Below are 144,179 nucleotides of genomic sequence, written 5' to 3'. Positions count from 1 at the left end.
TTTTTAAAACATGCAGTGGTAAACATATTGGTCTCCATGGATACCTTAGTAGAATGCATTAAACAGGGTTTTAAGGTGGCATATATTTTTGACTTTAATGGAAGGTCAAAGGTGTTAAAAAGTTGTGATTTTAAAAGTTTCTGGATTCAGAGGATCGTTTTTGGTGAGTTTGGTATCAAATTCTTGCAAAACAAGTTGGCGCCTTGCCCCTTCTGTCAGAGAAGGACTCGAAGAACAAGTATGGTCTCCTTAATACAACAATAAACAACTTTAGCTTTTAAAATTATTTTGAAAGGCAACGTATTTCTTGTTATATTAATAAAACCCTAAACATTATCTTTTTTTTTTTTAGTTTTGTTTCCTAAAACACTTTGCACTTGACTAAAAATCAGATCCTTTACATTTTTGGGCAGTAAAATGTTTAGAACTTGGCTGAGTTTATTATAAGTGCTGTCATTGTGAGGAAAGTGTAAAGAATAAATGTTTGATTCAATATATTATTTAAACGTGTCTCTGCAGCCCTTGTTTTGATCTTCAGGTGAATAGGATTGAATCTTATCTGTCACCAGAAATAATACAGCTTGTTTACAGATGACTTCATCATTTTCTAGATCTTCAAAACATTTAACGCTGGATGGTTTCTTCTAAACAATTAAAAGTTCTGTATAGGATCCCCTTTCTTAGATTTGTAGAAAAAAATTGAATCTGAATAGTTTGGCATAAAGTTTGCTAATGTCCATTTCTGCTCTGGGCTTCCATGTGTGTTAATTAAGGATGCACTGAGGAAGGGGTCTGATAAGCTGAGGTTCTGATTCTGATCATTTTACATCTTTATTTCTTTTAATTAGGATAATTTTCTACTTATAGTAAATAAACTTCAAAGATTTATGATTATATTACTAAATCACCCTATTATTTTTTTTTCTGATAAAGAAATATATTTAATGGATCAAAACAATTTCTAATTTGGTAGTATGAGTTTAATGCAAAAAATGTTTACTGACAGTTTAAAGTGTCCTTCAATCTGAACTAATCTAGATGCATAGTCTAGGTCAGTAGTTACCAAAGGGGGGTGCATGCTTCTTAGGGGTAGGGCTGGGTACCGAACATCAGTTCTTTTATGGTACCGACCGAAATGCTTCGGTTCTGCAGAGTATCGAAACATGCCTCGTCTTTCGGTACCAAGTTTCGGTGATTGGCTGTAACACTTAACGTGATTGCTTCATCCAGGAAAAATATATACGTGGTCACGCCTACAGCCAGGGTTCATGTGTATCTGTTGTGAACTGGTTGCGAGCGTCGTGGAACCCCTTTAAAATGCCCCCCAGGTCAAAAGTGTGGCTTCACTTTATTAAGACTGATGCTAATAGTGCGCAATGCAATACATCGTGCACGGAAACAATTTAAGAGCAGAAAGTTGCTCTGTGTTTGACTGCAAGAAGAGCGGACCGCAGCCGGCGCGACCATCCTCCTCTCAGCAGCCTGTGGGCAGAGCAAAGCCAGAGCGGAGTGAATCACCCCGAAATCCCACATACTCCGTCAGCGCTCCGCTCCGCCCCGCTGCGCTCCAGACCGCCTGCACAAAGCAAAGCCTACAGCCGCCGCTGTGGCTCCAGTCCGCTCCGCTCTGAGTTCCTTGGAGATTGTAAAGGGCATGCGCGAGATGAACCAGGGTTTCCGTGGATCATTAAAAATAATTACAATTCGTTCATTTTTTCTTTAAATCAAGGCCTTAATTGGCACTAAAATTAATTAAATATGTTTATCGAAGTATTTATAATTCTTTAATAAGAAATGTTTATAAAAACAATTTCGTCAGATATATTATATCGCTATTAATTTGCGTGGAACTGATCATAAAGCCGTATGTTCGGAAAGGAAGCTCGAGGCGGAGAAAAAGCTAGAGGATATATATATACGTATATATATGTGTGTGTGTGTGTGTTTACATACATACAGGAGTCATGGAACTGTGCTTACAGCTCCTTCATATTTCATGTACACTAATAACTTGTGTACATGGTTCTTGTTGATGGCATTAAAATCATTTCTAATAGCATTAAAATAGCATTAAATTAGAGTCACTCATTCCTGTATGAACCTTGTGAACGCTTAATTTAATATGAAATATTAAAAAAATCCCCATCAGCTTTCAGCATGTGTTTAGTTTCTGCCCAAATATATATATATATTTTTGTAGATTTTTGTAACGGGGATAACTAGGATCATTCAAACTGCTTTTTTTGAATGAACTTGTTCTCTACTCCCAAACTCAGCATCTCTTTTCATTCCTGTAATAAGAAGTTTCTTTTGAATGGATTTGATTAAAGTTTAAGTCCCTCGGTATAAAATAAATATATTGATGGAGATGAGAAATCTGCTTCCTGGTTGGTGAATAACCAATAGTTTGGATCCAATCATTTAAATAAACAGTGTCAGTTTTTTTTTATATATATATATATAAGAATTATGCTATAATTTCTAGTCACCGATCTGTTGCTGCTACATTTTATTTTGACGAACCGGAATTTGTCGATGTTCTTTTTCCTGTTTGATGCGATTGCAATTGCGGATCTTGACCTGCCCGGACCGGAGCAAAAAATAGCTCGGCTCCGTATTTTGTCGGTGACGGACGGAGAAGACGTACGTGGACGGAGACGTGCGGAGGAGTAGCGGTGGGTGTGGAACAGCTCTCATTGATTTCCATGAAAGACAAGCGCTCCGCACGACGTACGTCAGCGGGGCGGAGTTTGTGGAATCTGGGGGTCATGCTGCTTTCACACCGGACGCAGCAAGAGCAGCAAAATCGCGTCTACTGCTTCCTTTCTGAGTCTTTTACAATGATGTCCATTTTTATTTTAAAACTAACCAAACCACTAACATTCTTAATATGTTTTTTATTGGGTTATTTTAGCTCACATATCAATGTTCTTATTGATTAAATCTACTTTAACCTGACAAACTCACACAGGCACATCCAGCAACCTAAAATAAAGCATTTCATTTTTTATTTAATGTTCCTTTATTAACGTTCTGGTCTAATGATTTCTTTCCCTCACAATTCCAGTCGCTGCCCTTCCTGAACCGGAGCTCCCGTTCTGGATTCAGGAACTGGGTAATTTTAATTTCAATTTTAATAACCTCATGGGAGGACTGAGGAGAAGGATGAGGAGGTTGAGAGAACAGTTACACATTGAGGAGGTGGAGGAAGGTTCTTCTGATGATGAGGAGGAGGAGGTAGAGGCCGAAGGAGTAGTGGTGGAGGAGAATGAGGAGGTGGAGATACAGGATTTTGTGGAGGTAGAGGTTGAGGACGAGGTTGAGAAGGGGGCTGAGGAAGAGGTTGAGGATGAGGAAGAGGTTGAGGCTGAGGACGAAGCTGAGGATGAGGAGGCTGAGGAAGAGATTGTGGATGAGAAAGAGGTTGAGGATGATGACGAGGCTGAGGAAGAGGTTGAGGAAGAGGTTGAGGGTGAGGACGAGGAGGAGGATGACGATGAGGATGAGGAAGAGGTTGAGGAGGAGTCTGAGGAAGAGGATGAGGATGAGGCTGAGTATGAGGAAGAGGTTGAGGATGAGGCTGAGGATGAGGAGGAGGCTGAGGAAGAGGATGAGGACGAGGATGAGGCTGAGGATGATAGGTCTGAGGATGAGGAGGAGTCTGAGGAAGAGGTTGAGGATGAGGTTGAGGAAGAGGATGAGGACGAGGATGAGGAGGAGGTTGAGGATGAGGAAGAGGATGAGGAGGAGGCTGAGGAAGAGGTTGAGGATGAGAAAGAGGTTGAGGATGAGGACGAAGAGGAGGATGAGAACGAGGATGAGGAAGAGGTTGAGGAGGAGGCTGAGGAAGAGGTTGAGGAAGAGGATGAGGAAGAGGATGAGGAGGAGTCTGAGGAAGAGGATGAGGAAGAGGTTGAGGATGAGGACGAGGAGGAGGCTGAAGAAGAGGATGAGGACGAGGATGAGGCTGAGGATGATAGGTCTGAGGACGAGGATGAGGAGGAGTCTGAGGAAGAGGTTGAGGATGAGGAAGAGGTTGAGATGAGGATGAGGCTGAGGACCAGGTTGAGGATGAGGAGGAGGCTGAGGAAAAGGTTGAGGATGAGGATGATAGGTCTTTTTCTAGTGAGTCTCTTGATGAGGCTGAGGACGAGGATGAGGATGACGAGGAGGCTGAGGATGACGAGAAGGCTGAGGATGAGGATTACAGGTATTTTTCTAGTGAGTTTCTTGAGGTATCTAGTGCGTTCTCCGGATATGACACCACAAGCTCTGAGGAAGAAGATGATGAAGATTCCCCGGACTGCCAAGAAGACCGTGCCTCTAGGAAAAAGAGAAGAGACGGAGATGAGGAAGACAATGACCACCTTCCACCTCTTCTTCGGTTCACCCTGAGGATCCCCCCCCCCCCCCCCTTCAGACTCCCTTGCACTGCATGAAAAGGGGGATTTTCGTCAATATGCGGCACTGTAGATTGTCGTGGAACTTCAGGTTAGCGGCAGTTTACGGCAATTTGCAGGCTTCGCCGAAAACTCCCGTAAATTGTCAGAAATTGACGTGGACTCTCTTAGGCAGTGTTCCCCCCATGCCTCCCCCCCATGGAATTCTAGGGGAGGCTTTAACATATAAATGAACATGCTGTGAGCTATACAAATGCAAACCAGGGTTGCAGGGGGGGTTTTACTCCAAGTGACATTTTTCTAAAAGGTAAGAAAATCTCTGATACAAAGAGATCAGGCTCAGTATAGCCTCTTACATTTTAGCTTGAATTGATTTATTTAATTAAAGTATAGAGACCAAAACAGATCTTTAGCTGACAGAGCAATACATTTAGAGCAGAAATTATTTTAAAAAAAATTTGCATTTAAGATAAAAAATAAAATGTTGTCTGTCAATATGCTCAACTCACAATTACTTAAGTGGAAAAGTTTCAAGAAATGAGTCTGAGATGATTCACTTTATAACATGGCGCATTATCCTGTTGGAAGTAGCCATCAGAAGATTGGTACACTGTGGTCATAAGGTCTGGCCAGGTCAAGATCCGCAATTGCAATTGCACCAAACAGGAAAAAGAACATCGACAAATTCCGGTTCGTCAAATTAAAATATAGCAGCAACAGATCGGTGACTAGAAATTATAGCACAATTCTTATATATAAAAAAAAAAAACTAACACCATTTATTTAAATGATTGGATCCAAACTATTGGTTATTCACCAACGAGGAAGCAGATTTCTCATCTCCATCAAAATATTTATTTTATACCGAGGGACTTAAACTTTAATCAAATCCATTCAAAAGAAACTTCTTATTACAGGAATGAAAAGAGATGCTGAGTTTGGAAGTAGTGAACAAGTTCATTCAAAAAAAGCAGTTTTGAATTATCCTTATCCCCGTTACAAAAATCTACAAAAATATATATATATATTTGGGCAGAAACTGAACATATGCTGGATGATGGTGGGATTTTTTTAATCTGTCATATTAAATTAAGCGCTCACAGGGTTCATACAGGAATGAGTGACTCTAATTTAATGCTATTTTAATGCTATTAGAAATGATTTTGCCATCAACAAGAACCATGTACACAAGTTATTAGTGTACATGAAATATGAAGGAGCTGTAAGCACAGATCCATGACTCCTGTATGTATGTAAACACACACACACATATATACGTATATATATATCCTCTAGCTTTTTCTCCTCCTGGAGCGATATAATATATCTGACGAAATTGTTTTTATAAGCATTTTTTATTAAAGAATTATAAATACTTCGATAAACATATTTAAATAATTTTAGTGCCAATTAAGGCCTTGATTTAAAAAAAAAAAGAATGAATTTATAATTATTTTTATTGATCCGCGGAAACCCTGGTTCATCTCACGCATGCTCTCTACAGCGGAGGATGTATACAATATGCTTTTCAAATAAAAAACAAAATCCTACTTTAAATATCAAAATGTACGGTTACCTGCTGGAACAAGTGAAAGTAGTGAGATATTTAGGTGTGTGGATGGACTATAAATTAAGTTTTGGAGTTCATATTCAGAAATTAATAGAAAAATGCAAAAAAGGAATAAATGTGTTAAGATGCTTGTCAGGAGCTGATTGGGGAGCAAGCTGTCAGTCTTTGAAGAGAATTTATTATGCAGTGATTAGGTCAAACATAGATTATGGCAGTATAGTTTATAGCTCTGCGAATAAAACCTTACTTAATAAGATAGAAGTTATACAAAATCAGGCTTTACGTATTTGTTGTGGAGCATTTAGATCATCTCCAGTAGTATCATTACTAGTTGAATTGGGAGAAATGCCACTTGAACAACGAAGGACTCAACTGAGAATGAGATATTGGGCTAGTGTAAAAGGACATAAAGAAAATCATCCGGTCAGACTTCTTCTGAAAGATTGTTGGGAATATGAATATAACGAAATAAAAAGCTTTGGATGGGTAGTAAAGAAAGAGGCAAGCAGTTTCAATTTGAAAGATTATGTAATAACCCCAACTGTTCCAATACTGGCAATTCCCCCTTGGATGTTTTCTACACCAGTGATCGATTTACAAATACAAAAAATAATGAATAAACGGGGGAAAAATACACCAACTGATATCATAGTACAACAACATTTAAGTAAAGAATATTATTCAGTTCTACAGGTATATACAGATGGGTCTAAGGAGCCAGAGTCTGGAAGAACAGCAGTAGCAGTATACATTCCGACATTCAAAATAAAAATTGCAAAAAGAATATCTAATCATGTGTCAGTATTTACAACTGAAGTATTAGCTATCATATTAGCACTACAGTGGATCGAAGAAGTTCAACCACTAAGAACCGTAATATGTACCGACTCAATGGCTACGCTAAATAGTCTTCTAAGTGGAAAATCTGAAACTAGGCAAGATTTAATATTTGAAGTATTGCAAAGTCTATTTAGAATAAGGCAGTTAAAAATACTAGTATACTTTCTCTGGGTGCCAGCACATGTGGGTGTAGATGGAAATGAGAAAGCGGACAAGCTAGCAAATAAAGCATTAAATCATCAGCAAATAGAAATGAATGTATTTTTAAGTAAATCAGAAATGAAAACATTGCTTACAATTGAAACTCGAAAGAAATGGAAAATGATATAATATATTGAGTCAAAAGGAAGACATTTGTATCAGATTCAAAAGTTTATTGGAAAGGAGAGGAAAAGATATGGAAATAGGAAAAAAGATATAATTATTTCAAGGCTAAGAATTGGTCACACAGCATTAAACTACAGTCTTTTTAAAATAGGGAAACATGAAACAGGAAATTGTGACAAATGCGGAGATCCAGAAACAGTACAACATATTATTTTTGAGTGTACTGCGTATGTAAGGGAGAGAATGAAGTTCATACAAGAGTTGAGAATAATAGGGATTAATGGGAATTCAATAAAAGCATTGTTAGGAAACGAGATAAGACAAACAAGAGTTAATGAAATATTATTCAAATATCTAAAAGATACAGGAACAATTAATAGGATTTAGTTATAGGATTCTTTTTTTTTTTTTGGGTATAGCGCAGTCTTCCAAAATTGTGCACTCCACACTCCAGATCAGTAGGTGGCGGAAATGCACCTTTTACATTGGCCTGCCAATCCGCCATAAAACAACAGAAGAAGAAGAAGAAGAAGAAGAAGAAGAAGAAGAAGAAGAAGAAGAAGAAGAAGAAGAAGAAGAAGAAGAAGAAGAAGAAGGATGGATGCTTTGCTTTGTGCAGGCGGTCTGGAGCGGAGTATGTGGGATTTCGGGGTAAAACTCCTCTTGGACGCGATGGCGACTCTGCATTGAACAAGACGAACTCAAAGAAGAAAAGCTAGCGGTAAATATATGTTCGATTACTGCCTGCTAAGCTAAAAGCAGCCTAGCCTAAGCTACGGCTAATAGCAGCCTAGCCTAAAGCTACGGCTAGTAACAGCCTAGCCTAAAGCTACGGCTAATAGTAGCCTTGCAAGAACAAGCTTTATTAAAGTGCATTTTTTGTGATTCACAGGAAGCAGTACGCCGTCTTCACAACTCGGAGACTAATTGCAGGCGCTATGAACCGGAGCAAGGGTAAGATTTAAAGAATATGCTTTCATTCTGCGGTAAAAGGAAATGGATACGGATAGATACCGATCATAGCTGTACATTTTGTTTTCACAGACTACTGTCGCCTCACAATGAGGCGGTGACCTCCTATTTGCTCGGAGCCATATCAGCAAGTCCAGATTTGCACGATGTTGATAAAGACGACATTGTGTGTAAGTGACTTGTTTTAATGTTTTCTCCTTCCTTGTTACTGTGACTTGCGTTTGATTTTTTATTCATATCACTCTCATTTAATTGTTTTCCAGCTGCCTGTAAGACGTATTGTGAGACGGTACGCAGGAGCTTCAGATATACGCAGCCAACCAACACGTTGCGTGCGGAGGCTGCCAAGCAATCTGCTCGGAGTCGGGCCAGAAGAAAAAGGGTAAGACTTTATTTGGTGACTATTTTTCAGGTGCATTGATAGATGTGTTGTGTCCATACGCAGTGCGCTCATTCATTCTTTGTTTTTTTTCAGCTGCTGAAAGCGAGGCAGAGTGTGCTAGCAGATGAGGAAGTGGAACTCTGGAAGTCCGCCGTCGTCGGCGGTGTCTCTTGATGGATTGTACGGTCGCCACCATTTCGTAGGCCGGATCCCTCTGAACTCTGTGTTAAGCTGCAGTCCCGGTTAGAAGCGATGGCGAAGTACAGGGCCACGCACAGTAGGCGTCTGCACATCGGACCTGCCTCGGAGGGAATGCTGCCCGTTACCTCCAACCCCGAGGAAGCAAACGGACCGTTCACGGACTTGTAATTTTTAGATACGCATGTGTTTGGATACGCGTTGTATATAGTTGTTTGTGTTTTAATAAAGCTCTTTCTTTGCATAAACAGCTTCCTGGCAAATGTTAATTTCCTGTATAAATTCATTCATTGCTTGATGGTAGCCTAATAATTGTGTAGTAGTGTAGGATAACATAAATACACAGCATATGAATGAATAAATATATGAATAAATAAATATATATTCAGAAATATATATATATGTAAATTTATATGTAAATATATATATATGCCAACCAATCACGAGCGACTTTACTTGTTTAAAAAGAAGTGGTTCCGCCCAATACTGAGTAAGAAAATTAAAGCCTGGCGTGGCCACGTGTGGTTTTGCTGCCAATCACGAGCGATTTCACTTGTTTGAGAATAGTGGTTTCAGCCAATACTGAGAAGGTTATTCAAGCCAGACCTGGCCAGCCGCGCGGGTTTGCTGCATTCATATGCTAATTAGGGCCATTAGTACAGCTGATCGCTCTCCACATACGTCAGAGTCCGTTTCCGACAATTTGTGGCACGACAAACGCTGACAAGCGCGGGTTGCAAATTGTCGGAAACTGACGAAAATCAGGCAGATCTGCGGGAGTTTACGGGGGTTCACGGGGACGAAAATCTAACTTTTCATGCAGGATTCCCCGGACTGCCAAGAAGACCGTGCCTCCAGGAGAAGGAGAAGAGAGGAAGATGATGAAGAAGAGCCCCCTGGGAAGAGGCCTTGTGACGAGAGGCATGTTTGAGAAGAGGGATTTCAAACGCCTTCAACTATCTATTTTATGGCTGATTTGGTGACTTTTGGAGGTGGGAAGGCTGAAGGACTGAAAAACAGTCACACCTAGATATCATTTATAGATCGTTTTTATATCTGGCAGGTCTAGGGATGCCTTAGGTAGCGTCTTGTACCCTGGCTTTTCTTTACCCCGCTGCTAGATTTTGATGTAAGTTTTAGATGTTAAGAATTTCCGTTAGCACTGACATCTGAGGAGATGATAACAACTAATAAAAGGTGTGAAACATGAGAGCTTGTTAAGGCAGAGATAGTCTAACATGCTCTACATCTAATGTGGACATTCTGCTAGATAACAGAAGGAAACCCAAACAGTTTTGACAAGACGAAACACAGAATGGAGGCAAATCAACAAAAACAAATAAATAAAAAAACACAAAAAGACAGAAATTAAATCCTGGTTAAAAGATCAACCACAAGGAGGCAAGCCAATTCAACGAAACAGCTGGACATCGCTGCTGAGGACAACGGAGGAGGTCAAACTTAAACCCTAAAGGAGAAAAACTGGAAAGAATGGAACAGAGACACACCTTGTGGTGATCATCAGTTGAACTGGTCTCTGGGATGTTGAAGGTAGAGAGATGACGCTTGGTGGGACTAATTGATTTAGACCAGTTAGAGGCAGAGGACAGGACTGATGTGAGGATTTGAGTTATGAGAAGCACCGACTGTTAGAAACGGCTTTCCGATGTGACTTGGTCTAGTTCTAGATGTTCCTCTGGTTAGTTAGTTTTCAGGCCTAGTTGGAGGGAAAAGAACCCTCTGCAGAAATATTCTATATGATCTAGGCCTGTCCTGACCGCAGTGGATCTCTTCTGTGTTTTTTGAATCCCATGTTGGACCGAGCCGCTACAAGCTTTGGGCCATCAGAAGATGCTGATGAGATCTGCAGCCACCAAACCAGAGGAGGATCGTCTGGGCTGCTGACCTTCACAAAGAGTGAGAGCATGTTCAGTAGGGAGCAACAATAATCCATCTTTTAAATATATAGTTAACATTTCAGGTGGCCTCACTTAGTTTTTCATGTATGTTCAGACGCTGTGGACGTCCAAAAGCAAAACTTCTGTGAGGAACCGGGACGTCCAGGATGGTGAGGAGCTTCCCAGTCCCCACCTGAGGACAGCACAGAGAAAGACTGGAACAGAAAACACACGGAGTAAGACTTTGTTAACACGACAACCCGACAACTCAAGCTTCCCAGGCCTGATTAAAAGCTAACAGTCACTGAAACACAGAAAGACTAAGATTATGATGAAAACAACATCCTGCCCCAGATTTCAACTTGGTGTCGAGGAAATTCTGTAGATTAATTTGTCTTATTTTTTACAGGGAAAGCAGGTTGAACAGCTAGCAGTGTTCTAGCAGTCGGATCACATTGGAACAGAATCCATCCACACATGTTTGGAGGTATGTTGGTTTGACTAGAGAAACATCCCAAGCAGATAGGTTAAGACTCTGAGGATGCTTTGCTTTCATTGATGAAGGAGCTGAAGAAGAGGACGGAGCACACAGTCCACTAAAGAGGAGAAACATGGCTCCTCTATTTGTCTGTCCAACATTCTGGAGTCTTAAAAACGTTGACGACCCCGCAGCTAAACCATCAGTCTGCTCCACCCAGTAGAAGAAGGTAATGAACCTTTAATGCTTTCAGATGTTCATCAGTATTGGTGACGATACTAAAAACAGATCCAGAACAAACAGATACAAAAGCTACAACCATCCCATCAAGGTGGTCTAACCTTTAATCTTCATCTTTCCATCATGAATTGATGTTCACCTCTATTTGTATCTCTGTAACCAAACCTTTATCAGAACCAGAAGTTCTGATATGGAAGTAAATATGTGCCATCAGAATTTGAATAAAAAATACCTCTGAAATTTGAATGTTGTATATTAGTGCTTACTTTTTCAGTATTAAAATAAATTCAGAATATATTTTTAACCTAAAAAAAATTCAATGTCATTATTTGTACATTTAAAAAAAATTCAGTGTAATTTTTTTTACATGGTTGCAATTTTCAGTTATTAAAAAAATTCACATTCCTATTTCAAAGTGATAAAATTATCAATATACATATTTTTCACAGTCTAAATTTTCAGTGTTAAAAAATTCAGCATATAAAAAATTCAACTTTTCAAAATTCAAATGCAATATTTTTGTTGTCCTCCAATTCAACTTGCTCAAATTCAGTGTCTCAAATTCAGCATCTAAAAATTCGCTGTAAAAATGGCCAAGGTTACTTCAGGTCACAGACATTAGCAATGGATGTCCGATTCCAACATCACCTAATCACGTGATACAACCGTTATATTGAAGAAGTACCAGTATCACCCAGGCTGGCGACCATGGAGGCGAACTCAAACCCAACGGTGAGTTTACTGCTTTCATATTTCTGTAGTATGTTTTATTTTGCGCATGAAGTTTGATACATTATCTTAAAGCCCGATTTAAAACACTGGTTTGGGCCGTTGTTAATCTTACACTGTGTAGTGCCGGCATATTACTTCTCGCTACCTCCGAGCACCCCCCCCATTTCTTTTTATTGGTGTACTTTTCCAGGCAGTCTTAGTAAAGTTGTAATTTTTCAGGAGATGCTACCGCTAATGTAGTAAGCTAATATGGCTGCCTTGTGTGCTTCAAAGAGGGGCTGTGAACAGTTCCGACCCCACTCTGATCAGCTACTGTATTGTTAGGTGACTTCATTTATGAATTAATTAAGAAATTTATTGTCATTACAACATCATTCAAAATACCAGTTACCTACCAAATTGTAGATTTATTTGTGCTTGATATTGATAATGTATCAAACTTCATGCGCAAAATAAAACATACTACAGAAATATGAAAGCAGTAAACTCACCGTTGGGTTTGAGTTCGCCTCCATGGTCGCCAGCCTGGGTGATACTGGTACTTCTTCAATATGACAGTTGTGTCACGTGATTAGGTGGATGTTGGAATCGGACATCCATTGCTAATGTCTGTGACCTGAAGTAACCTTGGCCATTTTTACAGTGAATTTTTAGATGCTGAATTTGAGACACTGAATTCGAGCAAGTTGAATTGGAGGACAACGAAAATATTGCATTTGAATTTTGAAAAGTTGAATTTTTTATATGCTGAATTTTTTAACACTGAAAATTTAGACTGTGAAAAATATGTATATTGATAATTTTATCACTTTGAAATAGGAATGTGAATTTTTTTAATAACTGAAAATTGCAACCATGTAAAAAAAATTACACTGAATTTTTTTTTAATGTACAAATAATGACATTGAATTTTTTTAAAGTTAAAAATATATTCTGAATTTATTTTAATACTGAAAAAGTAAGCACTAATATACAACATTCAAATTTCAGAGGTATTTTTTATTCAAATTCTGATGGCACATATTCTGACTTTTCCATTAAACCACAGAGAAACAGTTAAGAAGCAGCATCTGATCCAATATGGGAGAATTTTGGCCTGGTTGATCTTTGAAGTTTTTCAAAACCTATTAAAGCAGAGAAATGACCGACTGTATGGAAGTAAATCTGTGTAAAGTAAAGCTGTGATTTGAATTAAAAATGCCACCTAAATTTAAGTGCTAAGATATTTTTGACCTAAAAAAATTCTGTCATTATTTCTACACAGTGGAAATTTCATTTGTTATTTTCTCTTCAAGCTAAATATTCACATTACTGTTTCAAAGTGATTACATTTTCAATACTTATTTTTCAGTAAAATTTTTGAGTGTTAAAAAAATCTGCATATAAAAAAATTCAACCTTTCAAAATTCAAACTCAATATTTTCAGCTTCCTGAGATTCAACTGGCTCTATTTCACCGTCTTAAATTCTGCGTTTAAATTCAGTGTAAAAAGGAAGCCAATCCCGTTACGTGTTCTTGGTCATGTGACGTGACGCTTGTGGCGCTCATACTGTAGGTAAACCAGCATCACGGAGCCGGTCATGCAAGCTAACGCTAACTCAACGGTGAGTTTATTACTTTCCTTTTTCTGTAGTTGAGGTAGCGTTAGCTGGTTTTCCTTACCGCATGAGCGCCACATGCGTCACGTCCCGTGACCAAGAAAACGTAACGGGATTGGCTGGGTGTTGGACGCCACAATCCATTGCTAATGTCTGTGACCTGAAGTAACCCTTCCCTTTTTACTCTGAATTTAAATTTATTTTCTATATGCAGATTTTTTTAACACTCAAAAATTAAACTGAAAAATAAGTATTGAAAATGTAATCACTTTGAAATAGTAATGGGAATTTTTAGCTTGAAGCGAAAATAACAAATTAAATTTCAACTGTGTAGAAATAAAACAATGTTTTTTTTTTAGGTCAAAAATGTGTTGTGAATATATTCTAACACTGAAATAGTAAGTAGAAAAATACAACATTTAAATTTCAGTAGCATTTTTAATTCAAATCCCACAGATTTACTTCCATAGACTGAAGACTCCAACAAATGCAACATTTTCAGGCATTTTCTCCAAGCATTGTTTACAGTTATCACTTATGTTAACTTTAGGTTCTCCCTGTGTGTTTCCCTCTTCTATTGGTTAAAGTTACACCTCTCCCAGTGTTTATGTGTTTAAATGTCACAGACTATCGTGTTCGTTCACTAACTCTTGTTCTTTTTTTCCAGATAGGTCAGGCGCGCTGGAAGCTGTTTCAAGCGAGGGGGGCTGATGGCTGGATTGGAAAACACACGTGACGTCATTATGTTGAGGGCTGTGGCTGACATTTTTAACATAATATTGTAGGCCTACATTTGTCGCCAAAAACTGCCATTTAAAATGCATCGGAACAAAGCATGAACATTTTAAACTTGATTTCTTCTCTTTTAATCATTCAAAACAAACAACAGCTCCCAATCAACAGGATCAGGAATACTTGAATAAAACATGGCCTAAATATAGCCTAAACTGAGCATTGAACATCTTGAAAGTCCATTCGACTATGGTTATGGGGAATGATTTCATATCTGAAACAAAACACACACACAAAAAAAAAAAAACTAATTTCATATTTTATCACTAAATAGCTTAATACAGACATAATATTTAGTGATATGCAGCCTTATTCTAGCGTAGACTTCTTCAGCCACAGGACTACGACGAATAGGCACAGCATATAGAAATAAATAACAAAATTAATAACGCTAAATAAATGCTCGGCGGCAGTATAGGGGAATTAAAACCATTAATTACCTCGAAATAGTCAGAAATACGTTTCTGCTGCCTATTGCTAGCCATGCAGTGAATGTGAGGTGGCGGAAGCTTCCGGGGGAGTAGCCTAGTTTTTTATGAAATATTAAAATAATGAATCATTAGTTTATATCTTATACACAGCCCATCATTTTAATCCCATATCAAACACAGTCTTTTAAAAAATAAATACATAAATAATTTCATGTTTTTAAGTACAATATTATGTTACCCACAGCCCCCCACCATGGGGGGCTGATGCTATGACGAGGGAGGCTGCAGCCCCCGCAGCACCCCCCTTCCCGTGCCACTGGATAAGGTCATCTGCTCCTTGGACCGGCGCCTCTGTGTCTGTCGAACGTCTGCTGTCCTGTTAAAGACTCGCTCAGCAGCAGTAGATGGGCGCTGACATGGAGCTACTGGAGGTTCCTTCCTGCTTGAAGCTGGTTTTCCTCTCCACGGTCAGGAGGAGGCACTGCAGCAACATTGACGACTGGATGTGATTGGCTGAGCTTCCTTGGATTGAATTCTGTGAATTCACTAAATTTATCTTTACCATATTGTAAATAGGATCTAACCGGATGTTTGTGTTGAGATTTGATTCTGTGTTTTTTTTTTACTTCTGTTACATGTTTCTGTATTAAAATTGTCATGTTAATTGCCTTTAGATGACATTTGTTGGGACTTGTTTCTATTTTAGAAACAAGTCCCCTACTGGGTCTGGTTCTGTTGAAGTATGCTTCCTGTCGTTCTATCTTCATCTGTTATTTCTCACTATAATAAAGGTTTCATTGCAGTAATGTGAACAGGATCTGTTTGTATTTTCTGGTAAAGTGTCTTGAAATAAGTGGTTGTAAATTGATTCTTTATAAATAAACCAAACTGAAGTCAAATGGAGCAAGAGTCCTAATATTACTATAGTACAGAGCTTTGGCAGATTGGTGGTTATTATTGTTTCCCCGTTGGGGGTCTGACCTGACAGCTCATGATAACAGAACAATTGTTCTTGTCACCTTGCAGTGTCAAAACAAATTAGCTTTAAAAAAGGACAGTGAGACGTTCCTCCTGCAGTTCTTCTCATTTTATTGACCTTATAGACAATCTGGGAGTTTAGCAGCAGAGCAGAAGGGACACATCAACACTGAGCCACACAAAGAACAACAAACAAATATGGGACGATAATTAAAGATTAAAGTTAAAATAAAACAGTAAAAATTTCAATCAACTATGAAGATAGCAGGAACTAAATGTTTAGTGAACCCAAAGGCAAACAGCTTTGGTTAATTTGAATAAAACTAAAACGATTTAAAGGCACACTATGCAACATTTTTCAGTTAATTAATGTGTTCCATAACGTTTTGGATGATTAAATGAGTCATTTCAGGTTGAACAAAGGTATTCTCGGCCGCCCTGGTGGTCTGTGGGTGAAATACCGTACTTGCAATTGCAGGAGCACCGACCCGCACCCACAGGCTCAGAAGTCTCGCGAGAGTCGGTCTTGCTTTACGGCGAGAACTGCTACACCCCCCAGTTAAAAGCATTCTTGTTGCTAGCACAGTGGCGATCTTTGTGCAGTGCTGCTTTCACACCGGACGCAGCAAAAGCAGCAAAATCGCGTCTGCTGCTTCATTTTTGCTGCTTGTACCAGTTTAGTTCTGACGCGCGGCTGAAGCAGCTTTGCTGCTCTGGCTGCGCGGTGCAAAAGTGTGTCTGACGCGCGTTGGGCGGAGCTTCACTATCCTTTCTCTGCCTTGCAGCTATATTTGCTGTGATCAGTGGGAATAAAGTAGTTTTAATATGTTTTTAAGTGAGAAAATACACCTGAAAACGTAATCAGTGCAGTCAGTTCATTCAGATTATCATCCTGCCTTACAATATTTTTTCTGTCGGAGCTGCTCAGACCCCCACATACCAGCGGTGCGCCGACAGTAGGAATCCCTTCATCAGCAGCCTCTGGCCGGGTCGCCTCCTCGCTGTTCACCGCGGCAGCTGGTAGGTGTTTTTCATCTAAATAATCCAAACTGCAGGCAGCAGGATAATAAAAGCCAACATATTCTGCATTTTAAGTTAATTTAGGCGTCAACAAACTGTTTAAGAGGAGTGATCATAGCGCTCTCCCTGCCAGCTCCCAGATCAGCTTCTCTGATTGGTTGACGCAGTGCGTCGAGCAGCAAAAATTCAATTTTTCCATCTTGAGCAGCAGCGCGCTTGCAGCGCATCACGTGCGTCAGATGCTTACTCATTCGTTGCATTCGCCTGTCTGCTAAGCTCAAAACAACCACGCCGGGCTTGACGGTGAAACCAGGAGAACAGCTGTGCATATTTACCACAGTGCACTTTTACTTTCGCCCTCTGGGGGGAGCCTCGCTGGAAAATCAACACCGGTTGCATAGTGTACCTTTAGGGTGATTTTCTCTTCTTTAAACTATACCTTTATATCTCTACCATACTTAGTCCCTTAGGGTTGCATTGCTCTCTCCTTTTAGCAGAAACCAACTAGTTAATGTTTCCGGCTCTATATTCTATCAAAAGAAAAGGGGAAAATGGATTTAAATGGATTGATGATCCTAAACTCACATTTAAACTGGTTTTGGAATAAATTAAGCAGCTTTAAATGAACTTCTGAACCTCGGCCATTGTCATGTCTTGATGAACACGTTTAAGGCTACATTCACACTGCAGGCATTAATGCACAGTTCTGATTTCTTTTTAGGAAATCTGATTCTTTTGCGTGGTTGATCTAATTTCCAAATATGTCATCTTCTGTGTGAACTGAATTCATTCAACTTAAGTGTCACAAGGGAGCGTGTTCTATGTTTACAGACGTAAACATGTAGAGCTGGAGCGCATTTGCAATCTTTCATTTCTAAAAAAAACAAACACACAAAATGGAGCTGTTTACAAATAAAAGATAAAAAAAAAAACTAAGCAAAAAAATATACTCCGTAAGTAAAATAAATAAAGGTGAATGGTGATGGTGAATGTGCTTGAATTAAAGGGTAGGTTGTTCCAAAGGTTCTTCCATGTTTTGTTTGCTCCTATAAAAGACGTTGATCTAAAGGGTTTGTAAAAATCTTCACCAGGAACACCAAATAATGTGGCCTCATGGTGTTTGTAGGTGCATTAACTGTGTTTGGTATTAAGGGCATTAATCTGGTTGTTTTGGTTTGATAATCATTTGGTAGAACATGGTGATTTCGTGATTATTTTGACAGTTTTTGATGAAAAAAAGCTGTTTGTAGAAAACAGTCAGGTAAGGAATCACCTCCACATTTAAGCAGTTTGTTTGATCCCATTCTAGATTGTTCAGTGTCTAAGAATCGGCATCTATGTGCTGGCTGAAAACTGAGACTGAGAACTGGTAAAAAAAAACATATGACCGCCCACGTGTATAACGAGCTACCTAAGACCTACCTATTTATACTGTGAAACACCCACATCCCAAGCTAAAATTAATTAACTAATTAAGTGAATGACAAAACAAATACTATTCTAAATAACAAATCAAAATAAATAATCCAAATTCCAAGATTTAACAAACAAAATGTAGAAATAGCTCCTACACGCCAGCCCCTAATTGTGCATTAAATCATAATTATATCTCTAACTAAAGGAACTATTCTTTTTTTCTTATGAATTATGTTTATTAGGTATTTTTGAACATTTATACAAAAACTGAAAAAGAAAGAACAATAACATTGCAAAACTTATACAGCACTGATACAAAAAACAAGACAAAATCAAAAATCGGAGGCATATACATAAATTACAGCATCATATGAAAAACATAACCAATTTATACATACACGTCATTCAGATTCACATTACTGGTTTTTCATTTTTGAGATTTTGAAGTAATCAAGAATACGTTCTTATATTTTTTTTAAAGCATGAAATTTCCCATTCATACAGTATCTCAATCTTTCTAGTACAATAAAAGCACATTTTTCCATAACTGGATTGAAGGTAACCTGACTCCGCCGGATGGATTTGCTCCGCATATCCATCTGGAAACCTTCTGTTGAAGTAATTTTGGGAAGGGACGAAAATACTGGTTAGCTGATTGGCCTATGTTGGTGATAGACGGGCCAAATAAACCAATCAGATCAACGAAGCATATGACGTACTAACAGAGCGACGACGAAGAGGAGCCAATTGATAGATCAAACTCTTGTCGAAACCAGTTGGGAGAAGAGCAAAAACATCTTTTCCTCTGAGAAAAGCCTCCAGAGCAGTGTTTTGCTCTTCTTTCAGTGAAGAAATACTCTGTAATTCCAATAAAACTTGCTCGATAGCCACGCTAACGCTAGTTTCATCGGCTGAAGCCGCCATGTTCTTTAGACTGAACTGTCGCGCTTCTCGTTGCGTCACACCTCAACCCGCCTCAAAGCCAACGCTGATTGGACGTTCGTTTGGTGAACGGCTCCAAATTTTCTTCAACAGAGAGTGAAGAGTGATTAGCTAGTAAAACCTTGAAAGCTCGCGAGATCAGGATGGTCTCACGAGGCTAGATTGAAGGGGCATCAGAGCCAACCCATTTAAGTATTATTGATTTTATGGCCAACATCAATAGAAATTGCACAGTTTCTTTATGAGTATCCAGATGACTGGGTATAAACCCAAGGAGACACATGACTGGGCTAGGGAGAAGTGCCTGTCCTATAGCGGAGCTAATTTCTTGACATACTGCTTGCCAGAATGCCTCTATAATTTTACACTCCCATAAACAGTGAATTCTAGTCCCGGTAATTATTTTACATTTGGGACAATTTGGGGAACTTCCTGGTGTGTATTTGCTATATATATATGTATATATATATATATATATATAGAGAGAGAGACAGAGAGAGATAATAGAAGGAATAGGGATGTCTTTAGTCTGTAGATGCCTCCAGGAGCAGACAGAGCTTTGTCACTGGCCTTTCCAACACACTGGTTTTGGTCTGAAGTTGCACTGAACGAACCAGGCTTCATGCATCAGCTTTGACTACCAGGAATCTCCCCATCTGCCAACATCCTCTGGCTGCAGTAGCATCTGCAATCAGGACAATCTCTCCAGGAGAGATTTTCTTTTCCCTTTCATCCACTTTTGTCTTTCCTGCAGTAATGGCAGATACTCAGAGATCCATCTTTTCCAAAATAGTTCAACCATATACTGTACTTGCTTACACCTGCGCCTGAGGTACAGGTCTCGTTTCTGAAACAGTGCAGATGGCAGATCCGGTTTCCTCTTTAATGTCAGAATGTGATTTGGTGAGAGGGCTTCTAAATCATTTGGATTCTCAGAGACCAAAGTGTCATGATTTTATCCAAAGATCTGACCCACATGCAGAAAACCAAACAGAGAGACCAGGGGAAGGTTTAACAGGTTTATTATGAACTGGTAGAGAAGGGTCCAGTGCTGCTCTGAACTGGCGAACCGAGACTGAAAAGTGAAGGGGAACATCCTGTGGTTACTTAAACTCAGAGGGAAGTTTGTGTTTCGATTTGTAAAAGAGAATAAAGGCTACAGGACTCAGGCTTCCAGAAAAGGTGTCTTTCTTTGAATCCAATCGGTGTGGATTGTTCCAGTAATTGACTTGCTCGTTGGAGGGCGGACAGGGTTTACCCAGGTTGAGGTGTTTGCTTGAGGAACGGAGGAGCAGATTGCTACTTAGATTTCCTATGGTACTAGAACGGTTTCTTGTGGAGATGAGTCCCCTGCTCAGTGTGAAGCTCAAACAATCCTTGTGGAAAAGTTGATCCAAACCACCTGTTTGAATCCTCAGCTCAGTTTGATGCTCAGACAATCCTTCCAGGGGGGAGAAGATCCAAAACATTCCGTTTGCAGGAAGACTTCCTGACGAGAGGCAAAGACAAAAAACAGCAAGGTTAAGACTCAGGTGACAAAAACTCAGTTTGACTCAGCAAAACTCAGATTGGCTAGAGTAACCAAAACTGGCAAACACTCTGGCGTCGAGGTAGTGGCAGTCAGCAGCTTAAGAGTCCTCCACAGGTAATGAGGCAACCATCCGCAGGTGTGTGAGAACCAGGCGCCACCTGGTGGTGGAGGGAAAAACAAACAAAAACACAACCCACACAAACTGGATTCCTAACGCAAAGTGATTGGTCAGTCATTCAAAATGGCTTCAGCCTCACAGAAAACAGTTTGCAGTGTTTAATCATCTACAACCTGTTTTAGAACTGAGTTGAGTACACTCCTGGCTGAACGGATCAAGCGCTCCCAGGTGCCACCTTGATGTGAAGCAGCAGGTATATTGAAATGCCAGTTTATGCCATCCTGCACCAGAGCCTTTTGGATTTTACTCTGGTTTAAGGCAGCCAGACTTTCTCTTAGCTCTCTTTTGGCTCCCACAAAATCTGTGCCATTATCTGACCCGATGGAAAAGACTGGACCCCGCCTGCAGATGAATCTCCTGAGTGCATTAATGCAAAAATCCGTGTCAAGGGTATGAGCCATCTCCAAATGCACGCCACGACTAGATGGGCAAGTAAATAATACTCCATAACATTTGAGAAGACTTCTGCCTGTTTTAACATCAATGGGGCTAAAATGGAGGTTTATCTGGTGCTACCATTTCCTGGGGCAGGTCGGCCATTTTTTGTTCCAGAAGCTTTCCTCTATTTCTTCTGCAGGTGACACAGTCAGACAGGATCTTTCTGGAAGCAGAGTTTGCATTGATTATCCAGTATCTCTAATGGAGCCTGGCCAACATGTGGTTTCTTCCTGTATGACCAAGCAGACGGTGAATGTAACGTAGAATTAATGTTGCTGCATGCATGTTTTTACACAGGATGACCGGATGCTTAATTTCAGATGGCGTAGCAGCTCTTTTAAGACGTCCGCCAAAAAGGATGAGGAAATCGCAAATTTCGTGGAGATACATCAGCAAGAACTGCGGAAGCAGGCCGACAAGCTTACAAGCATGAACAGTATTGTAGCTCAACTTGCTATGTGGCCTTTTAAGATTCAAGATTAACAGCATCGCCAAGAAAGACAATCAGAGGACACAATAGATTGGGAGACAGATATTGATGCAAACGAAGAGTCGCAGCAACATACCATGGAATGCATGCCAACAGAAAAAGATGGCGAGATTGCGACTCTAACTGCAAACCAGGTTGAACGTATGAAGGTAAATATGTGCCAAAATGAACGAACTTGTGAATTTAATGTGAAAACTTGAGAATGCAAAGTGAGAATTTGTACCACAAAAATCTGAACTTGTATGCCAAAATGTTCTGCTGTAAAGAAAAACCGCACACACACAAACTGAATTTGAAGTTGCACTAAAAGAAATATCAGGCAAGACCATGTAAAAAAAAATTACACTTGTCAGTCCAATCTTCACCTGAAGAGGATTTTCACTCAAATCTGATTTAAATGTGAATGCACAAAAAAGCTATTTACTGGTGTGTTCATATAGTTTTACACAAATAAAATTACAACTGACAAATGATTATTGATAGTTTATTTGTAATTATTATTTTTTTGCATATGTTAATCTTGCATTACAACCTCAATTTAGCCATTACAGCTTCTTGAATCTGCTGCTTCAAGAACACAAACGCGCTCTCGCGAGACACAGCACGTTGACACCACGCTTTGACTTTTGTCACATTCCTTGCGAGATATTTGTGCCAAAACGAACTTGTGTTTGGAAATGTGAGAGCAAATGTGGGGGTTCTATAGGCCAACCAATCACAGGCTGCGTCTCAATTCGCAGGCTGCGTACTTGGGAGGACGCCTTTGGAGCACTTCCTGGCTTCTTTTTTTTTTTTTTTGTAGTTGAAGAAAAAGAAGAAGAAAGTCGGATTTTCTTGAAGTTACGGACAACCGAAAGCAGCAGCAGCGCCGGCAGTAGAGCGGAGAACACCTTTAAATGTAAGTAGTTTGTTTTTGCTTTTTTTAAATGAACATCTATTAAAATACATGACGGTAACGGAGCCACCGGGATGTGTAGGACCAGCTAAAGCTAAAGCTTAAAGCTAACCTATCCCTCTCTAATCATTTTATTCTCAAACAGTTTATTACAAAGTATTAGAACTTTTAAAGCTTAATGCAGCTGAAGAAATAACATTAGTCCAGCTGTACTGGGCTGTTAATACTGTAAACGTTTTGTTTTAATACTGAATAATGTATAGTTAATTTACAGTACAGTATAATACGGTTTAAAGTATAATTCACTTGAAGAACAATACCAGTGTAATTATACAGAACAGTCATTTTGCCTGTTGACATAACAGAAATATGCTTTACATGTCATTTTGTTCCAGGGAGCAGACAGAGGAGTGGATAAAATGACCACTTCATCATCGGGGCCAAAAATACTGCTGCAGTCGGATGGAGCGAAGAGTTGAGGCAGAGTTCCATCTACATGTTGCATTTCTATGTAAAAGTCACACAAGTTAAAAGAAGTCCTGTTCAAACACCAACGTACAAATATATAATAATTTGATCACATCAAATGATGCTCAGATGCCACTTTTTGTAAATCTCATATTTGTGATAGAAGTGATCCTTGTGTGGGACAACTTAAAAAAAATACAAAGTATGTTCAGGTTTGGATAATGTAATGGGACACACACACACACACACACACACACACACACACACACACACACACTATATATATATATATATATATATATATATATATATATATATATATATATATATATATATATATATATATATATATATATATATATATATATATATATATGTGTGTGTGTGTGTGGTGTGTGTAGGGAAATTACATCTTACATTTATTATATTCATGTTAATTTTGAGTAAGCTTAAAAAAGTAATCTCCAGGTTACCATTCCAAAGTCTTTTCACCTGGCCCTGGTTTGTCCTCATGGATGAGGTATTAGGACAGAGGCCCCCTAATGCCCCACCTGTCCTAATTGCCTCCATCCCTGAGGACACAGCAGGGCCAGGTGCTGCAGAGGCTGAGCAGCACCAGGTTGACGATGAGGAAGAGAATGAGGATGAGAGGCCAGGAGAGAGGAGGGAAAGGAGTAAGAGAAGAAGGAGAGACGAGTTGGTGGATTTAATCAGGGAGGATATCAGATGGCAGAGGGAAGCGGGATAGGATGGACAGATAATTTCATTTATTGGAGAGGATGGTGGACAGACATTATTATTTTTGGTGTTTTTTTTTTAACAAGTTCAGGTTATGTGTTGCTGTTATTAAATTAAATTATTAAATTGTTTATAAAAGTTATTGTTGTCGGTGTGTTCTTAAAGTCTTTTATCTGTTTCATCACTTCTTTATAATTTAAGTAAACTTAGAACAACTCAGTGACATCAGTTTATTTTTAGAGAAGCAAGTATTTACAATAAACTATTAAAAACATTTTTAAGTATTGACATTAGATTTTAAAATTAACTTCTACAACTATTTACAAAGATATCAGAAAATTTTTATAGAGAACATATTTTATAAAATTATTTTAAATATATTTATATAAATAATTATATAGTATATATTTTATATATATTTAAAAATTTTTTTTAAAACTATATTTTAATATATATTTTAAATATACATAAATGTAAAGAGCGGAGCCCCTGGTGGTGCTGTGGACTGGCGCGATGCCACACAGATGACCTGTCATTGGGGGGTGGGGGTGCCTCTCTCCACGTTCACCCATCATCCATCAGGGTTTGGGGGGCGCCCAATCGCGCCCCAATTGACGGTGCATGATTTTAAAAGTTTAAAAATGAAAAAAAAAAATAATGACTTTACTAAAATTTTTTCATTACCTGAAATAACAGCTAAAATTTTGGATTAAAATGTGTAAAATGTGCCCTTCTAAATGAAATGGTGTCGGGTAGCCCCTCCGGGGCAAAAAATTGGGCGACGGGGGGTTATGGAGAAAGACTGTAACAGTTCTTTATTTGGGGGCATGTATTTTGGGCCGGATTTTTAAAGTAGGGATGTTTGAGGGGGCCTGGTTTTGGGGGCTGTAGTGCTTTTATTTTTTTTTTTAGTCTTTCTTTTGTTTTTGTTTTTTTTAATTGTTATTTTTTTTTTTTCGTTTTTTTTTTTTTTTTTTTATTTTTTCCTTTTTTTATATAATTTTATTTTTATAATTTAGTATAATTATTTTTTTTTTTTTTTTTTTTTTATTTATAAAATTAATTAATTTATATTTAAAAATAATATTTAATTTTATTTTAAAATATTTTATATTAAAAAATAATTAAAAAAAATCCATGGGGGGGATAAAAATTTAAAAAAAATATTTTTTTAAATTTTTTCAAAAAACTTTTAAAAAATTTTTAAATTTTTTTAAATTTTTAAAAAAATTTAATTAATTATAAATTTTTAAAACAAATAAAAAAAAAATTAAAAAAATTAAATTAATTTAAAATATTCATCAATCTGCTGACAAGCGTTATTTAATGCTGGTTTAACTGATCATTAGCAGGCCCCTTGGGTTAGAAAAATACAGGTAAACTTCCTTTTCCCCGCCACTGCCAGCCTGAGAAAAAACCGCGAGGTTTTGCTGCCGCAAGCCGTCAAAACGACTTCCTCCTCCAATAACAATAAAAAAAAAAAATAAAAAAAAAAATTCCATATCTTTTTTTTGTTTTTGTTTTTTCTTTCCCTATTTCTGAGCTGTCGGGTTTTGTTTGCCCCCTGTTTTTGGGGTAAACGGATGACGTCGTTCGTAACCAGGAAGTGCTCCAAGGGTCCTCCCCAAGTCGCAGCCTGCAAAATTTAGACGCCCGCCTGTGATTGGTTGGCCTATGAACCCCCCCCCCCCAAAAAACACTATGTAAACAAATGCTTTAACTGGAACATCATACAAAATGACAAAATAAAATCTAAGTCTGTCTAAAAGTTCTGTTTTTATTGACTGAATTTAAAAACAAAAGGTGGGACAACTAAAAAATACACATTTTGGGGAATTAAAGAAATTAGAAGCTTAATTTACCATCAATCATATCGTGCAGTTTGCAGACGACACCACAGTGGTGGGCCTTATCAGGGACGACAACGAGCAGAACTCCAGAGAGGAGGTGGAGCAGCTGGTGGACTGGTGCAAAGATAACAGCCTGATCCTAAACGTGGAGAAGACGAAGGAGATCATCTTGGACTTCAGGAAGAACCAGTCTAACCACGCTCCACTGGTTATCAACAGCTCAGCTGTAGAGGCGGTCAATAGCACCAAATTCCTGGTGGTGCACATTATAGACACCCTCACCTGGAATGGAAACACCACCTCATTGATCAAAAGGGCACAAAAGCGCATGTACTTCTTGCGGAGGATGAGGAGAGCCCACCTGCCCCCACCCATCCTCACCACCTTCTACAGAAGAAAAAAAATTAATGTTAGAACTGTAACTATACAGTCATATGTTTACATTACTGTTTTTCATCACAATGTTTTTTATCACTGCTGCTTACCTTATCAAAGCTGCACTTTAAAAAATGAAATGGTCTAAAGAGATGTTCTTAACAAAGTTTCTTTTTGTTTACTTGTGTCTACAAAATGACAACAAAAAAAAAAAGGGCTCAACATGGTGGTCTTCTGCCGGACCAATGCGATGAGACGAGGGATAGTGACAACTGGGATTAATACTCTCTGATGAGGTTGAGGTGAAGTCGTGTCATGGAGGACGATTCAGCTGCGATGGCGGAGAAGGGGATGGAGGTGGGTGAATTGTCGTCTGAATCGAAATCCGACATTGCGATTGCAGGATAGCGGCTGTGGTGAGATTTGAGGGAGTTTATAAAGTGGAAGCAGGACGCTGATTGGGCTTCATGGTGGAGTAGTTCGAAGCTGATTGGCTCGCTTCAGAGACGGATCTGCTTCTGATTGATGGAGGTAAGTCAGAGTTGCTTCAATTGAACTTCCGCTAGAGCTTTATTTCAATCTGAAAAACTCATACAGAGAGAAAAGATAATTAGAAGAATTTATTGATAAGAAAGTATAGTTTTTGGCGCTCAGACCTCGGCAGGAACATTCATGCTGAATTATGCTTTAACATGCATGAGTAGATGAATGTGAATAGGGATGTTCCCCCAAAAAGCCGAGGTCGAGGCCGGAGAGTCCGTATGCTCGTAGGGCATACACTAGGGACAGAATAAAGAATGCGTAATGAAATGCTGAGAAGGTTTGCAAACAACTTACCGAGCCAGGTTGTTGATGAGGATGGCGACCACGGTTGACGCCGAAAACTTACCGATGATGATGATGATGATGATGACTTACCCATGACGATGACGATGATGATAACTTACCCATGATGATGATGATGACGACGATGATAACGATGAATCTTGCGGATGACGATGATGATGAATCCTGCAGATGACGATGATGATGATGAATCCCATGATGATGATGATGATGATGATGACGACGATGATAACAATGAATCTTGCGGATGACGACGGCGGTGAATCCTGCGGATGACGATGAATCCTGCGGATGATGATGATGATGATGAATCCTGCGGATGATGATGATGATGATGAATCCTGCGGATGATGACGATGATGATGACGATGATGAATCCCATTATGATGATGATGAATCTTGCGGATGAGTCTGATAATGAATCTTGCGGATGAGTCCATATAGAACATATAACATGACGGGATACAGACACATGACGAGACGCAGACATTGTGCATATTAATGCATTGGAAATGCATGCAAAATGGCGTTAAGGATGCATGACGAGACACGACGAGACACAGATAGGGAGCATGTTGATGCATCAGGGAATGAATCTTGCGGAGGAGTCTGATAATGAATCTTGCGGATGAGTCTGATAATGATCTTGCGGATAAGTCTGATAATGATCTTGCGGATGATTCTTGCGGATGATAACATATATGAACAATGACATGACGAGACACAGACATGGTGCATATTGATGCATTAGGGAATGCATGCTAAATGGCGTAAAGGATGCATGACGAGACACAGACCAGACGTGACGTGACCCACAGGAGAATGCATGTAAATGCCTGACATAAAAGGTGAGATTGCATGAATGCGAGCCAGAATGAAGACAGCATGAATATAGCAAGGAGACAGCATGGAAGACTGCATGAAGCAGGGAATAATGAAGAAAACTGATAAGGAGTGGGAGTAGAAAATAGGTTAGAGGATGGTCGTGATTAGGTCAGAAAATTATGAGAATGAGTTGAACCACCACCAGTATTTGTAATAGAGTTACCTAGAGGCAGAGAGAGCGCTGAGCTGCGAGAATTGGTGAGAGTTCTGGGCGGATGAATGAGGTAAAGGCTGATGAACCATCGGCCCAGAGCTGAGGGAAGCCTCAGAACCCTGCGAGTAGCTGCGATGCAGCTGCTTGGTCCAGAACGAATGCCCACATTACCTACTAGAGGGAAGGCCACATGATTCTAAGAGTATCCTGAGGTGGTGAAGGAACCATGAGTGGACGTAGGGTAACCCTTGGGCGAAATGAAAGTTCTTAGAATGCCTGAAAAATGACGCGCTGAGATGATGAAACGTTAGTGACTGCTGCCAGGTGATGCTTCTGATGAAGGGCATGAGAGACTGGGAGGAGGAGTGACCTATTAGTGGCTTCAACTACTACGATGTTATCGCAGTGGGCGGACGCGATTCCTTCCCAAAAGCCCCACGATGGCAAGCTAGCTAAGGGTAGACCTCACACAAGCAGATAATTGGGTGTGAATAAAAGAGGCCATGAACCCGCGAACCACCTGTCCTGAAGACCCCCCAAAACCTACGGATGCAGCATCCGTAAAATTTTGGAGCATGTCGGGAGATAGATAATGTCGAGGTAGAAAAGAAAAGATTTCCGTTCCAATTTAGAAGCAGTCTGGACCAAAGATCCGAACGGCAGCCTACGTTCAGTAATCTGACCAAGGAGAGGGACGGAAATTGCCGGATCAAGCAACTGGGAAATGAAAGAAATTTATTTATTTATTTATTTTTTTTTAATTGTTAGATGATGAAGAAGACAGAACGATAATCAGAAGTAATAATAAGGGGTGGTAAGATGACGGGCTGCTAAGACTGAGGTACGATATATATGAAGCGTGCACGGCGGGGACAGACTGATTCGGATGGCCTCCGCAGAAGCTCTGAGTAATCGCGATAGATGCTGAATGCGGCCAAAAATTGGCCAATAGAAAGATCTCTGGTAGACGGAGATCGGATGATTTAAGGAAAACTGTGACGTCACCTGCTGATGCGACCTGCTGATCGACTTCAGGGGAGGGAAGAATAAGAAAGACTAAATTAACATATTTCCCTTGAATAATTTAGAACGAGGCTAGTGGAAATATCAGCATGCATGTTGATATGAGGTGTGCCTGAATAAGAGGCAGACAAAGCATAAAGAGCGAACTCAAATAGATAGAAAATTATGAATGAAAACATGGTTGAATACGTCTTAAGGCTACCTAAGGCTGGCCCAGGGCGGGCGTTCCCTAATGTGAATGAGGGGAGGGGGAGGTCCGTCTGAGCAGACAGCGGCAGGGATGACGTGGCAGTGCAGGGATTTCCAAGTTTGGAGCGTGCGGACAGCGTCGAAGGATTGAGTGAGAGAGTCCGGTGGAGCGGAGGGAGGCTAGACGGGGAGCTGCTATGAATCAGGAAGCTGAAGAAGGTCCAAGGCTGCATCGAAACGATGAGAAGGAGCGGGCGTAGCGGTGACTGCTGCTGGGACAAAACTGGGAGGCCCCCTGCGCCTGGCGAGGGGAGCGAAGAACTTGCATGTCTTTTGCGGCCAGGGTTTGGAGCAGATTGAAGAGCGGAAGGCGTGGGAGATGAATCACGAGGAGGTAGGAGGGAGGCTAGTTGAGACATCTGAGCAGAGTCTAGGTCGGAGCCTGGCAATATACCCTTGAGTGAACGCGGAAGAAGGAGATGAGAGCGGCTAGACGGGAGCTTCTCCGAGCAGGGAAAATTGAATTGTCGTCTGAATCGAAATCCGACATCGCGATTGCAGGATAGCGGCTGGGGTGAAATTTGAGGGAGTTTATAAAGTGGAAGCAGGACTCTGATTGGGCTTCGTGGTGGAGTAGTTCGAAGCTGATTGGCTCGCTTCAGAGACGGATCAGCTTCTGATTGATGGAGGTAAGTCAGAGTTTCTTCAATTGAACTTCCGCTAGAGCTTCATAACAATGGAGAGCAGAGGTGAAAGAACTGTTTTTGCATCAGACAATCTTGGCAATAACATATTTTTCCTTTTAAGGTATCTGAAACGAGCTCAGAACAAAACTTTCTACACAGATTCCAACATGTGCATAAGGCTATCCTGCAAACACGACATTAGGAAAAGCCAGGGCCAAAACAGACAAACACACATTATAGTTGGTTTCCACACAGTCCAGAAGGCAACACAGCACACACACCATATTACAAAAAAGTATAAATACAACTGAGATGCGTTCGGGGGGAATAACTTTGAGACGAGTGTGAGCGCATGTAGAATTTGACTTCCTGAGTTCCGGTCGGGCAGATGAACTGAATCGCCTCCAGTGTCTTGATTTTTGTCCTAAGAGATTTATAGCATTTATAGCAGTAACAAAATTACAAGATTATAAAAAGATAAATAATCTTATTTTAACTTAAATTTTGAAAAACAATCCTACAAGAAGGGCATATATCTGAAGAAAAGAAAAAAGATAAATTATTTAGGATTTATAAAAAAGGAGAAATTACTTGTACTAACCAGAAAAGTTTTCTAAAGTACAGGTGCTCCTAAAAAACAAGTTTTAAATGAATCTTCAGATGTTTCTATCACATATCCAGACATGATGTCCTTTCACTTAAGTGGTCCTGGGGAAAAAAAAAATTTAAGAATATTCTTATTAAAGTTAAGATGTTTTTTGAAGGAATGTCGTTTTACCTTTTTGTTCATGATCGTTCGACCAGCAGATGTCACTAAGAGACTGTTATGAGTCTTGGGTTGGCCAAGAAGAGAGAATCACTACCAACAAATGTTCATTTAAATCTTCAACTATAAAACATCAAATACATTCAGTTTAATATTTATATTTATATAGTTTTGGTGTCTATTTTTCAGGGGGCTGCTGTATCCTCAGGACAGTCATCAGTCTCTGTGTCTGAGCGCATAGTTTGCATTAAACTCCTTCTGCTTCTATAGAAGTGGAAGATGATAAAGATGAGGGTGCTTAGCTGGAGAAGGAGGGGGGGTCACTGGATATTAACCTTTGTCAAAGAATCCTTACTGGAAACCCAAAAAAAGCCAGAGACACACAGAGTGGCTAACCACTCAGACAGGCGAGGTCTCAGACCATGGGCTGCTTTTCGCTTCTCCTTGAGGCGCCAACTCTCTCCTGATGGCTGAAGACAATCACATCTGATTATTTCATTCTTGTGTTGCTTAAATTGCTGTCCTCTGCTTGTTTAAATAATGTAATTACCTTTATCATGGGAGTCCATGATTATGATCAGATGTTTGGGAATAAAATAGAGAGGGGCTACATGGTTTTGGTCGTCTCATTTAATCAGCGCTTCACATAATCATGTCTCTGTCTCCCAATTAAGTTTCATCTGCCGAGAAAAGGATGTCCTACAGGCCGCGCTAATCAGTTAAAGTCATGTTAGAAAACCCGTGACTTTACTGCAACCTCAAAGACACACAAAAAAAAGAAACCTGCAGATGATGGAGTAATCCTTTTTTCATATTTTTATATTTTTTTGTAGTGTAATTTCTTGGCTGATAGAATCCAACCACTTTATGTCATGTCTTTAATCAAGCTAGTTATGTAATAAAATTTATATGATTCTATTTATTTACCAGTTATTATTGAAGGCTTGAACTTTGCTCTTTTGTTTCCTTATTTACAGAATGTGGCCACTACTACAGAATACTTCATTTAGTGACCTTTAATTTATACTATATAGAAAAAAAACAAAAAAAGATTTTTGGGACCAAATGTTTTCAGTACCTGAGTGATTTTTTTTTTCTCCAAATGAGTAAAAGGAGTAAATCTTTATCCATTTAAACTATGTGCTTTGTTAACCGTATAACAGTATTTGAAATTAGCTATAAAATGTAAAGTGCCTCCCTCACCATTAAAAATAACTTTTTGTCCTTCCTCCAATTTTTTGTGTATTTCTGAGGGATTTCATAGGAACAACAGAAAGTAGGTAAAAATTATGAAAGAAGGAAAATAATCAAACCGTTTTCCAGATTTTTAAAAAAGAAAGTATAAAATTATTTTAATGTAGATATTTGTGTATTCAGTCACCTTAAAAAGCTGGTCTTACCCCTCTCTGGCGGGCGGCTGCGTGGCCTCTGTTCCCACACTGCTGCGTGTCAGGTGACATCATCAAGCTGAGTTATTATTGATGATGTCACCAGAGTGACAGAAATCAGGAAAGTAAACAATGGAGAGCAACATGGAAGGAAGCCAAGGCATAATCAGTCATCTGTATTGTTTCTCTCCATTATCTGTCTGAATCCCTCTCACCAGAGCTGCTCCATGTTTATCCGATGTAAACAGAGTTGATTCTGCTTCTTAGATCAGAAGCGACTGGCGCGGTGCGTTGACTTCCGCACGTTGCGTTCAATGGTATCACGTAATTCATCGGGTCCACTGGTGTTCCCACAGCATGCCGATCAGAGCCGAGGGGATTTTAATGTGAGTCACAGCCTGAGTCGTTAGACATGTGTCAGTGGGCTGTTCCCACTGACACCAAAAGCTGATTGTTACCGGGTTTAAACAAGTTTCGTCCCCAGTTGGAAAGGGGTATATTAGTAGCCAGTTTGTGTTTAAAGCTGTTAGGTCGGTCAGTGGACTGCTGCTGCTTTGCAATGATTTCTGACCATCATCTGGTACCATACCATCTTTTTCTGCCATTTGGCCAGACAAGCAGATCTAAAATGTTGTACTTTAAGGACTAATCAGCAGAAACAAATGATCTTTGGGTCTGTGAATATATTAAGATGTTTTGGTTGAATAATTTAAGGCATATTTTCAGTGTTGGTTTTGTTGTTCCCATCAGTTGGTTTGTAACCGACTGATGTACATTTCTTTTTTTTTTATCTCTGAGTGTCGGTTTTTCTGATGTTGCTGCAGGCCCAACCAGTCAATAATTATAGCCTCAGAACTTCCTGAAATAGCAGAACCACTGAACTGGTCCTGTTTGATCATGCAGAGAGAGCAGAACGTTAGAGATTGAACAAACAGATTCTGCAGAGTGGGAGAATAGAGATAGAATGAAGCAGAATGATGAAAAAGGGGTCCCTATGTCCTCCAGCAGTCTAAGCCTATAGCAGCAGAACTATAGAGATAGTTCAGGATAACCTGAGCCACTCTAACTATAACCACCCTTTTTGTCCGTTTCTGTTTGCATGTTTTCTAAACAAAAGCAAGGCTTTGTTGGCCTACTGTATAAAACCTGGAACTCAACACTTTTTCTGACATTTTGAATTGAAAAAGCTTCCTGGACGGAAGAGAAACGTCTTCATACTTGGAAACCAAGTCCAGTGGATTGTTTTTTATTTTGACTTTTCTGGAATGACTATGACCTGAATGACTGAGAAAAAAACAAAACACGGTTTTGGATAAAATGTCTTTGTGTTGGAAAGTGATGTTTTATTTTATTTTATTATTTTACTTGGACCAAATGGATGTTCTTATTTCAAGGCTTTTGATGTGAAAACCGACTCAGAGCTCGTCTGTTTAACCATTTCTTTCTCAGACAGAGTCACCTGTGGAGCTAGATTACCATTACCTTTTCTAACATAGAAAATATTTGTAGATCAGTGCTTCTATCTTCCTTTTCTATTTCTGCCCATTTCTCCTCTGAACCTTCAGCAGATGGCCGCTCACACTGAGCCTGGTTCTGTTTCTGCTGGAAGTTTCTACCTGCTCACCCAGTATGAGAGAATCCTGCAAAGTCACAGACTTGATGATCTGATTGAATCGTCTCTCTAAGGTTTCTAGCAATGTCATGTCTTGTGAACTGATGCTATAGAAATAAACTGAACTAATCTTTTAGAACTAAAACCTATGAGCAAAGGTCGCCTTTCATTTTTTTCTCTCACAATAAGTCAGACTCATACGTTGCCTCCTGTTTCCAACAAAATCCAGCTAAATTCACCTTATCGACTCATATTTAAAGAAAGATGCATGGAATCCATTTTAGTAGTAATTAAAGCTTGGTTTATGGAATAGCATCTCAAAACTGATATAATAAAAAAAATGTTTTTTAAAAACTGCTCTCTGGGTGGCTGTTGGTTGCTTTTTTAAGCTTGTTTATGAAGCATTTGTCAAACATGACATGAAAAGTTTAGGAAGAAGTAGAAGTATACACTCACCGGCCACTTTATTAGGTACACCTGTCCAACTGCTCGTTAACACTTAATTTCTAAGCAGCCAATCACATGGCGGCAACTCGGTGCATTTAGGCATGTAGACAAGGTCAAGACAATCTCCTACAGTTCAAACCGAGCATCAGTATGGGGAAGAAAGGTGATTTGAGTGACTTTGAACGTGGCATGATTGTTGGCGCCAGAAGGGCTGGTCTGAGTATTTCAGAAACTGCTGATCTACTGGGATTTTCACGCACAACTATCTCTAGGGTTTACAGAGAATGGTCCGAAAAAGAAAAAACATCCAGTGAGCGGCAGTTCTGTGGGCGGAAATGCCTTGTTGATGCCAGAGGTCAGAGGAGAATGGCCAGACTGGTTGGAGCTGATAGAAGGGCAACAGTGACTCAAATAACCACCCGTTACAACCAAGGTGGGCAGAAGAGCATCTCTGAACGCACAGTACGTCGGACTTTGAGGCAGATGGGCTACAGCAGCAGAAGACCACACCGGGTGCCACTCCTTTCAGCTAAGAACAGGAAACTGAGGCTACAATTTGCACAAGCTCCTGGAAATTGGACAATAGAAGATTGGAAAAACGTTGCCTGGTCTGATGAGTCTCGATTTCTGCTGCGACATTCGGATGGTAGGGTCAGAATTTGGCGTCTACAACATGAAAGCATGGATCCATCCTGCCTTGTATCAACGGTTCAGGCTGGTGGTGGTGGTGTCATGGTGTGGGGAATATTTTATTGGCACTCTTTGGGCCCCTTGGTACCAATTGAGCATCGTTGCAACGCCACAGCCTACCTGAGTATTGTTGCTGACCATGTCCATCCCTTTATGACCACAATGTACCCAACTTCTGATGGCTACTTTCAGCAGGATAATGCGCCATGTCATAAAGCTGGAATCATCTCAGACTGGTTTCTTGAACATGACACTGAGTCCTCTGTACTCAAATGGCCTCCACAGTCACCAGATCTCAATCCAATAGAGCATCTTTGGGATGTGGTGGAACGGGAGATTCGCATCATGGATGTGCAGCCGACATATCTGCGGCAACTGTGTGATGCCATCATGTCAATATGGACCAAACTCCCTGAGGAATGCTTCCAGCACCTTGTTGAATCTATGCCACCAAGAATTGAGGCAGTTCTGAAGGCAAAAGGGGGTCCAACCCGTTACTAGCATGGGGTACCTAATAAAGTGGCCGGTGAGTGTAGTTGCTCTATGTTTCTGTGGCACTCCACAGGGACAGTATTCAGAAAAAGAAAAGTTGTAGGTTCAACCCCAGATTCCTGCTCTGCTGCATCGCCATCTCCCTTGATCTTAGTTGGAAAAACTCTCTGTGGTCAGGTATGACTAGAAAAAAACAAAAACTTTTAGGTTCTAAGGTTGACTGTCTCTTCAATCTTCTTGCACTCTTCCCTCGATCTCTGAGGCAGCTCTATGAGCCAGATGTCAGCTGGTTGCTTTGTGGCATCAGGGAACGGATTAACTTCTACCATCAGCTGGATCCTGCATTCCTGAACTGTTAAACCAGGTAAGTGACTCACTCTGATAACCATCTCCTGTCAGATGATCGTGGTCACTTACCTGTGTTTACTCTGTGTCAGTGATTGGGTGGTGCCCCGCCCCCCTCCTGCAGCCTCAGCAGCCCGGCTCCCATTCAGTTTTATTTTACTGTCATTAAATGTTTTGAAACTTAGCATTTTCCGACTCGCCTGAATTCTTGGTCCATCTGTCCCATGTCATAACACTATCTGATTCAGCTGGTTCTGTATCAAACTTAATTTTTCCACTTTTAGTTTCAACCTCTATTTAAAACAGATTCACCATCAAAATGGATCCTTTCTAAACAGCAGAAGGAAAGGAAATGAGTGACTTCTCCTCTGGAAGTTTGAGATCCTGGCTGCTCTTCACTGGAGGATGTGAAACTTGCACCCATCAATAAAGCGAAGGGAAACTTGACTTTCCATCCCTGCTCTTTAAAGCCCAAAGTGGCATTCAGTCTAATTGTAATAAGGAAGCGATTGATGAGCAGCAGCTGCATCCTGTGACCAACGCTCTGCTCAGCCATTTGTCTCTGTCAACTCCCCCTCAGCCCACCCATCCTCCACAGCAGCCTGAAAAGCTCTGGCAGGCGCAGCTATGACTGCAGATCACCGGATCCTTTTGTCCCTGCACATGGCGTGAAGTGCCATGTGCAGGCACATGGCACTTCACCCCCCCCCCCCCCCCCCCCCCCTGTCCTTCTGGTCAAGACTAGTTTTGGCTTTTATTCTTCTCTGCCAATGCAGAGTGACACTTCAGATGGCAGCTGGCTGGGCATCAGCCATGGAAAACCCGCTGCCATCACGTCGTGCTCATGCCTGAGGGCCTCGCAGCAACATCTGCCTTCACAATCGCTCATGGAACCGAGCCAGCACGGAATATTCATGCCACCGGACGCCAGTGTCCCTCAGCTGGGCGATCATCCTCTTCCTCCATCTCGTCTTTATCTCTTGCTCTTTTGCAGTCCAATAATAAGCTATTAGGCGGATGCCACCCTGTAATTTCTTTGCCTCAGCTCTGAATGGGCAGCAAAACATGTATTTGGAAAATTAGTAACTTGACCTGCTGATTATACTTTATCGATGAGAGATGGCTTCAGGACTGAAATAGGGAAGCAGATGTGTGACTGACAAACAAGAAATGTTCTTTTCCCCTCTTCTGTAAGAACTTGGTGTTCTAAAGTTCTACCAGCATCTGTTTTTGTAATAGTTTTTATTCTTTTACTCTTTAAACCCCTTGCTGCCCCATTAAGCCAATCAGATTAGCTCCTGTCCTGCAGACACCCGAATGACATCATCACTTGTCTAATAGTGACTGGAAAAAACTTGTGACATACTGGTTTAATAAAGCTCCAATATACACTCTGATCATGATCCCCTATGTCAGAGGTTTTACAGCTTTTAGATGGACGCATCAAGTAACAGCTTAGAACTGTAAAACATGAAAACCTACTAGACTGATCAGTAATCAGACTGTAAATCAGGAGGAATTGCACTGCAAAAACTGAAATATAAATAAGTCTTTTTTCTTAAAATAAGGGATTTTTTTTTTCTTTAAACGAGAAGGTAAGTGAGACACTTTGCCAAAGGAACAAGACAATTTACATTTAAAATAAGAAAAAACAATTGTTTCAAGTGCATATAATCTAATTATCTTATTTTTAGAGTAAAAGTACTAATTTCATTGGCAAATCATCTCATTTACCGAGTCAAATTACGGCTAAATACGCTTGATTTAAGAAATGTTTTACTTATTTCTAGACTGCTTTTGCAGCGTTATAAAGTTTTACATAAGATTTTCTCATAAAGGCAGGACAGGTCTGGAGAAAGACAATTCAAAAAAGAGAGGGGAAAAAAAAGAAAAATATATATTGCAGTGGTCCAGTAATGTTTAAAGGGAATACAAATGAATGCTTAAAATAATCACATAAAAAAAGACAAATAATGAAAGCAAAGTTAGACTGCAAACTTCACTCATTATGTTTTATGTCTTAGTAGTTTTGCAGTTTTCTGGGAGATTTCTCCAGATTAAAATGGTATAAAACTAAAGAGAACAAGTGAATTAAACACTAGATTAATTAAATGAACTGTTTTGGTTTCTGAAGAACACATTTTTGGACTGAGATACTCCACAAGCATCATGTTTCTCCATGTTTGGTTCGACTTCTTGTTCTGCAGAGCAACTTAGATCCAGTAGACATAAGAGGTCTGGCTGTCAATCCACTGCCAACCAGTCTGTAATGTATTTTGGAGCTAAGCCATTTAATGAATTATAGACTAACAGAGGGATTTTAAACAGGAAAAAATGGGAGGACTTCAGGACCGTGCTGATGTTCTCCACTTTTTTAGTTCTAGTGAGGACGCAGGCAGCGGCATCTGGATCAGCTGCAGCTGTCTGATCTACTTTCCTAGTTCTAGTGACGTTAAATAGGAGAAAAGCTGCACGTTGAAAAGCAGACTTCTGTGAAAGCAGGTGTTTCTTTGATTAGGTTTGTCCGAAGTACCTATATTTTTGTAACCTCTTAAAACCCACCGGGTCGTCGGCGACTTTAACCCTGTAATGCCAATTGTATCATATTTGATACATACGGTTTCTGAAATGTTTTGCGTCTGACACCTTTTGCATAATTTAATGGTAAAAACTTTGCTCAGAATCCTATTGTACACAATCAGATATACCTGATAACAGAGGGCAGAAGACTACACAAAAAATTATCTTGACTTATCGCATAGTAATAAATTATTAATATCAAAGATGTATTTCTGTTTTTTCTTTTTACATATTTTGTTAAAAGGCCAAATAAGGACTTCAAACCAAAAAAAAGTAATTTTCTGTTTTGATTTATTCTTGGATCGGGCTTTAAACGGTTAAGTGGGGGTAATAAGGCAGAATGCATAAAATTCCACCGACAAAATTTTTACCAGCAGGTGGAGCCATTGCGTGCAGCTACAAGCTGACACCAAAAATTCCAATCCCCACAGCTCTGGAACTGTTATAGCTAGAGGTCTAAAATTTTCTACATTTGTGGTTAACACGATGTAGAACAAATATAATATAATAAAACCTGCCTTTTCTCAACAATATCTTTATTACTGCTGTTCAAAAAATACTTATCATTTCCGAAAATAAAAAACAACAACTTTGAGTCATGTTTGAACTGATGCAGGTTGATATGTGTTCTATTCACCCAATTTCAAGTTATATATTAGGAAACTAGAGGGTGTTAGCTTTCAAATAAAGTATTGCACATGTAATTTGGGCTTACAGTTCCGAAGTCATTTGCTTTTCCATTTGGGTATGCAAAATAGGCGAGGATTACCCAAAATGAGGTGGATGTTAAAAGGTTAAAGTGTATATTCAGTGCTGAAAGTAATGCCGACAACAATGGACTTTTTTTTTTTCAAACTGATGCTACTAAAAAAAAGAAATATTTCCAAAGCAGGTAGGAACTGTTGAGCTTACTCTGAATTGTGGACCCGTTACCTCACTGTAAACCAGAACACACTTCGTTACACACAGAATAGAAGTCAGATGGCTCCAATGATTTACAGCCGCCCGCTCCACCGGCGTGTGGCATGCAGGGCTCTGTGAAGGCTATCTAGGCTATTCAGAGCATGAACCCATCAGCTCTGCTGGCTGAGTTATGGAGACACCACCAACCACTGCAATGTTGTAGCAGCGACAATCCTACAGATTTATGAAAGCAGTTCTTTCCTCTTGCACCCCGCCCCTTAGCTAAAGGGACAAAACTGTTGTTTAAAAGAGGTTGATTCCTGCTGCAAAACAACTTGAATGTCAGATTTATGGAACTATCAACAAATTAAACCTCACTGCTTCCAACTCCTTATCCTGAGGGTTTTTTCTGAGCAAACACAGCGACAGAGCTTCAAGGATCAGCAGCTGCAGGACCATGACCTGCAGGATTCAGCAGCGTGTTACAGATGATGCACAGCAAGCCAAAGGAAGCCAACTAACAACCAAACTAAAGCTTAGATAAAAACTCACACCTAGTCCTAAGGTGGCTCCTAACAGGTTCAAGCCTTATTGCTAATTTGTGCTTTTTTGTATACAAGGAAGGCGGAAGTTCAACTAAAGAAATTATTACTTACCCTTATCCGCCTCTTTCACAGGCCAATCAGCATCCAGAGTTCATCTTAAAGGTCTCCAAATCCACAACTCAGTCTGCTAGCCAAAGCGCAGGCAGTGGTTGCTATATGTCTGAACTCACCTCCAGCCCCGCCTCCACCATCGTAGCTAAAGGTTCATCAGTGTCATCCCTTCCAGACTGCATTTCTATCTCATCTCAACTGGTCCGGCAGAAGACCGCCATGTTGAGCCTGGTTCTGCCAGAGGTTTCTTCCCAAAGGGGAGTTTTTCCTCTCCACTGTCGCTTCATGCTTGCTCATCATGGACAGGTTCACTCAACCTGTGTTTATCCAAGCTGGACTTCCATCTTCCAGGTCCCTGAGAGAAGCTCTAGTATCAGCTCATGCAGTCCACTTTAGCAGTCATGGACTGACCAACTCCATCCATCTCCGCTCCACCTCCAGTTCCAGGCCTGCGGGGAAACATCCCTGTTCTTTACTGCTATTCAGAGATGGCAAAAGTACTCACTTTCCGTACTTGAGTAAAAGTACAGATACTTGTGTTAAAAAATACTCTGGTAAAAGTGGAAGTACTGATTAAACTTCTTTACTCAAGTAAAAGTAACAAAGTACAGGCTTGTAAATTTACTTAAAGTATAAAAGTAAAAGTAGAAACCACTTTTTTCATGCCGTTGCCTACATTTTAAATGGACGTCTGCCAATAGGACTAGATCTCCGTTGTGTTCATTTTCAATCATCTCGTCGTCCATGCTACTATGCTAACGCCACCGCCACCAAGCTGCAATGATTTGCCGCCAATGAATACCGCCGAATCTGTCGATTCATCTTGTACTGGTGCGTCAAATGCAACGTAGATTCCCATCCAATTAGATTGAATTTGGTATTGATGACGTGAAAAATAATAACGGTAACTCCATTGAAACGATTCAAAACTAAAGTAACGAGCCAATTTTTTAAAAGGTAAGGAGTAGAAAGTACAGATATTTGTGTAAAAATGTAAGGAGTAGAAGTAAAAAGTCACCATTAAAATAAGTAGTAAAGTAAAGTAAAAATATCAGAAAAATCTACTTGAGTACAGTAACGAAGTATTTGTACTTCGTTACTTCCCATCTCTGCTGCTATTCATGCATAAAAAACTAAGTTCAGCGCTAATGTTTCCTGCTGAGGTCTGAGCGCCAAAGACTAAAGTGATTGCATCAATAAAATTCTTTTATCTTCTTTTTATGTGAGTTTTTCAGGTTGAAATATTAATACCAAAGGGAAAGATTGATCATGGGAACCAGGCCTTGGTAACGATGGAAAGAAGCTGTTTTTGCAGAGAAAGGTTTTGGTCCTGATGGACCACAGCTTCCTGCCAGAGTTCCTCCAGCTGACAAATATCTTTTTTGTCTTTAACTCTAAAAGGCCCCCACCACAGCAACCTGAAAACCAGACCAGGCCAAACACATCTGGAGCATAACTAGAGCTGACTGCTGCCAGGGAGGCATGTTCAACCATAGCTGTCAGGGGCAGCCATGATCTGAGAACGCAAGGTTAACATAATCCCAGTCTGCACATGAAGTCCGGTCTATCCTGATCAGGTCCAGTCACAGAAACCATCAACACCAACAGATCTCTGGTTTTTAAAATTAATAATGATTTCCTAAGGGAAACCAAAACAATGGACAGCTCTGGTCTGAATTCACACACAGCCCAATGCTCAGCCTTCACACTTTAACCACATGAACACAAAATTGGATCAGAACTATTTAGATTCAGGTCAGCACAGTGGCGAGATTCTGTAATATGGCTTCCAGTCACATAAAAATCGCCTGTTTCGTTCAGGATAAGGATCAGTTTCCTTCTACAAGTTGCTCCTAATAATTTTTGGATGTTAGAAAAAAATAAAAATCATTGAAATGATCTTGAAATAGTTTAAAAGGATCAAACTTATTACATCTATATCAAAATACCTAAACTAATTCAAAGACATCAATAAAATTTGTTATAACAAACATTATATTGAACTATAAGAAATCTGATAATTAGGGTTTATGATTTATTTTGTGTTGGGTTAAATTAATAGTAGAGCTTTTTATTGGCATAGGCTTCATGTTAATTAGAATCTGATCAGTCCTTGATGTGATGCTGAAATATTAAAAGCTGAGCCATCTGCTGAACATTTGCTGCTCAGATTCTCATCATCTCGCATCACATCACATATTAAAAAACAAATACCAACATTTATTTGCAAACGGAGCAATAATCAAACACTGAATTAAACAAGTTTCATGTTTCTGAATTCCAAAATTCTTCAATCGGATTATCAGCAATGATCATAAATCCTGACATTTGGCTTTATTACATTTCTAACTGCACCATAAACAGACGCCATCTTGCTGCCAGATGTACCCAAAGCTGCTTTAAAACATTAAACCTATGATGATCAGCAGGTCTGCTCATGTTTAGGTCTCTATCTCCTCTCTGCAGCTGCCTCCATCATACAAACACCCCCAATAAAAGGTTGGAACGCCATCAAACATGCCTGATGGGTGGAGCCTCAAGGCTCTTCTGCTTTAGGCTGCTTCTGTTCTACATGGACCCAGTTTGACTTCACCAAACCAGTTATGGGAAACCAATTAAACTCCAGGAAATCCCCTCTGATGAGGGGCAGAAGAAAATGGTGTTGGTCCCTATCCTGTAGTGTTCTTCCTTTGTCAGCAGCTGTCACAATGGGGTGGGGCTTCGAAAGGGCCCAAATGCAGACAAAAACTAGAGGTGGTTCATTGAATGTTTAATAATTAAAAAGGGTAACAGAAGCAAAAATCCAAAAACATAAATCTACAAAAATCCAAAAAATGCTGAAAACCAAGAATACTCACAATACTAAGGGGACAAAGTAATGACGAGTAGGGGTGTAAATCACACCCATCATGGCGATTCGATTCAGTATCGATTTCCTGACCCAACGATTCGATTATTTTCGATACTCTAGAATACACCACGATACGATACGATTAATCAATTAATTGATTAATTTTTTTAAATATTTTTTTTTACACCTTACAGGCTAAACATAGTTTCAAGTTTGAAATAAATCAATGAAAGCTGTAATATCGTTATGCTTTTTTTTCTTTTTTTTAGAAACAACAGCAAATAACAGAAGTAGAAAAGTTGCATCAAAAAATACTGCAGAAAATCAGTGCAATGAGTGCAATGCAATACCTCGGCTCCAGACGTCCCGCCCCCTCCACAGACGCTCCGCTGCTCCTCTCCCTAATCGTAGCTGACCGCAGACAGTGCCACAGACAGGAGGCCGGCTTGTTTTGTTTTTATGACCGAAATTGCGCAAAACAACTCGTGAAGTTTGACCCGCTAGAAGAGCGAGGTGCGCGAGAACGCTGGGAGCCTTTTTCCACCTGGATCCCCGCTCTTTTTGGCCCTCATGTCCCTCCGTCGTCGGACTAAACTCGCCCCCACTTCCTCATCGCCTCGGCCGTATCTAGACCCACAGCGTGTAGCTCAGACCACGCTTCAATACTGAGCATAAATCAAAAATGTCTGTATCAAGCTCACTGCAACACACTGCTGTAAGAGTATAACCAGGAAGCGAGGTAGGAGGGCAAAATAGGTTTAGCGCCACCACAGCACGGGAGGGAGAATTACACCCAGGAGCAAATGGATAAGAATAGACCGGAGGGAAAAAAAAAAATTAATCGATTCTCTTGAGGACGTGTCGATGCATCGGATCGTCGGCTGTTGGATCGATGCATCAATGCAAAACGATTATTATTAACACCCCTAATGACGACAACAGCAGTGAGTGAATAGCAGGAAAACATATGGGAGAGAGAAACAAAGACCAGGCTAACTAGCAGATTGGGAGCAGGTGTGAACAGGGGCAAGAAGGGAGCTAGGGGAAAAGCAGACTGACACAAGAGGACAAACAGGAAATATCTATTCAATTCAATTCAATTCAGTTTATTTATATAGCGCCAAATTCACAACACATGTCATCTCAAGGCACTTTCCAGTTCACCAGATCATACAGTCAAATTGATTCAAAGTTTTCTATCTAAGGAAAAGCAGCTGATTGCATCGACTCATTGACTCAAATACAATCCCTCACACTAAGCATGCTTGTAGCGACAGTGGAGAGGAAAAACTCCCTTTGAACAGGAAGAAACCTCCAGCAGAACCAGGCTCAGTGTGAGCGGCCATCTGCCGAGGCCCACTGGGGTTCAAGGAGACGGAAGCAGAGACACAAAAAGCAGCTGTAAAAGGCGGCCCCGTCCAGGAAACACACAGCCAGGCAGACGAGCTCCGAGCCAGCTCCCATGTCAGAGGACGAAGAGAGCACATCCACTCAGTCACGGTCAGAGAAACAACAAATCTAGGAACTCAAATACAATCAAAAATACCTAGAACACAAGAATCAAAATAAGACCAATGAAAACTCAGAGATAAAACTCGAACAAAACCAAAACCATGACAGCAGCAAATTAACTTAACTCAGGAAGGTGCCCATTTTCAAAGGCTTTGACCAAAAATATAACATTTCATTATTATTGTTAATTGGTGAAATGCATCCTCCCCTCTTAATGCTGCCCTGGGCATCTACCCTCGCTTTTCATATCAAGGACCACCATTGCTTGGTCCTAAACTGAATATGGAAATCTATTTTCATAAAAATAAAAAAAAATGTTCCCAACAGTGAGCAGCTAAATTTTAACCAGAAAGAGAATAATATTTATCATCATGGGGGCAGTTGGACAACATAATGGGCAAGTCAACACAATGCACTTAAATACCATTCGCCGACAGTATAGTGAGCTTCTGGTTCACCATAGAGCCTTTATTAAGCTCTGGCTTTAAGGGGAACATCCCCCTTCTGGAATTAGGTTGGAGAGCATCATGCCATCCAAGATATGGGTCCAACATGCTGGAAATGGAAATAACCATCAACCCAGCATCGCTTTAAAGGAAAAGTCTGGTCTTATTTGGAAGTCAAACTTCTGAAAGTTCTTTAAAAATGAAATTATTACATAATGTGTTTTTAATTCACACTACTGCCACCTACTGGTTAGTGACGTCATGGTGCGGTATCGGCTGTTGATCAAGTCCCAGTGCTGTATCTGGTGTTTGTCACAACGCGCTATTATCCAAGTCATCTTGAAAACATTCTTCTTCCAAATGTTGGCTACATATTACGGGTTTTTTCTCTGGCCAGAAGTTCGATGGCAAATCCTCCCTCTTCAAGTTGGCGATCCAACGACCAACCCGTCCGTGGAGGATCAGGAATCAGAAAGGTGGAATAACTCTTTTTTTCACTTTTACCCGATGTATTCCAGCATCCAGCTGCCATGCACGTGGGCATTGTCAGTTTCACTATAGCTCTGGTGAATTTCAATGGTGAAGTCCTCTGGAAATCTTCAATAATTGTTGTTGATTGCAGATGTGTCTAGTAGTTCCCATTGATTTAGCTTGTAAAGCGGGGAGAATGGCGCTAGGCTTACCGCACCGTGACGTCACTGCTGGAAGATGGCAGGAGGGAGGGGTTGCTATATTTGGGCAAAAATGGCCGCTCCCAGACTCAGTGATCGCAATAAAAATGATCGTTTAAATTTTATTTTTTACTGATTAACGCTAAATTCATTAATTCACTGCAACTGTATTACTTTTAGGTATAGATCAGTGGCGGCCGGCCCATAGGGGGCGCTGGGGCACCGCCCTCCCTGATAAGAAGAGAGAAACTTAAAATATATTTTTAGAAATTAACTCATAAATGTCAGTTTTACTCTCTAGAGTGTTTACATATAAGCAAAACAAATTATATAAACTACATTTCCCTATCTACTGTCATTAATTTGTGGATTTCCACAGACAGACTCCTACCGTCTCTGTTCTGGGGGCGCTGATCAGACTGACCCACATTTGCAGAGAATCTGTCAATCATGTACTATTGCTAGGTGAATTTAATGGCCAATCAGCGTCTCGGAACTTTATGGTATTGGGGCGCTGAAAATACTGCGCTTTAACAGGCTTCTGAACCCAAGCGCAGGTGCAGACAGTTAGAGGGAAGATGGCGAATGTAACGACCGAGATGCAGCTTCCACCAAATTCGGTGAGATCCTTATTTATCTACCCGTTTGCCAGAAGAACATCCCTGTTGTAGGATATGAACATTTCATGTCATGGTTATTGTGAGTGTGACGAATCCACCTCATCGCTTAAAACAACCTCTAACTTTGCGCGCCACACACACATTCCTGTTATACTGTGTTTGTAAGGACCAATACACTCGCGCTGAGCCCAGTAGCTCCATTAACTTAAAACACACAAGCTGTTCCTGGTTACCTGCTGGCGTATTGAGGGTGCACACTTAATATTTCAGTGGGGTTAGCCGTGTGGGTGTGTGTGTGTGGGTGTGGGTGTGTGGGTGTGTGTGTGTGTGTGTGTACGTGTTTATGCTACGGGGACTTGTCATCTTCAGTCTGGCTGCGTCTTTGCTGGGTTCAAACCCAGTTTGATGTAATTGAATAAGTCAATGAATCTGTGTAAAGGAATTAAGTTGTAAAAATTATTTGTTTTTGTACATCAATTGTTTGTGGAGGTAATATATGGACAAAACCGATTAATGAGAAGAAATCAGAAATAAGAGAGCCTGAGGTGAGGGGCTTAAACTATTTAATGAGGGCTGTGGGAAGAAAAGCGGCAATTTTTGTTTTCTGTTTCTTTGTTACATTGCTGGTAACTGGAGGGAGGCTGAGGCCCAGAGTATCTTGTATATGTTTAGTTTCTTTTGCACCCTGTTTTGAGTTTTTGAGCTCAATAAATCACCAACACCGGTAACCCGACTGAGCCTGGATTCTTGGAGGCCAAAGAACCCCGTCACAGTGACCCAAATCATCACTGTTATTATATAGTAAATTAAATCATTACTCTTAAATTGTATGTATTGTCCAATTGTTTATTTGAATTCTTATTCCGGATTAGTTGGAGACATACACTAGGCTATATCAGCCCCACCAAAAATATTTTTCACCAGCCGCCACTGGTATAGATAATGATCCATTGATCATTCCTTGCTGACCGGACTTTTCCTTTAAGAAATACTGTTACACCTAAAATTAATCCTATCCCTGGGATTAAAGGGGAACGCCATTTTTTTTTACATTGGGTCCTTGATTTTACGTTATTCCATCATGTTCTACTCTCCCATACGAGTTTAGTGTCATTTGGAGCCGTTCTGAAGATATTCCGTTATATCCAAGTAACGTCTTCCAAAGGACAACGACTTGAAGGCACAAACTAAACTGTTCATCATTTATCATTTATGGTAGCCTACGCCAGCATTCAGAACATGGAGGCCAATCACTGTCCCCCAGACATCCACCGTTATATATTTTATATTTATATCTTTTAAAGACAAAGCGGAACGTGTATGACGTCATCCGCGATCAAGAATCCATTAGAATTTCTTTACCAAGTTTTAGAACTAATTCCTTCCAAATCAGTGTGATCTGAAATTGAATTGCTGATATTAGAAATACTTTTTATTTGTTACTTAAATTGCATAACTAGATAGTTATGCAACATATTAATACTAGAATTATACTTATGTTTCACAGCAAATTTGATTAAAGGGAGTTTTAAGGCTGTAAGAACACTGAAAATTTTTATTTTATAATTCAGCTTTGGTTGTATAAAACGGTATTAAGGGATTCATATCAGAGTTCTTTCAAAATTGGAAAAAAATGCTTGCTATTTTTAACAAAGCCATAGCTTAAAAGACCAAGCTTTCTCACTTCCAGTAAAAACAAACCTCTTAAATGAATGAAAACAAATTAAAATCTGTCAGAGATTAGATCACATTTGAGCTTAAAACATAAAGAATAATAATCAGAGGTTATTTTTCCATGACTCTTTACTTCCTGCAATAAAAATGAGAGCCCACCTCATAACTAGTCAGAATCTGATGCTTCATTAGCAGATTTATACATAAGAAAGTGCCTTTCAAAGCAGGTATAGGACTGTTTACAACGATCCCACTCCAAATGTTTAACTGTTTCTTTTCTTTAAATTTTTTGTTTTACTTCAGTTTGGTGAGGAGCTGAATTTTAATCCAAATCTCTGTCCCTCAGTGGTTTAAAAGACTCACTTCAGACAGATAAAGAGTGTTAATTAATCAGATGAAATAGTGAAAAATACCTTTTCTTTAATAGTTGCAGAGAATCTCATTCATCCATATAGTTTCTTCTTCACCAAGTCCTGAAAAGGCTGATTTGTTATTATTATTTTTTTTTTCTCTCTTCGCTCATTTGAAACCAACATCCAGTCGTTTTGTTTTACCAAGTTCTCTCCCCCTCAGCACCCCCCTCCCCTCCCCTGAGTGGCGTTGGAGGCGCAGGTTATAAAGCGAAAAGCTCAGCCTTTCCCCCTCAGATCGGCTGAGCTCCGACCATCAGGACCAGAACCTGCTCCCAGCTATGACCCACCTACCGTCACCTGGATTAACTCTCAACTAACTTCTGCTCCCCCCCACCCATCTACCCACCCACCCCCTGTCCAGACGGTCGCTCCGCTGTGTCCTGCAGCAGCAGCCTGGTTTCTCCGGGGACCTGCTGCCTTCATCCACCATCCATCTCTCAGCTGTTCTCCTGCGGTCATGGGGCGCCTTGCTTGTTTTTTGCTCGGTCAGCTGAGGGGCTTGACCGCGCAGTGAGGGACACCGGGTGGATCTATGACCGTGAGAGCTGAAGCCATCACTCGAGGGAAATAAGTGGAAGTTTGAGCTCCGGGAGGATGCAGGTGACGTCTTGGTGCGCCGTGTTCATCCTGACTCCTGCTCTCTGCCTGGTGAGTTGGAAACCTTTCATTTTTTTTCTCTCCTTCAGCTGCTTTAAACTTTTGTTTCAGACAGAAAAAAAAATGTTTCATGTCTTTTTCATCAATCTGTCCAACAGTCTGCACTACAAGAGGTTCACCTTTTCACATTATTTTTGTCTCAGTGACATTCGTGTCAGGAAGGGATTTACAGAGCACTTTAAATCTGACCACAGGTGAAAAAGATAGAAGCTAAATTCACATTTTCCTGCTTTGCCTATATAAGCTATTTATAAGGTTTACTGTTAAAGTTTTATACCACGAAAAATAAATTTTACCATACCATGTAGAAATAATTATAAAAAAAATAACAACCGGTGTCTGCAGAAAAGCTCTGAGAAAGGTTGGCGGGAAATCGCCTCAAGAGGGCGCCCTTGTTTACCGAAACTCAGTGAGCTGACCTCCGCGGCACGCGCTCATAGCGGCCACTCCGACATGTTGAACCTTTTAAAACTCAACAAAATCACTTTAAATACTGAAACCGGAAACACAATTGTTTGTTCCATGTCCCTCAGACATAATTAGAAAACTTTGTAGTTTTAATATGATTTTAAAACCAGTTATTTCGGTAAATATTTTTAATTTGCTACATGAACATAAATGACTTTTAATTTCCAAAAAAACATAAAAAGTGACATCGGTCACACACACAAACACACCCACACACATATATTTATATATATATATAGATATATAGATATATATCTATATCTATATATCTATATATATATATATATATATATATATATATATATATATATATATATATATATATATATATATATATATATATATATATATGTGTGTGTGTGTGTGTGTGTGTGTGTGTGTGTGTGTGTGTGTGTGTGTGTACATTTTTCTTTCTTTTATGCCCTTTTAACACTTAAATGTTTTTAGGTAATGATATCAGGTTGTAAGTGTTTTTTTTTTCTGGTGTTTTTGAGAAATCCCTCATTTAGCGAAATTTGTTTACTGTTTAAACATTTTTTAACACAATTTGTCAACAGTGTTTTAACTATATTTGTAGAATAATCATTAATAGTTGAAAAAAGGATTTTATTTTTTTAGCTGTACTCTTTAACAGTATATTAAATATACCCTTTGCTATTAAAAAAGAAATGAAACGTAAAAAATAAACTCCTTCAGGGCACGGAGCTCTCCATGGTGCTGAAGAGTATTTTGTTCTTCCGTTTAAAGATCCATTTTAAGACCTCGCCTAATTTTCAGAGTCAGGTCTGTTGTAAAGTGGAACCTTTAGAAAAATGATATTTATTAAAATCGTAAGTTGAATTTGAAGCTAAAGTTAGTTTCACCTCCACAGACTTTCTTTACCTGCAGCTCAAACTCGGCTTTATCCACCATGTTTCCTTCGCGCTGTTTCAATACATTAATAGAAGCTATTTAATATATTTTCTGATATTATTTTCTAAATAACTTTCAGTTTAGTGTAAATAAGTTGTCTGATAACACATTTCTGTCTCCTCTGCTCCACGCGCTGTGACTGAGGGGCGGCCGGTCAGCAGTGGCGGATTAACAGCTGAACTTTGACGGCTTTATTTGGTTTTAAAGACTCTTGTCTCTCTAAGCTTCTTGTCTGAGCGCCGCGCTCTGACCCCGATAACAACACAGTCCCGGTCCACGCGCCTCACCTCAGGCCGCCGGTTCATTAAAACACCCCCAAATGCTCCACATGGGAGGGATTATTGCGCTGTTTACAGTTTAACGTAATTTCTACGGATTTGGTGGCATGTTTTTCTTCTAGAATTTAGAGCCGTTTAAATTAAGAGGATCGTCTCTGCCTTTTAACATCCAGTCCTTCCTAATCTAAAACTGTCTTAAAAGGATTTAAACCGATTAAATTGATAAATATTAATTACTTTTAGTTAGTTCATTTGATGTAAAAACATTATATCTCTGAGTATTCTACTATATATAAATATATTTATGATAACACTTCATCCAAAATAAAATTTTATACACAGTTTCAAAAAACAAATTTGTAAAGTTTAAAAACAAACCAAAAATCCCCCCTAAACTTTCACATGTTTTTCATTCCTTATTCTCAAATTTTAGTCTATTCTTATGTTAATCTGTGTAACGGTGGATCTGTGTTTTTGTTTCCCTGCTGTAAAAAATCGTAAGGTTGTTAATTCTACTAGTAGCCAAGTAAAGTTTTTTTTATTTTTTGGTTGTTGTTGTTTTTTCTTGTGCAGTTTTTGCAGCCACTCAGGGCTGCAGCATTTCCCTAACCCCTCCTGATCCCTCTCTCCTCTGAGACACATGCAAGTGATCCCGCTGGCAGCAGTCATTGTAGTCGCATTAAAGTGTTATTATCAAACAATGCAAATGGGCTCTGCAGAGTCAAGCGTTTTACGCTGTGGGGAGGGGGGGAAAAAACGTCCCACAGAGATCAGTGCAGCACAGCTCACAGAGTGTGACCACCCATTGAACAGCAACCCCCACCCCCTCCATCCCCCTCCCACCCACTGATCTCTATCTCACAACAACTACCACTGAATTTTATAAACCTTTAAAATCATTTATAATATTCAAAAAACATATTATATATATATATATATATATATATATATATATATATATATATATATATATATATATATATATATATATATATATATATATATATATATATATATATATATATATATATATATATATATATATATATATATCTTTGATACCCTTTTCACACTAAAATGTTGTCAGGTAATGATTTCCCATTGTAATTTTTATTTTTTTCGGTTGTTTTTGGAAATCCCTCATTTAGCTAGTCAAAAGCCAGCCGGATGGCAGCAAAAAACCCTCTAACTTCCAGCCACCGGCCTTTAGATGGGAGTGCATATTTTTCTACTCTTTACACCTTTTGACTGAATTACAGGGTCTGATGAGGAGATGAAGATTGTCTTTAAATGTTAATGTCCACAATTCATGACAAAAAGAAAATGAAAGTGGTGAATTTTGAATGGCTACTATATATATATATATATATATATATATATATATATATATATATATATATATATATATATATATATATATATATATATATGTATATATATATATAAACAGTGTATGGTGACATTTGCCTTTCAGATGTCGGCAAGTGAAAATTTGTCCAGTTCATCTTTGAATATTTCTTTCAGCTTTTAAGGTCAGAGCTGTTTGGCTGCAGAATGGGACGCTCATCTGGGACGCTTCCAACCCAGTTACCTAGCTCTACTTCCCTTTTCAGAATTGGGGGGGGGGGGGGGGGGGGGGGGGGGGGGTCAGCTGCACCTCAAAATGCTACGCAGCTGTTTTCAATACAATCAGGCAAGCTGCTGTTAACGAGGTTAGACAATTAAATTCAGCTCCTAAAATTGATAAATATTTGTTAGAAACGTTTTGGATTATTGATGATATCTGCTCAGGGTTTTTATAAAAAACAAATATATTTTGCAATTAAGTATCTGACATTCATCATCCATAAAGTTTTTAAACTTTAGGAAGTATAAAATCCAATAAGAGCATGCAGACTTCTAAAGCGCATGTTTGGGCTTTTCTATACAAAGCAAATAGAAACCTGCTGGTTAATTAGGTTAAATTGTTTTTGCTTCCATATGGCGTTTTCTTTTCATGTCAGTCTTATTACCATTACAATGAAAAAAATAAAGCAACAGTAACTTTAAGACAATTGTTTCATGTTATTAGGGTAGGACATAAAACAATTGTGTTAACTAAATATGATTAAGTAAATGCCAAAAGGGTTACAGAGGATTACCGAGGACACACTCCAGCCGTTATCTTTATTCACATGAGATGATTCAGTCAGCTGGAGGGTTTGCTGTCACCTGCATCCTCCTTTTTTATCACCTGAACCTGTTTTACACAAAAATGTTCTCCTATAACGAGTTATTAGACGTAACTGTAATTCCTCTATCTGATCGCCCAGAGCATAAATAGTATCAAATAATAAGAAAAAAGAAGCTTAAATCTGCATTTTCACGGGATGCATTTTGGTGTTATTTATCACAAGTTCATTGTTTTTTATTCAGCATCATTTTTTCCCCATAATGCCACTAAACAAAGAGAATATTTTCCTCTTCTTTTAGTTATAGAACAGTGAAATAACGACATAACATTTATTGTACACAATCCTAATGGTAACTTTTTTTCTTCAGTAAAGTCATGAAAATAAGAAAAAAAAGACTCAATAATCATTTCCAGAAGTGCTTCAGTTTCCCTTTCAGGATCTCATTGTGTTGCTTTGAAAGGCAGAAACATGCTGTTCCAGTGAGGCAGACAGTGGATGGGACGCGGTAAAGTGATGGATTGCCTCGGTTTCTAACATGATGATGGGCTTGACTGACCATTGAAATAGAGCAGGCTGGGATGCGGGATTGTGTGGGGGGGCGGTGTTGCTGGAAGCAGCAGAGCAGGTAGTGTGTGTGTGGGGGGGTGTGTGTGTGTGGTTGGGACAGTTTTCCTCCGCTGCCTCTGCAGTGATGGAGCTGTTGAAGGGAATCACCAGCCATGTCTGTGATCTCCTACTTAAGATCTTCCCATCCTGTTAGGTTACCATGACCGGCCGTCTGGGTGCTAAAAGAAAAGAGTTAGACCCTCAGGGGAACGGTGAAAGTTATAAAAACATTCAGCACAAAATGTCATATTTATATCTGACAAATATTAGCAGTAAAAATGCAGATAACTTTTAACCATCAGTGTGAAACAATGCAAAGCAATCTTTTTAGAAGTTTTGGAAACGGAAGGACATGTTACTTATTTCAGTATAAAATTGCAGTCGTATTTTTTCTTATCTATAATTATTACAAAAAGATTTTAAGGTTAACTTAATTCTATCAAATATTCTCTTATTGAATAAAATGATTCATAGCAAATTGATTTAACTGCAATAAAGGCAGATTCATATTCAAATTCCAAATGATAAATAATCCCTCCATTGATGAAGCTTATTAAGGATAATCACGCAAAGGGTTCTAAGAAATTAGCAAATTGAACGGGTGGAAGAGGAAAAAGTGGAAGGGAGACGGTGCAACAGGGAGGCCTGGCCAGGATCACTTTCTATCAAACGTTAGCAGATCAGGACTAGGGCTGAAACAATTAAACAGATTAAGGTTTATAAATAGATTATTGGAAAAAATCTTCAGCTAATTTAGTAATTGATTGAATGTTAACTGGAGTATAGAGACTTTAAAACATGCCTTTAGCTGACAGAAGGACCCACTTAGAGCAGGAATTAAACCAAGATACAAAAACAGTTTGCATTTAAGATAAAAAGAAAAACAACTTTTGTTTCACCTGGTTTAATTTCATAAAAAAAAATCTTTAAGGAACATTTTACTATTTGATTATTAATCAGAAAGTTAATGGACAGATTAATAAATTTTTGAAAATAATCGTTAGTTGCAGCCCTAATCTGGACGGTTAACAGTCAATAAAAAACAGCAAAATACAACAATTTCAGGGTGAAGCGTTTTCCACAAAACCTTCCCTTTGATGAAATGATTGTCGTATAACAGAATAATAATGATGATATCAGAACTCCTAAAAATTGAAATAGAAATGTTTCTTTCAAGAAGTAAAGTCAAATAATTCAGCCCAGAATATGGATGGAATAGTTTGAAAATATTGACCCAGTTTGGGGAAGTTTTATAACAACTAGACAGAACAGAGCTCACTGGTAAAAAAAAAAAAAATAACTTGTTGAGAAGTAGAGTATAATATCAAGTAAGAAATATTACAGTTGTAAATTATCATTATTATCATTTAAAAAAGCAGAAAATTGAGAAATAAAGAGCTTTAAAAGCTTTAATGTATGATGAAAACCACACCTGTACCATCATGTGTTACATTATGCTTTTCTTATATGTCTTCAGGAAGATGATGGAGTTTGATTTTAGCATTAACCCTTTATAGGACAGTCAGTGAAATACTTTTAGCCAATTTGTTATTGGAATCCAGGTCAAGACCTTATTACCTCTGTAACATTAAAAAAATGTGGATATTTTGATGGCAGAAATGAATTTCAATGCAATAACAAGAAACGCAACGCATAAAAAATATAAAAAAATTCATGAAAAACACTCATGGTAGTGAAAGAAACAAAAGTGCTAATTGAAGGTGACATCAGAAGACGTCCATGTCTACCATCGGTCTGCTTCCACCTGACAGTAATGTGCAGGAGTAAAGCTTTCTTAGCGTTGGAATCTGCAGCGCATTGCTAATGGTTTTGTTACCTCTGCGTTTCTTCATCACATTTTTACGCTTCATTACCTTCAGCTTCCCTGGATGTTTTTCTCATTAGATCCATAAAACCTGATGCTAAATATCTATCCTCTTCAAGCTGCAAACAATCAAATGATTGAGTTGGACTCTCTACTTAAACACACTTTCATTTCACTTTATTCAGTCCTAAATCTGCGAATGTTTAAGATTTCAGCCCCTTAAAGAACAAAGCAGGAAGGACAGATGAAATAAAAATTATTTTCTTTTGCCGTCAATGTTTGAAAATAGATTTGCTTCCAAATTTTAGCATCATGTTTCAAACATAAATGTTTTTTTTTTTATACATTGAAGAGAGATCAGATCAGCAATATCCAGGATTATAGGACAGCAGCAGCAATCACAATCTGCTCTGACCTTAAAATTTATATAAATAAGTTCAGTTTTTATATTGATTAAATCACAGATGTCTCACTGCACTTTAAAGAAAAATAAATGACAATCTTTTATGTAATTTTAAAAGAAAATTTGATTAAAGTGACTATGGGCTTCATTGACAGATATAACTAGAGTTTCAAATCTTTAAACTGGATTTAACAAAAAGCTGCTAAAAATATTAACTGATTAATAATATATCTTAAACTCTGAGTAATTTAAACTCTAGCTGCTGAGTTCTGGATCAGCTGAAAGCTTTTCACTTCATTTGGGGAATGACAAAAGTCTGCCATGTAGGGCTGCAACTAACCATTATTTTGCAAATTGAGTAATTCAGTATTTTTTCAATTAATCGATCATTAATCGGATAGCAAAAGGTTCCTTATAGAGGACTGGTGAAATTAAAACTTTTCCAATTGAGGAGTTCTGGATAGAGCAGATTGACAGACCAAAAAGTTTTTTATCTTAAATACAAAATGTTTATATATTTTTTGTCACAATTTTGGTATAGTTGCTGTTCTAAGTGAGTCGTTCTGTCAGCTGAAGGCATGTTTTACAGTCTCTATACTATGCAGTTAACGATTAATCAATTACTTTGTTGATTATCATTTCACTAATTGAATTATCCGATTGTTTCATCCCTATTGTCATGTCTTTCCAAATGTAACGACCGATTTTCTTCATTTATTACCTTAATTGATGTAAAAGAATACATTTGGATATCGAATCATGATAACATGTCCTGATCTCAGATACTGCAGACGTTCTTTATTACCAGAGGCCAGTTTTCATGTTACACAAAATAAAAGTGACTGAATTTGTTTTGTTAGAGGTTTCTGTCCAAATACGACATTTTATGTCTCTTCTTAATTAGGATCACGGCAAAAGTAAAACATCTTAATGGCATCACTGCAGTCTACCTAACAAACGCAAGCACACTCGTGTCACACTAACCCTAACCCTGTGGGGTGTTTCAATTGACTTTCATTCTTTCACGCTGATTTCTATGGCCTAAAGCTAAGCCTAACCTAAACTCAGTTCACACCTTAGTCCTAACCCTAACCCCACCCCGAGAACAGAACCTTTCCACAAGGACCTATAAGTCCCCAAAATGTAGCATATTCCTGGGAAATTGTCCCCATTAGGTGACAATAACATGGTCACATGTTTACATATATATAAAAATACTCCAGTAAAAGTGTAAAAGTGCAATTTTTAAAACTTCTTAAAGTATAAAAGTAAAATTAATGCAGGAAAAACTGTTAAGGCCAGAAGCTTTACTGCTCTACTCTATTAAAGGAACATTTATCTACCATTCTGGATGATAACTTCCTTAGACTTCAATTTCTTAGTTTTATAACTAATGGTAAAAGTTTCAAATTTACTTTAGTATAAAATAAGTAATTATCCTAACCTGGTTTAGAGCGTAATGCTTATCTGACATTAATTATTGCAGACAACTGAAAGAAACAGAAATATTTCGATTGGATAGAGATGTTAATGATAAATGAAAAAATGATTTCTGCAATGGGAAACTAAAATGTTTTCAGATCTGAGATCCACCAACAATGGTGTCAAAAGTATTAAAGTTTATTACTCAGGTAGAAATATAAATCCTACTGTCTAAAAACACTTTGCAGAGAGGATCAACTTCAGCTTTTTACTCCAGTAAAGGTGTAACAGTACAGTTTTTAAAACTACTTAAAGTATAAAAGTAAAAGTAATGCAGGAAAAACTGTTAAGGCCAGAAGCTTTACTGCTCTACTCTATTAAAGGAACATTTTTCTATAATTCTGGATGATAACTTCCTTAGACTTTATTTTATTAGTTTTATAACTGATAGTAACAGTGTCAAATTTTTACTTTGCATCATCTTGAAAAACTATTTATTTTGGTATGTGGTGAGCAACAAGTTGGGGCAGCACCGAGTCCAACCACAAAGAAATTAATTGTCTGGATGAAACTAATTATTTTAACGGGCTTTTATTTATTTTAATATCAACAAGCCAGAATGAAAGTGAGCTTAAAGGAAACAAAACTAATGAATCTATTTTTAAAATGTAGGGAGAAGAATTAAAAAGTTATTTAAAGAATAATAACTCCAGTAAAGCATAGATAGACAACATTTCTACTTAAGTAATGAAGTATTTTTACTTTGTTACTTGAAACCTCTATAAATAACATGCATACTAACCAAACTAATGAGACAATAAGATTAAAATCTAAATTTAACATCTTAGTTATATACCATACACCGTTAGCCTGGATTTATGCTTTTTTGGTTTGCTCTGATCTCAGGATAAAATATTTTACGTTTATCTCTGATGTTAAAGTTGATAAAAAGTTGTTCTTTCCTTGAATCATTTCTAGCAAATCCTTATTGATGAAAATCAGATGTTTTTTCTCTGTCTTAAAGCTAAATGAAAACCTTTACTGAAGAGACTGGTGTAATAATCTGGATGAAGGTCAAATAAATGTTTTTTTTCTTATTATTTGGAGCTGAATCCTATCAATGAAAATGTTTGTGTGGCATCTGCCTTTAACAGGTTGTGGTTCTATGGAGTTCATCTGTAAGAAAAGTGTCTGTTTGAGCAGCAGGAAATGGGTGCAGATGGAAAAGGCTAAATGCTGGAATGTCTATCGGTGGGAAAGTGCTCTTATTGATTAGACATCACCATCAGTTACACCCTGCTAGGCTCCAGCTGTTTCCACTACAGTTATAGATTTTTATTGTGGAATATGCAATACCTCAAGACGTTGTTGGGCTCTAAGAAGACTAACAGAGAAATAAATGACATAAACTGGACGCCCGTGTGGATAAATTTTCTCTGATTTGAGACCTAAATCATTCTAACAACAGAGGTTTGTGTTTGTTTCTCCGTCATTGAATCCCTATCGTACAGAGAGATGAAACAGCATAGCTCACAGCAGCACTGAAAATTGAGGTTTTATTGATTTTTCTTAAATTGTCTTTTCATTTTCCATAGCCAAGGCCAGACGGGGGTGGGGGGGGGGGTTGTGTGTGGTATCTGTCAATCATAAGTCACCATGAAGGGACGCATCCTTTAGAGGTCGAGGAATCAGAAACGTCCTTATCTTTGTTCTCACTTAACTCCTCTCTCCTTCACCCTTTCTTCTTATCTACTCTCTGACTTTCTACTCTCTACAATCTTTAGTCTGAATCAGAAGAAAAACTTCCCGTATCACAGCGAGCCTCAACTTTAAAACTCTTTGAATTTGATGAACTGCTCTATATTGTTTATTCTATATTATTCCCATCCTATCTTCCCACTGCCATTAGTTCAGTTTGTGCCGCTACAGATGACGTCTGCTTATGATCAAAACTAGATTATCCAACTAGTTTGATATGTCTTTAAAGGAATAGTACACCCAAAACATGATTAGCCTTCATTTTCTACTCACCCCCATGCTGAACAACACTCTGGAGTACTTTTTTGATATCTCAAATGCATCTGGAGATCTGGGAGGCTTCTTGCTGTCTGCTGACATTCAAATAATGGAGGTCTATGGCGCCCGAGGCAGAAAGGTCCATAAAAGTCCACAAAAAACGTGTCAATATTCCTCCATACTGCTCGTCCAATGTATTCCAAGTGTCCTGAGTGGGTAGCGTCCATAATTTACTCGAAACGAAGTCATTTAGAATGTTTTTAGAGCATAAACAGTAGTGTATAGGATTTCCTGAAAGCGAGTTCACGAGTCTACGGAAACCGCGGCAGACCAAACCAGATGAAAGTGCGCATTCAGCTCGGCAAAGAACTCATGCTCTTCCTCAACACTGAAGTCCTCAGACATTTTTCTTTCGTTGTTTCTTTCTTTGCACAGGTAAACAGCACATTTCTTCTTCTACGCTTGCATTATCGGCAGAGCAGACGCTGAATGCGCACTTTCATCTGGTTTGGTCTGCCGCGGTTTCCGTAGACTTGTGAACTCGCTTTCAGGAAATCCTATAAACTACTGTTTATGCTCTAAAAACATTCTAAATGACCTCGTTTCGAGTAAATTATGGACGCTACCCACTCAGGACACTTGGAATACATTGGACGAGCAGTATGGAGGAATATTGACACGTTTTTTGTGGACTTTTGTGGACCTTTCTGCCTCGGGCGCCATAGACCTCCATTATTTGAATGTCAGCAGACAGCAAGAAGCCTCCCAGATCTCCAGATGCATTTGAGATATCAAAAAAGTACTCCAGAGTGTTGTTCAGCATGGGGGTGAGTAGAAAATGAAGGCTAAGCATGTTTTGGGTGTACTATTCCTTTAAATCCACATTAACAAAAATTCAACCTTCCCCTCCAGTAAGTTTTTTCAATTCAAAATGAATAGAATTTTTTAATTGAGAAAGCTTCCTGGAGGGGAAGCGAAACATCTTCAAACCTTGGAAACCAAGTCCAGTGGTTTGTTTTTTTAAACTTTTACGAAAAAAGCTATTTATATGCATAAATCAAGCGGAACACTATGGCGATAGCCCTTCTGCTCCGCTTGTTAAAGCAAAATCTGTAGGGCTCTTTTTGGCATCAAGACAATTATTATTATTGCCAGACAGGACACTATAAAAAAAAAATAAAAATTGGCCAATATCTAATATATATCGGCCTGAATATAACATTTTTTTTTAAAAACTGAGCATGGACATACACGGGACATGCACTGTCCAACTGTAGTCCAACTAAAATTCTCATGATAACTCAAAGTTATGATTCAAAAAAACGAAACAGAAAATAGAAACAAAGAACTTAAATAAGCTACTTTATTTCCAAAGACAGGTCAGACAAACAGATCAGAACACGAGCCGGCAGGTTCAGAGGTCCAGGAGTCCAAAAACAGTTTAGGCACACCGTTCAGACGGGAATAGGCAGGCACAGTGGTTGAGAGGCAGAACAGGTCAGGACGCTAAAATCAGTCTCACCACTGACACGAGAAAATGAGATAATCTGGCCTTGATAACTGGATGCAGGTACCTTAAATAGAGTCAGGACCAGGGCAGGTGGATCAGATGAGCAGGGATTACAAAGGGGGCAGAGTTAGACAGGTGATGGAATGAGTAATTAAGCCAGTCATAAATGCCAAGATCAAGGCAAAAACTTTTCCTATTAGAAAGAAAAAGTGAAGGTAATTAAATAATGCTTAATCAGTGCAAGGCCACACATGAGCACTGGGGTATATACTGATCGATAAATGAGGAGGGTGCAATAAGTCGCTGTCCCTTTTTTAATCTTTTTTAATCATTTTATCAGAAAATGAAAGTGTAATGTTGATTACTTCTTTATGAGAATGTTTTATTGAATCTGTTTTGAGTCTTTCTTTTTTTTCTATTTGCTGTGCTGTCCTTGAAAAATAGGACACAGCTACAGGGTATTGTTCAGTGTTGTGGAAATATTGCTGGGGGTGCATTCAGTGACCTCCAGGACGTTTATAGGCCACAGATTTTAAAAATGCCCAGACAGATTTCCTCAAAGCCTAGCCACCCTGCATGACCAGAGTTCAAGCTTCTCCCGCCTGGCTGCACGTTCATGTTCCCCAAATGTACAATTAATCGATTTAAAAACTCCCTCATACCTGTTGGTGGCGCTGCTGGGATTTTAAGATAGACTATATATTTTTGTGCATCCTGCTGCTGCTGCTAATTATTTATCCCCTGGGGAAAAAAGACTCTTTGAACATTATCAGGGACTCTGAATACAATTTCTATATTTCATCACTTGTCTTTGTAATGAAGTGACTTTCAACCTCTTCTGCTATGTCCTTAACTCTGACATATTAGCAAGGCTAATGTTATTGCATTCATTTGTTTACTCATCCTTGCTCCCACTATTTGCTCCATCTCTGCAAACACTCCAACCAAGCCCAGCAAATATCTTTTTTTTTTTAACAGGTCATAGATTTCATCATAATGTAAACTAAATGTTTCTACTTTTGACACCAGGCAGGTAGAGGAAGGACTAAATGAAGGATTTTTACATGGATTTGGTACAAATATGTGCTCATGTGGCGTTATGTCCATGAATAGAAAAACTTTGGTATGGTAATCATATACATCATATTTTTTCTTTTCTTCTTTTTTTTACTTCTGGAAAAGCTGCTATTTGATGATCTAATTTAAAGCTATGGTTGGTAAAGTTGGAGAGGCAGGATTTGAGAACGGCACTCCCCACCACCACAAACTCTTAACGCATCTCACGGCAGAACCTTTTCCAGTTGCCTTTTGTATCTATGCTTCTTTTTCTATGTCTGCTTCTGTCTCCTTGAACCCCAGTGGGCCTCAGCAGATGGCCGCTCACACTGAGCCTGGTTCTGCTGGAGGTTTCTTCCTGTTCCAAGGGAGTTTTTCTCTCCACTGTCGCTACAAGCATGCTTAGTGTGAGGGATTGCTGAAGAGTCAATGAGTCGATGCAATCAGCTGGTTTTCCTTAGATAGAAAACTTTGAATCAATCTGACTGGATGATCTGGTGAACTGGAAAGTGACCTGAGATGACATGATGTGAATTGGAGCTATAGAAATAAACTGAATAGAACTCGTCAAGACAGAGGGGACCAACTCAGCCATTTCATTCAATACATTATAGACTTGTACCTCATGTCTCATTCACCTGTACATACGCTTTATTATTATCACCGTGGCTTTCAATAAAGCATGCTAGGTTTAGCAATGCTAGCCATACACATTTTAGATTGTTATTTTTAGCAATACTTACCTCACAGGTTTTGCAAAGGAGTGTTGTGAGTAATTTTGGCAACAGCCAAACCTGATGAGTATGCATGCGGAGAAGGAGGGACAAAGATAAAGGCATCTGATTAGTTTATTCCATTCGGACCAAATGGTAGGGATTGGTCAATTCAATTCGAGAGAGTCTGGCTGCAGACCTGCAATGTCTGGACCAGAACCCTTTCCAATTTTTAGAGGCGTGCAGCTCTCACAGGCGTCCAGTTTCTTTCATTCCTTTTTCTGAATAAATAAGGTATTGACCTTATATTGTGATTTTGATTTTAAGTCCATATCCTCTGTCTACATTCCAGTTAATAGTCATAAAGTTTCCCTGTTTTAGTACTCTTTCTGCTCTCTGTAATAAAGAACTATTTTGCATGCATTCTAGAGCTGTAACTATGATTATTTTGCAAATCGATAAATCTAAGGATTCTTTTTTCGATTAATCTAATATTAATTGTATAGCAAAAGTTTTACGTAAAGAAGCTTCCTGAAAGTTCTGGCTAGAGCAGATTGACAGACAAAAAAAATATATTATTTTTTATCTTTTATGCAAAATGTTTACATATATATTTTATTTTACAATCTTGTATAATTGCTGCTCTAAGTTGGTCGCTCTGTCAGCTACTGCATGTCAAAACTGCATGTTTTACACTCTATACTCCAGTTTACAATTCATCGATTACTAAATTAGTTCAGTTCACAAACGTCTCACTTGCTCTGCATCAATTATAATTTTTGTTGTCTTGATTCTAAAACATCAATAATTAAAACAATTATTCGAAAACAGCGACCTAGTGTGCAAAGATATGAGAGAATGGAAAGCATAATAATTCAAATATCAGCATTTAGAAAGCAAGATTTTTCATTCAAAGTTTTTAGAAAATGTTTTTAAAGTTTCTATGCAGCCATATCAGCATGTAGAGGCACTTTGACACGTATTGATCACCACAGAACACCAGGCACAGCTGGACATACTCAGTTGACTCTCATCGTAATCCCTGCAACCTCAATAGATCTTCCTATTGGTGGTTATATCTAGATTTAAACATATATGACAGCATCAGGCATTCGATAGAGTTGCAAAGTAGACACATCTCAAACATTTTTCATACTTCAAGTGTCAGTTTCTAGCTGACTAAGAGAAGCAAACACTGGCAATATTTTCCCCGGATGGATGAAAGCCTGAATTTCCAAGTGAATAATAAGAAGGGATGCCTTTCTCACTGTTTCTTTCTTCACAGGAGGAAATGTTTCAAAATAGGCCACCGGGTGGCGCTCTGTAGAGTCACGCTGATGGCCGACCAGTGACCAGAACATCTGAGATGCTGAATTATTATATTTAGATGAACTTATAGATTTCACAGACTTCTTTCCAGGGTTTAAAGGAAAAGTCAGGCTATATTCACAATTCAACCTGAGTCCACTTCACTTCCTGCCCAATCTGATGCTGCTGCTAAAAGATTTCCTTATTTGTCAAACACATGTCAAAGTCTAACTTCGCATGATGCTCGACATTCCTCATTTTAGGGAAGACAGTGCTTCTTGTAGGAGTTGTAATAAAACACAACTTTATTCTCATAATTTTATGACTTTATTTTCATCACAGTATGACGTAATTGTCAAAATAAAAATAAAATGAAACTCCAGCCTTGCACTAATACTCTGTAATATGTTTCTATTTATATTCAGGTGACTTAATAGAAGAAATAACCAATGCAACAGATAGTAAGAAACTGGCAATAGGGATCTTTATAGATTTAAAGAAAGCTTTTGATACAATAAATCATGAAATTCTACTTAAAAAATTAGAACGCTATGGAATTAGGGGAGTAGTTTTGGACTGGATGAGTCATTTAAAGAGCTGGAAACAATTTGTGAAACTGGGAGATGTGGAATCTGACTGGCAGGAGACTGTCTGTGGAGTACCACAAGGATCAGTATTAGGAACAGTCTTATTTAATCTCTATATAAATGATATCAGTAAAGTGTCCAATGTATTAAAATTTATCTTATTCGCTGATGACACAAATATTCTAGCCTCTGGCGACATTTTAGAACATCTCTTCTCAACAGTCACTTCAGAGATTAGTAAGTTAAAGATATGGTTTGACAATAATAAATTATCATTGAATTTGGACAGGACAAAAATCATGGTTTTTGGGAACTGTTACAAAAATACTGAAATCCAAGTTCAAATAGAGGACGTAACTCTAGAAAGGGTATTTGCTAATAAGTTTCTCGGCTCGGCGTACAGTAATAATAGATGACAAAATCAGTTGGAAACCTCATATTAAACATTTACAGGGTAAACTCAGTAGAAGCATATCTATATTGGCTAGAGCTAGACATGTATTGAATGCTGAATCACTTCATATCCTATATAACTCTCTGATTTTACCATATCTATCAAAATGCTGTGAAGTGTGGGGAGTTAATTACAAGAGCTCTTTACATCCGGTAACCATCCTACAGAAACGAGCCATTAGAATCCTCCATAATGTCGGTTATTATGAGCATACAAACCCACTCTTCAAAAAATCCAGAATTCTCCAATTTGACGAGCTTGTAGAATTTAAAATGGCTCAATTTATGTTCAAAGTATCTAAAAAGTTGTTACCTGAGCACATACAGAGCATGTTCTCTGAAAGAGAAGTGAGGTATAATTTAAGGAGTTACTCAAACTTAAAGATGCGCAAGTTGCGAACAACAAGAAAAAGCTTCTGTATTTCAATTAAAGGTGTAAAGTTATGGAACAACTTAAATGGAGATTTAAAACAAAGCAATAGTTTAATACAATTTAAAAGAAAATATAAGGAGGTCATTTTCAATAGAGATAGGCATATGAGTGAGAGAAAGCAAAAATGTGTGTATTAAAGATAACAACTTGGTGTAAGGGTTTGGAAAGACAAACCAGCATAAAAAGGGAAATAAAAATGTTAATAACAGTAGGACTGTAAGTTTTTCAAGTGTTTAGGCGGTAGGAGTTAATAAGTTTTCACTTCTTCCTACCCAATTTTGAGCATGATATGTTAACTGAAACAAATATCTGTATTTTTCTCTTCTCTTTTATGCACTTTTTGTTACTGTGCACTATTTTATTTTTATATTTGTATCATGTTCGAATAAATTTCAATAAAAAAATAAATAAATAAATTTCAATCAAAATTTTAGTTAGTTTGGACTTTGAAGTTCGGTTTGATGTTAACTAGTCTCTTTTTGTGTGTATTTGGTTGTTCGTTTGTTTAAAAAAATAAATGCAAATCTGACTTCTTGCGCATTCGTATTGATTATGGGTATACTGGTCTGACGGGCAATGCTCATCCGATAGAACACCGGGATGCGGCTGACTGTAGGCATTGCTGATGTGCTGCTGATGTTTGAGAGCATAATGGAGGTTCACGAGGATATCTAGATAGTGAAGATCCCTATACAGTCTGTTGTGACCTGACTTTAAATGTAGGTGTTCCAGGGATCTTTCCTTTATGATAAAGACAGTATTGTTTTTCCTGTATGTAGTATGTAGTTACTCAACAGAAAAACCTCTCAGTCTGTATAATATTGATATATTTTCTAATCATAACCTGAAGGCGTACTCTTGTTTTTATTTTAAAGTATCACAAAAATCCTCCCAGGGATTGACAGTTGGAGGGTTTTATTTTTTCCTTCAGTTCCACTATATTTAGCTGGTTAAGAGACCAAAGCACATCAAGCTCACAATAGCAGGCACAGCAGCTGAGCTGAAGGACTGGTTCCCTCCCAAAAAATGCAGCTGTTCAAATAACTGTGAAATTCCGGTGAAGATTTAGTTAAACTCTGCAGCATCCCATTACACAGAACGAGCCTGACTCAAATACAGGAGAGTTTTTCTCATATTGTGAAGCACTCAGGAGAACAGATATATAAGAGGCTTTTTATTGAAAAGTTCAGTTGTGAATTTCACAGTAAATCCATGCATGTATGTGAGAGAAATCAGGATGTATCAGGATATATTAGAATATATATTAGTTCAGCTCAATTAATCAAACTGTTTGGTTTTATTTTTTCCAAAGCTTTTCCACTGCTACACACAGGCTGCGACTAGAAAGCTTCTTTATTGGTTTTAAACGAAAAGTCGCTCATATTCAGAATTCAAACTTCTGAAAGTTCTTTAAATCTGAAATGATTCCATCCTGTTCAATAAATGATCAGTGTTTTTAATTCAGAGTAATTTTCATGTGAATGTGCTTTACTGGAGGCATCCATGTTTGTCAAAGAACACTACTGCCACCTACTGGTTAGTGACGTCACGGTGCGGTATCGGCTGATGATCAAGTCCCAGTGCTGTATCTGGTGTTTGTCACAACGCGCTATTATCCAAGTCATCTTGAAAACATTCTTCTTCCAAATGTTTGGCTACATATTACGGGTTTTTTCGACTAACCCGTCCGTGGAGGATCAGGAATCAGAAAAAAAAAGTCAAAGTAAAAAAAAAAAGCCTTTATTGTCATTATATTCTGCAACGGATACAATGAGATTTTGGGACTTCCATATCAGCTACCGTAAAATAAAATAAAAATGAAAAATGAAAAATAAAAAAAATATATAAATATATTAAAAGGAAAAGGAAATGTTAACAGTACTGGCACACATTGTGTGTGTGTGTGTGGGGGTGGGGGGGGTGATAGTGCAAAACAGGTGTAAAGTGACCGACAGTGCAGGTCGGAGGTGAGGGGGGCAATGGCTTGGGGGAAGAAACTGTGCTTGAGTCTGTTTGTCCTGATCCTCATTTGCCTGTAGCGCCTTCCAGAGGGCAACAGGTGTAACAGGGTGGAGCCAGGGTGGGAGCTGTCCTTGGAGATGGCCCTGGCTCTGCTGAGGCACCGGGTGGAGTAAATGTCTGCCAGGGAAGGGAGAGGGCGACCGATAATCCTCTGCGCTGCCTTTATCACCCTCTGCAGCCTCTCCCTGTCGGCAGCGGTGGAGCTGCCGAACCATACGATGATGCAGTAGGTCAGCAAGCTCTCGATGGAGGAGCGGTAGAAGGCCAGTAGCAGATCGGAGTTGAGGTTATACCTTCTGAGGATTCTCAGGAAGTGTAACCTTTGTCGGGCCTTCTTGATGATGGTGGTGATGTTCTCTGACCAGGTGATGCGGTCAGAAATGTGGACGCCGAGGTATTTGACGCTGTAAACCCTCTCCACCTGCTCGCCGTTGATGAAGATGGGAGCTGGCTCAGGGCTGTGCCTCCTGAAGTCTATGATGAGCTCGTTGGTTTTCTTGGTGTTCAGAGTCAGATTGTTCTCTGAGCACCAATCAGCCAGCTTCAGGACCTCCTCTCTGTAGGTGGCCTCGTCGCCCCTGGAGATGAGACCCACCACAGCGGTATCGTCGGCATACTTGATGATCCGGTTGTGGTTGTGGATCGGTCTGCAATCGTGGGTGTAGAGGCAGAAGAGGAGGGGGCTCAGCAAACAGCCCTGTGGGGAGCCGATGCTCAGCGTGCGGGTGGAGGAGAGGTGGGGGCCAACTCTCACAGCCTGGGGTCGGTCGGTCAGGAAGTTGTTAATCCAGGCACATGTGAGAGGGGGGAGTCCAAGGGAGCCCAGTTTGATGATGAGTCTTTCCGGGAGAATGGTGTTAAAGGCCGAGCTGTAATCCACAAAGAGCATCCGGGCGTAGCTCTGCTGCTGCTCCAGGTGGTTCACAGCAGAGTGGAGAGCCACGGCAACGGCGTCCTCTGTGGAACTGTTGGCCCGGTATGCAAACTGTTGGGGGTCCAGGTGTGGGGGGAGACAGTCCTTGATGTGCTGAAGAACCAGCTTCTCAAAGCACTGGCACTGGTGATGGCAGACGTCTTCGGCACCGGGATGATGGTGGAGGTTTTCAGGCGGGACGGAACGGTGGCTTGGGCCAAGGACAGGTTGAAGAGCCTGGTGAAGGTGGGGGCGAGATCGCCAGCGCATGCTTTTAGCACCTTGCCAGGGACTCCGTCTGGGCCTGCGGCCTTCCTGGGGTTCACTGCAAGGAGCACCTTCCTGACGTTGAGCTCCTGGACAGTGAGTGGGGGGGTGTCAGCGCTGGGTGGGGCAGGGGACAGGGGAGGGCCGCTGGGATTCTCCAAACCGAGCAAAGAAGCTGTTTAGCTCCTCTGACAGCTGTGCGCCCTGTTGTTCAGTTTGCACGACGCTGCCCCTGAAGTTGGTGATCTCCTGGATGCCCTGCCACACCTTACGGGTATTGTTACTGGACAGGTGGGACTCCAGCCGTTGTCTGTGGTCTGCTTTAGCCTCTTTGACCCCTCTCTTCAGCTCAGCTCTGGCAGCACTATACAGAGCTCTGTCTCCTGACCTGAAGGCGGCGTCACGGGCTCTAAGAAGGGAGCGGACCTGGCTGGTCATCCAGGGCTTCTGGTTGGGGAAGACCCGGATAGTTTTGGTCACAGTCACATTACTGGTGCAGAAGTGGATGTAGTCCAGTACTGTGTCTGTGTGTCCCCAGCTCCTGGTGTTCGAACAGGTCCCAGTTTGTCCGTTGAAAACAGTCTTTGAGTTTGTGAAGTGCATCTTCAGGCCAGGTGGTGATGGTCCTTACGGTGGGCCTGATTCTGCGTCTGAGGGGGGTGTAGGCCGGAAAGAGCAGTAGGGACAGATGGTCCAATTTTCCCAGATGGGGGAGGGGGACAGCTCTGTAAGCATGCCTGATGCTGGTGTAGACGTGGTCCAAGGTGTTCTCGCCTCGCGTAGCACACTTCACGTGCTGATGGAAATTTGGTAGTACAGACTTTAGGTTGGCCTTATTAAAATCCACCGCTATGATGTGAAAGCCGTCGGGGTGAGCTCGTTGTTGTTCGCTCACCGCGTTCAGCAGGAGAGAGAGTGCCGTGCTTACATCGGCGTCGGGTGGGATGTAAACAGCCATGACAATAACTACGGTCAGCTCTCTTGGGAGGAAAAAAGGCCGGCACCTAACAATCATGTACTCGAGGTCCGGACAACAGTGGCTGTCTATGATGGTGGAATAACTCTTTTTTTTCACTTTTACCCGATGTATTCCAGCATCCAGCTGCCATGCACGTGGGCATTGTCAGTTTCACTATAGCTCTGGTGAATTTCAATGGTGAAGTCCTCTGGAAATCTTCAATAATTGTTGTTGATTGCAGATGTGTCTAGTAGTTCCCATTGATTTAGCTTGTAAAGCGGGGAGAATGGTAGCCTGACGTAGTCCTACTCAATTCTAGTCAGAATGAGTCTGATGCTGCTCCATAGAGCTGTGATTATGGGGTGTGTTTTGAACGAACCAGGAAAAAAAATGCCTCTGCACTCAATTGGACAGACGTACAACCAATAAGAGCAACGGAGTGCGTGACGAATGTTAAGCAACGCATAGTTGTTGTCAACAAAAATCAAAGCGTGCAGTTTCACGCCTAGAATAAGAAGATGAGCCTTGATCGCGTTTCTCTTTTCCTCTTTTAAGATTAATTTGCTGTCGGTATCTTCTAGAACAGACCTAATAGCAGAATCTACACACCTCAACTCTCCGGCTGCAGCCATTGTTGTTGTTACCCAAGCGCGCTTTGGTCACGTGGTTGATTACGTTACTGTTGATCATCTGTCCATCATCGTATAAAGCCCGCCCTGACAATTTGATTGGATCGCCTGACAGTGGGCTTTAATACTCGCGCTACTATGGAGCAGAGCCAGACCGAACTTCCCGACCTCAAACCTTGTGGGCGGGACTAAGTTCGGAATGGTATCCAGGCTATGAGAATGGCGCTAGGCTTACCGCACCGTGACGTCACTGCTGGAAGATGGCAGGAGGGAGGGGCTACTATATTTGGGTAAAAAATGGCCGCTCCCAGACTCAGTGATCGCATTGAAAATGATTACTTTAATTTTTTTAAACTGATGGACGCTAAATCCATTAAATCACTGCAAACGTATTAATTTTAGGTATAAAAACGATCTATTAATTATTCCTTGCTGACTGGACTTTTCCTTTAAAGAGGTTTTTTATAAAACAGTCAAACTGGAATACCTATTTGAATTGTGAATAGCTGATTGAGGTTTTCTTATCCAGTTTTAATTTCAAAGATGTTGTTTTTTTAAGAAAACAAAACAGAACCTAGAATTAAGTCTGTTCACGCTAGTTCTAAATCTCCTGTCGAATGTCCATGTGGATATTAGCCATGTTCATTGGGGTGAGAGGATGCATTTTTGCTCTGCAGTTGGCACCGTAATCACCTCTCCAAATGCTGTACACCCCCTTCTCTCTTACTGTATTTTCCTGACTATAGAGGCACCTCACTATAAGCCAGTCCATTAAGTTTTTTTTAGAAACTGGAATCATACTTACCGTAAATTCTCTAATATTGGCCTGTATTCCAATAGCGGCCGGGACTCTAACATTGGCCGGTCTCGCTGTCAGAGGAGGTAAATAATGGCCGGTCTCTAATACAGGCCGGGGCTATAAACATTTTTTCTGGGCATACCTCAACATTATACTTGTGGTAGTAAGTAACATACAAGTACCACAGCCCTGCGCAGCTGGACGACAGGCCCTGACTGCTGCCCGTCTGCGCGAGGAAGAGAACAGACACGCAGCAGAACAGGAGGAGCGCGAGTGATGAGGAGATTAAAGGGAGAGATGAAGAGGAGGAGAAAAACTGAGGAGGAGAATTAAACAGAATTGGAGGATTTTTTTTTTTTTTTACGTCAAACCAAGCGAGACATGGTAACTGTACTTTTTCAATAAATGAACCTAGTGTTTTATAGGTTCAAATAGACACAAAATCTCATTTTTATTCATTCCACTGGTAGTCTGTTTTGCTCAAATAGCAATAGAGGCCTGTCTCTAATTCTGGCCTCTATCCAATAAAGGCCTGGACCGCGATGCACTTGAGTGAAATAAAGGCCCGGGCCTATATTAGAGAATTTACGGTATATAAGCTGCTGTGGGCTATAAACCTCCCACTAAACCTGTTGGTGGAGCTCTACTTATAGTCCCTGGAGTAAGGAGGAAGAAGAATTCTAGCTCCCGTTAGCTTGTTAACTGCTTGCTACGTTCAGACCGCAAGCAGCAGAATCAGAAAAAACACACGTGCTGCTTCATGCGCGACTCATCTTTGCTGTTCTAGCTGCTCGGTCAAAAAAAGATTTGATGCGCGTTGGGCGGAGCTACCCTATCCTTTCTCTGCCTGGAACAATGGCAGCTATATTAGCTGTAAAAAGTAGTTAGAATCTATGTTGAAGTGAGAAAGTCCTCCTGAAAACGGTCTGTGCAGTCAGTTCATCCAGATTACCATCCTGCCTTCAAAGATTATTTCTCTGTGGGAGCCGCTCAGACCCCCACATACCGGCGCTGCGCTGTCACTGGGAATCCCCAGCAGCAGCTGCCTCAGGCCCGCTCGCCTCTTGGGGGTTTTCCCCTCCTGTTGGAGGAGGAGTGATCATAGCGCTCTGCATCAGCAGTGCTGTGTCTGACTCCCCGCCAGCTCCCAGATCAGCTTCTCTGATTGGTTGATGTGGCGCATCCAGCAGCATAATTAAGGTTTTCCAACTCCAGCTTCTGAGTCCCGTGCATCAGATGCTCAGAAGCTCATGATGCGCTGCTCCTGCTGCTCAAAACGCACTGCGGGGTCTTTTGCTGCGCCTTGATGCGCATCAACCATTGACTTTGCATATATATTAGCTGCTTCTTCTGCCTCTGCTGCTTGCGTTCTGAACGTAGCATCAGAGCTTCTACTGAAAGACGGAGCTTCATCAGCTCTTAACTTCAGCTCTGCAGGAGTTGAGCCCAGTCTCTTCATTGGTTCTGCAGCTTTAATGTGGCAAATGAATGTCGAAAGGTGTGAATTGAGGATATTTGTTCACTGTCATGTCTGCTGTCTGCTGATGTTTTTATGCTAATCGAAAATTAGCCCCTTATTCTTTCATTTCCATCTTTTACTTCCCCCTCTGGCAGTTAAGAAAAATCCACAGAAAAGCTGCAACTTGTTATAAGCTGTATTGGTCAAAGCGTGGGAAAAAAGTAGCGGCTTATAGTCTGGAAAATGACTTTAGACTTTAAACCAATTTTATTTGTCATTTTGTTTACACAATTGTAAAACAAAAAGAAACAGCTCACTGGACAATTTCATCTTTTTAAAAGTGCAGCCTTGAAAAATAGTAAAAATGACTAAATTTACAGTTCAAACTTTTTTTTAAATATATACATATATATAGTGATATAATATAATAAATATAATAATAAAATACAATACAATAACCCATTCTACACAACATTCATCAGTCTAATGGTAGTGGGGAGGAAGATGTTGCAGATTTTTGTTAACAATTTTATATTAAATGTAAGTTTTGGTGAATTTGTTCCATTTATGTATTGAATCTATATATGAGATTTATGTTTGACCATGATATGAGCTCGACTTACATTTTCATTTGACTTTCTAACACACAGCCAGTTGGGAATGTTTTTACAGAACAATATATATCACAGTCTGAATATTATTTGAATAAATGAAATATTTGACCGTTTTACTGGATTGGGAATTAGAGATAAACACCAGCCGTCATCAGAAATCGGGGAAATGATGAAATGCACTCTAATTACATATCCAGGTATAATTTTCTGCTAATTTCTTCTCCCCTGCTGTAATTTAACTCTTGATAAATCTGGCTGTTTATTTGCTTTAAAATCAACGAGAGCAGTTTGTTATGTTTTGGACTTTTAAAACAAGTTATTGTTTTAGGGTGAGAATATAGACAAGCATAGAAGAATCATTATGCATGCAACACATGCACACATTTTTCATTCATTTTAATAGTTTAGCTGATATTTGTTTATAGATGCTTTTATATTGTCTTCCCCTTCATCATATTGTACCCTATATAACTTAGCAGCGATGTCAGAGCAAAATTATTTTGTTCTTAAATGTTCAAATTTGTTTAATACAGCATTCATATGGGAATAAATTCATGTGATTATTGTCACGCAGTTTTCGCTCACCTAACAGACTGTTATGAACGACTGGGAGCCCATAATCCAGCTTTATTAGCAAAGTATCACACACATTCTTTAGCAGTTAAACATACAGAGCAGCAGCATTCTGTGACTTAGATATTATCAAATGAGATAAAACTTGTTTATGTCATGATGGGTTTTCTTAGTGTTAAGCCCAAGATGCAGATCACTCACGGAGACACTGGTAAAAGTCCAAAGAGTTATTTAATGACACAAGCACATGGATAATAACAGGAACAGTTCAGGCAGGGGACTGGTTCACTGGGGTCGGTGTGTGGAACGGGAGATGGCTGGTAGCTGAGTTCATGTGAAGCTAAGCATTCAGCTTCAGGCTTAGCCTGGCAGTCCTGGGTTTGAGCTTCCAGCTCACAGCAGAGAACATCAGGGGAAAACACGAAGGATTTCTCAGGCTGAGCTTCCAGCTCTTAGCAGGGAACAACAGGGGAAAATCCACGTGGGAACCTCTAGGGAAACTCCACACAGAAGTCTTCAGACTTCATCCACGTAGGAATCTTCGGGTAGGCTCACCAGGGCAGATTAGCAGGTTAGACTCTCCTAGAGCTTCTGGCTTGAGACTGGTTTCCTGTGATGCAGCTCTCCCAGAGCTGCAGGCCAGAGACAGTTTGCCAGAGAGACTACTCTTCCAGAGCTTCACGAGGAGACAGGATTCCTGTGAGGCAGAAACAAGGAAGAGTTAGAATCTGATCTCACTCTAGAGATAACCAAGATTCTTCTGTCACACAGGCTCAGGACGCTAACCAACTAAGATCAACACTGCGGCCTGGGATCAAGGTCTGAAGGCAGCTTAAATACTGTGGTCCTCCTGATGAGTAGATCAGCCACAGGTGTCTGGGAGGCTCAGCTCAGGAGGACCCACGGCGCACTCTGCTGGAGGCAGAGGGTAGTCTCCAGATCCCCACAGTAACTCAACCCTAAGGGAAAAAAGACAGAGCAGAAGAGGATCCTCGGCGCCCTCTGGAGGGCAAGCCTGAGGATCCTAACAGTTTATAAGAATCAGTCTTGAACCAGATGTCCAAGTCGAGTTTCAAGTCTTTAGAGCATAAATCAAATCTGAAGTGTTTTCTATTGCAGCCTGATTGTGATGCAGTTTTTAGTCTCAAAGTGGAGTCATCATCTCTGTTCCCTGAAGAAAAATACTGTGAGGAATTCAAATTACGATAAACTTACTTAATGTGAACATTTCTAAGAGCTTTCATTTTAAGAAATAACTTAAACATTTCTCCTTACAGGAACATTACTTTTTGGTGTAAATACCTTTTTAGAATGAAGTGTTACTGTTATGGTTCTGTCCTTTTGGGATTTTTTGGGATTGAGTTTGTTGTTTTCAGTTTTCAGTTATTCTGTTTATTTGACCTTTGGTTTATTTTCCATTAAATTCAAGGAGTCTTTAGTTACTCTCTGCTGCCCCCTGGTGCTTGTTTCCTTTCCTCTTGACTCCCTTCTAGTTAGTTCCACTCACACCTGCTCCATATTCAGCTCATTAGCCCATCCTTTGTTCTGTTCCCCTTATATACACCACCTCTGCAGTCACTCAGTTCCTTGTTTTAGTTGCTTCCTCGCCTCAGGCTCCCCATGTGAGTTTTTCCCTGATGTTTGCTGGTTTTTGGTTTTCAGTAGTGATGTTATGAGAAGAGCCGAGGCTTTGAGGCGTGTGTCGAGGAATGGAGGGGGCGTTTCCACGAAGTGTGCTTTTAGGCACAATTCATTTAGGGGAGGGGCCAACATTGATGACATCCGAAGCCTCTCTACCGTGAAACCACGTGACTGCTTCAGGAAGTGGGTCAGACGGCTTGAGAATTTGGACAGGCATTTAAACAGCCTCACTACTCAGCCAAGATGTGGGAGTTTGTAGGAGAGTTGGACAGAGTTTGGATACATTTTAAGAATAGATTGGTTGGAAAAACAACTAATCTATTTGGTTAATACTACTTTGATCAGATTAAACAATATAATGTTCAAAATCTGAGCAAACCACTGGTTACAGTTATAACATCAGGGTCAAGTAGTATTGCTTCCCAGGACCCAGTTACCACTGCTTGTGGCTGTCAGGTTTATTCAATGATGATCATAAAATTAATGTGTGCTTATGAATCATTTGTGCAAGGGGGATGCTGCACTGTGTCTTGTGATGCAGTCAGGAGACCATCCTGCCTTCTGTCATTCTGATGGAGCATCTTGTCTTTATGAACTGATCAATTGTTCTGTCAGAAGAAATACTGTTTTGTAACCATGTGTTATGTTCTGTTAATAAAAGAGGGCTGCAGGAGGGGATTCAGAGAAGGAAAGCTTGAAGTTGGGTTGGGCTTTTCCTTCCGCTCCTGCAGAAGCTGCTTGAATCTCTTTCCTGTGCAGACTCATTTTCTATTTATTTGCAAATCTACATTTACTGAATCCAACAGTGGCAACAGCTGTGAGACATGGACTTCCAATCCCGAGGTTGATGGCTCCAGACCCACCTTAGACTTTTGAAAGTTGCAATAATACTTAACAAGTATTTTGGCTAATCTGACTAGTTTTTATTACTTTGCCCTAGTACAAATATAGATTGAGTTAAAATACTGCCAAATTTGATTGGTTGGTTTAACCAAAATATTTCTTTGAACACATAACTTCCAACCCGATTAAAACCAAAAACTGTGAAAAAAAACTATAATTATTGAATAAAAATGACTAAAACCTGTAATTTTGCTGATCGTTGCCCAACTTGCACACTTTCACCGTCTGCTTGAGCTTATTTCACTAAAATGTCAGAAAAACAGCTAGCCTTAGATGATTGTTCTCTAGAACATTTTAAACAAAAAAAACAACAAAAAACTTACAAACCGATAATTAACAATTTCAAAGTAACTTAAATTGTGAAAAAAGAATTGTGAAAAATCCCAGATTATATTACTGAATGTAGTTCTGCATTCCACCAGTAGGTGGTGGCATGTTCACATGAAGCTTCATTAACTGTGGGGATCATTGAAGCAATTAGGCCAAACAGTTCAATGCCTCACGAGGCTTCATCTACCATAACTTGTTCTCTGTATTTTTGTGTTTTTTGACGTTTACCTCAGTTCTGATCTCTGCATTTGGGTCCCCAAGCAAATCCCCCCCCACCTGTGACTGTGTCGCCACCCATTTGTGACGATACAAAAAATGTGGCTCTGATGACGAACAGTAATGACACAACATACAATGGGGACGTCTAAACACTGGGGGCCTGGTGCAGTTCTAAATGCTTCAAGTGGGTCACAAACTTTAAGTTTTTTTATTCAATTCAGTTAATTCATATAGGGCCAATTCATAATACAGGTAATCTCAGAGAACCTTACACAGACAATACAGTCGGATTGGTTAACAGTTTCTGTCAAGGAAAACTAGTTGATTGTGTTAAAGGTTAGTAGTAGTTTCTGTTAGAAAGAAATCAAGACACTTATTCTCTCTTCAAATCTTCAAATCTTTTACAATTAAGTCTTTGGGGAAAAAAGAAACCGTTTTATTCCTCCAATTCCAAACGTTGTTCAACAAACAAAATTCGATGGTAACCAGATGTTAATTCAGTGAAAGGGTGGAGTTAGATTACAAAAATGTGCATTCCCAGGAGAGGGCCAATGGCTGGAAGTTGGAGGGGATTTGGCCTGGAGGGGAGTGGCATTTTAGTGGGAAGGGCTTTTTTGAATCTCTGCTGCTGTAAATGGACCTTGGAAAAACCATCGTTCTTATGGCAAAAACAATCCTCACATCTGGTTATCATCAAACTGCCGTTGTTCTGAGTCTGCAAGCGGTTCCCTGTTTAAACACTTAACACCCTGAGGTCAATGTGTTTACATGGCCTTATGTAATCTCACTTCTACAATTGCATCCAGTCATTGACTTGTTAGACATTCTACTCCTGGATGAGCTTGTGCAATGATTTTCACGTTCATCCTGTCATGAACTCTTCAGCAATTCCTCCCACCAAGCATGCATGCAGTGACAATGGAGAGAAAAACCTCCCTTTTAACAGGAAGAAACCTCCAGCAGAACCAGGCTTAGTGTGAGTGGAGCCTTCGCCCAAGGCCAAATGGGGTTTCAAAGAAATAGTTAATATCTTAACTTTTTCTACAAATGTTTAGGACGACTCTGTCCTATATCAATTTGTTAGCCATAAACTTTAGAAATAGATGTTAGATATTGCTGCCTACATATCCAAGGCATTATTATGACTATTGTCAGGTCTAAGCACCTAAAACATCATACATACATACAGGGAAAGAAAGAAAGCACACAGACAATTAATTTAGTTACTCGCGAGGAGAATAGGAAGGAGACTGCGGAGTTTACAAATCTCCAACCCACTCTGCAGTCTTCAGGTTTCTGCTCTCCATTTATTGAAGAAAAGGGGATGTCCCTAATTACATCAGCTGAGGTTTAACTAAGGGAAAGGGAAACAAAAGGATCTCACTTTAAACCTCAGCACATATGTTAAAACAAAGCATGTGGTTGTTTTACAATTGAATTGTTCCAAGAACACATGTTTAGAAGAAACATGTGATAGAGGATGTTCAGGCCTCCTTCACAACCAGTCCATTGCATGACCTTTATCTGGAACAAGAGTTAATAAAAGATGAATCACACATTATACATCATAATAGTTCATTAGAACACAACCCATGAAACACAAACAGAGTATAAACAAAATATTTCTAACAACTATTTACTCCACATTTAAACATTGTGTATCTATGTCTAAATTGCCTGTTTGGTACGCTTCTCAGGTTCAAAAGCTATTACTGTATCTTCTGCCATTGACTAAAGCCTTGTTTATGTTTAGAAACCAGGTCGTCTGTGTTTGTGTCGCAGGTAACGCAGTTACGCCCCCCCGTTCCACAGACACTCTTGTGCACCTCTCAAAAATTGTAAGGGACCGCAGAGAGTGCCACAGGTAGCGTCGCAGGGAGGTCTCCTATTTGTGAATTCTACATCCACTCTACACGCTCTATGCTTATTTCCTGTTTGGTACCTAATGGCAGAAACTCTGGCTGTAGTGCCGTCCACAACGCCTGGTACACCTGACTCTATCTCAGGCACTGTACAGGACGCTAGTTTGTATCTCTGTGCGACGGTCTGTTGGTTTGCACCCGTAGCCAAAACACGGAGTGCCACGGCCAGTCTTTAGGGAACACTCACGGGTGAACTGCGTGTCGTTGGATGAGGGGTTGTAGACGGCGAGCCAGCTCATCAAACCGACACACGGACACCCACAATCCTAGCTAGTGTTCCTCTTGCGCTGTGGTGTGGAATAACAGAATATATTTTCTTAACATTTTGTGAAATTGTTACCAACCTGGCAGATATTAAAGTTTAACAAAGCAACATTCTCAACTAAAAACACCTTTAATGTTTCTTTTGTGTCTCATAAAGTTTTCAACCATTTCTGTCCAAGCGTCAGCATCGCTTGGACAGGAGGTGGGTCGATGTTCAGCATCGACCCACAATGATTCATGGGAAATTGAGTGTCGCGTAGGATACTCCTGAACTCCTGACGCAGCCTCCTGGAATGTTTGCTCCTGTGTCAAGTTTTCTATTTGATCCTACATTTCCAATTGAAGGTGTTTTTGTAACGTTTTAATTCCCACTGCACTTTGTTTTCCAATTTTGAAGACATTTTGCTTCCCATTCAGAAAGCTTTCTCAATTCAAAAAGTCTGGAGTAGCATTGAGTTCCAGGCTTTTTCTGCAATAACTATGACCTGGAGACTGAGTATCTTCACCACTCACTTCTTTAAACTAAAATATCTGCACACTTGGTAACAATTTCACCTAATTTTAAAAAAGAGCTCCAATGTTTTCTGCTATGAAAACTGAGGTTTTTCCTAAAGATTGACACCATACCATGCGCTGCTGCTGTGTCTGTGGTTCACTGATAATAAATAAAACCACCAACTCATGACAGTTGGGGGACTTAGGCCGTGGGCGTCCCTTAATTTTAGGTAAGAATGGGAGAAACCCTAGATCTACAATACCAGAGCCACCTCCTTAGGATCCTTTATTCAGCAGCCTTCACTGTAGCAGACTCAGCAGGCCAACACCCTCTGTTTTATTTTTCTCATGGCTGTGAAAAAGTGTGTTCCTACTGCATGTAGGAACACAGATACACATGCAGTGGTGTAAGGTCGGCTGCAACAGGACACGATGCAGTGAAGAATTGTTTCCAATAGGGACAAATCAAGCCTCTCTACCTGGAAATCCATGAGAACTACCAACATTACAATTGGAGTTATTGTATTTCTATAAGTTATGGGTTTATATTTTTTCAAAGCACTAACATGATTAGAAGAAATTAATATGATGACTTGAACAACTAAAAAAACGTAATGCTTGGTTGGCTTAACACCAGCCCACCTCTCTAAATTCGAGTTTATATACTCTGTATAAAATAATAAAAGGAAATTGTTGTTAAATGATTGCATAACGTGATGAGTCAGTCATTCAGACATGATTGATTTCTGATAAGGGGGAATCTTTAGTCCACATGAAGTGGTCTAATAGGCAGGTTATGTGTTCCAGTGAGTTTCACGAAGATATTTTAGATTTATGCTCAATATTGAAGCGTGGTCTGCCCTATGTTATACCACGCCACAACGCAAGAGGGACAATCAGGAACTAGCTGTGGGTCTAGATACGGCCGAGGGCCATTTTTAATGGTCGCTACTGTATACCTGATGATTTCTTTTTATTAATGTTTTTTTAACTAATTCCATTATTTTAAAATGAAAAGTACACCCAAAGCTCTCCTCTACTTGTATAATAGAAGCACTTACTGATAACCTGTTTTCTTCTTAGATTTCAGTGTTACTATTATTACCCTGCTTATCTCAGTTTGAGATCAGAAATGGAAGTCTTGTAAATGAAATTCAGAACCTAATTCCTCCCGAGGTGTAATAAATCAAAGCTGGCTTTTTTTTGTCAGTACACAGATGGTCCAAAATCACAGCCTACCTCAATTAAGACCCGAAGATTGGAGCTAAAAGGGAGAAGTGTTTTGAGAGGAAGCAGGGCACCTGTTCGCCTGTCATATCCGCAGCTCTTCAGATCAGTGGCTGGGAGCTTCCCTCTGAGCTGTTCCGATGCTGAATTAATGACGACAAACAAAGCTAAAGCCTCCCAAAGCCCCTTGGTGGGTTCATTCTCTTTCCACTTTGGTCCCTCTCAACTAATCTTCAGTGTCACACTTAATGAGATTTTCAGTTTGTAAAGTAAGTGGAGCAATAACTCCCAAAGCACAGCCTGCCATGTCTGTTCTCACCATCTCCTTAAACGCTTTTAGCCGAGCCAACTTCTTTTTTCTACTCGCACTAAAGCATGCTTCATGAATGACTGCTGCTGCATCAAGCCTCTGAATGTATTGCAGGTTATTACCGGTAATCAGCTGGAGCAGATCCCTACGGTACCAAATGTTTAAAAATAGTGAAAATGAGCGTAATGTGCTCTGCAGCATTAGGGCTGTGGTACAAAATAAACTGTTAAATCTGCTGCCATCTGCCAAAAGTGTTTATTTCATGTAATTACTGTTTTGATTGCCATAATGAGGAAAATTATCTTTCAAGCAATTGAGATAATCTATTAGAGAGCAACCCATTATCATGATGATGTTTGTGAAACAACTTTTACTGTCAATACAGCAGGGCCCAATTTTCAATACTCAGTTTTTCCACCATTTTGAACTCAAATCTTTGTTAATTCAGCTGGATGTTTTTTTTTTAAATGCCTAATTATCTCATTACAACACGCTAAATGGATCCTGACAGAGAGTCCTTTTTGGATGTTTGGTGAATTATAAATAATATGGTACAATAACAAAGATAATATGTCTTCCAGGCACATATTTTTCAATAAAAGAAGTAATTTCCGTGCCATTTTTCAATAAAGTTATTGTTGAATCAAATATAATTTCAGTCTTACGAGGGACTGAGTGTCCAAAACCTGGCCAAGGGACCAAGGACATATAGCAAAAACACTCAATTTTTAAAGGATATTTTATATGATATCAGTAATAATTTGTCTATCAGAAATGTTTTGTAAGTGTTTATCTGTGTCTAGTCAGATCAGCATTTAAAAAATGGCAATTGTGTCTTTGTTTTTCATATTTCTGTCAGGGAAACAATTATTTTATGGTTGGAGAATCACCCAGTTATGATGTTCTTCTTTATGTGAGCACGGCCATGGTAAACCAGAGCAGATACGGCAGGTAAAATAAGTATTGAACACTAACATTTTCTCAGTAAATATATTTCTAGAGGTGCTATTAACGTGACATTTTCACCAGATGTCGGTAACAATCCATGCAATCCACACATACAAAGAAATCCAACCATCGATGTCCAGAAATGACATTATGTGTAATAAAGTTGAATGGCACACGGAAAAAGTATTGAACACGTTTACTGAAATGTATTTATTACTTTGTCCAAAAGCCATTGTTGGCAATGGCAGCTTCAAAACGCTTCCTGTATGGAAAAAATTAGTGTCATGAATTGCTTAGGTGTAATTTTGGCCCATTCTTCCACACTTCAAATCTTGAAGGTTTGGTGGGCCTCTTCTATGAACTCTAAACTCTATTGGAACTCTATTGGATTCCTGTCCGTTGATTGGCTGGGCCATTCTAGCAGCTTTGTATGTTTGGGATCATTGTCTTGCTGAAATGTCCTCCCACTTTTCATCTTCATCATCCTGGTAGATGGCAGCAGATTTTTTATCCAGAATGTCGCTGTACATATTTCCATTCATTCTTCCTTCAACCATTTGAAGTTTGCCAGAACCATATGCTGAAAAACAGCCCACTACTTCACTGTTACGATGGTGTTTTTCAGTGTATTCTCATTATGAGTTCGTATGAAATCGTACGAAACGTTATGCACCGTAATTTCCATTCACGAACATAGAATATAAATTACAATTAGCCCTAACCCTGACCCTAACCCTAACCCTAACCCTAAGATATAAAACAGCAAGCAACGTAGTTAGAGACATGAATAAGTGATTATTGCACTGTTTTTCCCAGTTTTACGTCCGTCCGCGGATCTGCTTTTTTTCTGTCTGCCAGCGCATGCGCACTGATGTGGGTTTTTGAGGAAAAACGTCCAAAACGTACGAAATAGTGTGCATAACTTTTCGTACGATTTCATACGAACTGATAATGAGAATATGTTGTGTTTTTGGGTTGATGAGCAGTGCCCTTTGACCTCCAAACATGATTAGTATTACGGCATCCAAAGAGTTGAATTTTTGTCTCATCTGAACAGACTATATTCTCCCAGTATTTCAAAGGCTTGTTTCAATGTTGTGCAGCAAACTTTCAACAGCTTTTTCGTACATACAGGCCATGGCGGTTAAGTGTATTACTGATTGTTTTGTTTGAAACAACTGAATCTGCTAATTCCCCGTCTTTCTGAAGCTCTCCACTAGTGGTCTCTGACTCTTGGACAACTATTTGGTGATGGTACTTAAGGACTCTGAATAGAGTGTGTAACAACATGTAACTTTTATGGCATGCTCATGAATATTTAGATGTGCTGTGCGCTGATTGGTTGGTTTACAACGAGCAAAGCTGCTGACAAAAGACACATCATAGCAACAAGCACTCACTCACTGAAACAGCTTGCGCTTGTGATGGTCTTACAGTTTGAACAGCCCCTCGTTTCAGTAAAAGAAGTTTAGCAGTTCCTGCTTTGAACTGTCCAAGATTTTGATGCTGTCTTCAGTAAAATGCTTAGAGCAAATGAACAGCTGAGCATCAAACTTTGCAGGGATCTTCCAATAGACAAAAATAATCCATGCCTGTAGAGTCTTGGGGATCCTTGGGAAGACTGTGAAAATGTTCCCCTTTCTCTGTACAGCCTGGAACACTGCATTTATGAACGTGATTCGGGCTCATTTCTAATAGAGAAACTGCCTGCTTTGTAATTCTTGTAGAAGTAAAGCCACCTGTAGACTAAACAGCTAAACTAATGTCTTACATCTTCGCGACCTCTATTCATGTTCTTGAGCCAGTGAATCAGTTGGCTGGTCTGTTTGTCAATTTCGTGACAAAAGTTCAGGCCAGAACCAAATAAGGTAACATCCCAGAGTTTACGTCAACTCGGGGCTTCGTTTGGATTCACCCGTTTTATGGTGGAAGTTTAGAATAGTGAGATTTGCAGAGAAAGGAGGTGTTGATGGGGTTTGAACTTGTCTGTACGTCCATTTCATCCACTGAACTATCGTTATTCATCTATGACAATGTAAGGCTTTGCATTCTATGACCCCTTTAAGGCTGCAAAGCTCTTTTACTTTTACCCATGCGAGACACCTTTTTATAGGCCATCATTTGGGACTGAACCAGCTGATATTCATTTGCACTAACAAGAAGCAGGATTGCTTGCTGCAGGATTAATGAGAGATTTCAGCTTTCCGTGCCTTTTTGCAGCTCCCTTACTTAACATGTTCAATACTTTTCCCCTGTGCCATTCTACATATAGCTTAATTTCTGGACGTCTATGGTTTGTGATGATTGCATGGATTGTTAGCGACATCTGGTAAAATGTCACGTTAATAGCACCTCTAGAAATATATTTACTGAGAAAAATTGTGCCGTGTTCAATACATATATACATCTTTGATTTAGAATCATGCTGTGGTCCAGCTCCTTCTATAAAGACCTGGCCTTGATGACAGTCAGCTGGCCAACTTTAGGCACATCGCTAAGATGCCTTTTAGTCATAAAATCCTAGAAAAGGTTTTTTACACTCAACTCAAATCATTTTAGATGGACATGAGTCCTGAAGGTGTTTCGGTCTGCTTTTAAATCTCTGCACAGCACTGAGGCAGCTTTTTTAAGAGTATTTAAGGAAAAGTCCAGTTAGTAAGGAGTTATCAATGGAATCAATCTATAGCTGGAACTAATACATTTGGGTGGTTTAATGAATTTAGCGTTAATCAGTAAAAAAATAAAAATCATAATTTTCGTTGTGATCACTGAGTCCAGGAACGGTCATTTTTGCCTTCACCATTGAAATTCACCAGAGCTATAGTGAAACTGACAATGCCCACGTGCATGGCAGCTGGATGCTGGAATACATCGGGTAAACGTGAAAAAAATAAAAGAGTTATTTCACCTTTCCGATTTACGGAAGAGGATTAGGGCCACTGAAAAAAAAAAGTTAACTGATTTTTTAATTTTATTTCAGTTTAAAATGGGAAAAAAAGTCAGAATTCTGACTTTAATCTCAGAATTCTGACTTTAATCTTAGAATTCTGACTTTAATCTCAGAATTCTGACTTTAATCTCAGAAATCTTACTTTAATCTTAGAATTCTGACTTTAATCTCAGAATTCTGACAGATAACAAACATGTTAGCATCAAGCCATAGCCATGTCTGTTTTAGAGACTAGCTCTCTTGTTTTAATGACCTTCTGCTCCTCCATTAATGAGGGGACCCATCAGGCACGTAAAAAGTTGCCTAATTCTGTCATTTTCCACCAATGTGTCATTGGTCCTCTCAAACAACTCACATCTTTGTCAGTGAAGCTGAATGCTCCCACATCCCTTCCTTCATGGTGCCCATCTACATTAAGATCCAAAATTCTGAGATTAAATTCAGAATTCTGAGAAAAAAGTCAGAATTCTCAGAAAACAGTCAGGAATAAGTCAGAATTCTGAGCTTAAAGTCAGAATTCTGAGAAAAAAGTCAAAATTCAATGCGCTATTATCCATGATGGCGATGACCAGTGCACTAAGCGAAGCACAGAGTCACGGATTAATGACGTGATTTTTCTCTGGCCAGAAGTTCGATGGCAAATCCTCCCTCTTCAAGTTGGCGATCCAACGACCAACCCATCCGTGGAGGATCAGGAATCAGAAAGGTGGAATAACTCTTTTTTTAACTCTTTTTTTTTCACTTTTCCCCGATGCACGTGGGCATTGTCAGTTTCACTATAGCTCTGGTGAATTTCAATGGTGAAGTCCTCTGGAAATCTTCAATAATTGTTGTTGATTGCAGATGTGTCTAGTAGTTCCCACTGATTTAGCTTGTAAAGCGGGGAGAATGGCGCTAGGCTTACCGCACCGTGACGTCACTGCTGGAAGATGGCAGGAGGGAGGGGCTACTATATTTGGGCAAAAATGGCCGCTCCCAGACTCAGTGATCGCAACAAAAATTATTATTTTTACTTTTTTTTTTCTGATTAATGCTAAATTCATTAAATCAACGTGAACGTATTAGTTTTAGGTATAAATAATGACCCATCTGTTATTCATTTTCATTGTCTTACAACAAAAAAACTAAAGTGTTGACTTGAGCCTTCTCACCGGTTTTCTACAGTCTGTCGTCTGAAGTTTGAGATGACAGACTTTGACAGGATTGGACAGTGATTTTTAAATTGGATCTGCAAATCAGCTCGGTAGTCCAGGTTTTATTAATTCAGACAGTTGGCCAAGGTCAAACCTTTTCTTGCACTGCATCACTTTGAAACAGTAATTCCTGCCTGTATTACATCTGAACAATTGTATTGCACTTTATTTTGCACGTCTCCAGTTGGTGCAATCTGCGGCCTTTTAACTGAGTACATAAGAAGGAGCACATCACCCCCATCGTGACCTCCCTCCATTGGCTGCCTCTGCATTTTAGAGTTCATTTTAAGATTTTTTTTTTTAACTCTTTCAATGGCTCGGCCCCTCTCTAGCTCTCTGAGCTTCTCCAGCCCATCGCTTCCACTCAGTGCCTTGGGTCAGCTGACCTGCTGCTCATTAGACAATCTTCACTGTATATTTCTAAAACTCATCTTAAAACCTATTTTCATTCTCTTGCTTTCAACACAGCATCAGACTCTACCCTTTTTTGTGTGTAGTTTTGTTTCAATTGTCTTTTATGTGTTTTGTTTTGTTAAAATGTATTTTTTATTTTATTTTACTTGTTCTTGATGTTGATTTTATTCATATTAAACTTTCCTTGGTATGTATACAGCACTTTGTGGCCGATGTGGTTGTTTTATAGTTCTGTATAAAAAAAAGTAGAGTTGAGAAATTAGCGAGATATCCTACATACATTGCAAAACACAACTTTAATCTCATTCCATCTAGAATTAATATTTCACCTTATTAAAGCATAGTTTTGGATGCATAAGCAGCTTTTTCCAAATGGTCCTTTGATTCTACATCAGCTCTTTAAACACATCAGTTCTTCTCAGATACCTGAGATGCAGTTGACTTAATTTACAGTAAAATGGACCAAAATGCAGTAAAATTCAGTTGACAAAATCTATATTAAAATGTATTGAGAAAGATGCAAGAAAAAAAGACTCAAGAGACTAAAACTACAGTAAAAAAATTTATGAAATTGAAATGATGATGGATTGATGGACAGCTAGTCCAGAATTAGTTATAGCTAATAAAGATTTCTTGTTTCTTTATTAATAAACTTTAAAAAATATTTTTGTTTCATTTACTAGTGACTTAAAATTAAATGAACATTTTTTTCTTTATTTAAATTAGTAAAATATAATAATGTTTTGGGGAAAAAAATTAATCAAACAAGTCGATCAATTTGCATTTTGATAAAAGTGAGCCTGAAAAATGGTAAATCTAGGAAAATTAGAGCTAAATAAATGAAATAATTTCCATATTTCTTTTCCTTTTTGTGTAAAAGGCCGAGCGAATAGATGGCTTTTTAGATTTTGAAATCGTATTAATCTGATGCCTCCCATGCCAACTATTCAAAGCATATTACTCAGCGCTGTTTTTAAAACACCCAGTCGGAAGGTTCATTTTCATTCCAGTGATGCCAGACAAGTGCTCACATGCATCTGAGTTTGTGCAGCCCCTGAAAGGGCATAACAAAGGGATATAAAACCACCAAAAAACATTAAGGTGGATTGTGCTTAATCTCTGCTGTAAATGAGCAGCCTTTTTCCTGAGATTAGTGCTTATTACCCTGACTGAAACCTTAGAATGAGGAGAAGTAAGCAGGAGAGGCAGAGTGAGAGCAGCTCTTTCTTCCCGGCTCACATTTGAACATCAAAAGTCAGACGGCTCTGGGCTGCCAACCCTCCTTTCCGGCTGCAAATGAGAAAAATCAAAGGCCTATTATGTGTCTCAGGCCGGATGGAAAAGGCCAACGAGTGGATGTTCTGCTTTGGATGGCATGCCACTTTCATTTTCATGTTTCCTATCAAAATTGACTAGCAGAAAGCCACCTCAGGACTAATTGCTCTTTTGATTCCAGATCAGCTCTGTAGAGCTCTCTGCAGCAGCTGGGTGCTCAGGCAGTGTCAGGCTGCCGTTAAGGGGATATGAACATGTCACAGTGGAAATAGTTATTTCAAAAAGCAACAACTGTTGTTTAGATGTAGGTGATTGTCCTTAGAATTGCGTCGTACTCGTTGGACCCTTTCATTGTATTACAGGTGGGAGACATATTTTTAATAGATCATCCATTTTTATTTTTAGCTTATTGTTATTTTATGGTAGTCAGGTTGGGTTAAAAAAAATAAACCTGCAGAAGGTTTTGGCGAGTTAGACACGATTTACTGTTGAGGTTAATTCAATTTAATTCAGTTTAATTCTATAGCTCCAATTCACATCATGTCATCTCAAGGTACTTTCCAGTTCACCAGATCATCCAGTCAGATTGATTCAAAGTTTTCTATCTAAGGAAAACCAGCTGATTGCATCGACTTATTGACTCGCTCACATTAAGCATGCTTGTAGCGACAGTGGAGAGGAAAAACTCCCTTTGAACAGGAAGAAACCTCCAGCAGAACCAGGCTCAGTGTGAGCGGCCATCTGCTGAGGCCCACTGGGGTTCAAGGAGACAGAAGCAGACATAGAAAAAGAAGCATAGATACAAAAGGCAACTGTCAACCAGCTCCACAGGCGGCCCCGTCCAGGAAACACACAGCCAGGCAGACGAGCTCCGAGCCAGCTCCCATGTCAGAGGATAAAGAGTTGGAGAATAGAGATAAAATGAAGCAGAATGATGAAAAAGGGGTCCCTATGTTTAAAGTTTCTTTTCAAATAAGAATTAAAATTGAAAATCATTGAAAAAGCAAAAGAAAGAACGACTGAGCTCTTCTCAGGTGTCTGACTCCATGGATTTATAAACAGATCTATGTAGGTGATGCTGTGTTTTACGTACAGATTTTGCGATCAATTGTTTAGAAACTTTGCTATTTGCTTTGTTATTATCCTAACCTTGTTTAGAGCGTAATGCTTATCTGACATTAATTATTGCAGACAGCTGAAAGAAATAGAAATATTTGGATTGGATAAAGATGTCAATGTTAAATTAAAAATGATTTGTGCATGTCTGCTTGGGAAAATAAAATATTTTGTTGTCTGAGGTCCACCAACAATGGTGTCAAAAGTATTAATGTTTATTACTCAGGTTAGAGGATCAACTTCAGCTTTTTACTCGAGTGAAAATGTAAAAGTAAGATTTTTAAAACTACTTTTATTTTCAATGTTGGCGGTGTCATAATCCTCATTTTATTTAAAAACTTCTACTTAATTTATTATTGCATTTATAAAAGAGTTTATGTGTTAAAGGTTTGATGTTATATCTAAGAGTTTGATTCAGTTCAGTTCTTTTTTTATTTATTTCTGTTGCACCAATTCACAATACATGTTAACTAAAAGACACTTTATGGAGACAGTTCGATCAGATCATCCAGATAGATTGGTCACACGTTGGATTAAGTCTTTGAACTTTGTAAGATTCACTACCCATGGATGAGCATGAGACGACATTAATAGCCACTTGCATCGTGGTTTTAAATCTGCAGCAATCTCTCATACGAGAAAAACGCCTCTTTACCAGGAAGACACCTTCAGCAAAACCAGGCTCAGTGTGAGCGGCCTCCTGCTGAGACAGAGCAGGAGACTGTCTCAGCAGGAGACTGCTGAGACTTCTTCTGTCTCATTAATGAGACAGAAGAAGACTATAGAAAAGGATCATAGTAGCACTGAACTATAAATACTTTTTTTATTTTAGAAAAGGTAACTGTAAACTAGCTCCACAAGTGGATCTATCTAGAAAAAGAAACTGTTTAAAAGAAGAGTTCTGTGCCAGTTTTCACATCAAACACTAAGATGAAAGTGAGCACATACAGTTATTTGAGCCATTAGCAATTTCTATGAGAGATACAGGACTAAGAACTGAAAAAAAGCAAAATTCCAGCATGTATGATTGCCTCCCTCCAGTATGCTGTCACAGACAAAGGCCAGGTAAATATACTGTGACAAGAAAAAGCTGTTGAAGTTGAACAAACAAAAAATGGAGAATTAGAGAAAATAAGTAGTAGGATATCAGAGTGATGAAAAATGATTCCCCATGTCCTCCAGCAGTCTAAGGCTATAGCAGTATAACTGTTAAGATAGCTCAGGATAACCTGAGCCACTCTTGACGATAAGTTTTATCAAATAGGAAAGTTTTAATCCTAATTTTAAAAGTAGACGTGGCGTCTTCCTCACAGAGAAAAGCTGGAGGGTCTGATGATGGCGTATGGGAGCAAGTTTGATGAAAACGGTTCTAGAGTTTTGATGATATATCTAAAAGAATTTGATGTTATATGAAAGGAAGTTTGCCGGAATGTTTACAAGCGTTGGATGGTTTTTGTAAAGGACATTGAGATTATAGTGTTTGTGAGATAATTTGTTGTCTTTATGCAAGTTATTGTGTTTTTTGTGACAATATATTTAAGCACATAACAGCAACTGTATATTTAGTCGTATGGGGCCTCACATATAACAATTCTCCTTTTAATAACTTGTGAAAACTATGATGAGGGGAAGAGTAGAGGCATAAGTAATGAAAATTTGGGCCTACCAGTCAGTGAACTGGTGTATATGTAACATAAGTGACTGCTGCTGGTTGAATTATGCTAAATAAGCACTCGAGGATTAATGACTAAGCACTTTTTATTTCAATCTATTTACCATATATCTATATTTATCAGCATAGAAGGGATAGAAGTGAACCCATTTATACAACTAAACTACTTTTAGTCAAAAATATGTTAATAATTTGAGTGCTTCTAAATTGTGGAAATATGAAAATGATTGAAAGAAAATTAGAATCACAGCAGTTTAACCTGAGCATGGAAAGTACTGGAAGGGAAAAAGGAAAGGTGGGATTGGATGGGATGATATGAACATCAGAGACATCGTATGGAAAAACCTTACCGTCAAATTAAGGTTTAAAATACGCTGCAGTTGTGATAATAATAATGAGAATAACACATTTAATTAGCGCTGCACTTTTTGAAGGAGATCTCAAAGTGCTGCATTAACGAGGAGTTAAAAACTGTTCCGAGATATAACAAAAACAATATTGACCAACAATAAAATACTGTAGAGCTAATATTAAGATTGTAGCTGTTAAAAGGCTGTGTGAAAAAAGGAAGGTCATTAAAGGTCTTTAATAGGAGGTTCAAAGACCTCTGCAGTTTGTGGGGCCCTCAGGGACTCTGGGACGGCACTCCAGAGTCGTGGGGAGATTAACTGGGAAGCTGTATCTCCTCAGAGTTTAGTCCGTGCTTGGTGGAGGCAGTAGGTGGAAGTGCATTGGAGATTTCGGGATAAGGTGTGTGGGGTGAGATAGGCAGAGGCAGTTCCATGTACATACTGGTAAGAGAGGAGACATTTTTTTCTGGATTCTGTGTTGAATGGGTAGCCAATGGAGGGATTTCAGGACCGGTGTCATATGCTCGTATTTGCGTCTCCTCGTTAGGACCCGGGCAGTTTTCTTTTTTTACTGTTAGCTTTGATTTATTCCTCCTGGTACTCTTATAGAGCCACAGCTGATCTTCATACATACTTGTATTTATTGGTAGTCATGCTGCTATAGGCTTAGACTGCTGGAGGACATAGGGACCCCTTTTTCATCATTCTGCTTCATTCTATCTCTATTCTCCCACTCTGCAGAATCTGTTAGTTCAATCTCTAACGTTCTGCTCTCTCTGCTTTTTCTCATAGTAGCTTCATCTGGTCTGTTCCTGTTTGGCTGTGACTCCATCCTGGAGAGAAATATCAGCTGTGCTGCTGCCATCAACACCTTTGTTTCTAGATGTTGGAGCTTGGCCTGTTTTCCAGTGTAGTCCTGTTTCTCTGACTGTGACTAACTGGATGTGCTCTCTTCATCCTCTGACATAGGAGCTGGCTCGGAGCTCGTCTGCCTGGCTGTGTGTTTCCTGGACGGGTCCGCCTGTGGAGCTGGTTGACAGTTGCCTTTTGTATCTATGCTTCTTTTTCTATGTCTGCTTCAGCAGACATCAATTGTATGCTGCATACAATTGATTATTGTGTATAAGTGAAACTGGTCCATCGAAAAGGAATTCTGAAATATACAAAAATGTTTTGATTCTATTATAGTCTGCAACTGCAGTAAAATATTTGTCTTAGCAGCTAATCATGTGATTAGAGTTTTTTTTTTACTAATTTGTAGTAGGTTTTGATTTATGCTGCTGAAGAGTCATTCCAAATTTGAACATAACCAAAAAGTCCATAAAAGGCAGAAACACAACAGGGTGAATTGCTCTCCTTTCCGTGTACCTAATAAAAGACGAGCAGCAATATTTTTGCAGCAGCTGCATATTTGCAAGTAAAAGCTGGCTGACTCCAAGATGAAAGGAGTTACAGTAATCCAGCCATGAAGAAATTAAGATATGGATTACTGTTTCCAACTGATGCCTGGAAATAATAGATTTTATCAATGCTATTTTTCTTAACTGGAAAAAACTAAACTTAAGGCCTTAAATCCAATTGTATCCTATTTTAAACGTGTTCTTTTATGTGATATTTTTGTTTTTGAAAACGCTGATCTGCAAAATCAGACACGTAATAAACAGAAGCTGTATTAAAGATTATGTAGAGAAGCTGAATGTATCAATCGAACTTTCTGACATTTTATTTGACAGAAAGTTAATCGAATACTCCAATTTGAAAAAAAAAAAAGGAATAGTCTGACAGTCATTTCATTGCCCACACTTTAAAGGGTTAACGGTGACTTATGTTTAAAATTACTGTTCATGTTAAAACCAATATTTGTGATAGTGAACTTAATATGCAGTGCTAGGGGCTAGGGTTGTCACGATACTAAACCTTTCAACTCGATACCGATACTAAGGAAAATATTTGATACTCGATAACATTTTCGATACTACAAGGATAAAAACAAAGACTCTACAGAAGTATTTTTATTAATAAATAAAACACAATAAATAAACACAATAAACAATAAGAACAATATTTTGAGGTTGTATGCCCTGCACAATATTAAGCAAGCTTGATAAAAAAACTTATAAAACTAAAATTAAGTGTCCCTTCCTTGGCTATGCTTTGCACACATAACAATGACACTAGCCAAACCGGTTAAGAAACAAAAATAATTCTCAGCAGCTGCACCTCTTACAAAAAAAAAGTCTGAAACTGAAAAATGCACAGAATTCTGCACTTCAGATGAATGACTGCTTAGGTGCCACTGGTGGTAGCACTGTATCGATACTTTTAAAAACGAGTATTGTATCCAGATACAGCGTTTCAGTATCAATACTTTTTTGAGTATCGATACTTTTGACAACCCTACTAGGGGCCAACATTAATGGTAGTGCACCATTAATGTTCAGTTTTCCAATAACAAATATCTCACTCTTTTCTCCATTAATAGAGAGGAAATTTAGTGTCATCCAAGCTTTAATATCCTAAAGACACAATAAAGGTGACTTAATCGACCATCCATCATTTGGCTTTAAAGGAAAAGTCTGTTCATATTAAGAATTCAAACTTCTGAAAGTTCTCTAAATCTGAAATGATTCCATCCTGTTCAATAAACGATCAGAGTTTTTAATTCAGAGTAATTTTCATGTGAATGTGCTTTACTGGAGGCATCCATGTTTGTCAAAGAACACTACTGCCACCTACTGGTTAGTGACGTCACGGTGCGGTATCGGCTGTTGATCAAGTCCCAGTGCTGTATCTGGTGTTTGTCACAACGCGCTATTATCCAAGTCATCTTGAAAACATTCTTCTTCCAAATGTTGGCTACATATTACGGGTTTTTTCTCTGGCCAGAAGTCCGATGGCAAATCCTCTGTCAGGGTTCTGCCCTCTGCTGGTTTTTTTTTTTGGTTTCTTTTCTTCTGTGTCTTTGCCGTTCTACCAGTGCTGAGTTCTTTAGGTCTTGTGCTGCTCTCTGTTGCCCTCTTGTTTTCATTTCCTTCTCCCTTGTTCCTTTCTTTTTAACCCACTAACAATTGCTCCATATCTGCCGATTTGCTTGTCTTGGTTCAGTCTACCAGTATATACCTCACCTCTGCAGTCACTCAGTGCTGGTTTGTTGTGTTTATTTTTTGTTTCCTGGTCTCTGGCTTCCTTACGTGAGTTTTCCCTGATGTTTTTGGTTTTTCTGGGTTCTTTGTATTTTTGCATTATTCTTCAGTTGCCCCATCAAATCTACAAAATTGGCGCGCGCTTTCAGGAAATCCTATACACTACTGTTTATGCTCTAAAAACATTCTAAATGACTTTGTTTCGAGTAAATTCTGGACGCTTCCCACTCAGGACACTTGGAATACATTGGACGAGCAGTATGGAGGAATATTGACACGTTTTTTGTGGACTTTTATGGACCTTTCTGCCTCGGGCGCCATAGACCTCCATTATTTGAATGTCAGCAGACAGCAAGAAGCCTCCCAGATCTCCAGATGCATTTGAGATATCAAAAAAGTACTCCAGAGTGTTGTTCAGCATGGGGGTGAGTAGAAAATGAAGGCTAATCATGTTTTGGGTGTACTATTCCTTTAAGCAATCTGTATTATTTAGGTTTAGTGGAGTAGTTCAAGTATCTGGGGTCTGGTGTGAGATTGATAGACGGATCGGTGCGGCGTCAGCAGTGATGCGGTCGCTGTATCGGACCGTCGTGATGAAGAGGGAGCTGAGTCTGGGGGGCAAAGCTCTCGATTTACCAATCAATCTACCTTCCCACCCTCACCTATGATCATTAGATCTGGGTAAAAGGAAAGATAAAACGGCTTTGTTTTCTGTTTTTCTGTTTTTGATTTGTAAATGGAAAAACGGAAGTAGTATCTGTTTTTGGCTTTAGTTTTCAAGAAAAAAACTAATTGCCTGATCATACACGGACCCGCGCAGGAGTTGCTGAGCGCAGTTAGTGCACTCCGTCTCCTTAGACAACCGACTTTAAACCAGCTTGGATTGTTAAAATGGAAAAAGCAAAAACCAAAAAAATCCGAACCTGCAAACCACAACAAAAGATTAAAATTAAAGAAAAGATACTCATGTTTTCCCCTGGGAATGTAGTGTTGGTGCGTGCAACTCAACTGCACCAACCCTGCATTCCCCAGAATGCAACGGTAGCCCACAAAGTCTCAGCAGCGTGCACAAGCGACCGTGGCCTTTGGGCCGGTTCGAATGGTAATTAAATATCATCTAGGGGGCATGGATAAACAATCCGGCCTTTAGTTTGACATACGTAAACTAGATGATTCAAATTCTTCAAAATGTTTCTATCTAAGGTAAACCAGCTGATTGCATCGACTTATTGACTCTCTGCAATCCCTCACACTAAGCATGCATGTTACCACAGTGGAGAGGCACACTCCCTTTGAACAGGAAGAAACCAGGCTGAGTGAGCGGCCATCTTCTTAGGGCGACTGGGGTTCAAGGAGACAGAAGCAGATAAGACACAAACGAAATAAGAACTTTGGCGCTCGGGCTGAGGCAGAAAACTTGGACGCTTGGATAAGTAACCTAGAAAAGGATTAGAGTAGTCTTCGCCCGGGGCATCGGACACTGGTGGTGGAATGAGTGTTAGATTTATTCAATGATGATTATAAAGTTAATGTGTGTGCATATGAAACATTGAAGAAATAAGATGCTACATTCTGTCCTGTGATTCAATCAGGAGGGTCATTCTAGATAACCTGACAACAGCCAGATGCATGTCTCGCTCCGCCTAGCTCCACTCACATACATCAGGGAAACCGCTCATTGAAAGTGATTTCCCCAACCGAATTTATGGTCTGGCCAATCAGGACGCAGGGCGGGTGTGTCCTGCATGTGACGTAGGGGAGAAGCGAGTTCTGTAAGTCGTCCGTCTATACTTTTTTGGTTGGCTTCTTTTTTTTAAATAAGTCTGCTGTGCACAATGTTGCCTTTTATCCGCACATTTTCATGGCACAAACGACATTAATCATTTACCGACATTGCGCTGATTCCACTGTTGCTATATCCAAGATGTCGGCTGTTCTGTTTGCTTATCCAATCATATGCAAGGAGTTTTGATAAGGCCCAGCCTTCAGTAAAGGCAATTCCTATGGCGGGTTCCCAGATGTATGTGAGTGGAGCTAGGCGGAGCGAGACATGCATCTGGCTGTTGTCAGGTTACATTCTAGACTTGCCTACAGCCAAAAGGCATTTACAGGGTCATAAACTTTTATGACCTGCCTCTCAGCCAGTTGGTCATTCTAGGGTCATAGGACCCACCCCAATGTGTCATGTTCTGTTAATAAAAGACTGTTTTGGTGGGGGGCAGAAAGGTGGTGAAATGTGAGCAGGCAGCCTTTCTCCTCCTGCAGGAAGCTGTGTTTGAAAATCCCTTGGCGTGTCAGATTCATTTTTTGTCCTATATGAACTCACAATTTTTTGAAGCTAACAATGAGCCAGAGTAGGCATCCCCAAAGTTGGTCCTTTAGGGCAGCTGTCCTGCAGGTTTTAGAGGTTTCTCTGCTTTAGCACAGGTGATTTTGATGATTGCAGTTCAGCAAAAGCCTGTTAATCAGCTATCAATGAAAATCAGCTGTACAGAATCAGGGAAACCTCTAAAACCTGCAGGATAGTGGCCTTAGAGGACAGACTTTGGGGACGCCTAAGCCAGAGGGCGGGACTGAGAATAGTGTGAGAATGATGGAGGAAGGAGGGGTAGAAGTGGGTGAAAGTTCGCTTGCGTGCAAGAGAGAGAGAAGCTCGGCCAGAAGCTTACAAAAGGGGATCTTGCAAGATGGTTGGCTTCGAGGAAGGTGCGGCCCGAGTTGATTGGCTAGAGCTGAATGAAGGACTTCACAGGTGGTTCAGGTAAAACTGATAGGAGTCTTCCTGATTTAATTTACGCTTAAGCTTCATTTCCAACCCAAGATATAAGTTGTAGTTAGTTAACTAGTCAAATATATTTAACTACATAACTATGATTTTTTAAAAGTACTTACCTTCTAATACATTTTCATTTAACAAAGAGATTATTTACTTAGTTTTAAAGCAGAGTAATAATATAAAATGGAATGAAGAAATACAACAGAGAAATCTTATCTGTCTCCAGACTGAGTAAGAAAAGCTTTTTCCAATGGTGCGCCTAACAGGCTGTTTAAAGCACATGACAGTTTGGCAGCCTCTAGCAGCAGCATGTCGCTAAGCACCAATAGTTAACTTCTACTGCACAGTGTGGGTGTTAATAGCTGTTAGCGCCTGAACTTAATGGCTTATTCTCTCTGAGGAGCACTTTATGAGATGTGTACACTGGGATTAGGAACAACCTCTGGATGCTTTGAGAACGTTGAACATGCTGTTCAGTGTAGCAGAGCAGAAACACATCAGAGCACAGCTTTTAATAAGTCTTAACACAAGTGGTTTACAAAAGTCTAATTTCTCCTGTTTTCTCCTTGCTTAGTTTTGTTTTTAAGATGCAGTTTGGAGGGATCTGTGAAACGCATGAAAAGTAAATTCCATTTAAATCATAAGGGATGGTTTATTGTTTCTCTTTTCTTGACCACTTAGTAGTAGTGCTTCAACACTCCTCTCCTTCCAGTGTTTCCAGTCTGTGACTGGGATGCATTAAACATCATGTGGGCATTCACAGCTCAAATATGGGTTAGATAAATGTCAACAAAAGATTTGCATTCATTCCCTGTTGTCAACATATATATCTATATATATATATATATAAATATATATATGTAACATCAAATGTTTGATCTGTGGTAATGCCTGGTTAGAAGTTATCAGTGGTGGAAAGTAACAAAGTATATTTAGTTGAGTTACTTAAGTACTTTTTTGAGTATCCTTAATTTACTTGGGTATTTTTTGGGGCCATACTTCACTTCACTATACTCTATTTCCAGGAAACTGCTAGTTCCTTGTAGGGATGCACAATATAATCGGCCCCCTATCGGTATCGGCCTTAAAACTGAATATCGGACATCGGCCACCCCACCGATATTTAACCCGATATTTGATCAGCTTCTGAGTTTCTAAAGTCTAAAAAAAAAAAAAATACTACTTCTTCTTCTTCCTCAAAAACTTCTTTTTTACAGACTTAAAAACTTCTAAAGACGAGGGAAAAAATATTGATCCATTAAAATATCCCAATATCTTCATATGCTGATATATTGCCATTTAAAAACACCATATCAATCTCTTTTACTAATGAAATATTGCAATATGTCGTCGTTATGCTACGAAATCCCCCGAAAATTCACGAAATGTTGCCATATTTCTATATGTTGATATATTGACGCGGTATCGATCTATTTTACTAACAAAATCTCACAAGAATTTGCAAAATATCACGAGATTTCATGAGATTTTGAAAGTAAAATAGATCGATACCGCGTTTTTAAAAATCAATTTGATATCAGCATATGAAAATATATTTGAATATATTATTTTTCAAAGTGTCAGAAATGGATAACAAAACTGCTATTTTCAATGACTACTTATTTTTGTCCAGCTTTAACATCAGTATCGATATCGGTTATCGGCTACATGAGTTTTAAAATATCGGCATATCGGATATCGGCCAAAATCCCAATATCGTGCATCCCTAGTTCCTTGTTCTTTTTAGCTCAGCTTAGCTTTATAATCTGCTGTTGCTGTTTTTTCTTTCTTTTAATGTAATTCCATCATGGCAGATAGCAGCTCTTAGGACTGAATCTGGACGCCACTGTTTTAGAGATTCAATGAAGTCCAACATATGTGAGAAACTCAGTGCAGATATATTAGTAGTTTATAAATTAGTAGTATTAGTAGTTCTTCTGTAGTAGTTCTTCTGTAGGATGAGTTCTCAATGCAGTTAGTTTCTTTCTGGTAATAGATTAAACCTCAAACCTTTATTTCACAGAGATAAAGTGAGGAGATTTAAGACACATTAAGAATTAATAATGAAAGTATCTGTCCTTTTCTTTTGTGGCATTTTTATGCTGAAGTTCTTTCCAGCTGGTGTAGAATCTATAGCAGGTGGTTCTACGCATCAATAAATCAGATGGTTTCTGAAAGTTGCAGGTTCTTTAAAATTACTCTGAATATTAGACAAAAATGTACTGATATTAGAAAATGTAATTTGATAAAAATGTTTGAATACAAGTACTTTTAAATGTATGTACTTTTGAATACTGTGGAATCATATTTCTCCTTGGCCTGTTTGTCAGATAAAATGTTTAAGGTGTGCCTTTTCTCTGCCTGATTAGGGGTGATTATTTAGAAGCCTTGTTCCATTTTCTGTGTTGAGATGTGGGGAAAGGAAGGAGGTTTGAGAAGAAGTTTCCTCCCTAGTTTAGATAAGAAGGAAATATAGATGAACATGTCCTCACTGTGTTCAAGGTTCTCACTTCCTGTTTCTGGTATAGAATAGAGTTCAACATTATTGTGCGGCACCCGGGGAGCAGTGTGAAGTTAAGGGTCTGGCTCAGGGACCCAGAGTGGCAGTCTGTGGGAGTGGGGGATCAAACTCAAAACCTCAGGATTCAAAGCCTGATGCCTTAACCACTAGGCCGCAACTCCCCCATGGTATGAATGGGAAACAGTCGTCTGAAATGTTTTTCTGACAAAAAAAAATACAGAGATTTTACATAATTGCCTTGTAATGCCATGGCAACCCAGACCTAAATTGAATGAATATGCTAACAAAAATGTTGACATATTTAAAGGAAACAGAGAAAATGTTTTAATAACAAAACAAGGAAACATTTACATCATATTTAAATACATAGAAACAAGAACAGTGAGAAAGAAATATTCAAAGATCTCTGTACCTTTTCATCTGGATCATACCAAGAATACACAGAATGCATTGAAATATTTTCTTTGGATATAATCTAGGGATTCCTTTTTTGGTAGAAATTAAAGAATGTTTAGCATCACCTCTTTTGAGCTGGAAGAAATCAAATCTTGATAGGTAGACAAAGGGACTTTTTTACGTTTGGCAGAGGATGATTAGCCACATATAGTTTATTAAGTAGCAAGAGCAGGAAGAGACATACCGCTGAGATCGAACCATCGGAATGGAGCTGAGCTAAGCTGCGCAAAGACTAATTTCTTCACAAGCACAGCTGGAAGAACAGGTTGTTAGAGTTCAGCGTGCAGTACCGGTGTTCTGTCAGACACCCAGACCATTCTGGATTATTTTCACTCCGCAGCTGCAGCCATGATCCATCTGTGGTAATGCAGAATGGAAACCGCTGCACGCCAGATGAACTGCTTGATCAAACAGGATGAAACATCATGGCTGATACAGCTTAGCAGATTACAGCACAATGATGCAGTTTAAATGTCTGACTGACGACCCGCTTATTTTTATTTAGTCTCGTCTCATTTACTTAAACTCACACTCATCTCTAAAGTTTTCGTCATCAAAGATCCACGTTTACCTCATCAGTTCTCGTTATTGGCATGAAAAAATTTGTCAACTAAATAATTTCGTTATCGTTGACGGACAACAACACTGATTACAAACGTGAAAAAGGAGTCGACTGGCAGACAGTCACAGTTTACAAGCCCTGGTCTGACTCATGAGATGTAGATCAGTTTATATTTCTATAGCGCCAATTCACAACACATTTCTTCTCAAGCACTTTATAGAGACAATTAAACCAGATCACACAGTCAAATTGGTTCGCTTTCTATCTGAGGAAAACCAGCTGATTGCATCGACTCATTGACTCTTCAGCAATCCCTCACACTAAGCATGCTTGTAGCGACAGTGGAGAGGAAAAACTCCCTTTGAACAGGAAGAAACCTCCAGCAGAACCAGGCTCAGTGTGAGCGGCCATCTGCTGAGGCCCACTGGGGTTCAAGGAGACAGAAGCAGACATAGAAAAAGAAGCATAGATACAAAAGGCAACTGTCAACCAGCTCCACAGGCGGCCCCGTCCAGGAAACACACAGCCAGGCAGACGAGCTCCGAGCCAGCTCCCATGTCAGAGGATGAAGAGAGCACATCCAGTTAGTCACAGTCAGAGAAACAGGACTACACTGGAATACAGGCCAAGCTCCAACATCTAGAAACAAAGGTGTTGATGGCAGCAGCACAGCTGATATTTCTCTCCAGGATGGAGTCACAGCCAAACAGGAACAGACCAGATGAAGCTACTATGAGAAAAAGCAGAGAGAGCAGAACGTTATAGACTGAGAGGAGTGTTGGGATAGTGGTTAGAGCAGTGGGCAAGTAAGTACGGCCTGCAAGTAACCAGTTTGATCTCCACAGCCTCCACTCTGGGTCCCTAAGCAAGAACCTTAATCCCACACTGTGCCCCGGGATACGCACAGTGGCAGCCCACTCCCCCCCAAGGGAATGGGTTAAATGCAGAGGTAAATTTCTCCAATGTGTGAGATTAATGAAGTTCAGTTATTATTAGGGTTGTCACGATACTAAACTTTTGAACTCGATACCGATACAAAGTAAAATATTCGATATTCGATACCCTTTTCGATACCACAAGAATAAAAACAAAGACTCTAAAATTCAACAGAAATATTTTCATTACTAAAAAAATACAATAAATAAATAAAAAACAATAAGAATAATATTTTGAGGTTGTTTGCTGTGCACAATATTAAGCAAGCTTGATAAAAAAACTTACTAAATTAAAATGAAGTGTTCCTTCCTTGGCTATGTTTTGCAGACATAACAATGACACTAGCCAAACCAGTTAAACAAAAAATATTCTCAGCAGCTGCACCTCTTACAATAAAAGTCTGAAAATGAAAAATGCATAGAATTATTCAATCACACAGTGTTCAGACAGGGGATTTTCCACTATTCTGCACTTTAGATGGCTGTATCGATACTTTTGAAAATGAGTATTGTATCCGGATACAACGTTTCAGTATTGATACTTTTTTGAGTATCGATACTTTTGACAACCCTAGTTATTATTATGTCTAATATTAAACTAACAGATTCTGCAGAGTGGGAGAATAGAGATAGAATGAAGCAGAATGATGAAAAAGGGGTCCCTATGTCCTCCAGCAGTCTAATGCTGCGTTCACACCGGGGGCAGCTGGCGCGACAGAAGCAGCGAGTTTACATGCAAAGTCAATGGTTGACGCGCGTCAAGGCGCAGCAAAAGGTCCCGCGGCGCGTTTTGAGCAGCAGGCGCAGCACGTCTGAGCAGCTGAAGCAGCGCGTCAGGCGCGTTTAAGCATCTGACGCGCGTGCCGCGCCGCAAACGCGTTGCTGCTCGAGATGGAAAAATTGAATTTTTGCTGCTCGACGCGCCGCGTCAACCAATCAGAGAAGCTGATCTGGGAGCTGGCTGGGAGAGAGACACAGCGCTGATGACACAGACCGCTCTGATTACTCCTCTTAAACAGTTTATTAACGCATAATTAACTTAAAATGCATACATCTGCCGGCAGAATATGTTCGCTTTTATTATTCTGGTGCCTGCAGATCGGATTATTTAGATGAAAAACACCTACCAGCTGCCGCGGTAAACCGCGAGGAGGCGACCCGGCCAGAGGCTGCTGATGAAGGGATTCCTTCTGTCGGCGCACTGCTGGTATGTGGGGGTCTGAGCGGCTCCGACAGAAATAACATTGGGAGACAGGATTGTAATCTGGATGAACTGACTGCACTGATTAAGTTTTCAGGTGTATTTTCTCACTTAAACACATATTAAAACTACTTTATTCCCACTGATCACAGCAAATATAGCTGCAAGGCAGAGAAAGGATAGTGAAGCTCCGCCCAACGCGCGTCAGACACACTTTTGCACCGCGCAGCCAGAGCAGCAAAGCTGCTTCAGTCGCGCGTCAGAACTAACTGGTACAAGCAGCAAAAAGGAAGCAGCAGACGCGATTTTGCTGCTTTTGCAGCGCCCGGTGTGAACGCAGCATAAGCCTATAGCAGCAGAACTATAGAGATAGCTCAGGATAACCTGAGCCACTCTAACTAGAAGCTTTATCAAAAAGGAAAGTTTTAAGCCTAGCCTTAAAAGTAGACAGGGTGTCTGCCTCACGGACTCAAACTGGTAGTTGGTTCCACAGGAGAGGAGCCTGAGAACTAAAAGATCTGCCTCCCATTCTACTTTTAGAAATTCTAGGAACCACTAGTAAACCTGCAGATTGAGAGCGAAGTGCTCTTTTAGGAACATAAGGAACAATCAGATCTCTGATATCAGATAGAGCTTGGCCATACCAGCATATTTTCACAAATGACAAATGAACATTGATTTAAAACATGCTTTACTTTTTTGGAAGAAATTACCCTTCAACAGAACTCTAAATGATGAAGAAGAATGTCTCTAAAATTGTGATGGCTTTTTTTTATATAAAACAGATACTAGCTGCTCTCCAAAGATCTGCTGTGAATCAATTTACTGTAAAGAGCAGTTAGATTTGTAAAATACTCAAACTTTGTTTTAACTTTGTTTATGGGGTTAGAGTGCAAAATGCAGAAACCTGCAAAAAATGAATCTGTTTCCGAAGCAGGACAATCAGTGTGAAAATATCTATCTCATTGAAACTGGTTCCTCTGAATGAACCATCAAAAGCTCAATCATTGCATCCAGTTGCATCCTTTAAATGATCATTTTACTCACTGAAAAGCAGCACTTATATCTGTTTGAATAAGCAATTGGTTCAGGTATATATGCTCCTACCATCCAATTTTTCAGAATCATTTATTTTTTTGTTTGTTTGTTTTTCTAACCACTTGCATTATAAAATCACATCTTAGTTGACATGTGGACAGTGATGGGACTAACGGCGTTGAAAGTAACGGCGTTACTAACGCTGTTACCTTGTTTTAGTAATGAGTAATCTAACTAATTACTTTGACTGTAACTATAACGCAGTTACCATTGCAGACACCCCGTTACTGCGCGTTACTCAGGTCGCACAATGAACCTTTTTTCATGATAAGACGCGTGCGCAGCTGCGTGAAGCTGACACCCCACCCACGTCAAAAAAACTCTGCAAATAGACTGAATGGTTAGTGCAACGTTAGTGCAGATTTGTGCAGAAAAAAATATTGTTTGTGCTACTTTTGTTTAAGAGATATTAAAGATTATTTTTTAGGTCATCCAGAGGTGCGCGCCTTGTCATGAGAGAGGGGAGAATGAGAATGGCTGATGTATAGTGAGATTCCGTCTGTCAGTTGAATAGGTGGGTGTTTCTGCTGGCGGGTGTTAACGTACAGCACACACAGAGAGATGGAGAGTGAGGATGACTCCAGCAGCAAAACAGCGTTTTCCTGATAGAAATATCGGTGTTACGTCGAGCTGCGTTTCCCCATCACATACGGTTTCCCCTGCATCTCCGCACAGCGCAGGCGGCAAGAGTCACCGCACACGCGACAGGAAACGCGCATGCTCGCTAAAGGCGCGCAACAGTCGCCCTGTGCTCGCGCCACAGGAGAACTATGGAGAGCGTGAACGATCAAATGAACCTGACAACAGCCAGAAATGATAGCTTATATGGAGAAAGGGAGAAATCTGGATGGATGGATGGATGGATGGATGGATGGATGGATGGATGGATGGATGGATGGATGGATGGATGGATGGATGGATGGATGGATGGATGGATGGATGGATGGATGGATGGATGGATGGATGGATGGATGGATGGATACTCTGCCTTCTCAACCTACTGTATTTTTTATTTTAAACATTATTTGATGGCCTTTGTGGCAGCCGGCAGGGATGGAGATCCATATTTTATGTCACACACAGAGTATAGATTTAGATAGATGGATGGATGGATGGATGGATGGATGGATGGATGGATGGATGGATGGATGGATGGATGGATGGATGGATGGATGGATGGATGGATGGATGGATGGATGGATGGATGGATGGATGGATGGATAGATAGATAGATAGATAGATAGATATTGCAGTACACAGGATTTCAGAATTAGACATCCCCAGTTATTAATTTCATATACTCACCAGATCTGAATGCCCTGTTAAAAAACTTCCCATGGCGTTCCCCCCTGATGTCATTTACGTTGAGTTGCAATAAATGCAAAACTCTCTGCAGGTTCTTGTCTTTGTCGTTCGCTCTATTCAGCTGGCTTTGGAAACACACGGCAAGAAGGTGGGGGCCGGGTGGTGAGGGTTACGGGGGCGAGAAACGCAAAAGTAACGCAATAGTTACTTTTACTAGTAACTAGTTACTTTTATTGTGGAGTAACTCAGTTAGTAACTCAGTTACTTTTTGGGAGAAGTAACTAGTAACTATAACTAATTACTTTTTCAAAGTAACGTGCCCAACACTGCATGTGGATGTGTTCAATTTCTGGAGCTAATGTTATTTTGGGTTTCAAGATATAAATATAAAAATATTCATTTGAAAAATGCCTGTTATTATATGATCTCTGACCAACCACTTCAGGTGTGATCAACCATTAAATGGCCATTATTAGCGGTTATCAGTCTCATAACCCTCTCAAAACTCTCTACCTCCTAGTAGGTTTCTTATTCCACATGTTTCAGTTACACAGATTTTAATGTTTAATGTTTGAAAGCAACTCAGTTTACAGGATATAAGATTTTTTTTGGAGGGGTTGTTCCATATGAGCTTCATGCAGATCAATCTACTCAAATTATTTTCAGATTAAACATAAATACATTAATAAAGTCTGTGGGTAAAAAAGGAATTACCTTAGGTTTAGGATTAATCTGTGATACCAACCTACTGAGCCTGAGTCTACAGGGAAGTAGGAGGCACAATCTGAAGACATTCAATGGGACTGATAACTAATGATGACCATTTAATGGGATGATAACATCCAAAGCGGCTGCTTTATTTATAAGGAGCTTGAATATTATAAAATTCACTGAACCTAACTTGACCTTTTTGTCAATTCATGCGGTTCAGACATGTGACCAGACTACACAATTGAAACTGTCTAACAGACCTCTTTTTACTCTCCTTCCCAGATTACAAACGTCAAAGCCTCAAGGTCAGACATTGTAAAGACAGGGAACCCAAAGTCCACGCCAAAGCATATATGGACAGAAAGCGGTAAGGAAATGTCCATCAGTAGGCTCTTGTCACAGACTCTGCACGGCAACAAGAACAGCACCGCGTTGGACCTTCACTATAACACACCGGAGCCCTACTCAGATCAAGACCTTTGGGACTGGCTGAGAAACTCCACAGACCCACAGGACTCAAAGCCTCGAGCGAAGCGGCGGCCCATGGTTAAGACAGGCAAGTTTAAGAAGATGTTTGGCTGGGGAGACTTCCACTCCAATATAAAAACAGTCAAACTCAACCTGCTCATCACTGGGAAAATCGTAGATCACGGTAACGGTACCTTCAGTGTGTACTTCCGCCATAACTCAACTGGCCAGGGCAACGTATCCGTCAGCTTGGTACCACCAACTAAGATAGTGGAGTTTGACGTGGCAGCACAGCAGTCCGTCATCGACGCCAAGGACTCAAAGTCTTTCAACTGTCGAATAGAATATGAGAAGGTGGAAAAGGGGGCGAAGAATACTCTCTGCAACTTCGACCCATCTAAGACCTGCTACCAGGAGCAAACCCAGAGCCATGTTTCCTGGCTCTGCTCCAAACCTTTCAAAGTAATCTGCATCTTCATTTCCTTCTACAGCACTGACTACAAACTAGTGCAGAAAGTGTGCCCAGACTACAACTACCACAGTGACACTCCCTACTTCCCCTCTGGGTGACGCTCCCATTTGCTCAAGCTAATGGATGGCTGGAACAAAAAACTGGGGATCCCTCCCGTTGCAGATGTTAACCATAATGTCCCTAAACCTGTCTACATGGTTTAACCATCCCAAGTCCTGTTTATTTTCTCCTTTAGAGGGATGTGAATTTATTTTTAATATTTGAAGCCTAGAAAAATAAATCTGTAATATGCCTAAAATGCACCTGGAAAACTGTGGTTGTTTTGTTAGCATTTGCTTTTGATTTATGTCATGTATCCTCTATGCCATGGTACGAGGGTAGAGGCTGGTGTACTTGTCACTGTTAAATTCAACCCTACTCGTTAACTATATTTATTTCTTAACCCTGATTTATTCACAGTTTCATATTTTATCTTTTTTCCACTTCTCATACACATACTCTTTAGCGACAGCATCTGGGATTACCGCTACCTATGCTGCGCGCTAATAGGCTCCTGTTTGCTTGTTGCATAACTGGAAAGCAAAATAAATCATGATATTTAAAAACAACACAAAAATAATCTACGGTTGTTTTTACACAAACTGCAAACCAGTAAACGGTGGCGAGTTCAATGTGAGTTTGGTGCTTTTAGAAACATACGGTGGTGTCTCCTGCCTACAGGGTGAACTGGGACTGAGCGGATAGCTTCCTGCTGGTCCAGTCCGAATTTCAAACAACCAGTGTCAATTCTCAGCTTTTTCAGTGAAGCCAGAATGCAGCGTTTGGTGGATGACTGGTTGACACACTGAATGTCTGATTGAACATTTGGGGAAGGGAAGATGGGGGTGGGCGGGGCTTCCTCAGTCTGAAATAATATATCAAATGTAGTGTACTGAATTCTATGTCTTAGAGCCTAATTTGTATAAATGATTTGTACTGTACATAGTTTATCCAAATGAAACTGCTTCTGTACATGTCTCCACCTGAGCTGTGTGTTTACCCCTCCCTGATCTTGGTCAACCATTATAATGCTTGTTCTTGGTTCCTCTATCAAATAAAAAGATGTTGATTCCCTAGATGTGAATATCATGAAAACTACAATTCTGTACTCAAGTTGTAAAACTGACTAAAGATATTAAAGCTATTCTCAGAATTATTTTCTTTCTTTGGGTATGGGAAGATGTCACGTTTTGGCTGTGGTTTGGAGGACCCAAATGCAGAGGCAGAGAGGCTGAGGTGAATACTTGTAGTTTTAATGAAAATGGTAAACAAAGGCAGTCCAAAAAATCCAACTAAAAATGTAACAGACCAGAACCATGGAGACATCAAGGGAAAACACGTACAAGGAGCCAGGGAGAGACGAGGGGAGATGACTGCAGCGAAGACAGGACCAGCAACAACAGAGGAACCAACAAAGAGTGAGAGCAGAGAGAGAGCATAAATAGCTGACAGAGACAAAGGGAGGGCTAACGAGCTGACAAGGAGCAGGTGTGAGGAGACAACGAGGGAGCCAAGGGGAAAGGAACACACACACGAGGGCAGAGGACAACAGAAAAACATGAGAACTAACATAAATCTAGAAATTACAACAAAATAGGAATTAAACCAAAAAAACTAGAAAACAAGGAGCAAAGTAAAGCACAACATAACCAAAACCATGACAGAAGATTAAAAAACAATGAATTTTTTAAACAATTACATTTTGATGAACATACATTTTTTAAATTCATTGTTAGTATGAAAACTTGGCCATGTTAGAAATGGTTAATAATGATTTAAAAACTGTTATATTTCTATGATGTTGGTAGTGTAATGAGAATTACAGAAAACAAAATGGCTGAGGAACATTTTGTCTCGAGTCATGACTGGCAAAGGGGGATGGTTTAAACCGACATGCTGTAAGGTAAGTCAGTTGTCTGTAAATAGTGTAACAACTTAGAAACCTCTTTATTTACTTGGCTGATGAACAATGTTTCACAAGTAAGGACAAATCTGTCTATGCTGTTCAATGTGAATATTTAGACTTAAGAAACCAGTTTTTCTGTTTAGCTCTTTAAAATGAGATCAAATCAACAATGAAACCCAGAATAGGTGCAGTTTGAAAATTAGCTAACAATACAGATCAGAGTGCAATCTAACATTGTTCATTCCCTACTCGGTAATAAGCAAATAAATATAACGTAAGATATTTTGAAAATAAATAGTTTAGCCAGAAAGCAACATATTTTATGGAGGCTTGGTTTCTAATGTGTTGATTCACCTTGTGATTAGTGTTGCACAGATACTGATACTGAAATGGTGGTATCGGTATTGGCGAGTACCAACCAATAGGGCACCGATACCATTTTGAGAGCCAAAAAAGTTTGTTCAACTATTGTCACCCATTCCAGGTAAGCAATAAAAGGTTCTACTGGATTCACTTTGTTTCAGTCTTTTTTAGGATTGTCACGATACTAAACTTTTCAACTCGATACTGATACAAAGTAAAATATTCGATACTCGATACCCTTTTCGATACCACAAGAATAAAAACAAAGACTCAAAAATTCAACAGAAATATTTTCATTACTAAAAAAATACAAGAAATAAATAAAAAAAACAATAAGAATGAAAAATGGCCAAAAATCGCACTTTGACCCAAAATGGCAGACTTCCTGTGGGTTTTAGGGCATACCTCCAAGAGACTTTTTTTCATGATTTCAGGAGATCTACCTATGTGCCAAATTTCAAATCTCTGTGACTTACAGAGACTCACGTTAGGGGGCGCTGTGGCGTAATTTGGGGGCGGCCATTTTGGATTCCATTATAGACTGGCTATTTCACGCGGGGGACAATTTACTGCCACGTTTTCCTGAGTTTTTTAATATGCGAAGTCCCCGTAAAATGCGTTCAAAGTGAGAAAAGAAAAATAATAATAAGAAACAGTACAGATACAATAGGCTCTCGCAGCCTTCGCTGCTCGGGCCTAATAATATTTTGATTGGTTGTATGCTGTGCACAATATTAAGCAAGCTCGATAAAAAAAACTTACAAAATTAAAATGAAGTGTTCCTTCCTTGGCTATGCTTTGCAGACATAACAATGACACTAGCCAAACCAGTTAAAAAAAAAATATTCTCAGCAGCTGCACCTCTTACAAAAAAGTCGCTGTCTCACAGGTTTTAGAGGTTTTTAAGCTCCAGCAAAGCTGATAATTTACATTGATAGTTGATTAACAGGCTTCTGTTGAACTGCAATAATCAGAATCAGCTGTGCTAAAGCAGGGAAACCTCTAGAACCTGCAGGACAGCGGCTCTCAAGAACAAACATTGGGGATACCTGCTCTAAATGATGTGAAGGGGCTGAAGGCTCTCCACACGTCTTAGGTTCTGGAACGTGGCACTTTGATAGAGACTGGATTCCCTTCTACTCTGGAGTGGTCTGCACGGAGAGGCAGGACAGCGCCCCACCCTAGCTTCCCACCATCATTCTGCTGGTGGACTTAAACGCAGAGGTGTAAAAAAGTCAGTGACACCTGGAGTAGCTTGATCAGCAGGAACGGACTTCCAGCTCTGAACCCTAGTGTTGTTTTGTCAATGATCACCTGTCGTTGTATCTTCCGACCTTCGGCTGTAAGTCTTTGACGTTTAGTTGGAGACAGAAGCAGAGGTGTCCACCAATCTAAACCTGGGGGTGAGCTAGATATGCAGAGAAGGAAACTAGACAGACTGTGCAGGCCCAAGCGAGTAGTGGGGGTCTACTGGGATCATCTGGTTGAGCCCTCTGTCAGGGACATATTTAACTCCCACCGCTAGAAGAGTTTGTCCCAGATCCGGGGGAAGGCCTCTATAGTCAATGTGGCCACCCTAAAATGTAGCCTTAAAGTCTCTGGTGCCTGTCACAGTAGTGATCCCCAATCCCAGTGGTGGACACCTGCAGTAAAGGACGCTGTCAAGATAAGGAAGGAGTCCTGCCGAGCCTGGTTGGCCTGTGGGACTCCCAAGGCAGGAAGTGGGTATCGTTAGGCCAAGTGTGACACTGCAAGGGCAGTCGTGGTCAGAGGTAAAAAGTTGGGCCTGGAAGAGTTTTAACAGAGCATGAAAGACTGTTGGTTCGCCTCGAAGCAATTCTGACAAATGTCCGATGCCTCCAGAGGTAGAAACAAAGCTTTGCTAAAACAGTTTTTTGTGGGAGTGAGGAGCTGCTGACCCTGAATGAGAACATAATTGGACCCTGGAAGGCAAACTTTCAGCATCTCCTCAACCCGGCCAACATGCCATCCATGGTGGAAAAAATAGATGGGGTGCTTGGGCCCGAATAATTCAAGCTGAAGCCACTAAGGGGATCAAACACCTTCATGGTGGCAAGGCTTCAGGGATGGACGATTACCTGATTACCTTGGGTTTATGGATGCAGCCGGCCACTATTTCTCAAACAACCAGTGGACACATTTTTTCTAGAGTGGAAGAACACAAAAGCTCTGTGGCTGATTAGAGTTATTTCTTGGAGTATTCTCTGATCTCGTACCATGTGCGATCAAGCAAATCCTAATAACTGCCAAAAAGTTGGACACAGAGAGAAATCCCTCGTCGTTTGGGATGTTAAAATTGAATTGTGAGAGTGATAGCGTCGTTCCAATTCTCCCGTTAAAAATCATCATTCAGATTTGAAAAAGAATCTATGAGATGGAAAAATCTGTTGCATGTATTGGGCTCACAACATATGAATAATAAAAAAAATAGGTTTATGTGTTTATTGCATGTCCTACAGGTGCTTAAATAGATGTCCTCATTAAGGACCTGCCGTCAACTGATCCGCAAGACTGTACGGGTTGTGTATTTAATCATAAAATAAAAAAAGTTTTTAACTCAACGTTTACCATCATCTCCAACCCTGGAAACATGACATGTTAACTCAATGGGTGTCATCAAGAATATGTTTCAATCAGATGAAAAATGATTTATTTTCTGTGTTTCTGTCTTTATAAAAAAAACAGGAACTTTAAAAACTTTGAGCATTGATAATAATGTTAAAACAACTTAAAACTTAGAAATTTGTTAGAATTTTGTTAATCTGATATTAGTTTGTTCCAGTTTACAGCATATTTTACATTATGGCATGTTAGGATAATTATCATTGAAGATGTGTGAGTTTATTACACCCTGGTATGGGCTGCCTGTTGCATGTCAGAACTGACATTTTAATCTAATTAGGACAATTCCTCTGTCTGGATATACAGTTATAATCTTCAAGATTTGGAAATGGAATGAGAGCGGCGTCCCTCAGCAAAGTGTAATCTTTTGATAAGGCCGGAGCCATGGATGTCTAATCATCTGCTAACATGTATGATGTAAAATATGATGATGTGGCAGACTGGAGATGTATAAAATGACTTTTTTAACTATTAATCGGGGCCACTTCCTGAGAGGAGAGCCCAGAGGTGAGTAGCTGCCTTCTGTAACTCTAAGCAACTTCTCTGATCTAAGTAAGATTAATATTTCTATCAGAATCTGATGTCATGTCTCCTGGTTATTTAATACATATAAGTAATGAAGTGTTATTTAAAGAGTTTGTGATCTCTTTTCAGGAAAAAGAACCGGAGAGATAGAGCATCAGGGTGTAGACAGAGAACACACACAAAACGAAAACAACAACAAAACATACAAATGGAAATAACTTCTATGTCAGTTTTCTTCAAAATATTCAAAAATACAATAACGAAGGGACTTACAAAATAAAAATACCATGCTAATTATATTTATAAAAAAAAAAAAAACAATTAGGGAAACAGGAAAAATGTAGAAAATGAAGCAAAACATAAATAAAGTTCAGAAAATAAGGTGATCAAGGATTCTAATATGCAAAACAAACACATCGGAATTAAGTTGTTATAAAGTTTACATGTTGGTAGGGTTGGCAACTCTCTAAAGAATATATAAAGAACACTTCTTGGCCAAGCATTATGTTCCGCACTACAGATGTCATAATCTTTTTTGTCTGTTTATCTGTGTATGAAATGATCTGAATTCATTTAGACACGTACTTTTGTTTCTAATTATGGGACAGTTCCACTTTACAAAGGATAGTAGTGAACCCTCCCCCTAAACACCAGATTTAATTTAGATGTATGTTTTAGGCTTAATCTGGTTGTTCCATTATAGTCTTAATTCAGCCAAGATATAGTTGTTGAAAATTTGACTGTATCAGCCAATTTTTCCTGACACAGTAGGGGGTTGAAAAGACGTTACAAACACAGTTTTTAATTGATTTTTAATGATCAGATAATTACTGCTTTTCACCTCTCCCTTTTCAACCAAATGTAGACATTGTTTCAACGTAAATCATGTCGTCTTTTCTATGTCTTTTCGACCAATTTGTGGCTGCACCCACCCCTATTTTCTTCTGCACCACTCCATTAATTGTACAGGAGCATAATGTTAGACAAGTTCCCCTTTGCACTGAACCCTAAGAAGGCGGCCAGAAGCGGGAGTACTTGGCAGGTTGCTCAAAGTGTGTGCCAGCAAAGTTTCCCCCACTTTCACCAGGATCTTCATCCTCTCCCTGGTTCAGCCAATCATCCCGTCCTGCCTAAAAACACTACAATAATCCCAGAGCTGAAGGAATCTCCCTTCACCAGCCTGAATGATTACTGCCTGGTGAACCTCACTCCAGTATTCATGAATTGCTTTGAGAGACTGGTTCTTCAGCACACAAAGGACTACCTCTTCTCAGACCAAACCGTGCAAATGGCTCCACCTCCCATCTCTCACATGTGCCTGGCTCCCACCTCTCTTCCATTTGCATGTGCAGAGCATCAGCTCTCTACAGGGCTGTGAGCTAAGCCCCCTCCTCTATCGCCCATACACCCATGACTGCAGACCGACCCACGAGGACGACCGTATCGTTAAGCCTGTTCCCAATATTAGAGTGGTTGGACTCATCTCCAGGGGATGAGGTTACCTACATGGAGAAGGTGTTGAACGTGGCAGCCTGCTGCTCAGAATTCAGTTTATTTATATAGAGCCAATTCGCAACATATTTCAGGCAGGCGCGGAGCTAGATGGGGGGCCAGGGGTGGCCGTGGCCACCCGTAGCCAAACATTGGCCACCCGTACCGTTGTTTTCCCTCTAATACAGACGGTGGCAACAGCAATAATCTCAAGTGGAATATTCAAAACATAAAAATTTTTCAAATATTAACAATTACTTGACAACAAAAAAACTGTGGTTAATTATGCACATCAATATACTAACATTAAAGATGATAAATACAGAATTCAAGCAGAAATAAATTTTGTGTTTTATGGGGTAAAGAGAAAATCGTGTGTCTCTGCAAGTCATCTAAGAGTCTTCAGTGAAATAAGAGATAAATAACTATTTTAATAAAAACATATTAAATAATAAATTTATGTTGATATTAGTACTCGAAAATATCAATTTTATGCATAATGATATAGATAAAAGTAGGTAAGTACAGTGATGTCAAAGGGAAAGATGTTCACCTAAAACTCAAACCTGAAAGAATTTTATCCACTATACCTTTTATTAAGAAAGCACGGATGTTTGAATATATTCATCTATTTGTTAGCAAACGCTGTGGAAAAGTATACTTTGTCTTTATTTAGAAAATACGGATGTTTTGCTTGTTAATTTTCCTGTCTGAACAGTAGAGATTGACCATGAGGTTTTGGTGCCTCTCTACTTTCGGCCGCCCCTCAGTGTACATTAGTTATTGCCTGGCCACCCTTATTAAAATTTTCTGGCTACGCCTCTGGTTTCAGGGCAATTTACAGAGACAATTCAGCCAGATCATACAAAGGTTTCTATCTACATGGCAAAGATCTATCTCTTTAATTAGGTAATTTGTTTGAACAAATTTTACTTGTTTTAAATTGGTCTTAAGGCTAATTAGTTATTATTTAAATTCCTCGAGAAAAACTTTGTTTCTCTCATTAGAAAAGAATGATGTCATTGCATTATTTTATTGGTAATGGCTTTAAACCATTTTAATTTCTCCTTTTTGTCTTTTATGTGTTCATTAGTTCTTTTGTTTTCCAATCATACCATTTTTACTTCATATTTTAATTGAATTTAATTGTCCTAGTTAAGAGCCATTAACCAAAATATCTGTCGCTTTCTTTATTTTTGCAAATAAATGATTTTCATTTAAATATGTTGTCAATGTCTCTCATATCTGCAAAGATGACTGTTTGAAGAAGTCAGCGCTCAAATCCCCATTTGATCAATTCAATTCAGTTTATTCATATACAGGTGCTGGTCATAAAATTAGAATATCATGAAAAAGTAGATTGATTTCAGTAATTCCATTTAAAAAGTGAAACTTGTATATTATATTCATACATTACATACAAACTCATATATTTCAGATGTTTATTTTGTTTAATTTTGATGATTACAAATGACAACAAATGAAAATCTCAAATTCATCATATCAGAAAATTAGAATATTGTGAAAAGGTTCAAAATTGATGGCCCCTGGTGCCACACTCTAATCAGCTAATTAACTCAAACCACCTGCAAAAGCCTTTAAATGGTCTTTCAGTCTAGTTCTATAGGCTACACAATCATGGGGAAGACTGCTGACTTGACAGTTGTCCAAAAGACGACCATCGACACCTTGCACAAGGAGGGCAAGACACAAAAGGTCATCGCTAAAGAGGCTGGCTGTTCACAGAGCTCAGTGTCCAAGCACATTAATAGAGAGGCGAAGGGAAGGAAAAGATGTGGTCGAAAAAAGTGTACAAGCAAGAGAGATAACCGCACCCTGGAGAGGATTGTGAAACAAAACCCATTCAAAAATGTGGGGGAGATTCACAAAGAGTGGACTGCAGCTGGAGTGAGTGCTTCAAGAACCACCACACACAGACGTATGAAAGACATGGGTTTCTGCTGTCGCATTCCTTGTGTCAAGCCACTCTTGAACCACAGACAGCGTCAGAAGCGTCTTGCCTGGGCTAAAGAGAAACAGGACTGGACTGCTGGTGAGTGGTCCAAAGTCATGTTCTCTGATGAAAGTAAATTTTGCATTTCCTTTGGAAATCAAGGTCCCAGAGTCTGGAGGAAAAGAAGAGAGGCACTTCATCCACGTTGCTTGAAGTCCAGTGTAAAGTTTCCACAGTCAGTGATGGTTTGGGGTGCCATGTCATCTGCTGGTGTTGGTCCATTGTGTTTTCTGAGGTCCAGGGTCAACGCAGCCACATACCAGGAAGTTTTAGAGCACTTCATGCTTCCTGCAGCTGACCAACTTTTTGGAGATGCAGATTTCATTTTCCAACAGGACTTGGCACCTGCACACAGTGCCAAAGCTACCAGTACCTGGTTGAAGGACCATGGTATCCCTGTTCTTAATTGGCCAGCAAACTCTCCTGACCTTAACCCCATAGAAAATCTATGGGGTATTGTGAAGAAGAAGATGCAATACACCAGACCCAACAATTCAGAAGAGCTAAAAGCCACTATTAGAGCAACCTGGGCTATCATAACACCTGAGCAGTGCCACAGACTGATCGACTCCATGCCACGCCGCATTGCTGCAGTAATACAGGCCAAAGGAAGCCCAACTAAATACTGAGTGCTGTACATGCTCATACTTTTCATGTTCATACTTTTCAGTTGGCCAACATTTCTATAAATCCTTTGTTTTTATTGATCTTCAGTAATATTCTAATTTTCTGATATGATGAATTTGAGATTTTCATTTGTTGTCATTTGTAATCATCAAAATTAAACCAAATAAACATCTGAAATATATGAGTTTGTATGTAATGTATGAATATAATATACAAGTTTCACTTTTTAAATGGAATTACTGAAATCAATCTACTTTTTCATGATATTCTAATTTTATGACCAGCACCTGTAGCGCCAATTACTAACACATGTCATCTAAAGGCACTTTGAAATCCAACCAGATTCTCCAGTCAAAAATCGATTCAAAGTTTTCTATCCAAGGAAAACCAGCTGATTGCATCGACTCATTGACTCTTCAGCAATCCCTCACACTAAGCATGCTTGTAGCGACAGTGGAGAGGAAAAACTCCCTTTGACCAGGATGAAACCTCCAGCAGAACCAGGCTCAGTGTGAGCGGCCATCTGCTGAGGCCCACTGGGGTTCAAGGAGACAGAAGCAGACATAGAAAAAGAAGCATAGATACAAAAGGCAACTGTCAAGCAGCTCCACAGGCGGCCCCGTCCAGGAAACACACAGCCAAGCAGACGAGCTCCGAGCCAGCTCCCATGTCAGAGGATGAAGAGAGCACATCCAGTTAGTCACAGTCAGAGAAACAGGACTACACTGGAAAACAGGCCAAGCTCCAACATCTAGAAACAAAGGTGTTGATGGCAGCAGCACAGCTGATATTTCTCTCCAGGATGGAGTCACAGCCAAACAGGAACAGACCAGATGAAGCTACTATGAGAAAAAGCAGAGAGAGCGGAACGTTAGAGATTGAACTAACAGATTCTGCAGAGTGGGAGAATAGAGATAGAATGAAGCAGAATGATGAAAAAGGTGGTCCCTATGTCCTCCAGCAGACTAAGCCTATAGCAGCAGAACTATAGAGAGAGCTCAGGATAACCTGAGCCACTCTAACTAGAAGCTTTATCAAAAAGGAAAGTTTTAAGCCTAGCCTTAAAAGTAGACAGGGTGTCTGCCTCACGGACTAAAACTGGTAGTTGGTTCCACAGGAGAGGAGCCTGATAACTAAAAGATCTACCTCCCATTCTACTTTTAGAAATTCTAGGAACCACTAGTAAACCTGCAGATTGAGAGCGAAGTGCTCTGTTAGGAACATAAGGAACAATCAGATCTCTGATATCAGATGGAGCTTGGCCATTTAAGGCTTTATATGTGAGAAGGAGGATTTTAAATTCTATTCTTGATTTAACAGGAAGCCAATGAAGAGAAGCCAGGATAGGAGAGATATGATCTCTCTTTTTCATTTTCATCAGAACTCTGGCTGCAGCATTTTGGATCAGCTGAAGGATTTTGCAATATTCCACATGTAAAAAAAGGAAATTCTAGAAACCTCTTTGATATGGGACAGACATGCCTGTAATCTATGTAATGGGTTAGCTTCATCTGGATTTATAGACAGATATAGCTGGGTATCATCAGCATAACAGTGGAAATTAATCCCATGCTGTCTAATAACTCTACCAATTGGGAGCATGTATAAAGTAAAGAGAATTGGTCCTAGCACTGATCCCTGTGGTACTCCACAGGTAACCTTTGAGCATGTTGAAGATCTATCATTAACACGAACAAACTGAAATCGATCAGATAGATCAGATTTAAACCAGTCTAGTGCTGTTCCTTTAATTCCAACAAAATATTCAAATCTTTCTAAAAGAATATTATGATCAGCTGGATCAAATGCAGCACTAAGATCCAACAGGACGAGCACAGACACAAGTCCATTATCTGAGGCCATGAGAATATCATTAGTGACTTTCACCAGAGCTGTTTCAGTGCTATGATGAGCTCTAAAGCCAGACTGAAACTCTTCAAAAAGTTCATTATGTTGGAAGTGATCGCACACTTGTTTGGCAACTACTTTCTCAAGAATTTTAGATCAGAAATTGGATATAGGTTTATAATTGACTAAGTCATCACATCTAAAATGGGGAAGGAGATGAGAGGCAATCCTTCCTTATATAACTCGGTTGGAACTGGATCCAACATAAGAGTTGAAGGCTTTGGTGGAGATAATATTTTTTCTAACTATGACAGCTATGCTGAATCAAAACAATCTAAACCCATTTCAGATTCTATGGCTACCTCATATGCTGCTTAACGTTCCAGAGATAAACCATCATATGTAAAAGGCTGCCAATGATCTTATTTTTAACAGAATCAATGTTATTTATAAAGAATCCCATAAAATCATTACTGCTAAAGGCAGGTGGGATGGATGGTTCCACAGAGCTATGGCTCTGGGTGAGTTTGGCAACTGGATTAAAACATCTCTTGGATTACTCTTATTCACCTCTATTAATAAGGAGAAATATGCTGCTCTTTCTTCACGAAGGGTCATTTAATACCACAGTAAACTGCTTTTCCACACTACTTAGGATTCATGTGGCCATGTAGAGCACTATTTTCTCTCCGGTTTCCAAGCATTTTACTTTAAAGTGTGCAGCTCTGCATTAAATCAGGAAAGTAAACAATGGAATGCAACATGTAAGGAAGCCAGGGAGTAGCCAGTGTTTATTACTATTTCATTCTTTTATCTGTCTGAATGCTGCTTTTGGGTTGTTAGATCAGTAGCGACTGGCGCAGTGTGTTGATGTTGTTGAACTTAATGGTATCACGTAAATTAGCGGGTCATCCCGACAGGATGTCGATTTTAACACTCGGTGTCAGTCATGTAACACTCGAATGGATGAATGATTCCTGGCCTGAAAAACTCTACCAGTCCAGCCCTGGCATGAGCTGATACTAGTGCTTTACTCCGGGACCTGGAAGTCCAGCTTGGATAACACAGGTTGCACAAACCCATCCATGATGAGCAAGCATGAAGCAATGGTGGGAAGGAAAAACTCCCCATTGGGAAGAAACCAGGGCAGAATCAGGCTAACATGGCGGTTTTCTGCCGGACCGGTTGAGATGAGCCAGGGAATGCAGTAAGAGTCCAGGAGGAATGACACTGTGATGAAGCTTTATCTATGGTGATGGAGGAGGGGATAGAGGTGGGTTGAATCCGGGTCATCTGAATCGAAGTCAGACATAGTGCAACCACTGCCTGTGCTTTGGGTAGCAGACTCAGATGTGGATTTAGAGACCTTTAAGATGAACTCTGGATGCCGTTTGGGCTTTCGTGGAGGTGTGGTTCAGAGCTGATTAGCTGGTGTCGGAAGCCGATGAGGGTAAGAAATAAGTTTATTCAGTTAAACTTCCACCTAGGCTTCATTAGAAGAAATTGCGTTCCTGAAAAATAGAAAAAAAAAGAGTAGAAGAAAGCTGAAATCACTAACAGAAACATGGCCGAAATGTTATAAAACAGTAAAATAAAGAAAAGCTTCATGCCTGTTGTGAAAGATGGAATGACAGAGCCAATGATGAAATAAAAAAACCAACTGAGATGCCAGGAATTAGCAGAAAAAGAAGTAAAATTGCCATTGAGAAACTGGAATCTTTTAATGTTAAAGAACAGGTAATTCATTAATTAAAGGATTATAAAGTAATAAAGTCATTGTTATTACATAGCAAAAGTAATTTAATAATTCAGTAATACGCTGTAAAAGATTCACGCTGATTGGTGCTTCTCAGTCTCTACACATATTGTCTGCCTTCATTAGCCATAGAGTCAAATACTACCTTTTTCCTGTAATTTCCATGATAATGGCTTAGAGATAATAAAAATTCCTATTCCAAATTTTACATCCTTGATGATTGATGGAGAGTCTGAACGTACACAAACCCATGAAACAAATACATTTTCTGACATCTCTAAATATATGTGAAAACCTCAGATCACAGTCTCAGCGTCATAATGCGATGTTTTAAGATGTTATAACCCCTTAAACCCGGCGGACCCGGTACAGGGCCCATCTGACACCAACTCATGTTTATCTATTTATAGAAATAGCCAAAACACAGTCACATGGTGTTTCATCCACACACCTTTCAAAATAATTTTTTCACAAATACTTTTGTTTCATAGCTGTGTAAATAAATACAATTAGATTTAAAATTCCACCTGCGATGTCTGACTCTGCTGTAGTAATGCCACAGCAGGTATTCAATTTTAGCCACACCCCCTAATGGCTGGCATCATTGGAAACTAGAGGCTCAGATCTTTGCAAGGAGGGGTCGGAGGTCATTGTGCGGCCATTTCAGGTGATGTAAAAGGCATGCGTTACACAAGCTTGCTCTGTTATTCGAAATATCTAATCAGTTTGGTGATATTATTGGTAAATTACAACAAAACAACGGCTAAATCTTAGGAGTAAAGGCTTCGCCTTATGCAGAAGGTCTCCAATAATGGAAATCAGCATATTTGTCTGACCAGATTTCCTTTTATAAGTTGAAAAATGCAATTGGCACAATTTGGCCAGTTTTGGCACCACTGTGCCAAAATCACATTTGCTCCAAATTTGCTTTAGTTACAGTCAAGATGTGGATGGATAACGTCTACGGGTCCATCCAGAGTTACAAATGGGGTTTCATGGTGTTTTGCAGTGTTAATTTTGGAAAAATGTTGGCAGGGCTAAAATTTTTTAATTTTTGCTTTGTTTAATCGCCTATAAATCAGACATGGTGACATTAACAATAGTGGTTTCATCTGAAAAATTCCCCAATGCCTTTCTGTCAAATACAAACATACAAATACAAACAATAGTATTTCCAATTTATAGTTTGGGAGCTGAACTTGTTTTAATTCACATGTGTAATTTCAGGGGAAATTTGCTCCTAAGACCCTCTGGGCTTAAGGGGTTAATACAGTTCACTCATCAAAGCAGAGTGACTGTAACATGTTTGTTTATATGCAGTACCCTCCACAGCAAAGGGGACCTCAAATGATAATCTTTGATAATTCAATAATCATAAATCCTAAATCTAACAAAATATAATTTGTGGAGATTTTCATCTGCTGGATTTGAGCATGAATTGCTGCAATTAAGAGATCCGTGTTGCATTAGTCCACCTCCCATTATTAGCAACAAATAACGTTTCATATTGATTCTGTCTGCACAGGTTTAACAGTTCAATAAGTGCAGAGTAATGAATGTGGATCTGATATGGAGCCAGACATTGTCTTGTTCATGATGAGGGTTCTTCCCATGAGAGTGCGTGTCTGTAAATCAGGGCATCAGAACAATGACTTTGGTTTACTGCCCACATTAAGCCGTCTTTGGCAGTCTCAACCTGACCCAATCCACACTTTTCACTCAACAGAATTTGGGCTTTAATCAAAAGTGGAATGGAAAAGGGACCCTGTGTGCCTCTGGGATATTTTTCCATTAACCGTTTTGACACATGACTGACTGTAGGGGATTATTGGTTTTTGAAGAACTATTAACAGCTGTACATTTGCATTTTAATATAGTCCTCCTCAGCTTACTAATGCAATTTTCAAATCAGCTTTTATTGCCACCATATTCCTTTAGCAATACAAAATTATAAGCATTAGGTTCATCATATTAAAATGACGTTGTAATCTATCTCAAACATACCACACAATAAAACTATTCAAACTGTTGTTTTACTTCGTGCGATATACAGATTTTCTTTTTCTGAACATTATTTTTAGTGTCTAAAAATATAAATATATTTTTAAATGGCCTTTTTTGCTATTTTTTCAAAAGTAGATAGACAGGAAATGTGAGTAGAGAAAGGGGGAGAATATGCAGCAAAGTTCACGGGGACTCCATGTCCCGGCCCCATGTGACGGCCATGTGAAGGACCCCGTCGCACGCTTACCCCTTTCACCACCGCCGTGCTCGGCAATGTATAGAATTTGACTATTCAGCTTCTGTCTCTAAAGTGGCATTTCATGCAGGAAATGTGGAATGTAAGTTAAAACAACCCGCACTTATACAATTACTAAGTTTCCACAATTTTTCTTTCTCTTGCTCCTTCTGCGCTTAAATTATTTTACAAACTTAAAGGAAAACTCCGGTCAGCAAGGAATATTCAATGTATCATTATTTATACCTAAAACTAACATGTTCAAAGTGATTTAATGAATTTAGATTTAATCAGTAGAACAATAAAAACAATAATTTTTGTTGTGATCACTGAGTCTGGGAGCGGCCATTTCTGCCCAAATATAGTAGCCCCTCCCTCCTGCCATCTTCCAGCAGTGACGTCACGGTGCGGTAAGCCTAGCGCCATTCTCCCCGCTTTACAAGCTAAATCAGTGGGAACTACTAGACACATCTGCAATCAACAACAATTATTGAAGATTTCCAGAGGACTTCACCATTGAAATTCACCAGAGCTATAGTGAAACTGACAATGCCCACGTGCATGGCAGCTGGATGCTGGAATACATCGGGTAAAAGTGGAAAAAAGAGTTATTCCACCTTTCTGATTCCTGATCCTCCACGGACGGGTTGGTCGTTGGATCGCCAACTTGAAGAGGGAGGATTTGCCATCGAACTTCTGGCCAGAGAAAAAACCCGTAATATGTAGCCAACATTTGGAAGAAGAATGTTTTCAAGATGACTTGGATAATAGCGCGTTGTGACAAACACCAGATACAGCACTGGGACTTGATCAACAGCCGATACCGCACCATGACGTCACTAACCAGTAGGTGGCAGTAGTGTTCTTTGACAAACATGGATGCCTCCAGTAAAACACATTCACATGAAAATTACTCTAAATAATAAAAACATGCGGCACGTCGAGGACTAAGGCCTCCACTCATGGGTCATGTGTACTAACCACTGTGCCATCACAGCAAGATCCCTAACAATTTCATATTTAAAGTTATTTCAAAAGTTTAAATTCTCAATATGATTGGACTTCTCCTTTAAGAGTAAAATTACTTTGGCAAATCATCATATTTACTTTCTCAAATTAAGGGTAAATGGACGTATCTTAAGAAAGTTTCACTTCTTTCTAGATACATTTTGCAGTGTTACTGAGATAACCAATCCCAGACAGATCCATCAATCATTTGTGCTCTTAAAACAGAAAAACTGACAAGTGAACTATGTTTGAAAATTTTTTTTATTATGTTGCTCTACTTTTTAACCTTTTACAGAACATTTTATCATTATGATTATATTGTAACAAATCAGACCGATGACTTCAATACAACAGGGAATGATGAATAGTTTATTTAAAGTAATGCTGTAGAGACCTTGGAAGCAGGTTTAACCAAGGTAGCAGGAACTACTGCTACTTTGGTTGGCTTCTGGTCTGTTCCTGTTTGGCTGTGACTCCATCCTGGAGAGAAATATCAGCTGTGCTGCTGCCATCAACACCTTTGTTTCTAGATGTTGGAGCTTGGCCTGTTTTCCAGTGTAGTCCTGTTTCTCTGACTGTGACTAACTGGATGTGCTCTCTTCATCCTCTGACATGGGAGCTGGCTCGGAGCTCGTCTGCCTGGCTGTGTGTTTCCTGGACGGGGCCGCCTGTGGTGCTGGTTGACAGTTGCCTTTTGTATCTATGCTTCTTTGTCTATGTCTGCTTCTGTCTCCTTGAACCCCAGTGGGCCTCAGCAGATGGCCGCTCACACTGAGCCTGGTTCTGCTGGAGGTTTCTTCCTGTTAAAAGGGAGTTTTTCCTCTCCACTGTCGCTACAAGCATGCTTGGAGTGAGGGGTTGCTGAAGAGTCAATGGTTTGGTGCAATCAACTGGTAGATAGAAAAACGTTGTATGATCTGGCTGAATTGTCTCTGTAATTTGCCCTGAAACATGTTTATCTATAAAGATAAACTGAATTCTGAGCAGCAGGCTGCCAGGTTCACTGCCAGGTTCTCTATGTAGGCAACCTCATCACCCCTGGAGATGAGCCCAACCACTCTAATATTGGGAACAGGCTTAACGATAAGGTCATCCTTGTGGGTCGGTCTGCAGTCATGGGTGTATGGGCGATAGAGGAGGGGGCTTAGCTCAGAGCCCTGTAGAAAGCTGTTGCTCTGCACATGCAAATGGAAGAGAGGTGGGAGCCAAGCACAGGTGAGAGGTGGAAGGTGGAGCCATTTGCACATCTGGAACTGGTTTAGATCGAGGTTTGAGAAGAGGTAGGCCTTGATATAGTGAAGATCCAGTCTCTCAAAGCAATTTATGAATACTGGAGTAAGGGTCACCAGGCAGTAATCATTCAGGCTGGTGATCTGAGGTATCTTCAGCTCTGGGAGTATTGTGGAGGTTTTTAGGCAGGACGGGATGATTGGCTCAACCAGGGAGAGGATGAACAACCTGGTGAAAGTGGGGGAAACTTGGAGGGCACACACTCTGAGCACCCACTGCATGAAAAGTGGGATTTTCGTCAATATGCGGCACTGTAGATTGTCGTGGAACTTCAGGTTAGCGGCAGTTTACGGCAATTTGCAGGCTTCGTCGAAAACTCCCGTAAATTGTCAGAAATTGACGTGGAATTTCTTAGGCAGTGTTCCCCCCATGCCTCCCCCCCATGGAATTCTAGGGGAGGCTTTAACATGTAAATGAACATGCTGTGAGCTATACAAATGCAAACCAGGGTTGCAGGGGGGGTTTTACTCCAAGTGACATCTTTCTGAGGAAGAAAATCTCTGATACAAAGAGATCAGGCTTAGTATAGCCTCTCACATTTTAGCTTGAATTGATTTATTTAATTAAAGTATAGAGACCAAAACAGATCTTTAGCTGACAGAGCAATACATTTAGAGCAGTAATTATTTAAAAAAAAATTTGCATTTAAGATAAAAAAATAAAATATTGTCTGTAATATGCTCAATTCACAATTACTTAAGTGGAAAAGTTTCAAGAAATGAGTCTGAGATGATTCACTTTATAACATGGCGCATTATCCTGTTGGAAGTAGCCATCAGAAGATTGGTACACTGTGGTCATAAGGTCCGGCCAGGTCAAGATCCGCAATTGCAATTGCACCAAACAGGAAAAAGAACATCGACAAATTCCGGCTCGTCAAATTAAAATATAGCAGCAACAGATTGGTGACTAGAAATTATAGCACAATTCTTATAAATATCTAAAAAAAAAAAAAAAAAAACTAACACCGTTTATTTAAATGATTGGATCCAAACTATTGGTTATTCACCAACCAGGAAGCAGATTTCTCATCTCCATTAAAATATTTATTTTATACCGAGGGACTTAAAGTTTAATCAAATCCAGTTAAAAGAAACTTCTTATTACAGGAATGAAAAGAGATGCTAAGTTGTAGAGAACAAGTTCATAAAAAAAAAAAAGCAGTTTTGATTTATCCTTATCTCTGTTACAAAAATCTACAAAAATATATATATATATATATATATATATATATATTTGGGCAGAAACTGAACATATGCTGGATGATGGTGGGATTTTTTTAATCTGTCATATTAAATTAAGCGCTCACAGGGTTCATACAGGAATGAGTGACTCTAATTTAATGCTATTTTAATGCTATTAGAAATGATTTTAATGCCATCAACAAGAATCATATACACAAGTTATTAGTGTACATGAAATATGAAGGATCTGTAAGCAGAGTTCCATGACTCCTGTATGTATGTAAACACACACACACACATATATATACGTATATATATTCTCTAGCTTTTTCTCCGCCTCGAGCTTCCTTTCCGAACATACGGCTTTATAAACAGTTCCACGCAAATTAATAGCGATATAATATCTGACGAAATTGTTTTTAGAAGCATTTTTATTAAAGAATCATAAATGCAACGATAAACATATTTAATAAATTTTAGTGCCAATTAAGGCCTTGATTAAAAAAAGAATTATGAATTGTAATTATTTTTAATGATCCGCGGAAACCCTGGTTCATCTGGCGCATGCCCTCTACGATCTCCAAGGAACTCAGAGAGGAGGGGACGGAGCCACAGCGGCGGCTGTAGGCTTTGCTTTGTGCAGGCGGAGCGGAGCGCAGACGGAGTATGTGGGATTTCTGGGTAAAACTCTTCTTGGACGCGATGGCGACTCTGCATCGAACAAGACGAACTCAAAGAAGAGATGCTAGCGGTAAATATATGTTCGATTACTGCCTGCTAAGCTAAAAGCGGCCTAGCCTGAGCTATGGCTAATAGCAGCCTAGCTATTAGCCTATCTAGCCTAGCCTTGCAAGAACAAGCTTTATTAAAGTGCATTTTTTGTGATTTACAGGAAGCAGTACGCCGTCTTAACAACTCGGAGACTAATTGCAGGCGCTATGAACCGGAGCAAGGGTAAGAATATGCTTTCATTCTACGGTAAAAGGTAATGGATACCGATCATAGCTTTACATTTTGTTTTCACAAACCTCCTTTTTGCTCGGAGCCATAATCAGCAAGTCCAGATTTGCACGATGATGATAAAGACGACATTATGTGTAAGTGACTTGTTTTAATGTTTTCTCCTTCCTTGTTACTGTGACTTGCGTTTGATTTTTTATTTATACCGCTCTCATTTAATTGTTTTCCAGCTGCCTGTAAGACGTATTTTCAGACGGTACGCAGGAGCTTCAGATATACGCTGCCAGCCAACACGCTGCGTGCGGAGGCTATCTGCTCGGAGTCGGGCCAGAAGAAAGAGGGTAAGACTTTATTTGGTGACTATTTTTCAGGTGCATTGATAGATGTGTTGTGTCCATACGCAGTGCGCTGATTCATTGTTTTTTTTTTTCAGCTGCTGAAAGCGAGGCAGAGTGTGCTAGCAGATGAGGAAGTGGAACCCTGGAAGTCCGCCATCGTCAGCGGTGTCTCTGGATGGATTGTACGGTCGCCACCATTTCGTAGGCCGGATCCCTCTGAACTCTGTGTTAAGCTGCAGTCCCGGTTAGAAGCGATGCCGAAGTACAGGGCCACGCACAGTAGGCATCTGCACATCGGACCTGCCTCGGAGGGAATGCTGCCCGTTACCTCCAACCCCGAGGAAGCAAACGGACCGTTCACGGACTTTTAATTTTTAGAAACGCATGTGTTTGGATACGCGTTGTATATAGTTGTGTTTCAATAAAGCTCTTTCTTTGCATAAACAGCTTCCTGGCAAATGTTCATTTCCTGTATAAATTCATTCATGTCCTTGATGGTAGCATAATAATTGTGTAGTAGTGTAGGATAACATAAATACACACCATATGAATGAATAAATATATGAATGAATAAATATATGAATGAATAAATAAATATATATATATATATATATATATATATGAATAAATATATATATGTAAATATATATATATGCCAACCAATCACGAGCGACTTTACTTGTTTAAAAAGAAGCGGTTCCGTCCAATACTCAGTAAGAAAATTAAAGCCTGGCGTGGCCACGTGTGGTTTTGCTGCCAATCACGAGCGATTTCACTTGTTTGAGAATAGTGGTTTCAGCCAATACTGAGAAGGTTATTCAAGCCAGACCTGGCCAGCCGCGCGGGTTTGCTGCATTCATATGCTAATTAGGGCCATTAGTACAGCTGATCGCTCTCCACATACGTCACGGTACGTTTCCGACAATTTGTGGCACGACAAACGCGGACAAGCACGGGTTGCAAATTGTCGGAAACTGACAAAAATCAGGCAGATCTGCGGGAGTTTACGGGGGTTTACGGGGACGAAAATCTCACTTTTCATGCAGTGACCTTTCCAGGTACTCCCGCTACCGGAACCCCAATCGGCCTCAGCGGATGGCTGGTTCTGGTTGGTATTTTTCCTCTCCACTGTCACTACAAGCATGCTAAGCTTGAGGGATTTCTGAAGAGACAATGCAATCAGCTGGTTTTCCTTAGATAGAAAACTTTGAATCAATCTGACTGGATGATCTGGTTGAATTGTCTCTTACATATATTGTGAATTGGTGCTATAGAAATCGGCTTTATTGAATGAATTGAGAGAGCAGGTTAGTTGCTGGAAAGGTGATTAAGAGGATCTTTAGGTTAAGACAGTTAAGTCACTCACTGCAAAAACGATCTAGAAATAGGTAAAAATGCCTTACATTAAGTGTATTTACCCTGAATTTTGTTAGGTTAATAAGAGGATCTGCCAATAGAATAAATATGTTTACTCCTAAAGTAAGATACTTAGATAATATTCACTTGAAATAAGACAATGCATATATATTTTTTTCTTATTTTAGATGTAAATTGTCTCATTCCATTGGCAAAGTGTCGAACTTAACTCCTCAATTCAAGAAAAAAATGCTATTATTTAAAAAAAAATTTTTATTACAAAAAGTTTAGATGGCAATTTTTTGCAGTGCTAACCTTCTGAATCCAAGTAGCAAAGATTTGGTTCCTCAAATGTGAAACAGAAACTTCATTTTGTAGACGGGAACTTTTACCCAGATTCATCCAGAAAACCGTGGGGGAAAAAAACTGATAGGTTTAAACAGGGGGCTGTCACAGCCTGAAGCAAGGCAGCTTGCAGAACAATCCAGAAGGCAAAAAATAGGTCAAGATTATACAATCAGCCAGAGAGGGAACACTGGAGGCTTACTAACAGTAGGATTTCAGACAATTTCAGATAAAACATCTGGTGTTTGTCACAACGCGCTATTATCCAAGTCATCTTGAAAACATTCTTCTTCCAAATGTTGGCTACATATTACGGGTTTTTTCTCTGGCCAGAAGTTCGATGGCAGATCCTCCCTCTTCAAGTTGGCGATCCAACGACCAACCCGTCCGTGGAGGATCAGGAATCAGAAAGGTGGAATAACTCTTTTTTTTATTCACTTTTACCCGATGTATTCCAGCATCCAGCTGCCATGCACGTGGGCATTGTCAGTTTCACTATAGCTCTGGTGAATTTCAATGGTGAAGTCCTCTGGAAATCTTCAATAATTGTTGTTGAGGGAGGGGTTACTATATTTGGGCAAACATGGCTGCTCCCAGACTCAGTGATTGCCACGAAAATTATTATTATTATTTTTTCTTATTAATGCTATATTCCTTTAATCACCCCAAACGTGTTAGTTCTAGGTATAAATAATGATCTTTGATTATTCTTTGATGGCCTGACTTTTCCTTTAACTGCTAAGCTGTCTAGCTACTGAATTTATACTTCATGTAAGAAGTGGTAAGATATGCGCTGGACCAGAGATGGCAAAAGTACTCACGAAAGTACAGATACTTGTGTTAAAAAATACTCTGGTAAAAGTGGAAGTACTGATTAAACTTCTTTACTCAAGTAAAAGTAACAAAGTACAGGCTTGTAAATTTACTTAAAGTATAAAAGTAAAAGTAGAAACCACTTTTTTCATTCCGTTGCCTACATTTTAAATGGATGTCTGCCAATAGGACTAGATCTCCGTTGTGTTCATTTTCAATCATCTCGTCGTCCATGCTACTATGCTAACGCCACCGCCACCAAGCTGCAATGATTTGCTACGAATGAATACCGCCGAATCTGTCGATTCATCTTGTAGTGGTGCGTCAAATGCAACGTAGATTCCCATCCAATTAGATTGAATTTGGTATTGATGACGTGAAAAATAATAACGGTAACTCGAGCTGGAGATCGGCCTGTTTTCCAGTGTAGTCCTGTTTCTCTGACTGTGACTGAGTGGATGTGCTCTCTTCATCCTCTGACATGGGAGCTGGCTCGGAGCTCGTCTGCCTGGCTGTGTGTTTCCTGGACGGGGCCGCCTTTTACAGCTGCTTTTTGTGTCTCTGCTTCCGTCTCCTTGAACCCCAGTGGGCCTCAGCAGATGGCCGCTCACACTGTACTTGAGTACAGTAACGAAGTATTTGTACTTCGTTACTTCCCATCTCTGTGCTGGACATGTCGGGAATCTAACATTATTTTGTCTAATAAAAAGGAGATTTAAAAAGTGCATGGATGATTGCATCGAAGGTAAACTGAAGATGCATAGTTTGGATTGTGGGGAAACAAAAAGCAGAGAAATCTGACAGAAAGGACAGAAAGAAACAACGGACAGCTCCACCACTACCTCTGCATAGACCAACTGCTCTTGCACTGGGTTAATAATCCAGGTAAGTAAAAAGAGTGGTGGAAAAAAGGAAAGAACCAAGGACAAAGCCTTGAAGGGATGTGAAAATGAAGAGTCATAACTTTGGCATGTAATTAGTTCGCTCCATTAAATTATTTCTTCTACTGCACATTTTTTTATACCCCAAGGTAAAATTGGTAGTAATTAAATTGTTTTCTATAATTCTATTAAAAGTTTAATTATGACAACCAAGACCAATTCTGAGAGCGGTCCTGTAGCTCGTCTTTCGTCTCTCGGGAAATCATTATACTTGCAGAATCACTGATGTAGATCTAATGGAGTTTAAGAGTGGCAGGTGAAAGTTTGATAAAGTTTGTATGACTTATTAATTAAGACTGACATTGATGTGTTCGTCTAACACAAACATCACTTTGTAAGTTATCATTTAAAAATATAACTACTTACCCGTTATTCTATATGTCCTGTAATGTTCTTGTTTTATGAAGTACAGTCGTAGCCTTTCAGAATGTTCTCACTTTACTTGACGGGCCATTGGCTGGTCCTTGGCTGGCCCTTAGCTGGTCCTTGGCTGGTCCTTGGCTGGCCCTTAGCTGGTCCTTGGCTGGTCCTTGGCTGGTCCTTAGCTGGTCCTTGACGGGCCCTTAGCTGGTCCTTAGCTGGTCCTTAGTTGGTCCTTGGCTGGTCCTTAGCTGGTCCTTGGCTGGTCCTTGGCTGGTCCTTAGCTGGTCCTTAGTTGGTCCTTGGCTGGTCCTTGGCTGGTCCTTAGCTGGTCCTTGGCTGGCCCTTAGCTGGTCCTTAGCTGGTCCTTGGCTGGTCCTTGGCTGGTCCTTAGCTGGTCCTTGGCTGGTCCTTGGCTGGTCCTTGGCTGGTCCTTGGCTGGTCCTTGGCTGGCCCTTAGCTGGTCCTTGGCTGGTCCTTGGCTGGTCCTTAGCTGGTCCTTGACGGGCCCTTAGCTGGTCCTTAGCTGGTCCTTAGTTGGTCCTTGGCTGGTCCTTAGCTGGTCCTTGGCTGGTCCTTGGCTGGTCCTTAGCTGGTCCTTAGTTGGTCCTTGGCTGGTCCTTGGCTGGTCCTTAGCTGGTCCTTGACGGGCCCTTAGCTGGTCCTTAGCTGGTCCTTAGTTGGTCCTTGGCTGGTCCTTAGCTGGTCCTTGGCTGGTCCTTAGCTGGCCCTTAGCTGGTCCTGAGCTGGTCCTTGGCTGGTCCTTGGCTGGTCCTTGGCTGGTCCTTAGCTGGTCCTTGGCTGGTCCTTAGCTGGTCCTTGGCTGGTCCTTGGCTGGTCCTTAGCTGGTCCTTGACGGGCCCTTAGCTGGTCCTTAGCTGGTCCTTAGTTGGTCCTTGGCTGGTCCTTAGCTGGTCCTTGGCTGGTCCTTAGCTGGCCCTTAGCTGGTTCTGAGCTGGTCCTTGGCTGGTCCTTGGCTGGTCCTTGGCTAGTCCTTAGCTGGTCCTTAGCTGGTCCTTAGCTGGTCCTTGGCTGGTCCTTGGCTGGTCCTTAGCTGGCCCTAAGCTGATCCTTAGCTGGTCCTTGGCTGGTCCTTAGCTGGTCCTTGGCTGGTCCTTAGCTGGTCCTTGACGGGCCCTTAGCTGGTCCTTACCTGGTTGTTGGCTGGTCCTTAGCTGGTCCTTGACTGGTCCTTAGCTGGTCGTTGGCTGGTCCTTAGCTGGTCCTTGACGGGCCCTTAGCTGGTCATTGGCTGGTCCTTAGCTGTTCCTTGGCTGGTCCTTAGCTGGTCCTTGACTGGTCCTTAGCTGGTCCTTAGCTGGTCGTTGGCTGGTCCTTAGCATGTCGTCGGCTGGTCCTTAGCTGGTCCTTAGCTGGTCCTTAGCTGGTCGTTGGCTGTTCCTTAGCTGGTCCTTAGCTGGTCCTTGGCTGGTCCTTAGCTGGTCGTTGGCTGGTCCTTAGCATGTTGTTGGCTAGTCCTTAGGTGGTCCTTAGCTGGTCGTTGGCTGGTCCTTGGCTGGTCCTTAGCTGGTCGTTGGCTGGTCCTTAGCTGGTCCTTAGCTGGTCGTTGGCTGGTCCTTGGCTGGTCCTTAGCTGGTCGTTGGCTGGCCCTTGGCTGGTCCTTAGCTGGTCGTTGGCTGGCCCTTGGCTGGTCCTTAGCTGGTCGTTGGCTGGTCCTTAGCATGTCGTTGGCTGGTCCTTAGCTGGTCGTTGGCTGGCCCTTGGCTGTTCCTTAGCTGGTCCTTGGCTGGTCCTTAGCTGGTCGTTGGCTGGTCCTTAGCTGGTCGTTGGCTGGTCCTTAGCATGTCGTTGGCTTGCCCTTGGCTGGTCCTTAGCTGGTCGTTGGCTGGTCCTTAGCATGTCGTTGGCTGGTCCTTAGCTGGTCGTTGGCTGGTCCTTAGCTGGTCGTTGGCTGGTCCTTAGCTGGTCGTTGGCTGGTCCTTAGCTGGTCCTTGGCTGGTCCTTAGCTGGTCCTTGGCAGATCCCCTACAATTCCTTTTTAAACATCAATATTTACACTAGAATATTCTTTCTATCATGATTTGTGGACATTAGGATCTAAAGAGAAGCAGAACCAGGGGCTCCTGGTCAGGCCATGTAATACAGTGAAAGGGTGGAGTCAAATTTAAAAAAAATATGCAGGAGGGGGTCACTGCAGTGCCTGGAAGTTGGAGGGGATTTTGCTGGGAGTTGGAGGGAAGTGGGCTGCCATTCAGCTGGCGTTTGACTGGGAAGGGCCATTTTGAATGGCAGATACTGTAAGGTTATCTTTCAAAATATACGATTAACTATTGAAACAATTCTTATATTGCAAAGACTCAGGTCTCAAGTGGTAGTTGATAAAATAAAAACACTAAATTAGAGGTTCTATTCGGGGGATGGTGACCAATGTCTTCCCCATTCCTCTAATCCTGTCTGCAAACTTTAAAAAAAATAGTAAGAAAGGCCACAACAGCCTAAAACACTAACAAAAGCTACATTTAAGCTTTTTCTCTCTATCTACATAGGAAACCTGCACATTTCTCCATATTTACAAAATCTGCATCCTGTCCTTCTCTCCTATTAATACATTGATGCAAATGGTTGAACAGATAAAGCTAAATATGCATGACCTTTAACACAAATTCATCATTTACCTGATTTTCCTCATAATTTCCCAGTAAATTGTTTGGATTTTTACCATCATATTGTTCTACTAAAACCACAAAGCTGTTATTACAAGCCTGCAGTTGAACTAAGGTCTTCTTGTCCTATTTTCATTTTGTTTCATTTTGATGGTATTATCTGATATATGCAGTAACAAGGGACAAGAAGAATGGAGAAAGTGGATAACAGGAGTAGAAGACTTATTGGTTTTCCAGAGTCATACTTTGGGGTCTCAATAACAGGATTAATGTTCCCTCCAGTGATGCTGCTCCTGCTGGAAGAGGATCAATGGGAAAAGGCTAAAGCGTATCAAAAGGATTATAGATTACCAATTAGATGTATTCTTACCATGGGTTAAAATACAATTTTGTGAAGTATTTAGGTCTTAAGGTGAGGCATGGAAGACAAAGAGGCTAACTTATTTACATTGAACATTTTCTATTCTTTAAACTAGAAAGCTTCATTTTGATGCTCTGAGATCACAGATCTACACCGCTCCTCTCACCCTCTGGCTTTATTTCCAGTTTTTATTTTGTTTTCTGTTCCCGTTGACTTATACACATTAAATCGTTATACGCAAACACTTTAATAAACCAATATCAGAATCAAATATTTAGGATGTCAATTTAATATTTTAGTATAAAATATTGATTTGTATGATTTGTAATTTTACTGCACTCTTTTACTGCAAAGAATCTATTATGATTATTATTTGGCTGCACTACATTTTATCTTCCACACTGAATCATAAAGGAGTTTAGCTTTCATTAGAGTGTATTTTACTTTAGTTTAGGCAAAGGCTACATATTAAACATCTTATTTTGGGGAGAGCTTGGGGCTTACCCATACCTAGAGACAGGTGGTTTGAAAGGGGTGTGAAGGAAGCCATTTATGTTAAAAGAGAAAAACCAACCTTAAACAGCAGGGGGGGGGCTTAGGTTTCAGCTCTCAAAAACCTTCAATGCAGCAATACATTTGATCCCCCCCCCACTACCATCTCACACCCCCTTGATATACAGGAGAACCAAATATCTCGCAAGGTCAGCCGGCTAAACTTTGACCCTTAATGACTGCCTTTTCAGATGAAAGGGTACAGTATGGGGTATTGCAGGCCAACAACGACCTCAACGATTATCCCCCAATTATCAAGTGGTGGGTGCAGCTTCAAGCCCCGTCCACACGAAGTCAAACCCTGGCCTAAACGCACAAATTTTTCACCAAACCAGCCTCTCACCCACATGAAGCCGGCGTTTCGGGGGTCTGTAAACAATCTTTTTTTTATTAAGCCTTCAGAGTAGGAAGATTTTGAAACGCCGTTTTCGCGTTTCCATCTTTAAGCTCTAACCGCATTTTTTTCTTACACGCATGCGTCATAGCGTCGCCTCTAAACACGCATGCGCGACACAGTATCACAACAACAATGGCGCCGTACTGTGTTGAATGGTTGCTGCTCATGCTACTCACCCTGCTGTCGGGCTTACAACAGAATCTTCTTCTTCTGGAATATCTCCAGGAAGAACAGAGCAATATCGACCACATAGTTCAGCACCTGAATTTGACTGAACCACGAAAATGGACCCGCAGGGCAACCATGTATAAATATTACTGCGCATGCATGCCCAACATTTCGTCGCCTATTTTTGCTTTGGCACGACAGCGCCACTTACAGGCCTGGCATACATTCAGCAGCATTTTCATGCATTCGTGTGGACGATCACATTTATTTTACGTCTCCGTCTTTACGACAAACGTTCTGGAAAATATTAGCGTTTCGTGTTCGTTTTGACTTCGTGTGGACGGGGCCTCAGTGTGCATGTTTTCCAAGCCATACCAAGGCTTTGTTGGGCTATTCTATAAAAGCCTGGAACTCAGCGATAATCCAGACATTATGAATTGAAAAAGCTTCCTGGATGGGAAGCGAAACGTCTTCAAATTTGGAAAACAAAGTCCAGTGGATTGTTTTTTAGCTTTCAATTTTTTTGGCATACCTAGAGATCTCTGAACTTTAATTTCATAAATATACAATTTCAAATTATTTTAAAGTAAAGTTAGTAAAATTCTGATTGTGAGATTTTCTAAAAGAACATTTCAATGAAGGACTGAAGGGCCATCTTCATGCAGTTTGTCTGCAAATGAATTATCTCACCCTCTGTTTAACAGTTTACTACTTTGTTTCACACAGGACGCAATGCATTGCTGGTGCATCGATCCAACCCAAATTATATCTTATTGTGCCAGTTTGAAATGATATCTTGCATAAATAACTGTCTGATATTCTTTACTTTTATTTGCCAGTAAAATATTGACATATTTATTCATCTGGTAATTTTCCTCCTCCCTGCCCAGACACTCGCTCCCTTCCCCTCGAGCTCAATGATTTGTTGTGATGTTGGTACAGTGGGAGTGTTTGTGCTTTAAAAACATGAAACTGCACCGAACGTAGACAGAGGTTGTTTTTTGTTAAAGGAAAAGTCCGCTCATATTTAAAATTCAAACTTCTGAAAATACTTTAAATCTGAAATGATTCCATCCTGTTCAATAAATGATCAGTGTTTTTAATTCAGAGTAATTTTCATGTGAATGTGCTTTACTGGAGGGATCCATGTTTGTCAAAGAACACTACTGCCACCTACTGGTTAGTGACGTCACGGTGCGGTATCGGCTGTTGATCAAGTCCCAGTGCTGTATCTGGTGTTTGTCACAACGCGCTATTATCCAAGTCATCTTGGAAACATTCTTCTTCCAAATGTTGGCTACATATTACGGGTTTTTTCTCTGGCCAGAAGTTCGATGGCAAATCCTCCCTCTTCAAGTTGGCGATCCAACGACAAAACCGGTCCGTGGAGGATCAGGAATCAGAAAGGTGGAATAACTCTTTGTTTCACTTTTACCCGATGTATTCCAGCATCCAGCTGCCATGCACGTGGGCATTGTCAGTTTCACTATAGCTCTGGTGAATTTCAATGGTGAAGTCCTCTGGAAATCTTCAATAATTGTTGTTGATTGCAGATGTGTTATGTTTTTACTGATTAACGCTAAATTCATTAAATCACTTTGAACGTGTTAGGTTTAGGTATAAATAAAGATCCATTGATTATTCCTTGCTGATTGGAGTTTTCCTTTAAATAAGCTTCTGATAGGATAGGGTAGGATCTACAGCTTGCAGGGGAAGAGAAAGTTTATTGAATCTGCTTTTGGGAAGACAGTGTTTCGCAACAAACTGGCTTGTTGAGCTGCTCAGTGTGCATCAAATATGCAAAAGAGAACATTCACATAACTTCTCACTGTCAGTCAGTCTATGAAACTCGGAGGGATGTAACGATATTGACATTATCGCGCTATCACGGTGGTAAACATGTCTCGATATCGTCGTGGTTGGGTTACAATAATAAAAGGACAGGTGTCTGTCAAAAAGCAAGAGGTTTAAACACAGTCCTGCGGAAAAAATTATTGTTAACTACATAGACCATGATCCTTTGCGCTGCGTCGTCATACCAACCGTTCTTAAGCCAATAGGATTGCACGCGAATTGCACGCTGTCCACACAAGCTCAAAGCAAGCTAGCATAGCCAACAGAGATAGTTGTAAGGATGAAAACAACAACCCCGAAGTTGAGATTGTGCCAGCCCCTGCAGCTTTTAAGTCAGATGTCTGGAAACATTTTGGTTTCGCCGTGTCAAAAACGCAAAAGGAGAGAAGGTGGTGGACAGACAATGGGCTATATGCAAGCACTGCCACAGTAAACTGCGATACAACACGGGAAACAAAAGCAATATGCAAAGTCATCTGACGACTCATCATCCAGAAAAGTTTGCAGATTCTCTCACAAAGAATGTCCTGTCCGGTCAAAAAACCCTGAAGGAGGCTTTTTTTTTTTCTTGAAATGTAGATCTTTTGATCTTTCTGATGAAAAATGTGAACATAAGCTAACTGATAGGTCAGTGTTTTAAAAAAAGGCTTTTTGACTATTTGACTAAGTTATGTTCCTAAATACCAGTTTTAAAAGGCTGCTTTAACTTGCCTTGCACATTTAAACCTGACTTAACTTTATATTTGTTTGCACTTAAAGGGAATTCCCTATTGTTTACAATTGTTCTGGTTGCTTCTTGAACATTGCACAGAAGAATCAGCAGCATATTGATGTTGCTGACTACAGCTTGTACTTTAAAAGCACGATGTGATCAGCGTTTTATGTAGTCATGATCCATAAACACAGCAATAAATTGCCTGTTGAATGGCAAAAGCAGTTAAAATGTCAGTATTTTTTTCCTATTATCATCACAAACACTATCATGAGCTATTTAACAGTACCGTGAGCTTTTCCACAATATTGCAATAAATATCATACCGTGAGGTCAATATCGAAATTGTAAAGGTGAGATTTTGATATCGTTACATCCCTAGAAACTGGACAGCATGAACACAAATGTAGTAAATGCCACATTCAGCAGATGTCTGAATCAAAACAACCCATACTACAGCAACTGAGAGAGCGCTGATGTCCATATCAACACAAACACTCGAAGATGAAAATATTGTTTTGCACCTAAGGAGAGAAGGTTTTAGACGCAAAAGCAAGATTTCACAAAATTTGCCATATATCATGTAGACAGCTCAAAATGATACATATTTATTTAAAATAATGCAAAAGCTCAGTTCAACCTTTAACCATAGGGTTTAAAAGTTCACAGCTCACGATGTTTGTTCACACACCATTTGCCCCGATGCTCTGATGCGAATTACCTGCTCAGACTGTACGTCTAAAACCCAGACGTCGGACTCAGCGCTGAGAGATGGCGCTGGTCTGACTGGTCAATCTGGAAGAATGGAACTCCCTTGTTTACTCCCTTGTTTGCTCTGTTAAAGCAGAGCTCATAGCTCTGCTTTAACAGCAGGATTTGCCCACGACCACCTTACGACGGTCGACTGAATTACAAACATGTTTGATTTTTTTCCGACCTTACGATTCCTGATGGGGAGGTGGTTGTGAGAGGCTGATCGACCCTCGTTACCCCCGTACACTACACCCCGCACCATCAGGCTGAAAGTCGACCTGATCCAAAACATTCTCGCACGACTGTATAATTGGCTGGAAAGCAGCAAAAGGGTTAGGTATGGACACTTTGAATGTTATTGTTTACGTCCAGAAGTTTAGCACATGCGAACAATGCTGGAGGGCAAAAAGAAATTTTACGAAGTCTCGCTACCGCTGTACGAAATTAAGGTTACCTAGATGAAACCAGCGGTTGTCAGTATTACTAATTTAGATAATCTTCCTGCAGAGGAAAATAAAAGGTACACTGCAAAGTGAACTTTATTTAGCGTAAAGCTTCCAGACCTGTTTCAAATAGATGACGGTCTGTGGATTGACAGTCTTCAAACTTTGCCGCCTTTTTAGTACGGGGATATTTACAGTTATCTCATCAACACACCAGGCCTTTATACCATAGAGGCAATGAAGGCACACAAGTCCTTTGGAGGATTTAACTTTTTCTTGTCTGGGGCAAATATTTTATAAGAGCGATGATCGCATGAACACAGTGTGCTTCTTGAATTTTGCCTTGATGCCATCGCAGAAGATAACCATCAAGAAAGGGCGTCAGCAGGTGTGGATCCGTCAGGACAAAATAAAAGGTTATGTGGTGGCTGCCCGCTGCACAATGCAGGGTAAAATGATTTGATATTTATAGAAATGTGATAATAGATGCAAGCCATATGTTTTTGGGTATTATTTATTATTTATAAAAATGTTAGTCTGTAATATAAACCTTAAGTCCAAATGGGTAGACCTAAAAAATATATGAATATTTCCAATCTTCTAATTATATGACTTATGTAAACTATAACATTCCCCTCATGGAGGGAGCTGAGCAGATTCTATCATGAGACTTTGGCTCCTATGAAATGTGACATTTCTTTCCTTCCTTCGTCTGTCTGTGCATCCTACAGCAATGCATGTGTTAACCATCCTTCCATCCATCAATTTTCAATCACACTTATCCCAACGGGGTGGGGAGGGGTGCTGGTGCCTATCTCCAGCTGTCTGCGGGTGAGAGGCGGGGTCCACCCTGGACAGGTCTCCAGTCCATATCAGGGCAACACAGAGACAAACAACCATTTACACACACTCACAGGAGAATTTAGAGAAGCCAATTAACCTCACAGTCAGGTTTTTGGACTGTGGGAGGAAGCCGGAGTACCCAGAGAGAATCAACGCATGCTCAGGGAGAACATGCAAACTCCATGCAGAAAGACCCCAGGCTGGGAATCGAACCCAGAACCTTTTTGCAGCAGTGCCAGCCACTGTTCCACTGAACAGCCTGCATGTGTTAACAATGCTGATGAAATTCTTAAAATCACATTTAAAAGGGAACGCTGTTTTTTTTCCATTGGTCCCTTGATTTTACATTATTCCATCATGTTCTACTCTCCCATATGAGTTTAGTGTCATTTGGAGCCGTTCTGAAGATATTCCGTTAGGTTATATCCAGTAACGTCTTCCTATGGGCAACGACTTGAAGGTACAAACTAAACTGTTCATCATTTATTCTTTATGGTACGCCAGCATTCAGAACATGGAGGCCAATCACTGCCCCCCAGACATCCGCCGTTAGATTTTATATATTTATATGTTTTAAAAACAAAGCGGATATCATATGGGTGAGTCGAACATGATGGAATAACGTGAAATCAAGGGCCCAATGTAAAAAAAAAACGGTGTTCCCCTTTAAATTTAAGATTTAGCGCATTAGCTCGGTAACTTCAAGGCTCAAAACAACACATGGTGCTAGTGTTTTTGCCCTCCAGCATCAAACTGGGGGGGCGGGGTCTTATGCATGTAACGTCACGATTCAACGTGCCTATGTGTTGATAATAGGCTTAGGGTAAGGGTCTGGGTTAGGCCAAAGAAAATGAATGCAAATCAATGAAATGGCCCCATAGAAAACAAAGCTGTGTGTGTGTGTCTATTGGGGGGGTACAAACGTGTGTACAGCATATGTTCATGTGAGTGTTTGTTTGTGCGACCTTTAAGGTTTGAACGTGGGATTGTAACTCTGTCCCTGTTTCTTTTCAGGTTTGGTCACTGGGCCTGAGGCTGGGTCTGTTCTGGTGTGGCTGGCTGCTGGCATGTCCTATTACCACCTCCTCTCTGGGGTTCTGAGCAGTAGTTGTTGGTGAAATCCATCTTCTCGTACACTGGGGATGCAGCTAACACTATGTTGGTCCTCCATTGCCTCTCATGTTCTGAGGGTCCCTTTGTCTGGGGCTTTGATAACCCTTATTTGTAAATCTGAGTTTTTAGGTATTAAGTCTTTGGATTGTACGATATGCTGGACAAAGCCTCCATAGTCCAATATTTTTTACTGATGCTTTATTAACATAACTTTTTGGACTATTGCAAAAAAAAAAAAAAAGTTGTGACTTGTAGAAGGGAACTTGCTGAATAAGCAACCTGCAGTTTCCAGAGTGTTAAACACAAACATAAAATATCAGGGCAAGCAATATTTTATATCAATAAGATGGACTGCTTTAGGAGGTAAGCAGTTTCTTTAACTTCTGACAAAAACAAAGAGGTATGCACCCAGAGAAAATAGCATTTAATCGGATTATTTCTTTTCTGACAGCTTGATCATATAACCAACAGTTTACTTCTCCTTTATTTACCAGAAGGTCTATAAACTGAATAACTGTAAAAATGAAGAATTTAGGGGTTTTAACCATTAAAAAATAGATACTGGAAGCAAACCTTCCTTTAGAAGTTTGTTTTACATACAGAGAAGCTGCTTTTTTTGTGCACTTTCTTAAAAAATGTAAAATCTTGCAAACTGAGCATAACTGTAGCAGTGGGCTTGCGGTGTCGCCTCCACGTTCTCGTTAATTTGATAATATCTAACTTTAATCTTACAGTATTCTATTCAGTTGGGGCTTTTAATGAGATGGTGACTGTTTTAGGCTGGAAGTATATTTGGTAGAGGTCTGTCTTGCATAGGATCTAGAAAAGCCTCTGACTGAAGACACTGTGTTGTATAAAAATCCTCTTAAAAACCATCTTTCAAGGTCCCCTTCATTTAGCTCCTAGCCCAGCTTCTTTCTCACACACATAAGCTAACTGCCCCCCCACCTCAACCCATCTCCTCCTTCATTCTCAGATTATTCTCTGTCCCAGTTAAACTCTGGCTTAGTCCAACATTAGTGACCGGGCCCCTGGGGAAGAATACTCTAACTTTCTAGGTTACTCATCCAAGCATACTTTGATTCACAGCATGGACGTCTCCTGCTGGGGCTGCTCACACCGAGCCTGCTTCTGGTTCTGCTGGAGGTTTACGCTGGTCAAAAGGGAGGTTTTCCTCTCCACTGTCGCCACAAACATGCTTACTGGGATTATGGGATTGCTGAAGAGTCAATGAGTCATCTGGTTTTCCTTAGATAGAAATCTTTGAACCAGTCATGTTAGGGTTGTTAAGTTTCCCCAACCTTAACCTATAAAAAATGGAAACAAAGACAGTGTAAGATTTTTCCTGAAATGCTTTGCAAAGGGGAGTCCAGAGTTTTTCCGTCAATCTCTGCATCTCTGCTTGGCTCAACACTTGCCAGGCTTTTTATTCAGCAGTCAACACATTACAACAGCAGGCATTAGTGTCGATTACGCTGTCTCTTAGACATAGCATGAACTTTCAAGATAGGGAACTGGTTTCAGCATACGCTTTACACGAGGTGTCGGGGTTATGAACTCTCACTTCTCTGCTTCTCAAATGAAAAACAGGAAATCATTCTTGCAAAACATTTGACTGTCTTATGACCTTCATACGCTACTTCCAAAGATGAGAGTAACATATAGAAAAAAAAATGATTGAGAGCATTATAAAACATATAAATGAATAAGCTGATAAAAGCAACAGAAATCATAATAACTCCAACAGTCTGACCAGATGATCTGGTTGAATTTGTCTCTGTAATTTGCCTTGAGATGACATGTGTTGTGAAGTGGCGCTATAGATAAACTGAATTTAAAATTGAATGCTTAAAAGTAGCCCCTATTTCCTCCAGCAGCCTTAACTTGAAGAAAGTTTGTTCCAGTAAAAAGAGAGCTTTTCCTCTCCACTGTCGCTACAAGCATGCTTACTGTAAGGGATCGCTGAAGAGTCAATGAGTCGATGCAATCAACCGGTTTTTCTTAGACAGTGATTCTCTCCAAGTTGAAATATATATACATATAAATTAAATTAGACTTATTGAGAAACTACACTACTACACAATACAATTCTTTGCAAAAAAGAAAAAAAAGTCACATCAGGCAAGATCCTTCATAACTCTAAGCACTGACATATTTTTATGAGTGTTTCTTTTCTGGAAAAGTCTAATCAGACCATCATTATTTTTAACATTTAAATTCCAGCTGTAATTTCAAGCTGCTATGTGGATCTTCTTTCATTAAGGACCAAATTATCCAAAGTCATGATTTGGTTTAATTCTGATTTCAAGACCTGAACGCAACATTAGCTAATCTAAATAACTCATCTAAAGCTCAAGTTTCTCTTAATTATTAGTTTTTTCTATCTTGTCTCAGAAACAAATATTGCATTGTTATTATTTAAGGTCAAAGCTAAATAAGACCCGAGATGTCGCTTCATTATTAAAGATTACATTTGACTTCATGTCCTGCTTGTGTGTTGATTGCTGGAACAGTTAAGTGTCAAATCATGCCTGCCAAGATACCAGTGTTGCTATAGCAATTAGAAGGGAAAAGGTTCATTAGGTCACAAAACTTCTGCCAGTCACTGCTGAATTACATGAATATAAACAAATTAGCATAACTGGCAATGAAACCAGCTCGATAAAATCCAATAATAACCTAAACAGTGGATGGTGGAAAAAGTGTGGAGGTAAATAGAATTGGTTCATCAGGACACACATTTTTACATGGAGAGCTACTGTTATGATCTTACTTTTTTTCCCTGTTTTTGTTTTGTTTTTGGGTTCTCAGGTTTGCTTAGTTTTTATTCTCTGTTGTCTTTATTTAGATCATTTTTGTATTCTTAGTTTTGCTCTTCCTTATTTCAACTTTTTGGTATTATTTATTCCTTGGTCTAGTTATAGTTATTCTCTTATCTTTAGGTCAGGTTTTCCATGTCTTCAGTCATTTGTCATTAGGTTTATTCCTCCCTAGTGCTTCCTAGTTTATTTCTAGTTCGTAATACTCATTAACAAAAATCAATCCTTAAAAATACTGAATGATAATTATAATTTACTATATAACAATATATTTGTGAAACATAATCTTACAGTATAGTAATATAAAACTTTTTGTTTATCATATTAATATTTATTTCCAAAATATAAAACTTTGCATATATCTAATCCAGTTTGAATCTGTGTAATCTAACTGTAAGGTAATTTTAGTATTAGTTTTGTTTTATTGTGATATTATCTCTGAATCGTCTTTCATGAGATTAAAATTAGATCTGAGGCATTATTCATTCTGACAGCAGCTCTCTGAACTGTGGTCCGACCCAAGATGGCTGCCTGCTAGGCACATCGGCCAGCGTCCAATAAGGCGTCTACGTATATAATGTTTAAGGGCAAACATTTTTGCACCGTAGGGTGGAAATACATTGTCAATCCAATGACAAACGAAACAGCTTTACTCATCAATTAAGATTAAATATTTTTCTTGCACATCTAAGAAATATAATGATATATTTTAAAATATTTTCATTTCATAATTTGATTTTTCTTTGTTTTTTTATGTGTTTATCAAAGTCATCGGATGAGTGAGGCAGCGCCCTCTATTGGCCAGCCGCCACTGGTTTGAGACCTTTAGAGTTTTCCAATCAGAACTCATCTTTAACACTTTACAGCAGCAAACAATGTGAATCTCTTTTAGCCTGACATGACTGACAGAAAGTTTGCATCTTATTTATATCCAGCGCAACTTTAACTACTCTGCTCAACTCTGGCTGTCAGCATGTGGGCTGAAGATGCTACAGCTTCGTCTTGCTTTCTCAACCCCTTATTTGTTGGAAAGGGATGCAACCAGGCTCTCCCCATGCTGTCCAAGGACCAGAATCACTTGGAGCTTGTGGCTTTAGGCATTCTATAGCTGGGACCAAGCTCTCTACCTGCAGTAGAGTAACTGGCAGAGAAACACCAGCTATCACTAGCTTTGAAATGTTAACATTTATTTCCTAAGCCTCATTTTAGCTTTCTATTTTTTAAGCTCTTTTTTTGTTGGAGCATTTATTACGAATCAATGTTTTACATATTTAGTTGTTCTAATTGGCTAATATAATGTCTACCTAATTTTAAGTGAAAGTCAGTTTAATCTGTTTTTAACACCTTTCTAACACCATTTCTATTCATTTGGCTTTTTTGTTCATTTTGTCCACTGAGAAACTGATAAATCTGTCATTCAGTGATGTGCATTTTTAGACTTTTTTCATGGTACAGTAGCAGTCATTCAAAATGGCCCTTCCCAGTCAAACGCCAGCCGATGGCAGCCCACTTCCCTCCAACTCCCAGCGAAATCCC

The 144,179-nt window shown here is 39.8% G+C and overlaps 1 protein-coding gene and 1 long non-coding RNA gene across 2 annotated transcripts; both read left to right on the top strand.

Moving 5' to 3' along the window:
- Positions 1-10,789: 10,789 nt before the first annotated feature.
- On the top strand, positions 10,790-11,187 carry LOC119784052. The gene is made up of 3 exons (XR_005280889.1): positions 10,790-10,823; positions 10,997-11,074; positions 11,152-11,187. It is a non-coding gene; the product is annotated as an uncharacterized LOC119784052 (long non-coding RNA).
- Positions 11,188-48,243: 37,056 nt separating this feature from the next.
- nxph1 (neurexophilin 1) lies at positions 48,244-107,153 on the top strand. Its single transcript, XM_038285924.1, has 2 exons — positions 48,244-48,674; positions 105,301-107,153. The coding sequence occupies exons 1-2, from the start codon at positions 48,621-48,623 to the stop codon at positions 106,054-106,056; spliced, it is 810 nt and encodes a 269-aa protein (XP_038141852.1). The 5' UTR covers positions 48,244-48,620; the 3' UTR covers positions 106,057-107,153.
- The last annotated feature ends 37,026 nt before the right edge of the window (positions 107,154-144,179 follow it).

This window comes from Cyprinodon tularosa, unplaced genomic scaffold (assembly GCF_016077235.1).
Source record: "Cyprinodon tularosa strain WSP-4 unplaced genomic scaffold, ASM1607723v1 ctg217, whole genome shotgun sequence".
NCBI classification, from domain to species: Eukaryota; Metazoa; Chordata; class Actinopteri; order Cyprinodontiformes; family Cyprinodontidae; genus Cyprinodon; species Cyprinodon tularosa.
This window is presented reverse-complemented; position numbering and strand designations above follow the sequence as displayed.

Excerpts from the sequence above, each read along its gene's own strand:
- nxph1 (XM_038285924.1), top strand. The coding sequence starts at position 48,621 with ATGCAGGTGACGTCTTGGTGCGCCGTGTTCATCCTGACTCCTGCTCTC. Across the intron at positions 48,675-105,300 it reads TGACTCCTGCTCTCTGCCTG|ATTACAAACGTCAAAGCCTC; the intron begins GTGAGTTGGAAA and ends TCTCCTTCCCAG.